The 137,541-nt window shown below is 49.9% G+C and overlaps 8 protein-coding genes and 2 long non-coding RNA genes across 18 annotated transcripts in view; 7 read left to right on the forward strand and 3 right to left on the reverse strand.

Moving 5' to 3' along the window:
- Positions 1-2,241, forward strand: part of Sec14l3 (SEC14-like lipid binding 3) — a 13,087-nt gene extending 10,846 nt beyond the window's left edge. Inside the window, exon 11 of one of the 2 annotated variants that reach the window (XM_039092398.2) lies at positions 1-2,241. This exon is cut by the window's left edge and continues 443 nt beyond it. The gene's annotated coding sequence lies outside the window, so the exon portion shown is untranslated. 2 annotated transcript variants of the gene reach the window in all.
- A 10,772-nt stretch (positions 2,242-13,013) lies between these two features.
- On the reverse strand, positions 13,014-16,854 carry Mtfp1 (mitochondrial fission process 1). The gene is made up of 4 exons (NM_001006960.1): positions 16,663-16,854; positions 15,864-15,991; positions 15,276-15,508; positions 13,014-13,814 (listed from the first exon to the last, which is right to left on the reverse strand). The coding sequence occupies exons 1-4, from the start codon at positions 16,727-16,729 to the stop codon at positions 13,742-13,744; spliced, it is 501 nt and encodes a 166-aa protein (NP_001006961.1). The 5' UTR covers positions 16,730-16,854; the 3' UTR covers positions 13,014-13,741.
- Positions 16,855-18,199: 1,345 nt separating this feature from the next.
- LOC102549281 (uncharacterized) lies at positions 18,200-35,628 on the forward strand. Of its 2 annotated transcripts, XR_010057732.1 has the most exons (7): positions 18,200-18,339; positions 20,772-20,919; positions 22,513-22,664; positions 25,608-25,722; positions 26,081-26,236; positions 27,381-27,459; positions 27,590-35,628. It is a non-coding gene; the product is annotated as an uncharacterized LOC102549281 (long non-coding RNA). The 2 variants fall into 2 exon arrangements; XR_010057731.1 differs by lacking the exon at positions 18,200-18,339 and having other exon boundaries at positions 19,847-22,664.
- Sec14l2 (SEC14-like lipid binding 2) lies at positions 18,385-43,060 on the reverse strand. 3 transcript variants are annotated; one of them, XM_006251154.5, is made up of 12 exons: positions 42,835-43,060; positions 36,249-36,324; positions 31,861-31,904; positions 31,400-31,459; positions 30,986-31,174; positions 29,087-29,182; positions 28,917-28,977; positions 28,465-28,548; positions 25,254-25,360; positions 25,035-25,174; positions 24,754-24,923; positions 18,385-19,847 (listed from the first exon to the last, which is right to left on the reverse strand). In XM_006251154.5, the coding sequence occupies exons 3-12, from the start codon at positions 31,870-31,872 to the stop codon at positions 19,717-19,719; spliced, it is 1,050 nt and encodes a 349-aa protein (XP_006251216.1). In that variant the 5' UTR covers positions 31,873-31,904; positions 36,249-36,324; positions 42,835-43,060; the 3' UTR covers positions 18,385-19,716. The 3 variants fall into 3 exon arrangements, with proteins under 3 accessions (XP_006251216.1, NP_446253.2, XP_038947486.1); NM_053801.2 differs by lacking the exon at positions 42,835-43,060 and adding an exon at positions 38,217-38,318; XM_039091558.2 differs by lacking the exons at positions 24,754-24,923; positions 42,835-43,060 and adding an exon at positions 38,217-39,259.
- An 8,174-nt stretch (positions 43,061-51,234) lies between these two features.
- Rnf215 (ring finger protein 215) lies at positions 51,235-57,669 on the forward strand. Of its 4 annotated transcripts, NM_001107234.1 has the most exons (9): positions 51,266-51,637; positions 51,879-52,022; positions 52,621-52,692; positions 52,773-52,858; positions 53,256-53,412; positions 55,693-55,812; positions 55,889-56,032; positions 56,187-56,289; positions 56,376-57,669. In NM_001107234.1, exons 1-9 carry the CDS (start codon positions 51,347-51,349, stop codon positions 56,396-56,398), a joined length of 1,140 nt encoding a protein of 379 aa, NP_001100704.1. In that variant the 5' UTR covers positions 51,266-51,346; the 3' UTR covers positions 56,399-57,669. The 4 variants fall into 4 exon arrangements, with proteins under 4 accessions (XP_017454712.1, XP_006251362.1, XP_063129276.1 ...); XM_006251300.4 differs by having other exon boundaries at positions 51,236-51,637; positions 56,187-57,074; XM_063273206.1 differs by lacking the exon at positions 55,693-55,812 and having other exon boundaries at positions 51,236-51,637; positions 56,376-57,074.
- Positions 57,011-76,013, reverse strand: Ccdc157 (coiled-coil domain containing 157). Its single transcript, XM_001062582.7, has 12 exons — positions 75,777-76,013; positions 68,677-68,824; positions 67,432-67,690; positions 65,675-65,846; positions 64,372-65,017; positions 63,701-63,778; positions 63,171-63,361; positions 62,539-62,715; positions 62,239-62,407; positions 60,396-60,535; positions 59,916-60,004; positions 57,011-59,827 (listed from the first exon to the last, which is right to left on the reverse strand). Exons 1-12 carry the CDS (start codon positions 76,011-76,013, stop codon positions 59,578-59,580), a joined length of 2,556 nt encoding a protein of 851 aa, XP_001062582.3. The 3' UTR covers positions 57,011-59,577.
- On the forward strand, positions 62,351-63,527 carry LOC134481866 (uncharacterized). Its single transcript, XR_010057733.1, has 2 exons — positions 62,351-62,482; positions 63,122-63,527. It is a non-coding gene; the product is annotated as an uncharacterized LOC134481866 (long non-coding RNA).
- Sf3a1 (splicing factor 3A subunit 1) lies at positions 75,972-96,721 on the forward strand. Its single transcript, NM_001107235.1, has 16 exons — positions 75,972-76,166; positions 76,689-76,810; positions 81,385-81,592; positions 82,501-82,758; positions 85,835-85,909; positions 87,577-87,727; positions 88,417-88,604; positions 89,427-89,544; positions 89,794-89,979; positions 90,641-90,762; positions 90,851-91,096; positions 91,584-91,791; positions 92,218-92,372; positions 93,323-93,424; positions 93,540-93,611; positions 94,109-96,721. Exons 1-16 carry the CDS (start codon positions 76,104-76,106, stop codon positions 94,208-94,210), a joined length of 2,376 nt encoding a protein of 791 aa, NP_001100705.1. The 5' UTR covers positions 75,972-76,103; the 3' UTR covers positions 94,211-96,721.
- Positions 96,722-99,151: 2,430 nt separating this feature from the next.
- Positions 99,152-128,179, forward strand: Tbc1d10a (TBC1 domain family, member 10a). 2 transcript variants are annotated; one of them, XM_039092211.2, is made up of 9 exons: positions 99,152-99,831; positions 118,645-118,744; positions 123,114-123,221; positions 124,962-125,068; positions 125,604-125,718; positions 125,801-125,866; positions 126,382-126,571; positions 126,656-126,810; positions 127,357-128,179. In XM_039092211.2, exons 2-9 carry the CDS (start codon positions 118,700-118,702, stop codon positions 127,822-127,824), a joined length of 1,254 nt encoding a protein of 417 aa, XP_038948139.1. In that variant the 5' UTR covers positions 99,152-99,831; positions 118,645-118,699; the 3' UTR covers positions 127,825-128,179. The 2 variants fall into 2 exon arrangements, with proteins under 2 accessions (XP_038948139.1, NP_001015022.1); NM_001015022.4 differs by lacking the exon at positions 99,152-99,831 and adding an exon at positions 100,072-100,318.
- A 2,531-nt stretch (positions 128,180-130,710) lies between these two features.
- Positions 130,711-135,124, forward strand: Castor1 (cytosolic arginine sensor for mTORC1 subunit 1). Its single transcript, NM_001025128.1, has 9 exons — positions 130,711-130,881; positions 131,406-131,476; positions 132,628-132,812; positions 132,894-133,026; positions 133,411-133,534; positions 133,886-133,999; positions 134,157-134,239; positions 134,347-134,441; positions 134,586-135,124. Exons 1-9 carry the CDS (start codon positions 130,769-130,771, stop codon positions 134,661-134,663), a joined length of 996 nt encoding a protein of 331 aa, NP_001020299.1. The 5' UTR covers positions 130,711-130,768; the 3' UTR covers positions 134,664-135,124.
- The last annotated feature ends 2,417 nt before the right edge of the window (positions 135,125-137,541 follow it).

The following is a 137,541-nucleotide window of genomic DNA, read 5'->3' on the forward strand; positions in this document are numbered from 1 at the left end:
CAGCTCCAAAAAAAAAAAAAAAAAAAAAAAAAAAGAACAGGGAAAGGACTCTACTTGACCTCTTCTCTCCTAAGACATTTGTACTTGAGTAGGGACTATGACTGTGACTGTGACTGTGTCTGTGAGCGGCTTGAGCTGCAGATTATCTGAATCATTTTTATTTCCATTTTACTATAAAGTAGATGCTTACTGTATTTCTGTAAGTTAAACAGACGACCAGAAGGCAGGGACCACAAGGTCATGGGAATGGTAAAGAGATCAGACAGCAGATTTCAGCACCCTGGACAGAGCCCCACTCGCAGAAAACCGGACCGTCCAACCTGACAGTGGTTTCCTTTTGGGAGTCTCAGATACAGTAACTCCAACCCTCTGGCAGGAGGCGCCCCTGCTTCTGACTTTGCCTGACCCAGGGGCACAGGCTCTATGCATTATTCTCATAATCACCTCCTTCCTTTTGAACTCACAGCTCATATTTTAAGGCCATTAAAAGAATTTTCCCCAGGGCTGGAGAGATGGCTCAACTGTTAGGAGCACTGGCTGCTCTTCCAGAGGTCCTGAGTTCAATTCCCAGCAATCACATGGTGGGTCACGACCATCTGTAGTGGGATCTGGTGCCCTCTTCTGGCCTGCACGTGTACATGCAGTCAGAGCACATAAATAAAAACAAAACAAAAACAAAAACACAACATTTCCCCCCAAAGCAAAGAAAGCCAATACCGACTCTCAATGCTGCCGGGCAAAACAATGGCAATAATGTCCGTCGTTGGCTGAGGATTGTCACTGTTCCAGGAGCTTCACAAGGTAGAATGACACCACCCTCACACCACCAATACACCTTATCAGAGCCACTTTATGAAGGAGGAAACCGAGCTCAGAGAGGCTAAGGTAGCCACTCAGTGTCATGTAGTCATCAGCAGATCTAGGATCTGAGACTTTTGCTCTTTATTTAGTCAGAAGGCATTGCTCTAAATTGCTCCACGGTGTCCCCACATAAGACCCTGCTCTGACAAGAAGATAAGGAATGCTTTGCTTGCCCTGCATCTTTAAGTAGAGTTACTGGGTATCCCCATTTAAAAGATGGAAGAAATAATCCCCCAAATTGGGCAGCCCAGCTAGTGGAGCCCCACAACGTGTGAGGGGGTTGTTCAAGAAGCCTCGCAGAGGGCTGGAAGGCCTTGCACTCCTTTATCCGGTGATTTGTCCTTTGCTCGCACAGATGCAAGGATGCTCACCTGATGCTCACCATGTCCCTCGGGAACTGGGACAAGGCCTGGTTCCCATTTCTTTCTCAATTTCCTGACCCATGCTGGGTGCTCGGACATTGGCTCGAGTCCCGGCTCCTGGCACAACTCTTGCCAAGAGATGATTAGTTCAGAGAATGCAGGGAGGCCAGAACCCAGGGAAACTGCTGTTTCCATGAAATGCACTGTGGGAACTAAGAGCTGAGTGTGGAGCCTGACACTCACCAAGCTAACTTCATTCTGTAGAGGAGAGCAGAGCCATGCACAGACCTGTGCCTACACTTCAGGGCACCGGCTATTGTGCCCATCTTATATAGAGGGACTGTCCTGGGGTTTCCATTGGTGTGATGAAACACCATGACCAAAAGAAATTGGAAGAAAAGGGTTCGTTTCTCTCGGTTTTCTATAACCATTCATCATCAAAAGCAGTAAAGGCGGGAATTCACACAGGGCAGGATGTGGGAGGCAGGAGCTGAGGCAGAAGCCATGGAGGGATGCTGCTTACTGGCTTGCTCCTCATGGTTTGCTCAGCCTGTTTTCTTACAGAGCCCAGGACCACCAGAGCAGGGATGACACCACCCAGTGATCACTAATTAAGAAAGTACCTTACAGCCAGAACTTATGGAGGCATTTTCTGTACTGAGGCCCCTTCCTCTCTGATGACTCTAGCTTGTGTCTAGCAAGGACAGAAACTGAGCTCCCAACAGCACTGGCCTCATTTCTTCAGTCAGTGGGTGATAGAAATGGACCAGGGCCAAGGTGCCCTCTTCACTTTGTGGCCTCCAGGTTCCTGTGTGATGTTCCAAATGGGGTAAAACTGCTTCCTCCTTTCTGAGCAGGCAGGGGAGGGGAAAGTAACTGGAATCACAAAAGAGGAGAAGAAAGATTGGGAAGAGAAAGCTGTCAGACTTTGAAAGACAAAGAGTGATGTTGAATGATCCTTAATATGTATTCATTACCTGACATTAAAGTTTATGAGCATCCATATCTTTTCAAAAAACATTTACCTGCTCCTTCATAATCTCACATATATTTTGGTCATAGTCACTTCTCCTTCTCCTGTCCCAATGTCTCCCAGAATCTCCCACATACACATCTCTTCAACTCCTTGTCTTCTGTTGTTTTTCTAACCCACTGAGTCCAATCAGAGCTGCCCAGATGCTCAATGCTCAGATAGAGGACTCCAGCCACTGTAGCAAGGGCAACCCGCCATGGGCCACACAGTCAAAGAAGATAAACTCTTCCTTCCAGAGGACACCAACTGCCAATAGCTCTCCGGTTTGGTGTCAGGCCTCATGAATCCCTCGTGTGATTGATGGTACCGCATGGTTGCCTGATTGCTGTGCTGGCAATCGCAGCTACTGCAAGATTGAGTGCATTGGTCCCACCACACCCAGAAGACTCCCTAGCCTCTGACCCTTAACAAACTTTCTGTCCCCTTCTGTGCCTTGTGCAGGGAGTGACAGGGACGTGCCATTTGGGGCCAAGTACTCCATGGTCACTTATTCTCTGCACTCTGGTCAGTCATGAGTCTGTATTCATCACCGTGTGCCAAGTAAGATGGTTCTCCGCTGGGGGCGGGGGTGAGAGTTGCATCTGGCACCAGGTTAAAACCTTAGAAGGCACGGAGATACCACATTCCTTTAGCAAAGCAATAGCGGTTGGTTCTGTGCGCTCTCCCGTCATGGGTTCTTGGCCAGCTTCACAGTACCAGCATGAGCTGCCTCCTGCAGAATAGACCTCCATTCCAATTAGAGCATTGGTTACTCCAATAGCATCTGTGTCATTGTTGTGGTGTGGGCACATCTTCCCAGACTGGTCACTACTGTAGCTGACACCATACACATCTGGGTAAGATTCTTGATGGCTTTTCTGTGCCAATGGCCTGCATGGCACCCCCGGCATTGTGAAATCTAGACATCGGGGAGGGTGTTTCTGGATCACTAATGGTTTGATTTTTCTGTGTCCTGTGATGAAAGTGTGTGGTGTCTTCAGCAGCGGACTTATACCTATTCCTGTAAGGTCTGGGTAACCAAGAGTAATGGCAATCTATGGTCCCCACACCAACACCACGACAGAAGGTATCCCATGCCTGGCACTGGAACTTTTGTTTAATTGTCTGTGGCTTCCGGGAGGAACGTTCTGTGGAAGGTAATGCTAATACACATATTTTTAGGAAGTTTATGAAACAGTAGCTTTTGTCAAGCTTTCCTTTTCCATAGTAGTTTTTCAAACATCCCTCTCCCTATATCATCACCCTGTGATTTACCTGGCAAGTCTATAATGAAGAACGAGGGAGAGAAGTGAGTGGGAGGGGGACTGGAAAGATGGTTCTGAGAACTTCCTGATTCACAGAGAAGCTGGGCTTGTTTCCCAGTTCACAGACTTCAGCTCCATGGGAGCCAGCTCCCTCTGCTGGTAGAGATCAGCACTGCACCCATGTACTCAAAAATATTTTTTTTTTCTTTTTTTTCTTTTTTTTCTTTTCTCTTTTTTTCGGAGCTGGGGACCGAACCCAGGGCCTTGCTCTTGCTAGGCAAGCGCTCTACCACTGAGCTAAATCCCCAACCCCTAAAATTTTTTAAAAAAAGAAATGGGAAGGATAAAAACAATTAGGGAGGAAGGGTGGAAGAGAGAAGGAATAAACAGGCCCAAGGAATGCAGTGTGGCAGCACCCACACTTTGGACAAAGCATGTTATGAGAATCTTGAAAGAAAATGGCTGTTACAGGGCTGGAGGGAGGCGAACCCCCACCCACCCACAGAGGGCAGAGTATAGACTCTTTGCACACTGGGGGACCGAGGAAGCTGTGAGCATTAGTGTTGGGTGTTTCTTTGTTAGGGCTCCTCTCCCTGCAGCTGGGAGTGTACCATGCAGGGGCGAAAGAAATCCAAGTTTCTGTTTCTTCTTCCTTCCCTAAGAACCCATTGCCAGGGAGACAACACCAAGGGGCTATGTCTGACTCCCACCACATAGTGCGAGAAAACTCGAGGGCCACATGAAGTGAAGGCGGGGACAGACCTCTGGAGCGCTCAGAATCTTCACTGTAAATCAATTGAAGAATTGATTGCTTGGTCGTGGTGGTGTATACCCATAACTCTGCCACCTGGGAGGTGGGGACAGGAAAAGTCAAGAGTTCAAGGTCGTCTTTGGCTACATGTGCAGTTTGGGGCCAGCCTAGGCTACACAAACATATTCCAGGCAACATTCAGAGCACATTTCTAAGAGATCCACCGGAAGCAGGTGGGGCTTGATCTCCGTATTTTTATTTGGCAAACCAGCACATCCAACACCAGTTTCCTGAGCTGCTTTTTCCCAGGAGGGAAAAGCAGAGTGACAAGGAGAAAGTTCCCAGCAGAGCCTGGGGCACCGCTGTAGGTCCTCACCTCATCCTCTCCCAGACCACCGAGCAAGAAGTCATTGACACAACACTCGGTGTCTCGGGTCATCCTGTGCTCACGGATGGGACTAGACCCGGGAACCAAGACTCAGGGAGGTCAGGTGGCTGGTCCAAAGTCACACAACTTATGGAGTTGGTCTCTCTGACTGCTCCAGGCTTCAACCTTTTCCTTCCCCAGCTTGAGATTCCTGAGGGCCTGACAGGCAGAGGGAGGAAGGCACGTGTCTCTGTGGAACAGTGGTTCTCACTTTCCTTATGCTGCAACCCTTTAACAATCCCTCGTGTTGAGGTGACCCCCCCAAACCATGAAGTTATTTTCATTGGTACTTCATAACTGTAATTTTGCTACTGTTTTGAATAGTAATATATGTGTTTTCTCATGGTCTTGGGTGATCTCTGTTAAAGAGACATTTGACACCCAAAGGAGTCATGCCCCACAAGTTGAGAACCGCTTCTCTAGAATGTCTCTAGAATGTCTTCATTCTTGCCAAGGAGGTCACAATGACAAGGCTTTAGGCTCATTGCCATCGTGACATTTCCTGGAAACATTTGATTTGATTGGTTGGTTTTGTTTCTTTATGATTTGAGACAAGGTCTCTCTATATAGCACTGGCTGTCCTGGAACTCGCTATGTAGACCAGGTTGGCCTTGAACTCCTAGAGACATTTAAAGTCAGTATGACACTGTTACATTACTGCACACTTAACTTCCTGTTCTTGGGGCACTCGGCACAGGTAACTGTAATGAGGACTCATCCCCACCCTGACTCTTTCCAAGTCTCAGTGTGTAGCTTAGGCTGGCCTGGAACACACCAGCCTCCTGCCTCAGCTTCCTGAATACACAGATCACAGACCCACCCTGGTTCATGACAGGGATTCAAAACGCGTCATTTAGTACCGTCCTCTATGGCTGTCACTTAAGAACTCTCAGGGTTGGGGATTTAGATCAGTGGTAGAGCGCTTGCCTAGCAAACACACGGCCCTGGGTTCAGTCCCCAGCTCCGAAGAAAAGAAAAAGGAAAAAAAAAAAAAAAAGAACTCTCATACACACAGTAAAAGGAACAAGCCAGAGAGGTTTGTAGAGCAAGACAATTTGAAAAGGTGGTCTTGGGGACATTCCTGAGCAAAGACACAGAGGCTAGGTGAGGAGGGCACATGCAGAGAACACTGGAAGTTGGGAGAAGCAATTACGTGGACACTCCGTATGTCATGGGGCAAGATAAGACTCCAAGGACGGTGCCTCTGAGGGGCCATCAGAAATCACAGAAAGTGTCTACCAAAGGAGGATGTGGGAAGATTCAGCCCCACATGGTCTGGTCAGAAGACTCTTCCTTTAGGCACAGAGCAGAAAAAGGGACTTCCTACACTTTTGTGAGTGTATGTTCTCTGTTCTCTCTCTCTCTCTCTCTCTCTCTCTCTCTCTCTCTCTCTCTCTCTCTCTCACACACACACACACACACACACACACACACACACACACACACACACACACACACACACACACACACACACACGGGATCACACAAACATTTCCTCCAAAGAAACTATTTCACTAAGGGACAGAGGAGGACAAGGACAAGGTCTTGCTATGTAGCCCAGGCTGGACCTCAAACTTACGTTCCTCCTCCCTCAGCCTCTCAAGTAGTGGGAGTATAAGTCTGAGATAGCATGCGTGGCTCAGAAAATCCTTAATTTTCTTGGGGTGGAATCCCTCAATGCTTCTCTAGGACTGGCAAATCTTACACCTGGATTAACCATCAGGTAGGACAACTCAATCATTTTAAAGAGGAAATCTTTTGTTACAGTAGTGAGAGCCAGTGGCCGTGGAATCAACACCCAGGTGAATGGTCTTCCAGCCATTCTCCTGTAATCTTTTTAGTTGCTTCAGATAATTAAGAACTGCACACTGAGGAAACAAAGGCTCAGGAGCATTAAATGACTTGTCCAAAGTCACACAGCCTACGGTGTCAGTTCTACCCTGACTGAAGAGTGCTACAGATCAGACAGGTGGCATGTGAGTGGCCTTGTGAGCCTGCAAGCACACGTGAGGACATGTCGCCCCCTAGTGGCTATTTTGAGTGTTCCCTTAACCTAGCCAGGACTTACCTAAGGACCCAACTGCCAGGCTGTTTGTTCTAGGACAAAAAGCCACAAAGCCTAGAGGTAGGGTGGGGGTGGGGGCCGACCATCCCTACTCACTATAGCTTCCTGCCCATCACTCTTTCCTGAAGATGCCTGGGGTCCATCGAAGTCCCTGTTGGACTCTGTTGGTGTGGATCTTACCTTGTTCTGCTGTACCAATTCCTTCAGGAGGAGAACCTTCTAGAGATATTCCATATGAGCCCCAAGGAGCCCAAAGGGACTTCCCTGAATCAAATGAGAGTCCTGCCATGAGAACTTAAGATTTCTGCAGAGAAAGGGTGGCCACCAAGTTCTTACCGGCTCCTGGGATAAGGAACGGCTTGCTTACCATATAGCATCTTCTGGACTATTAGGTGACTCCCCAGTCCATCTTTGGCAGCAAACATCTCAAAAGTGCTGAGCTGTGGGAGCAAGTATCTGAGGCAGACCATAGCCTCCCTCCTCTACTCTGTCTGAAGCCACAAGTCAGGTGTGACTGACCCTGGCCTGAGCCCTCACAATCTAGGTTCTACCAGAGAGGCAAGCTTGTTATGGGGAAGCAACTTCACCCATGTCTGGATTGGCAGAGCCTTTGCGGGGAGGTCCCGTGGGGCTCCCATGACGACTGCCGAGGCAGCAGAGGGGCTCTGGAAGCCAAGATATGCTGGCTATAAGTTTTTAATTTATTTTTCTCCTCCTTTTAGGTCTGTAGACCAGGCTGGCCTTGAACTCAGAGATCTGCCTGCCTCTGCCTCTGAAGTGCAGGAATTAAAGGCTTTAGCCACTATGCCTGGCTCAAGTTTTTCAGCCCAAGAGTTTGGGAGACATGTAACTCTTTGACCTCCTCGTACTCAAGGAGAATAACAAGGGTTGCCCCCACGCTGCTAAACACTGGTCTTTGCTGTCTGACTGGAGCATTTACTGTTTGGTTTAACTCTCCTAATAATCCTTCCCTAAAGTCCTCTGTAGCAGCCACAAGCAGGCCCACTTCACAGATGAAGAAACTGAGACTTTAGGTCACACAGTTTGATAGGCAGTGTTGCCCATTGGTATCCACATAAGACTGGCTTCAGGACAAGACAATCACTATGACATTGAAACCTGAGGGCACTCAAGTCCCTTGTATAAAGTGGCATTGTGATGGTTTGAATCTGAAGCGTCCCTCACAGGCTCATGTTTGAATGCTTGTCCCACTGTCCCATATTGGTACCTTTAGGAGGTGGGGCCTGGCTGGGACCGGTCTTTGAAAGCTTTGCCCGAGCTCTGCTTCCTACCCATATTCTCTATGTCTTTTGATCACTGGGGTATGAGGAGTCTCTCACGCTCCCACAATCCTCTCCTGCCATGATAGTCTAACACTCCCCCCTCCCAGGAACCATGAGTCAAGTAAGCCTTTTCCCCTGAAGTTGTTTCTGTCAGGTGTTGTGGCCAATGGAGAAGTAACTAATCCAGATGTGACAAGATCTTTCAGCCACACATTTCTTGATCACTGATCACACTGAACACAAAGCGAATGCCGCATAAATGCCCTTTGGTGGTGGGGGTGGGTTTCAAGACAGGGTTTCTCTGTATAGCCCTGGGTGTCCTTGGACTCACTCTGTAGACCAGGCTGGGCTTGAACCAGGAGATCACCTGTCTCTGCCTCCCAGGTGCTGGGATTGAAGGTATGCATCACCACTGCCCAATATGCATAAATGTTCTTTTTTTTAAATTAATTTTTTAAAGATTTTATTTATTCATTTTATATATGACAAGTACACTGTCACTGTCTTCAGACACACCAGAAGAGGGCATCAGATCCCATTACAGATGGCTGTGAGCCACCATGTGGTTGCTGGGATTTGAACTCATGACCTCTGGAAGAGCAGTCAGTCCTCTTAACCGCTGAGCCATCTCTCCAGCCCTGCGTAAATTTTCTTAAACTGTGTTATTTATAGAATGGTGGCAAGATATCTGCATACTGTTTAAATAGTCTTCATTTATGGTGGGTTGAATCTGCAGACATGAGTCATGACCACCTCCCACCTGAGCTATATCAGCCAGACTCCTCCCTGTCCAGGTGGCTATACTTTCTATCTCTCCAAGCTCTAACTGGCCTGGTCTCTTACACTAGAAAGCCACCCCAACTCACTAACACTGATGACAGAGTCTGCTCATGGCGACATCTACATCATCAGCTACTATGGGTGAAACAGTGGGGTTTGCAGAGCCCTTACCACCCCCCAGAGTTTTGTAGTAGTGATGCTTCATCATTCAGTCCTTCTAAGTCTGTGGAAATGAGGCCCTCAACACAGGGGAGACAGCCCTGTGTATATCAAGGCCTGTGCCTACTGTGCGGACTTAGACCAGGCTGTAGGTTTGTCCCTTGAACCTGTGACTGCCTAGGAACAGTTGTGTCCTTCCATCCTTAATGTCTGCTGAAGAGTTCAATGAACTGCTAGGGCAGAGGTTGTCTTTGGAAAAGAATGAGGCAGCCCATTGAGATCTGTCTATCCAGCCTGTTGCCTATGAGCAGAGCTGGCTGTGCCAATCAATGAGCTGTCAAATAGATGTGTCAACTTTCTATTGTGGTGACAAAAATGCCTGTCACAACCTGAGGGAGGGAGGGAGGGAGGATTGGTTTTCATGGTTTGAAGTTTTAGGTTGAGGTTGATTGGCACCCATCACTGTGAGCCTGGAGGATACAGGGTTCTCTGGGCATAAGCCCGGGAGTGGTGTGGCTGGGCCAGATGGCCATTCTCCTTTTCAATTGTTTGAGGAGCCTTCATAATGACTTCCTTAATGGCTGCACTAGTCTGCCTATCACTAGCAGTGGATAAGAGTTCCTCTTCCTCCATAATCATCTCCAAGATTTTCTAAGCACTTCTTACAAGGTCTAGAATCCAGTTCAGACTCCCTGCCACCGCTCTTGAGAGCTGCTCTTGGACAATACAACCAGTGGTGGTTTGAATATGGTTGGCCCATAGGGAGTGGTACTGTTAGGGGGTGTGGCCATGTTGGAGGAAGTGTGTCACTATGGGGCAGGGCTTTGGAGGTTTCCTCCTATGCTCAGACTCCATCCAGTGTGGAAGAGTCAGTCTGCTGGCTGCCTTTGGATCAAGATGTAGAACTCTCGGCTCCTTCTCCAGCACCATGTCTGCCTGGATGCTGCCATGCTTCCTGCTATGATGATAATGGACTGAACCTCTGAAACTGTAAGCCAGCCCCATTATAAGAGTTGCCTTGGTCATGGTGTCTCTTTACAGCACTAAAACTCTTAAGGCAGAAGTTGGTACCAGGGACTGGGGTATTGCTGTGGTAGACCTGACCATGTTTTTGTTTGGAGGAATGTGAATTTGGGAACTTTGGGAAAAACTGGAATGCTCTAAGTGAGGCTTAATGGACCATCCTAGTAGGACTATGAAAGACACTGGTGCTGGGAGTGATTTGAACTGTAAGGGCCTGGCTCTCGAGGTTTCAAAGAAGATAAATTTTAGTATGTTGCCCGGAGATCATTCTTATGATGTTTTGGTGAAGAACATGGCTGCTTTTTGCCCTTGCCTGAAGAGAATGCCTGGGTCTAAGGTGAAGAGATTCAGAGTAACTGCACTGACAAAGGAATTCTCAAAAAAGCCCAGCATAGACCGGTGTGCTCTGGTGTGCTCTCGATAAGAGCAATTGGATCTGAGTGTAGCAAGCTTAGAAAGGAAAAATACAAAAATGCATCATTCGAAGAGTGAAGGGGCACCAGGAAGTGGAACGGAGTGACATCCTGTGTTCAGGGATATTAAATGGAGTTAAGGGAGCGGTGACAGTGCAGGATCCCACACGGCTAAGCTTATTGTTTATGTGTTTTCAATTGAACAAGAGATATACCATGTTAGACATTATTATTAGCCGGTTATTGTTTTCATTTGGACTTTTAATCTGTAATGACCTACAATCCAGAAATGGAAGGCACACCTGTGATCCATGTCTTGAGGCTGAAAGACTCAGGCTTTTGATCCTGATCTTGACATGGGATGACATGAGCTTTTGATCCGGATCTCAAGGCATTAGAGGCTATGAAAAGGTCCAGGCATAGTGGTTCACTCCTTTAATCCCAGGAGACAGAGGCAAGCAGATCTCTGAGTTCAGGGCCAGCCTACTACAGAGCAAGTTTCAAGTAAAGGAAAGCATAAATCCATCCAGGCATGGCAGACCAAGCCTTTAACCCCAGCACTCAGGAGATGGGCATGCAGATCTCTGAGTTTAAAGTCAGTCTACAGAGCAAGTTCCAGGATAACCAAGCTTAGTCAGAGAATAAATGCACTGAAAACAGAAAGCTTACAATAATGTAAGAGAACAAGGGGTCATGTTCCAGCCCCAGCACGCAGCAGAATTCAACAGCTACAGCCACATGGCTTTAGCTTTAGAGTCAAGAATAGAAGGGGTTACTGGGACAATTGATGCTGGTTAGCTGGAGCCAAGAAATTAGTAGGGATTAAGAAGAGACCAGCATCACTGAAGTAAAATCTTCTGAGAAGTGTTTTCTGAGAGCACAAAGAAGCTGTGTTCCAGAGATAGCCACAATCATACCTTATGCTGCAGCTGCACTTGGTAATGTGTAAGAGTCACCCGGGTAGGACTGGTTTTGAAGGCAAGAAGGTATCATGGCCAATAGCTAAAGCTTGGCACTGTGAGAGGCCAGGGAAGGCCATTGGTGAGGATGCAGCCTCCTTTGCAGTCAATGGCCCAGGACTGAAGGGGTCACACAAAGAAGCTGAAGCTTGGCGCCGTGAAGGGAACCTGTGAGAGGCTATTGGTGAAGTCTAGATGCAGTGGAAGAATCCAGCATTTTGGAGATGCCAGTACCATGGGGTGATCACCAAGAACAGCAGCAGCAGTGGAGTGGAGTCAACCAGAGCCTAGAGCGCTACAGAGGGCAGAGCTGGAGAGGTGACCCATAACCTTTGAAGGAGCCCAGAAGATCCTGTGTGGACCCCAGCCACTGAAACGAGAAGCTGTGATGTCCCAGTTTACTTAGGTATACTGAAATGTTAGAGATGCCAGAACCATGGGATTCCTACCAAGAAAAGCTGCTAACAGGGAGTGGAACCAGCCTAAGAGAAAGAAGTGTGCTGCCGTCAACAAACCGAAAGGAGTCGGACATCAGACATGGAGACGCAGAGTTTGGAGTTTGCCCAGCTGTGTTTTCATCTTGCTTTGGTCCAGTGTTTCCCCACTGTGACGGAATGTATGTTCTGTATCATGATATGTTGGAAGTATGTGATCTGTCTGGTTTTTTATTTATTTTAATTTTATAGATTACTAACTGTGATTGCATGAGTCGCGGAAGAGACTTTGGACTTTTAAACATTGTTGAGACCGTGATAGACTATGGGACGCCTGAAATTGGACTAAAAGTATTTTGCATTATGCTATGGCTAGGTATGGCCTCCCCTAGGCTCATGTGTTTGAACAGGTCTATGGAGACCAGGGAGTGGAATGTGGTGGTTTGAATATGCTTGGCCCACAGGGAGTGGTACTGTTAGGAGGTGTGGCCTTGCTGGAGGAAGCGTGTCACTGTGGGCGGGGCTCTGGAGGTTTCCTCCTGTGCTCAGACAGACTCCTTCCAGTGTGGAAGAGTCAGTCTGCTGGCTGCCTTTGGATCAAGATACAGCTCCTTCTCCAGCACCATGTCTGCCTACATGCTGCTATGCTTCCTGCTATGAAAATGGACTACATCTCTGAAACTGTAAGCCAGCTCGAATTAAATGTTTGTCTTTATAAGAGTTGCCTCGGGGGCTGGAGAGATGGCTCAGTGGTTAAGAGCATTGACTGCCCTTCCAAAGGTCCTGAGTTAATTCCCAGCAACCACATGGTGGTTCACAGCCATCTGTGGTGGAATCTGATGCCCTCTTCTGGTGTGTCTGAAGACAGCTACAGTGTACTCATATACATAAAATAAATCTTTAAAAAAAAATAAGAGTTGCCTTGGTCATGGTGTCTCTTCATAGCAATGAAACCCTAAGACATCACCTCACCCACAGTACAAAGCACCTCCCACTTCTCTCCATCTACACCTTCATTTCTGACTCTCTTTTCCCTTTTTTCTTCTCCTTGGATGTGATATTGCTCTTGAATAGGCTTGGACACGCCCTTCCCTTGTTCTCCCCACAGCCCTTCCTGCAGAGCCAGGAGACCAGCCCACTTCTCCCTCAGTTGACCTGTTCCAGAAGAAGGCCACGCTGTGGTTGCAGCCCTGCTTATCCCCAGGAAGAAAAGAAGATGCCATTTTTGAAAGTTTTATTAGGTTAGCACTTGGTTTGTGATTGTCCTGCCTCTCGACCAGGCCCCAGCAGCTCCTGCAGCAGGGATGGGCTGGCCAGAGACTCTGCCCTGAGTGTCCCAAATGCTGTACCTCTGTATCTTTCCCTAAGTTACTCAGCCACATCATCACAAAGTGACTTAGAATAGCTAGAAGCCTGGTCCTCACTTGTCATGTGATCTCAGGAGTATTCCCTGCCCTCTCTGGGCCTTAATAACCTTCTCCTCCACAGGAGGGTATAACTTTTCCATCAGAAGATAGGCCCAGAGGCTAAGAGGTACTTTAGTGGTTAGAGCACTGGCTGCTCCTGCAGAGGAACCAGATTCAGTTCTCAGCACCCACATGGTGGCTCACAACCATCCCTACCTCCAGTTTCAGGGAGATCTAATCGCCTCTTTTAACCTCTAAGGGTGGTGAACATACATACATGCAAGTAAAACACTTATACACACAAAATAAATACTTTTAAAAAAAGATTTCAAAAGACAGGCTAGCCAGTGTTCGTTCCCACTCAGCACAGCCATGGCCACTAATGCAGACAAGGTTGGGTTCCAACCCTGGGACTCACTGCCCACTACTCCTCAGGGCCTTCATCTCTATGTTCAGATGACAGCACCATGGACCCCAAAGAGCCACGTAGCCATGTTCTTTGATGTGAGTGGGTCAACCCCGGGCAGGGCACAGGACAGGGTCAGGGGGTGCTGGGCTTCCCCACTGACGGGTACAGCTTGCGCAGGCTGGAGTCCAGGAGGAAGTCTACCGACCTACAGAGAGAGAAGCCCTGGTGAGCAGGCAGGCAAGGGTGAGAGGATGCAGGAAACACACGGACTAGGGGGAGAGACTCGTTGTTACAGGGTACCAACAGCAACCAAGCCAAGACCCGTTTTATCATTCTTCTCCCACTTGGGCTCCTTAGGGAAGTCATGCTTACCCCCACTCGCCCACCCCCAAGGATAACAGCCATCTTCCCTTTCTGTCTACAGCTGGAGAAACTGAGGCACAGTGGGTAAAGGACTCACTGTAAGGCTCAGGGTAAGTTATGCCCCCTGTCACCCTACCCCCGCCACCAGTGAGACCATCCTCATACTTTGATTGATACTCTACTTCTCTCTCTCTCTCTCCCTCTCTCTCTCCCTCTCTCTCTCCCTCTCTCTCTCCCTCTCTCTCTCTCTCTCTCTAGATTTTTAAAAAATAGGGGCTGGGGATTTAGCTCAGTGGTAGAGCGCTTGCCTAGGAAGCGCAAGGCCCTGGGTTCGGTCCCCAGCTCCGAAAAAAAAAGAACCAAAAAAAAAAAAAAAAAAAGAACCCTTAAAAAATGTATTTCTGTAGCTGGGCAGAGACAAGTGGATCTTTGAGTTCAAGATCCGTCTGGTCTACAGAGTGAGCTCTAGGACAGCCAGGGAAACCTATACAGAGAATCCTATCTCAAAAAAAATGTATTTTTTATGTATATGTGTGCTGTATCTGCATGTACACCTGCATGCAAGAAGAAGGCATCAGACCCCATTATAAATGGTTGGGAGCCACCCTGTAGTTGCTAAGAATTGAACTCAGGACTTCTGAAGAGCAGCCAGTGCTCTTAACTTCTGAGCCATCTCTCCAGCCTGGTCCTACCTCTGGTGCTAAGAGCAAACACAGGACAAAGGGTTGGCTAATCAGAAGGACAATGGCTCAGACATGGGCCTGTCATCTGAATGGACCAATGAAAATCTCCCTGAGGATTTTGCTGTCATTATGGAGAAGTTTTGGTGGGACTTAAGATGTTGGGAGGGACAGGACACCGTGAGTCACTGGGACATAGCAGGAGAGTGAAACCCACAAGCACAGGATGGAGAGAGAGAGGAAGGATGCCGTGTGGCAGCACTGCTCAGATGCCTGGATCCAGCCATGCCTGAAGACAGCCCAAGACTTTTATTCTGTATTTACCTAGCAGACTGAGTTTGAACTCATGTCACTATCAGCTCCTTCCAACCCAGCACTCCAGGGCACCTGCTCCTAGATACCTCTGGCTATTTCACAGCAATGGTCTTTCCTTCTGTGAACTTACTTGACCTTTGTCCGTTACCCACAAGGCACTCTGCTTCCTTTTCAGCCACTCCGCATGACAAAAGCACAGGTGGCCTCTCTACTTCATCCCTGCCTCTGCCATGGCTCTGTGCTCACAGCTCTCACAGCCTAACTCTACCTGCAGAGTGACTGGTCCCTGAGACCAGAAAGGCACCTACCTGTCAATGGGGTGGACAATGACAGGGATGGCCAGCAGCCCAAGTGTGGTGGTGGTCCATTTGCGGACATTCAGGGGCCAGCGGGTCATAGTACCCAAGACATAGAGAGAGGCAGCACACAGACGGTTGATGGTGAAGCCCGGAATGGCCACAGAGGCCAGAGACTGCCACACGAAGGTATCTACCACAGCCAGGGCCATTCTGGTACTGCGGCCTGCTTCAGGGCTTGGCACCTGGAAGGTACATAGACATTTAACCCAGCTGGGGCAGAGGTAGGAAACCTATAGACAGAAGCATGAAGGTGGACCAGGCAGAAAGCAAGAGGAGGCAGCAGGGTAGAAGGAAGCTGGGAGGAAGACTCTGGGCTGGACTACATTCAGGGCTGGGGGTGATTTGCCCGCACCCAGGAGAGGTACCAGATGTCACCGCCAACCCATGTGGTTTGGTCTGGTGGGATGAACGATCCTACAAACAGGATTATCTTATGGACTGAGCTATGAGACGCTAACGGGGATAGGGCTGTCCCACATGCAAGACTGCACACCAGCCCACACTAGGGTGGGTTCAGAAGGGTTAACTAACACTCACCTCTCCTGCCTTCTTGCCTTTGTCTATGGCATCGGCCAAGACATAGGAGCTGGACACGCCATAGCTCAACCACACCACAGCTTTAGGAACCAGGGAGCGGAAAGCCTCCCCCACTTCATTGGCGTAGCCTGGAGGGAAAAGGCATTCAATTCTCTGGCCTGTTCCACAAGGGGGCGCTACACAGAGAGTTGCTTCTAACCCTACCCTGCTAAAACTACAACCGGGCGGGTGACCTCAGTCAAGTGACTTTACCTTTGGTTTCTAGGCCCGTGAACTGTCAATGGCAATGAAATTCATGGCTCACTGGTCAAAGTCCCTAGCCGTGGTTCTGGGGATCCGCACCAGGGAGGCGACTGGAGGCCATCGAATAACTGAGTGTGGGCTCCACTGACACGTATCAATCAAGTGCCAGGTCTTTCAAGGCCTTACCTCTTACAATCAGCACCTGACAAGAATGCCTCGCGTTCATTCCCTTTTACAGAAGAGAAAACTGAAGCTTAGGAAAAGCCAGGGAAAGCAGGCTGCTCTAGGAGATCCTCTGACCCCATGGCTAGTGCACGGTCATGGCAGAGGGCAACCCACGTACTCGGTTTGTGTCTCCAGTAGAGCCCCATGAACAGAGTTGAACCCACAGTGTTGTGTGACCTTGGACAAGTCCCTAGCCTTCTCCTGAGCCCTTTCTCCAGCCCAAGCCGAATAAGAACTAAGCCCCTTTTCAGACTCCAGATCGACAACCCACGACCACTGTTCCCCCCCCCCCCAGTGGTGGGGTCCCTGCGTCTGTCACTCCCACGCTCACCCAGGTAGCGCACCCACGTGTCCCGGTAGAGGTCGCGCTCGGTGCTCTGCCGCTGCTGCTCCGACATGACTTCCCGGGCACGGTAGGAGTCACTGCAGATTAGAGTCTCACCACAACTCTTGTCTCCACTAGCACTTGGCTAACACTAGGCAAGAACCCGCCAGTAGTCCGAGACTGAAGGACAGGTCCGGCTATCGCCACTGTAGGGAGTGTCTGAAAATTGCCTTATACACCCAAGCCCCTCTCCTAGACTTGGGATTTGCAGACAGTTGGTCGTGTTTTCTCTGAGCAGTTATGACTCTCCCAGACATGACTAGTTTTTGGAGTTAAACAGGTCAGAGTTCCAATGGGAGGATGGTGTCTTCTTAGGTGTGCGACTTCTAGGAAAGGTGTATTTCTCTGAGCATATCGGTTCATGTGTAAATGGGAGGCACGCCAGCATTCACTGCCTTAGACAGCCACGAGGACTAATTAATTATAACAGTCATCATGTATTCAGTAGACTCAGGTTTGCTCCCTTAAGCTCTTACACTAGCGTCAGGTCGGTCCTATTTTACAGTAGGGAAATAGAGACACAAAGAGGACAGTCACTCTCCTGACTCATGCAATTGTTAAAAAGGAAAAGGGAGCTGGGGAGTTATTACTATGAGAAGAGCGCTCTGAATCCTCTGGGATTTCAGAGGGACAATGCTATGGCCCCTGGAGACAAATCCTACTTGCAACGCCTAGTAGATGTAAGCCACCTCCTCCCCCAGTCCCAGTGCCCAAGTCTGTAAAACAAAATGGATAAGACTGGAGAGATGGTTCAGTGGTTAAGAGCGCTTCCAACTCTTCCAGAGTTCCATTCCCAGCATCCCCACGTCAAGGGAATCTGACACTTCAGGCTTCCACAGGCACACCCCCCCTCAACACACACACACCTATACATTCACTCATAGAGACATATAGATAAATACAAATATATATGGTCTTAAGTCTTTTTTATAAGACAGGCATGGTGTTCCGTGCTTTAATCTCAGAATTTAAGAGGCAGAAACAGTATTATGTGCGTTCGAGACCAGCTGGATAACACCGGGGTTTCTTCACAGCTTTTTAGCTTTTTTAGATCCGAAAGGTGTATACCGACTCCGTAGGGAAGCCACCGTTTTCAGCCAGTGTCCTCTAGAAACCCCTGTGGGTCAGCGGGGACAGGGCCTGGCGCGTGTAGGGAAGGTTGATCGATCTGTCTATAGGACCTGAAACACCGGTAGTGCTGGAGAGGAATTAGGAGACGGTCCCTAAAGCCACGTGATGCTGATCCTCTGCCTCCCTCCCATTTAGTACCCGTTGCAGACGCTGTGCACGCCCGGCGCGCCGCCGGTCAGCACGGAAGAACCATCCAACACGTCTTGAACCACCGAATGGGGCGGGGCCTCCGCCCTCACCGTGAAGGCTCTCGGGAGCGTCCGAGTGCCATGAACAAAGATGGCGGACGATACTCACCGGCTGAACCAATCGAAAGATAACTTGTTAGGACTTCGGAGAAAGTTGTCGCGAGAGGAGAGGAACAGACCGCCTCTGTCTATGTGCCGGTTCCTGTGTTTGTCCGTGGGTCGCGAGAGGAGAAAAACAGACTGCGTCTGTCTCTGTGCGTGTGTCTCTGTGTGACTTTAGCCTGCTACTTGGCACCTGAGAAGTGTAAGGGACCCCTAGGGAGCCGGCGATGGGCAATGAATTCTGCTCTTTGCTTTGAAAATTGATTTATTTATTCATTGGTTAATGTACCTAACAACATTGTAAACCAAGGCCAGGATATGCTCCTGAGATATGTGACTAGATCCTGGGTAGCCTCGGCCCTCTCTGGTTGCTAGCCCTACCCAGAGCTCCCTCCGCTTCATGAAACGAGTCCGCAGGCTGGGCGAGGCCTCATTCCGAGGAAAAGGCAGTCCCCGCAAGGGCCTGGAGCTTCCTTCCCGAATTCTGGGCAGCCTGTAACCTGGCTCACAACTTGTGTGGGGTCAAGAGCTGCTATTGCAAGGTCGCCTGTGCCTGGCTCTTTCCCCTGGCTCAAATGCTTGCCTAACCTATGGCCACCTTCCCTGGCAACCTGCGTCCCCAGGGAAGAGGAAGCCACTGCTTCCATTACACGCCTCCACAGCGAAGGGCCTGCCAAGCCCTTGCTCATGTCAGTAAGGAGACTGCTTCTCAGGCACTGTGGGAGACTAGACTGGGAAGTACACTCAGTGCTGTTTCAGCCCCACTTGTCATTTTTGTGTAGGGTTGCTCAAGTGAAGGTTTACTTAGAGGCTTGTGGCCCACCCACAGCCTCCTTGGCCCTTTCCTATCTATGATCCCTGAAATTAATTACCCTTGTGCTTGTGGAGGGTTTCTTTCACTGGAGAACAGTGGCTAGGTACCAAAGTCCCACAGAGCTCTGGGGCACTGGCAACCATTAGTAGTTAAGCAGGCAGCCAGTGAAGCCCAGGAGTTAGTGAGGTTCTCAAGGGGGGGAAGAGAGGCCTTCTGTTAGCCTTCCAGTGCTGACTTGGGCCACTCCTGAGATTTGGGGTTGGAGAGGGGTGAGGAAGACAAGAGATATTCAAGGCTTATGACAAAAGTTTCGAAGAGCTTCAGCTACCCACCATTCTAGCAGCCTGCTACCTTGCAACCATCATTACAGTAGTGGAGGCTTATTCCACGTTCATTTAGGAGCAAGTTTCTCCCCAGCAGCTGGCTTCCCTGAGTATGACATCCCAATCTCTTACTTCTAATTCCTTCCCTGCCGCCATCCTATGTAACCTTACCCTCTCGTCTCAACTGTCCCTGGGCAGGTGAAGTTGGCAAGGTCTACAGGGTAGACATTGTTACATCCCGTCTCTGGAGACCCTTTAGTATTCTGATGAGGAGGACCCCTCTAGCTATTTATCCGCTTCTGACTCTGAACGGGTGCTCCGTCCAGTCTGAAGTCTTCCCTCCAGCCCAGTTTCTTTGGGCTAATAGGTTGTAGGAAAATGACTATAAAGAAACTGACAGGAAGACACTGAGGGGGGCCAGGCCTGCTGCAGGAGGGAGATGTTATTTGGGGGTGACTGTCCCCTGCTGATTCAACTTCTCTTCTGCTGCTTTGTCTGGAAGCAGGACCTCCACAGTGAAACTGACTTTCTTGGCATGGATGAAGCTGTAGGTGTTGTCAAACCGTAGGACATCTGAGGGAGTAGAAAACCAAAGCATTCAGGCAGTTCCCACCAAGAGGTGAGGGGCAGTGAATATGACTGGTTCATACTGACTGAGCAAGAGACGGAGGTGAAAGTGGTGTAATAGTCCTTGGCCTTCTGGAACTCAGTCTCACTGAGTGTGTTCAGAAAGTGAAAAACTGTGTGAGGCAGAACAGGTCTAGTGAGCCGAGGGACAGAGATTCACATCTGTAACAGCTCGGAGGGAAAAGGTCTCTGCGGCCAAAGTCATGGCTTCGTTACACAGGCAGATTAATGTTAGCAGCCACAGTGTTTGTCAGGATAGTGTACGTGTGAAAGCATGGGTCTGCAGTCTATATGTGTGGCCACATTCTTCCTCACCACAACTCTGAAATCAGCAACAGTCCGCTCAGCTTAAAGGGTTTTAGGTCACCCTGGGAGCGATGGTGGGGTTGGGCTTTCCTTCTGACCATAGTACTGCCTGATTTGGACCCGGGAACTCCAGCCCATGCTGTCCCTCTGCAGACTTTATGAACCAGTGCTTACCCTCTGGGAAGGTGAACGGGGCCAAGGGTGCCTACCGTATGCCTGCCCTTAAAGACTAAAGGGTGGGCCGTTCCTTGAAGGAAAGCTGCCCAAGGAATTTGTGCTGTAATCTGTATAGCAGAACATTTTTCTGACATGAGAAGAGCTTAGCTGGGCTCGTGGTACACCTGTAATCCCAACTAGGAAGGCAAGGGTCAGAAGTTCAAGGCCAGCCTGGACTGTACACTATTTGAGTTCAGGCTGGTTATGTAGACAAAGGAAAGGGTGTTGGGGGAAGGGGTGTCTAAGATACGTGGGGAGGCAAAGATACATGCAGAACAATGTGTAACATTTTTTGTTAATTTGTGTGTAAAAACAAAACTTTTTGCCTTTTTCTTTGTCTACACTTAGAGGCTCTGATCCTAGCACTCCAGAGTGACACCATTTTGAAGGGAAGGTTTTCTCACGTCTTGTACTGAATGTGTCTGTGCAAGTACTTGCCAGGCTTGTTATGGAAATGCGCCTCTAAAGGGACAGACACCCTTTGGTAGGCTGGCAGGTGAGAAGGGCATTAGCCGTGGTTTCCTCTGGGAAGAGGGTGGACACAGTTGGCAGAGGCCGCTTCTAAGCCTTGGCAACTGAACAGGCTTGCTTTTACTCTCACCCCGCTTCTTAGCAAGCTTGTTCCATTTCACTCAAATGCCCCTTCAGGACAGCTAAGCTGAGAACAAAGGCAGCAGGGCCTCCCTTCTGTGCTGCTCTCTGGCTTTCTCAGCGTCTTTCCCTTTTCTCACCCCTGGGTAAACTGCAACCAGCACAGCACCTAGTACTCATTTCTCCTCATCTCTACAATAGTCCTGCAGATCCATACCCCTGCCTCTTGGTCCTGATGACAGCCTTGGCAACCCAAGGTCATCATACTTTGATCTCCTTAGACCAGCACTGAGATGCTTTGCTCAACAAAATACCTGCCCTCGAACACAAGGAAGGGTCTTCCTTACAGCAGGCACGGAGGAAGGGGCGTCACTGCCACCATCGTCCAAATGTCTCAGTGTGACACTAGTATGTACTCACAGGCTCATGGATGCCCTGGAGGCCTTCAGGTATAGGGCTTCTCAACATGTGTTGGGTAATTAGCCCCTTTGAGCATCTTAAGGTTATCAGGGGCCGTGTCTCAAAGGGAAAGATGCTATTCTTTTTTCTTTTCTTTTTTTTTTCTTTTTTGGTTCTTTTTTTCAGAGCTGGGGACCAAACCCAGGGCCTTGTGCTTCCTAGGCAAGCGCTCTACCACTGAGCTAAATCCCCAACGAAAGATGCTATTCTTTAGGGAAGCAGGACAAAAGGTATTCTCTTGCCCTCCCACAACATATGTCATGGACAATGTATAAATGACAGGTCTGGGGCCGAAGGTTTGGGTTTGAGCGCTTGCTTAGCATGCAGGGAACTCTGGGTTGAGCTCCTGATGCTTCATAATTATTAGATTCACATTGGCTTCCTTTTGTTTTCCTTATATTCCAGACAGAGGATTGATTTTTAAATCCATGTGTAGGTGTGTTACATTATCTGTAAATTTCATTTCAGAATAGCAATGGGGACAGTAGACACTATTTATAAGAAGGAAATGTTGGTTCTTAGATTCAGAACCACTTCTCTGAGGAGTCCATGGACCCCAGAAGGAAATCTGCTCTGCCCACGTCTCTCGTATTATGGCAAAGGGAAACAAAGTCCGTTCTTTAAAGGTACTTGGATTCCTAGCACTTTGGAAGAGTCAGTGACAAAGCTTGACATTTTCAGCAATAGGTACTGGTGCCCAGCTGGCCTCTTCTCCCTGGTGCTGTCCGACCTCTTCCTACAGCATTTGAGATCTTCCTAACTATACTGTATCCTCCCACTCAAAGCCCAGACTTTTCTTCACTCTTTCCATCCCTAGTCGAACATTTAACACAGTAGGCTCGCACTCAGAAAGTGATTGGGAAGAAAAGGTGAGACCCATCCAAAGGTTTAATATACCTGAACACAGGCCAGAGAAGCCCAGGAAGATTGCGTTCATACTATTTGAAGCTGACATAGCCAGAGGCTTGATTGTCTATGGGGTGGCAATGCTGCACTGTACAGGGGTTATCTGGCCTTCAGAAGCACTTCCCTCCCACAGGTAAGCTTTTACCTAATCCATGATCTCAACAACCTACTTCCAAATGACACCCGACCCCACCTCTCCTACCTCGCTGCCTCTCCATCTGGGAAGGAGAACTTTATGCCTCGACCTGACTCTGCTCCTCCAGCAAATACACAGGTCGCAGACAGGTGAGTGTTCTTGTCGGGAACAGACCCAAGAAGGGATAAGATAAATTGAAAAGCTGTTTATCCTTCAGATACGAGAGAGAAGCTACTGTGTGGCAGCCCTCCAGCTCCTCCATGGCTTTCATGGAAGTACTTCCTTGGTCTCAGAGTTTTGTCACATCAAGGATAAATGTCTTAATTGTTTCTTGGGCAGTCTGTGACTAGGAGTCTAGTATCCTCTCTTAGCGTCTACACTAGTAACAATGCGAGAGAGGACATCTCTCGTCTATCTATACCATAGCTTCATTTCTTAAAGATTTATTTATTTTAATATATGAGTGTTCTGTCCTCATGCACATTAGAAGAGGAATCAGTTCCCATTACAGATGGTTGAGCCATGTGGGTTCTGGGAATTGAACTCAGGACCTCTGGAAGGGCTCTTATCCGCTGAGCGGTCTTTCCAGCCCCCAGCTTCTTCATCGTTTAAAGAAAAGTCATCCTCGAGTGTATAATGAGCGTTCTCCTTGGTGGATGACAATATCTGGCCCATGCTAAGCCTCGTTCTTGGTGCAGCAGAGTGCGTGCATTCTCCTGAGACCTGGCTGCTCTCTAACAAGAGTGACCCTGATCCTTGGGGAGCCGGACTGTGCACATGTACCCCAGGATAGGGAGCACCAGAACTGCAGGCTGCTGGATAGAAGGGTCTCTGTGGAGCTAGTGCAGACACCCGTGTGCTGCCTTAGCAGTGGAGCCCAGGACTGCTCCTATCTTTCCCCATAGTCTCCGGGACAGCCCTGCTCTCCCGTCTGCCCTAATAACAACAGTGATGGGTGCAGGTGCTGAATCGTATGCTCTATCTCTGGCATCATTCCATAGCCTCACAGATCTTATCCCATGTGAGCGGGCATCTCTGGAAGATCCCAGTTGCAGCAATCAGGAAACAGACTTAGGAAGGCTGAGTCACTTGCCCAACCGACACACATAGCCAGAGGGCCAGTCCAGCCCAGATCTGAGTGCAAAGCCCTAGCTTGTCACTTTTCCACCCTCCGCCCCTTGCCTCTGTCAGGAAAGAAACTAGAAATGTGCCTAGCTTGTATGTAGCTGGCATACATTTGCTCCTTCTATACTTTTATACTTCTATACTGAACCGTACTATACCATACCATACTATACTATACAACACTGTAGAATACAGGAATACAGATCGAGAAAGCCCTCTATAAGTGTCCTAAGTTAGGTTTCCCAGAGTTCCTTTCTGTATATACACACTTTCCCCTCAACCTCTGAATACTACCACACGTGCAGCACTTCATGTCTGCCTGCGTAAGTGAGTTAACACCTTAGCTGTCCGTGTGTTCTCTCTAATGGATCCATGGTGCTTTGCTGTAATACAGGGACCTTCCTGTGACCTCTGCTATGCTGCTGGCTTTATCGGCTGCTAGGACCTTCCTGCTCCCCCTGGCTTTATGTGTTTGTAAAGGTTTCTGTTTGACACATTTCAGAAATATAACTTCTGGGATTACAGCCAATACCAAATGAAATTCTGTGAGGGCTTCTGTCATGTGTATGCTGCTTTCTCATGTCCTGGACCTGCTCTTTTGTTAACCCAGAGGTGAGCAGTGCTGTGAGTTCAAGGCTGGCCTTTTATGGCATGCTGTGCCCTGTAGAGAGTCCCTCCACCCAGACAGTCAGCTCTGTGTCTTCTGCTTCTGTCTGGCTGCTGTCTCAGACCTAGCCTTGGACAAAGCCTGTGTACCTCAGGCTGGCCTCAACTTGCCTTAGCCTCCTAAGTGCTGGTATTATAGGTGTGCCCCACCATGCCCAGCCCCCAAAGGTAGATGCTCTGAACCCCTGTATTCAACCTGTTGCAATGACTCCCCTCTACTTGGGAATATCAGGGCAGAGTCCCAGCTAGCTGTTAGCCATCTGGGTCCCCTTAAGCAAGTCATTGCATCTTTCCAAGTCTATTTTTCCTGATCTGTGCCAGGACAGATGACACCATAGAGTGCTCCCCAGTATTCTAACACCGTGATGTGGCCAGTCCACTGAGGAAGGGGCGTGTAATTGCAGGAAGGTAATGCACCTCAAGCGTTGCCAAGCCCCAGATACTTACAGATGCCTGGCTCACTGCAGGTGAGGGTCCCATCCTCAGGGACCATGTGGGAATTGTATCTCTGGTTAGGCAGCACCTCCGTCATCTCCCCTGCCCGCTGCCGTTCCCCCATCTTGGTCTTCAGGAAAATCCCAAAACCCACGTCTGATCCCTCCGACATAAACTGCCACCTGCAGAGGACATCCACCTGTGTGTGTGTGTCCACGCAACTGGGTTCTTCCACCCTAGCCCAGCAGCTGGTATTTACAAAAGCTCAGGTCCCTAGAAGCACCCAGCCCTACCTGAGGACGCAGCCGGGGAAAAGAATCTCATACTCTACTTGGTGGGAGGAGCCTCGGGAGATCTGCACACTGTGTTCATACTGCTGCTTCACCTGGTCTCGCACGTAATACTGCTTGGGGATGTCACCCCCATAGTTGATCTAGAAGCAGAGCACAGGGTGAGCTGGGGTGCGCATCTAAGCTAAGACTCCACACTGACATCCAGCTGCTGGCCCATACCTTGGATTTACACTTGGGGTTTCCATCAGGGTCCGTCATGGTGCCTCCATACTCCACAGGCAACTGGTCGGGGCTGATGTGTTTGAGTAAAACCTCCTTCCAGTTTGCTGGCAGGAGAGGGAAGGACAGAAAGGTATCACTAGGCAAGACTTTATACCTGATGGTCAGCCCTGAAGAGGCAGAAAGGACGGGCCCTGCTCTAAAAGGGAGCATTATTCGCTGGGCCTGAGGCATAGTTACAGGCAGGAGAACCATTAATTCGTGGCCAGGCATGGCTCCATAGTAAGACATGTGATACATGCTCATGGAGTTAGAAAGACCTACTACTCAGAAAACAACCCTGCCCCGTCCAAGATTCAGAAACCCGAGGCTGCTGTCATCATGGCGACTGACCAGCTCCACAACCTCAGGAACCTGCTTCATCCGAGCTGCCTGCTGAGGACTGTGAAGACAGCAAAATGGACGGAGGGTATGTGAGAGGGCTTTGTATATTACCTCTCCCAGGAAAGGATACAAACATTAAAATCAAAGCCAAATGGGGCAAAGGCAGGAACTGTGGAGCTCGCGGCAGGACCAGAAGTCTTGAATCCACGGGCTTTCACCCAGTGATGCTGACCTCCCGTTTTCTCCCACCCTTCATTGGGCCCAGTCATGCCCCACGTAGCGAGCACTTCACTGTACACTGTACCCTGCCCGCTTCACCTGTGTGCCTATTGCCTTTGGGCTAATTGGCTGCATTTTGTTGTTTTTCTAACCAAATCCTCTCCTGATTGGAGCAATTAATTAACTCTCGAATTGACTCTCAATGCTGAAAACCATTTCCCCAGGAAATACCAGCCTGGCACCGTCCCTGAATACCAGAAACCACTCTAACGATGGAGACCATTCAGCAGACTATAAGCCAGCAGCTCCAGGCCAGGCACTAGCCTGTATCCTCTGCACAGATGACTGGAACCCTGACCGCCCTGTGGCTCCACCCTCAGGTATCTGTGGCCTTGGAGTGATTTCATTGGCACCGCTAAACTCTAGTGACCACCCTGAAGTAACTTTTGTCTCTCCTCTGTTGGGGATCTTGTTTCTTCCCAATCTGCCCAAGGCACATTTGGTTGAAAGATTTTTAAGTGTGGGTAGGAGAACAGACGGAACCACCTACACGGCTCTGCTCCCAGGGAACCAAACCGCCTCACGCACTCGGTGGGTGGCAGCAGCAGTAAAACCAGAAACCATAAAAACCTCGCTCTGACACTTCGTCTTCTCCCAGCTGAGCAGGAGAGCTAGGAGAAGGGAGAGGCCTTCCCATCTCTAGGAAATATCGGCTGCAACCAAAGCTGGGACTTGGGCGCCAAAGTCCTAGCGTCCGTTTGTTTGAAACAGGGTCTCTGTAACCCAGGCTGGCCTGGAATTCACCATGTAATTTCAGCCTGCTTCTGCCTCCCGAGTCCTGGGACACCATAAATGCATTTTTGTTCTTTTAAAAAGCTGTATTGCTGTTATATGTGTGGTGTGCAGTGTGCGTGCGTGCGTGCGTGCGCGCGTGCGTGTGTGTGTGCGTGTGTGTGTGTGTGTGAGTATTGGGGATGGTGCATGTGTGGAAGCAAAGGACAACCCTTTGGGAGCTGTTTCTCTCCTTCCGCTGTGGGACCTGGGATCACACTCAGGTCATGAGCCATAGGTAAGAAGCCTATGTTTACCTGAGGAAGCCCAGCCCGCACTGTTGTTTTGAGACAGGGCCCCACTATGAAACCTGGGTGGGCCTTGCACTTAGAATGCAGCCCAGACAGACCTGGGACTGGAGCCCCTCAGCCTCCAAAGTGCTGGGATTGTAGACATTCACCACCTTCCCAGTCCCACGTTGCCGCTCTCCCTTGACCTTAGCCCAAAGAAGCAATCCACAGCAGCCACTGGCAGCGTGTTAACGCCAGCCTTGCAGACACCTTCAAAATCACTATTACTACTGCCAGCTCAGTTCCAGAGCCTGACCCAGTCCAGTTTCAAAGCACATCAGTCCACTCCTGGTTCCTGCGTGTCCTCCTGGCTGGTATGGGGATCACACATTCTCCCCACTTCTCTGAACATCCGACCCCTGCTTCTCTGTCAGCATCACTAATGACTTCCCACTCTCCCCAGTGGGCTCCTCCTACTCTGCCTGCACTTGAACTTGGATATCCCAGGGAGTTCCCTTCAGACTCCTGCATGCTCAGCATAGGTAAGTCTTGCATGGCCAGCCTCAGGGTTCCACACTCGTCCTAAGAGTTGTCACTCTGGCTGAATATTACTATCCATTCATGCTTTTAACTTCCGTGCCGCCTGTTGAATTCTGATGTTTTGCTTTCTAGGTAAGCTGTAAGTCCAGCCAGTCTTTCCTCCTTTTTCCCTGAGGCCGCTGCCTCAGTTTACCCCATCTCTTACCTGGGCAACAGCATGGCGTGCGAACCAGCCTCTGGCTGTCATGGCCTTGTTGGTAAGTACAAGCCAGTTGAAACTCTGACTGTGGTGCTCTCTGCCAAGCACTTCTCTGGTTCTCAGGGCCTAAAGAGTCATGCTCTAGCCTCTCAACCTGGTGTCCTGGTATCCATGTGGCCTGGCTCCGGCTCCCTCTCCAGCCTCACCTCTTGCTGCCCCGGGCCTCATAGCCTTTACTCAGTGCTCCTCTTTCTGCTTTGTTTCATGTGACCAGCTCAATCCTGCTGCCGTATGGCGCTTGGGTGGACATGGCTCTCATCTCAACTCTGGGGGGATGGGTGTTGCGCCTAGGTGTGACGGTGCCCCGTGGCTTCCTTTGTTCCATGTACCACGTTTCTCTTCCCTGAGAGCTAGCCAAGGGACTCTGTCTTAATAATCTTGGCAGCCTCACACCTCGTCCTGGATCTAGCACAGAAAAGGTACTTGCCCTAAAATGATCTCCGTGGCACCGTCTTGATGCTCTTTCTAGTGCCTTCTGGTTTGTTCCATAGCCTCTTCTCTGCAGTCCTCGCTCCCCTTAGGGCTAAGCACTGGGATTCTATTCATCTCTGATTGCATGGTAAGCCCAGTGCTTGCTTCTCAAGTTACGCGAGAAAAAGGTGTCCTTATGAAACCAGGAAGGCACAGACTGTCTCTACTTATCCCTGTATCCCAACTACTCCTAAAGCAGAAGGCAGCCCCAGAGGCTGAGGCATACCTCTAAAGCAGACCTGACTCAGACCACACACCCTGCAGTTTGGGCTCTCACCTCCCAGAACCATGATCTTCTTCCTAGTGTCCTCACTCAGGAAGGGCTTGATGAGGTTGTAGGCCACTGGAAACAGCTTGGGGGCTGGAAGAGAGACAAGATGGTGTGAAGGAGAGAACAAGGGTTAACTCAGACTCTGACTGCATCATCTGCCACCCACCTCTGCCCACGGGGCAGCTGAGTGTGAGGCTCAGCCAGGCATGTTTGAGGTCTAGCTCCCAGTCCGTACAAGGGTTGCGACCAACTAGCTTCCTCCTATGGCATCACCAACCTGAATCCTACTGGGCCTGGTGGCTCAAATGCTCTGGGAACTGTAAAGCATCTGTACAGGTTAAGGTCAACGTCAGGCTTCCAGGGCCCTCCTTTGGCTCACTGTTCACTCAGTCTGCCCCCAGGTAATGGTTCCGGTCTCTGGTTCCCACTGGCCTCATCACCAGAAGCTCCCAGCTCACCTTTAACGACGAACAGCCGCTTCAGCGTTTCAGGATAGTTCTCCTCAAACATGGTGAGAAACTAGGGACAGAATGGGTCGAGTCTCAGCAGCTCAGGCCTGCAGGCCACAGTGCCCTCCGCCCTCTGAGGAAGCCTAGCTGAGCAGTCCCTCCTGCCCCCACATCCTCACCTCTCCATAGGCCTCCACTGCAGGTTTCCAGAGGTGCTTGAGGCCGAGTCCCTCACAGTCGTAAATCATGGTGATGGTCTCTATCTTCTTCCCTAGCTACAGAGAACAGACAGGCAGAGGAAGCTGTCACTCCACCCTGCTGGAGAACTAATTCAGGGCCAATGCTGACTGCTCAGGTACACACAGAGCAAGCAGATGCTGGGGGCTGGGCCCCGGGCTTTTCATATGCCCAGGGAATATTTCGCTGGGGAGGAATATCGACCTAGACAAACTGTTCTCATCTAGCAAATGATGGGGTGGATCAAGATCACCTCTGAGGTCCCCTCTGTCCTTCGGGTCCTCCTGAGGGCCTCTGTCTTCCTGTCAATACTGTGTGCTCCCTGGGTAGCACCCATGCAGCCCCCAGGCCTCTCACTCAGACATAGCTGCTCCATCCTGCCTAAGCTCTAAGGAAGCATCAAGTTGAATCCCCTTTGTGTGCCCAGCCTCTTAGGGCTTCTGTACTGAGTGGGTTCTTTGAGAGCATCTGCAAATAATAGTGCTGAGAAGCCACCATACTTTCACACATCTGACACTGCTGGGTGGGGGTGGGGGTGGCGGGAGAAAGGTGAGAGGCACCTCTATCTTGGTCCTCAGTCCTTCCTTTCTCTTTTCTTTTCTTTCTTTTTTTTTTTTTTTTTTTTCGGAGCTGGGGACCAAACCCAGGGCCTCGCGCTTGCTAGGCAAGCGCTCTACCACTGAGCTAAATCCCCAACCCCCAGTCCTTCCTTTCTTTTTAAAAAAATTATATTTATATCTGTGTGTGTGTGTGTGTCTGTCTGCCTGCCTGCCTGTCTGTCTGTGTCTGTGTGTCCATGCCACAGTGTGCAGTTCAGAAGACAATCTGAGGAAGCTGACTCGCCTCTTCCACTCCGTAGCCTCTCAGGCTTGCTGACAAGTCTGCTTTACCCTGCCGAACCATCTCTTCAGTCTTTGTCTTAGCAAGGGAATTGTCGCCCTGATTTCTTGAAAGTACACTTGGAGGAGCAGGAGTTCTGGGTTCATCTGTACCAGGAACACCCCCAACTCCACACTTGCCCAAGGGTAGCTTAATCCAAAACGAAGATCTCACTGGTCCTCACGGAAACTAAAGAAGTTCTCCAACAATGTAGTGAGATGGCTTTCTTTGTCTTTCTAGGGTCTTTGTTGCACTGAGAATTAAACGTAGGCCTCTGCCTGTGTGTGAGGCCAGCTGCCTGTTGCTAAGTGACATCTCCAGGTGTAATAATTTATAGTTTTTGCTTTTCTTTTGCCTGTGTCTAGGGCTTCCATATGTAGTCCAGGTTAGTCCTGTTGCCTGAGACCTGTGGATCATGGCACTGCAGGTGTGTTCCACTCACCTCGCTGCAATGCAGGTCGGTTTTTGCTGTGGTGAGTGGGGAACCCCTGGTTTGCTGTGGGGAACCCCGGGGTGTGCTGCGTGCTCCAGCCCTCGCCCTGGGAGGTTTTATTAAACCACGTGTCTTCAGGGTCCAGGACTGCTTTTTATCCCCAGGTCTTCCCTGTACACCATCCCGGTGCTTTGTGGGAATTCATCGTGGCAATAACAGATGGGATTTTTAAAGTTTTCTTTAGCAAAATAAAATCACGGGAAGAAGGAAGTGTGGCTCAGTGGTGGAGTAGAACACTTCCCTAACACACTCAAGGCCCTGGGCTCAGTCTCCAGGCAAAGGAACAGAGGGAGGGAGGAAACGAGAGAGAGAAGAAAGATGGATTGGTGAATGTTCGTCCAAACCCTGATTTCAGGTCTATGAAATGCAAACCCTGAGGCCGTGCCTCCAGCCGTGTGTGACATCCTGCCTCTTCCTGAATGCCTCCACCGTGATCCACTCGCTCTCAGTGGCAGACAGGGCCACCCACCTTTGCGGTCTGATGGGTGCACTCCTGCAGAAGCAGCTCACAATCTCTCATCTTGGTCCTGAGCAGGTCTTGCTTGGAGGCGGAGAACAGCAGACCCTTGGCATCCAGTGGGCCGATGATGTCATACCAGACAGGGCAGCCGTCCAGGTCATACCCACACCGGCCGCCTGACAGATACTGTTGGATCACCTGGCCAAAGACATAGTAAAAGCACCTGGTGGGCAGGCCCAAAACATCCACGCCTTTCCTGAGTCCCTCCTTTGGGTGCCAAAAGATTCATATTTTACAGCTAAAGGGACTCCTCTGACATTGCCAGCCTGTCCTCTGAGGCTCCCAGCCCAGTAGACCATGATGTGAACTGTGAGTCTTAGAAGCATCCTTACACAGGAACGGAGTGGGATAATTTGTTCTTACCTCTGGTGGCTGCCAGCTGATGATTTTGTCAATGTCCTTTTGCTTCCGGAATTCCACATGCTGCAAATACACAGATTTAGGAAGCACAAGGTGAAAGCATTAGGAAGCAAGAGGTGTGTGGTGGGGGGTGGGGTCCTGAATATGAAGGAGTAGTCAGCACAAGCTGACCTCCAGACCACAGCTGACCCCCAGAAGGAGCTGAACAGGAGTAGGAAAGGAGGCCCCCCGTTTCTTCTCATAGCTCATCGAGAATATCATTGTTGGCTGATCTGGAAGTAGAAGAACCTGATATTTCCAGGGAAGGAAATGCACTTTGTCCCTCAGGGATAAAGCAACAATCGTTGGCTAATAGCTGGGTCACACTACCCAAAATCTATGATGGGTGGGTGATGGGGAGGCAGGCGATGTCCAGGCAAGGTGTGAGTCTGATGGGAGGAACCGTGGCAGGAATAGGTGCTCACCTTCCGGAGCATGGCCTCCGACTTCTGCAGGTCAAAGCTTCGGGCTGTAACAAAAGCATGGTCGGGGTTGAGCATGAGACTGCATCCTTAAGGACTCCTTTCCCAGGCTGGGGCCAAGTCCCCTTGTGGGTTCCCCCCGCCAACTGTCAGCTCAGAGCCTTGTAAACAGCACAGCTCTGAGTTTGTGGAACAGTCAGGTCAAGTTCAAGACAGTTGGGAGTGGGCAGCATCGTAACCGTGGGGTCAGAGTATCCACGTAGATAATCAGGTAAAGGGACTTATCTTAGAGAAAGTGAACCCTGGATCCTCTTATCAATTGGCCATACCCCACAAGGATGGAATTTATCTCTGTCACAGTATAAAATCAAGCCCTGAGAAGTTGATCCACAGTTCAAAGATGAACACAGCTGCTCTAGAATCTGGGGCCAGAGTTGGCCAAACATCCTGGGAAGGTAGAGTAGTTGCTATCCCTCCAGAAAATCCTGACATTTCTCTAAAAGACCCACACATTCCTTATGGGAGCACAACCGGTTCTTAAGTCGGTTCACCAGGGCCCACTCCAACAAGTTGCCCTGCTCAAATCTGAACCCAAGATGTTGCTGTCACTGGTTACTTGTGGTAACCAGAGTTGCCATGTGTACCAGTCAGCTACGCTGCCATTTACACCAGAGACAGGGTTGTCTCCCTCATCGTACATCAGCCCTCCCCAAGCATGAGTTCTGTGCTGCCTCCAGGGCCTCCCCTCCACAGTGAAGCCTGTCCTGGGAGCCTTCAGTTTTCACACTCAGCTTTGTGACCTTCCTAACGGCTTCCCTTTGGATGTTGTTCCCCTGGTCGGGGGCCCCTCCCAGGTGAACCTCACGAGCTGAGCCCAGGTGTCGTTTGCCCCTTCTCCAATAAACCCTCACAATTCTCTTGGCAGCATTCAGGTAGAGCTTAGAGTCAACTGAAACCCCAAATCCTTCACACCTGTGCACCAGCTAAGCCTCCGCCCCCTCTCTAGAGAGGCAGGGCCCTCATCACCACAGTCCCCTTCATCCCAGCCATCCCAAGAGTGTCTGAGACTCTGGGCCATTTGGCCTCTGACCTATGTCCCTCCTGGCTGCACATCCTCCATGGGTTTAATTGGCATCTAGATCTGCTGATAGCCCTGGAACCCCAACACACAGGCTGCCCTTTGGGTTGTCAACAATGCCTTCATCATGATCTCTGGGAACAGGGGAACATACTCCCTGACTCTGCATTCTTGAAGTCTGATCCTCTATCTGAGTCGGGATGGTACGTCTAAAGGTCTGACCAAGCCTGGGTGTGGCACCTTGGTAGCCTAAGACAGCTGGGCCCCAAGTTCGAAGTCAGCCAGGGCTACATAAGAAGTTCGGGCTTACTGGTGCTACATATTAAAACACTAGCTTAGAAAGAAAGGAAAGAAACAAAGAAGCAAAGAAAGAAAGAAAGAGAGAGAGAGAGAGAGAGAGAGAGAGAGAGAGAGAGAGAGAGAGAGAGAAGAAAGAGGGGAAGGCCAGTAAAATGGTTCAAAGGGTAAAGGAGCACACTGGGCATGCCCAGCAGCCTGACAACTTGAGTTTGCTCCCCAGGATTCCTAAAGTGGAAGATAACTACAGAGTTATCCACTCCCCTGCACATGTGCACTGTGGCCTGCACTCCACACCCCAATCTCTCTCTCACTGTCCTTCCCCCTTCCTCCCCACACACATACTACACATCCTAAAATACATTTTCAAAACAAGAGAAAATGAGAAAGGGTTGGCCAGGCCACCGCCACCAGCCTGCCAGATCCTTTCTGGCAGTCACTCTGGCAAGCCGGGCTTAGGAATTTCCTCACTGCCACCCTTCCTGTGGCACCGGCAGCCAGGGCCACTTTTGGACAAATGTAACGTGGGTCTGTATCTCCGCTCCTCCACCTTGTGTGTTTTATCTCGGAGAAGATACTCTGTGTGCCTGACTATACCACTTAAGAAGCTAGAACTGCGTGTCCTTTTGTAAAAAGAGGAGGCAGACCATGAAAATCAGTTTCTCACAGAAAGGACACCCCTCGAGAGAGGAGAACCCTTCTCTTCCTAGAGAACAGGTATCCAGTAGTAGTAAATGGCACTCGTCCTTATCTGAGGGGAATTCTCCAGTTGATTATCTGCCACAGGTCCCACATTCAGGGTCTTCCCCTGCTCACCCTGCTCCTCCCACCCTGCTCACAAGCACCTGAGAGCTTGGCTTGGGCACTGACCAGTAGCCTATCCCACGGCCCTGTGAGCTGCAAGCTCAGCTATGCTCTGCTCTCTCCCTGGGCTCTTGCTGCCTCTGTTCTGTCTTGCTCACTGACCTTCCCTCCTGGGGTGGGCACCCAGATCTCACTTCCAGCCAGAGAGGCAGTGGGAACTCATGTGTCTGTGGAGAGGGGACCAGTAAAAACCTGAACCCCAAAGCACATACCACATTCCACAGCAGCAAAGGACTCCTTTAGAATCAAAGACGTGAGGAGGGGTGTGTGGGATTTTTAAAAAAGGGTTGGTTTTTTTTTTTTTTTTTTTTTTTGCAAAGCAACAAAAACCCCAATTCAAATTTGGAATAGGGTCTGAGTAAGCCAGAGCCGCTGCCCAGAAAATAAGAGGCACAAATGCACTACAGAGGGAAAACTTCCTCCGCCCTGTGAAGCAGACTTTGAAACCAGAGGTGTAACTCAGAGATAAAAATGCTTGCCTGGGGGTTGGGGATTTGGCTCAGTGGTAGAGCGCTTGCCTAGGAAGCGCAAGGTCCTGGGTTCGATCCCCAGCCCCGGAAAAAAAAAAAAGGAAAAAAAAATGCTTGCCTGGCATGCATCAGACTCTGGGTCCAGTCCTCAACAGCTCAAATTTGATTAGGAAGCAATGCTTGCCTTCAAGAGCAAGCAGCTCACTGGGAAGGAGCTGTGGCTTGCTGGAAAGGGTGCTAGCCCTGGTTTTGCTTACCATTGTCTTTGTGCCTTCAGGTACGTTCCGTGCCCTGACTGAGACTAAGTTTTCTCACCTGGAAAATGAATGACCATCCTACAAGGGCATGGCCAGTACCAGGCGTGGGCCCTGGCTAAACTATCAGGCCTTATACAAACGGTCCATCCCATCCCAGGATAAGGACAGCAAATGTCTCATGTCTAGGACACCAGCTGCTAAGACCTCACACCGGCCTGAGCTGCAGAGCTATTCAATGGCTCTCTCTCACACACACACTTCTCTGCCTCCTAGCAGCAGTTCCACAGTCAGATCATCTTGGAGCTGGCCCTTTAAGGAGGCTACTATCCTCCCACTCTTTCTCCACCCACCTTCTTCTAGCCTTACTCTTTCAGCAAATGCTAGGCCAAAATTCCCTCCAGCATAGACTGACTTCATTGCCACCCCCACACCACCCCTCCACCTCCTCTAGGTAGCCTGGGAAAGGGGCCAGATCATATAGGTGGTGGGGCAAGGGTGGGCAGACGACACTTCCAGAGGCTCATGAGCTGCACGTGGCTCTCCTGCGTGCACCTGTCCTGGGGTGTTGCTAGCAGGCCTTCAAGAATATGCCTGCTTTGTTAAGTTTCTGGAAACAGAAATGACATCTCTTTGTCTACTTCGAGTCTTCCTGGGCCCAGAGATGCGAGAATGTGCCCCAGGGCGGGTCTTGTACACTCACATTTACAACGGAGTTCTACCTAAAAAACGGGAGTTCTGCTAGTCAAACTCAGTAGAGTTTTCCCATTTTTTATGTCTGGCAATAAAGTTTCTATAAAGAAAAAAATGAAAGTGATTCAGAAGATCCCTGAAGGTGGTACCGGCCTCGAATAACAGGGAAGAGGACACAAGGTACAAGGAGTGGGGGCTGAGCCTGAACCTGAGACTAGCAGCTTGTTCCCACCATTCCAAAGGTAGTCCTTGTCTTGCCATGGGTAGGCACCCTATCTAATCCACTTCTCAGGGGAAGAGCCTAGAGATGTATGACCATGGCTCAGATGTCACAGCTAAGCTAGCACATGGTTAGAACTAGAACTCAAGACCCTGGTCTGAGTTCAAACGGACAGGATCAAGAAGACCTCTGGTTCTAATCTCAGCTCTACCTTCAACTTCCACATAGTAGGGCCTTTCTGGGCCTTAACTTCCCTTGTGTCTGCAGAGCAGACTTACAGAGTAGACAAAAGGATGCTGATAGTCCACACCCAGAGGTTAGCATTTTCTTCCTGCCTGCGGCTCACCCAGCAAGTCCCTTCACCTGTCCGAGTTCCCAAGTCTGTATCCCGTAGAAGGGATGGGGCTTGGGGAGGGGGGTTGCCAGCCATCTTTCTGTCTCAGCTTGCCACTGATTCCAGAGGACATCCTTCTACCGCCCAGAACACACCCCTGTCCCAGGCCCTCTTCCCTTACCTCGGAGCCATCGAAGGAGAAAGTAGTCATCTGGATTGGGCAGGGCAGGCAGCACGTCCTGGACATTTTCTCGAAACTATAGGGAGAGACAGCTGGATGAGTGGGAGGTCCCCAACCTCCCTCTGCCGAGAGTGCCCCTCCATTCGGGGCCTTTGCCAGAGCCTTCCTTTACACAACTATTGTAGACACTGGCTGAGTAAGGGCATGGGCTGTGTTGTTAGGGGCACCAGGTAGGAGAGGAGGGCACATAAAGGTAAGAGGACACTGCCTGCATCACTTAGGGACATATCTCCATGCTAATCTGGTGGGCAAGTGGGTGTGTTCCCGGCCAACAGTGACAGACAGCAGGCACTCTGCTCACGCCACAGTGGATGCTGTCTGTATAGCGAGCACCTGTCATGTGCCCAGCACTGGCCTTGGCACTGCGTCTTACATCTCGTCCAGAACCCCTAGAGGTATCGCTGCTCCCATTTTACAGATGGAGAAATGAAAGACAAAGGCTCAGCGACACATGCAACATCTGGATACAGATGTGAGTCCAGATCCTGGGCTCTTTCCTCTGCAACTTTCCTGCCACCTTGGTGATGGAACCAGGAGCGGAGGGGAGGAAGACGGCAGTCTCAAATGACTTCGTTCAAAGGACGGTAGTGGAGGCGAGTTTGGAAGACTACAAAAGCGGCCGAGGGTGCTGGGAGGACAACCAAGATGGAGCAGACAGCTCCTGCAGGTGGCCACAAACGGGGGGAAGTGGTAAGAGAGCAAGTGAGGTGGTCGGTAACCCAGGGCAGTCACCCCCATCTCCAATCTCTCACTACCCAGTAGTACACAGGCAGCCCGCGTCCCTCCCCAGCCCTCCCACCTCAGCAGTGACCTTTACCTGGTTACTGACCTTTAGGACACCTCCAGAGGGGACCAATGAGGACTGGCCACCTCTGCCCTTTGCCCTAGGTCGGCTAGGACTAACCCTCCCATCCCCCAAAAGCAGTTCCCAAAGTTAGGACAGTGGTCATCAAAACAGCAAGCAGGAGGCCACCCTTCACCTAGGACCTCACCTGGCTCACCTCCCTGACCAAACCTATGCCCAACAGAACTAGCCTGCAGGTCAGCTGCAAACTTGGCAAGGGAAAAAAGTCACACACACACAGCAGCCACATCTGCTGCCGCACTCTAGACTAAATAAGAAACTGCACAGCTGGGAACACAGGGGCTGGACCCCATCGATTCCGATCCGGTGTGACTGAGGAGATAAAGTCTTTTGGGCAAAAGGGCCAGCTCCTGAACTTGAGTAGATAAGTCCCTCTCCGCCCAGGTGCCAAGGCAAAGCATGGTCATGTCCTTTCATTTTGAGTGGCATCACTAAGTCTCTTGCCAGACAAGGGTCTGGGTTGCCAGAGGGAGGCGAGCTCTTCTCTCCGAAAGGATCCCAACCTAGTGAATCCCGGGGCATCTTAGACTTCACACAGAAGAGGTACCCAATAGTCTACTCCTCTAATTCCATCGAAGAGCACACAGGACAGGGCTTGGCCCAAGGTCACACAGTGACTTGGTGCCTCGCAAGGGCTATGGGGAGTTTGCCAAGGAGCTGTCTGGGACCCTTCCATATGCCACTGAGGAAAACCCACAAGAGGAAAACCTCCCGGAAATGGGAGGAAACCTGGGGCCCTGCCCCTGTCCCACAGCCTTGCTACCAGTCCCTGCCAGCCCAGAGGATGAATGTTGCCTTTGTGCCCTCAACTGCCTCCTAGGGTTTCCAAACAACCACTTCTTCCCAGGGGCGGGCAACCTCCGAGGCTGCTCGTGATGGAGACCGCGATGACCAAACTTCCCGAGGTCCTCACCCTGAACGAGAAGCAGTCCGCTGGGCACTAGCCAAGCGGGGGCGATCGGTCGCCGGCCCGTGGGGACCGTACCTCGCAGCCGCTTTGCAGCCAGGGGCGAGGGCCACAGCCAGGCCCAGAACCGGCTCACCTTGGCCAGTGCCTCCTCCTGTTTGGGGCTCAGGTCACCGACTCTCCCGCTCATCGTGGCTCAGCCTCGGGGCGCGGCGCCTGCGGCAGCTGATGAAGCTCCGACTCTTTTGCAGCCGCGGCAGCCGCTGGAGTAAAGTCCCAGTCTTTGGCCGAGGCCCCGGGGCTGGCGGCCAAGACCCGCCTCTTAAAGGAGCCCGAGGGGCGGGGCGAGACGCGCACAGGCCCTGGAGTGGAGCCAGGATGCTTGCTCATACACCTGAGGAGCTAGTTGGATCTGGATCCTCATCCTACCCAAGAGGAGGCTGGAAAGCTCTAGCTAAGTACATCTTCTAAGGTGCGACTCCACAAGGCTGGGCCGGGCTGCTCTCATCGCTTTCCTTACCCCAAAAACATTGACAGCTCTGTGGTGCCCACTGAGAAGGGATGCCCCTTAAGCGTTTTTGTGCCTGTAAGAACTGTGACGTTCGCTCTGCCGTCTGCTTATGGCCACTACTACCAGATCAGCTTGGAGGTGAGAGGTGACTCCCAGGGTTGCGGATGTAACTCAGTTGGTGGCAGGAGGCTTGCTCAACATGCACAGCCTTGAGCTTGATGGTCATGGTGGCACATCCCTTGCCCATATCTGTGATCCCAGCATTGGGGTGCTGGAGTCTGGAGAATCAGAAGTCCAGATCACCCTTAGTTATTGATTGGGATCGAGGCAAGTCCGGAATACAAACGAGTCAACCAAACAGAGTGGACAGCCTTTTCCCTCTAACTGTATAACCGTCACCATGCCTGCATGGCGAAGACCACGGCATGTAGCTGAGGGGAAAGGAAGATCAGCCTCCCCACCTAAGACGCAGTTCTCTGCGTCTGACCTTCCCTGCTCTCTGGGAGCCACACCCAAAGCTCTCACATCTCAGCTGGCACACTCTGCTTCCTCTGTGGAAACGAGGAGACTCCGTCTGAGGGCCCATGTTCCACGGGTGCCCACAGGGCCCTTTGCCTCACTAACTCGGGGCTAATGGAAGTTAGTGTACACAATTCTCAGGCTTCACTTCTTGTAGCCACCCCCTAGCCGGCCCTGCACAGTCATCCATTGCTGGCTCCCTAACCAGATCTTAGCCGTAGGCTAGACAGGGAGGAAACCACAGTGGGAGCCAGGGCCCACTGCAGCCCTGCTGTGGCTTATCTGCTTCCCAACTCCTCCGAAGGGCCTGTAGGCTTCCCACTAGTGACAAGTTTGACGAGTGGGTGGCCTCTGGCAGCTGTAGCCTAGCAGCTTCTTGTCCAGCCTATACCATCAGACTGCCTCCCCAGGAGGCATTGTTCAGGAACCCAGGAATATTCAGATACCACTTTTTGGTCCCAAGCATACCACAGAGAGCGCAAGAGCAAGGCAGATAGCCAAGAAGAGGACTCAAACAGTAGGGGCTTAGAGAGGATGATGTTTTTCTCGGATGATGAGGTCCTAGAAGGCTCCAGGAGAGAGCAGAATTCGGCCTGCAACTAAAGATGTGGGAGAAACAGGAGACGCCTCAGCTTCTATCAGCACAGTAGCCTGAGCTGAGTTCTGGCGGTTGGTGCAAAGTGTAACAACGGTCAGAGAAGTGGAGGCAGCAGGCTGGCCCGGGGCAAAGTGGGTGACGCTTAAAACCTTGCTGTGACCTTCCTTAGGAACATTGACCTTCTAGGCCGTGAGGCTCACAGAACACACTGCCTTGCTTCAGTTACCAGAGTCCCCCACAAACCCTGCATCCCCCAGTACAGGCTCCTATAAACATGGGTGGAGCATGGTGGCATACATACAGCACTCAGGACTGATACAGGAGGGCCAGCCTGGGCCAGCCTGGGCCAGCCTGGGCTCAAAGAATGACAAGTATTGGAGGAAAGCAGAGAGGAAGGAGAAGATGGGGGAGGGGCTTCAAAGTGAGGCTCTGTGCTGTTGATGGTCTGGAAGGAAACTGAAGCTCCATCTCATGGAGTTCATATGGCTCTCACCTAACAGCAACAGTGGGGAGGGGGCCCACAGGCTCAAAGAGGCCATGGCTTGCCCAAAGTCATTAACAGCACAACAGGTGTAGGGTGCCCAGTGCGTGGGCAATGAGAAGGTTTCACTTGGACCCACTCCTTCCTGCCTGGCATTAATGCAGAGGTAACCCCTCGATTGCCTCAAATCCGGGGCTCAAGACTGTAGGAAGTAGAATGCCCCACCTGTCTCTCTCTCCTCACCCAGGGTCAAGGCAGGTGGCAACAGGCCTGTTCTTGGTTGGCATAAGAAAGAACCTGGCTATGCCCCTGCTGTGGCCTCCTCCTAAGAGATCTGATGAAGGGTGGGCTGAGGGGCAGCATGTGGCTGGCAGGCCCCGAGCCTGACCTCAGTGGAGTTTCCACACAATACAGGTGTTCCTTCCCTAGTTATGGCTTCTTGACTTCAGGCTTAGCACAGGACAGAGCTGTCTTCTTCACTGGATATGAGGCCTTCAAGAGCTTTAAGAGCTTCCCAGGGGCAGTGTGCTCTTCACTGGGTAGAGGCTACTAAAAGAGAGTAGTAGGTCAGCCCCTTCTGGTGGTGCAGCCCCGGACAATTTAAACACCCATACAGATGGCTTCTCCTAGAAGGGCTAGCCAGTCCTCTAAGGTGACAAGTCACATGATGTATGGAGGAAGCTGAGGTGAGGGGTCATTACAGGAGAGCACCTGCAGTCAAGACAAACATGGCTGCAGGGGCCACTCGATAAGCCACAAGGGGCATGTTTAATTCCAAGGAACTTTTAGTCCCTGAAATCTCTCCCCGAACCCAAGAGCTGTGGATACCCAAGAAAGAGACTGAGCAAGGAACTCTCTCTCTTGTCTGCCCCTTTCCCATTCTCCAACCGCCCTCTGCTTCTACAGAAACTTGCCACATCCAGACCACCGGAAAGCCAATGGTTAATCTGATAATATAAATCCTAGATAAACAGTCTGGTAAACGCCTCTGAGCTGGTTACTGAGGCTCTCTCCTTCCTACCTTACCTTTTCTACATTTTCTCCCCCTCCCCTACAATTCTCCCTTCCTGCAGAATATATTGCTTCCCTCTGCTCAAGAACCGTCACTTGCTGATCCTTCAGAAATCACCCCAGTCCCATTGTCTTGCTTCAAGGCCTGCTCCATCTCTTCCCAGCATCCCTTGTGGCCTGAACTGCCAAAAATCCCCCTTTCCACACACTTCCTTACCAGTCAGAGATATTCCCCGCTGTTTCCCAAACACACTTCGCCTCTCTCCCCCTGTATTCTTATTTCTTTCAGCCAGCTAGCTCCTCCTTGGCCCTCAAAGCCCTGTTCAGAAACTTCTCCCCTATCTGCCCATTGAAATGTGACCTTTGCCAACCAGAAGCCCTTTTTTGACCTTCACCAGGACTCTTCTCTGTTGTGACTGGACTGACAGGAAGGACCTGACCCCCAGGGTAAGGCAGCCTGGACGTAAGCATTCGTAACACAGCGTGTGAGGTTCTGAGTGCGCCTTGCTGGAAACTGAGGGAGAGGAAGTATGGACAACGAAAAGAAGAGCTTGGGCGCTTTAATTTTAGGAATTAGGGCATTGGGTTTTAAATTCTTCTAGGGAACAGCTCTGGGCACAGGAAGAGCTCTGGGCTGGAAGTGTCAGCCTTGTTCTGTGTCCCAGAACTAATGTGTTATAGGAGCCATTCAGCACTGGCATGCATGGGTGTGAGAATAAGAACAGGGGCACTGTGTTCCCTTCATGGCCACTTGCTCGTGCCTCCCGGGCCTCCTCATCCAATGGAGAACATTAGCCTCAGAATCACAGTCCCTCCCCTGGTGCCCTGACCTCAGGTCTCCCAATACCCAGGACAGGCAAAGTGGTACAAAGACTGGCACGGGGATGTGAGACAGAAACACAGCCAGGTCTTTTAAACCCTTCAACAAATATTTGTGGAACACTCTACTTCCACAATGCCAGGGCCATAGGAATTTTCTGGAAAGCTCTTGAGCTCACAGGGCAGCCCCAGAGGAAGGTCCCCTCCTCTTAAGCCTGCCTTGTGGGGCGGCAGCTGCCGCTGCCGCTGGTTACCTCTCTTCTCCAAGTTCCAGTCGCCTAGAGTGAAAACTAATCCTTGCCTTTCTCCCTGGGGCCACCGTGATAATTCCCAGTGACATGCTGGGAAAGTGGTGAATGTACAGGGGGAGGTATCATCATCATCATTATTGTTGTTGTTGTCAGGGATGATTTGAAAGCAAAGAGAAAATGAGAACCTAAGCCCACCCCTCTCCTCCCCTAGGTCCCCACTTCCTCCTCAGTTCCACAGTCCACCCTGGCTTTGTCAAGAGATACAAATCCTCTCCCAGCCCCACTTCCCACACCTGAACCCCTCTGATTAAGTCCCTTCCCGGGTATCACTGTCTAATCCTTAAGTCCTTTCTCACCAGTCTCCGGTTGTCTCAGAGAATCAAATCCCTTTAGAATGAGGTGGCCCAGTTAGCTGCCAAGGGAGAGGCTGGGGGCAGGGATCTTGGGGCCTCTGGACTGCCTCAGAAGAGACTAGAAGACCTGAAGGGTCCCTGAAGGCCTTACTTCAGTCTGGTACTAGTTGGCAAGAGGCTAGGAACTTCCCCGAGTGAATGTACGTCCTACCCTGCATCCAAGATGGAGGCCAGCTCTCAGCACCAGGTCTGTTCACTCCATAGCTGGGACTTGGGAGACAGAATGGTGGCCCAACGACTCTGGAACCAGACCACCTGGTTCTGTTACCTAACAAGGTTAGCTGACACGTCCTCAGGTTCCTATTGAGAAAAGGGTGTGAAAATCTCACACTCACTGCTGGGGTTAAGTAAATTAGCTTATGGAAAAAAATACCTAGGACCTAGAGAACGCAGCAGTTTTTGTCCGCTCACACTTCCTGTTTCCTGCCCCAGACTTTCTGTAGGCGGCTACCCACACACCATCTGGGAGTGGCTTTCCTGTGCCCATCTCCAGACTGAAGTTGCCCCTGACCCCCAGGCCTATCTCTTTCTGCTTTGTTCTCGTTGTGGCGCTCAACCGTGGTCTGGAATGGTGTGGCAGTGTACGTGCTTAGGTTTTCTCTCTGTTCTCAAGGACCGGAGCCATAGCGGTGTGTCCAGTATCTGGACCTCAGGTGGAAGGACAAAGAAAGGATCTGTCCCTTCCTCCTCACGCCTTATGACAATTGCCTGCTGCTACGCTCGATCCACCTGGCCTGTGTGGCCCTGGCTGACTGCCTCAGTAACCTTCTCTGGGCATCCAGGTGGGTAGAGGGAGCTGTGATGGTACCCAAGGGGACCCTCAACGATTCTCCTGTGTTGGTTTGGGACTCATGTCTGCAAAGTGAGACTTCTGAGTGCTTCCCTTCGAGTCTCAAATTACCACCAACTCTGGAACCAGAATGTCTCCTGTTATACGGAATCTCAAGCCCCTAGGCTTGGGATTTGATCCGGTGAGCAGGGCAGTTTCTTCCCTTGAGGCTCTTTCTACCTTTCTCCTGGGGCTAGGCTGCCACCTGGTGGCCGTGTGCCGCATGGCTCCTCCTGGTTATCAGAACATTTAACCTGCATGCAATTTGCTCTTACTGCCCTTCCTCCCCAGGCGGTCACCACATTCCGTGGCATGCCTCACCTACCCCAGTGGCATTTACACAGCCTATTACCTGGTGGAAGACCTCGTTTCACAGTTAAGCGAGTGATCAGAAGTGAGTTCCGAGGGCCTCATTGACCTTACTGTGTTCCCCATTACTGACACCAGTCCTATCTGCCACTGGGGGACATATCTATCTCTTGCCTCACCCTGGATCCTCCTACAGCTTTAGGATTTAAGGAAAGAAAGAAACTTGGGTCCCCTCTGTTTGCAGGCCAGGGTCAGGAAACCTGGTATAACCAGAAACAAGCTGGTTGGAATCAGAGCATGTGTGGCCCAAATCTTTTCATCCAAGATCCATAGGAGCTGACCAAAGGAAAAAATGGCTTTCTTGGAAGCATGTGATGGGAAAATGGATGTCCTGTCCCTCCTGGCTCCCCATCCTGTTCCAGAAGTCAAGCAAGTTGGCACTATAGACCTGACTCCTTCAAAGGCACCAAAAGAGTTGAACCTCCTGTCTGTCCATTCTTGGGAATGGGTGGTCTGCTTCGCTCCCAGTCCATTCCTTCAACACAGCCACACCTCCTAATCCTTCCTAAACAATTCCACTAATTGGGAAACAAGCATTTAAATGTATGTGCTTATGGGACCATTCTCATTCAAAGCACCTTGACCACATAGGCTTGTGGCCATATCATAGGAAAATGGACTTAGTTCACTTTAAAGTCCAGAGTTCAAAGTCTCTTCTGAGACTGAAAGCAATCTCTTAGTTGTACCCCGTATAATATCTAAAAGAAAAATCACATATTTCCAATGTACAACGGCAGCAAATATAAAAGGGAGGAAAGGGAGCATAGTGAGGAAAAGTTGTACCAAAGGGCAACCAAGACCCAGCAGGGAAAATTTCAGATTCTGCGGCTCTGTCCTTCTGGCTTTGCTGCCTACAATATATCCCCTGCCAACCCTGGGTTGGTTTCACTCCCCGTCTACAGCTCTCCTTGCAGCTATCCCACTGCTCCGTCACCTCATATATCTTGGGGTCTCCAGTGCAACCCAGGCTTTACCTTTACAGCATTTTATAATGGCCTCTCAGGATCTTCAAGGCAGGAACTACCCCGCCACACATTGCCTGGCCTCAGCAGCTCTCCATAAGCAAAGAGGAATATTCTACAAACCCTTTACTGGTGTTTCCTTCCTGACGCTGAAACCAGACACACATGGACAGTACTGCCTAGCTTAGCACTGCTTAAATGCTGTGCATTTAGGTTGGAGACTCCCCAGCCTAACAGTAGCTTTCATTTAAGCTTTTTTTAAGGACCTTCTCCTCTCACAATTGGGAGCTTAGCTTGTGGGATCTTGCCCCAAGGATCCTCTCTCTTCATTCCTCTTCAGACCAGGCCTCTCCTTAATCTCCTTCCCTCTTTTAGCCTTGGCTCCAACATTGTTTCCTGGTGCCCCTTTTCTTTTAAAGCTGTACATTTTGCCTTGTTTGTTTTTTTTTTTTCATTATAGACCCACATAAGAGTGATCGCTACCAACCACACAACAGAGTCAATGTTAGGCTGTCTTGAGATCTCCTCGGCCAACAAATTTAGTCCATTACTTTTCAAATAGGCCTCAGGCAAATTCTTAGGACAAGGGCAGAAAAATGGCCACGGTCTGCCAAAATGTCACAAGAATGGTCTCTAGCCCAGTTGCTAATATTGGTCCCTCTGTCATGGGACACCATAGTCCCCATTGCTCTCAGTACTACTGTCTCCCAAACTTCTACTAGGGTCACCCATCAACCGCTACTTACAGGGTTCAACCGTTCTCCTAGTCCAAAAGTTCAAAGGCTTCTACGTTCTTCCCCCGAATAGCACAGGCAGGCCCTTCATAGCAAAAGACCACTCCCTGCTATCAGCTTCTGCCTTGGTTACTCTTTATTGCTGTAATAAGACAGCATCATGACTGAAGTTAGCCATAAAAGGACGTGTTTAAGTGAGCTAAGCATCCGGAGCACTCCAGTCCACGTTGCTGGAGCAAAGCAAAGTGATCGATCATTGGCTGGAGCGGCAGCAGAGGTCGCGTCTTGACGCTGAGCTGGAGGTAGAGACTGCAGCAGGGCTGGCGTTTGCGGCATGCGTGTCGTTTACCGCCTTGTTTGTATTATTATCCAAAGATATCTCGTTAGTTTGTATGATGTTATTATAAACCAGGTTACTGCTTTCCTTTCCTTTTAAAGTCGTCTCTTGCTGGCGTATAAAAGCAGGATGACTTTTGCGTGTTGATCTTTTTTTGGTTCTTTTTTTCGGAGCTGGGGACCAAACCCAGGGCCTTGCGCTTCCTAGGCAAGCGCTCTACCACTGAGCTAAATCCCCAACCCCTTGCGTGTTGATCTTAGATACCCTGATGAGTTTGTTAGGCTTCTTATTAAGAAGTTGCCTTTTAAGGTGGCTCTTTGTGAGGTTTTAGCCAGCCTGGTCTACAAAGCTAGTACCAGGACAGCCAGTGCCACACAGAGAAACCCTGTCTCAAAACAAAACAAAACAAACAAACAAACAAACAAACAAACAGGCGCCCTTTGTACTTCGCATCCTGTAAGAATCATTTTTGCTGCAAAGCATTGGTCTCTGGTGTATGATAGTGTACATATGAGGAATCCACTATTCCTCTCTTCTGCTAGCTATAGAGACTTGGGCTATGTCCAGTCTTCCACAGTGCAACCTCATTTTGTACATCACAGTGGGGTGGTTTTCAGCAAAAAACCATACATGAGAATTCCCTCTCTGGGAACCTTTTACAACTAACAGAAACAAAGCTACCCTAGTGGTTCTGATACTGACTTAAAGTGTGGCTTAGGGGCCAGGGGTTTGGGAGTTGGATTTGAGACAGGTGTCCCTATGTTATCAAAGCTGGCTTAGACTTCTGGGATCAACCAGTCCCTCTGCCTCAGCCTCCTCAGGATCTGGGATTACAGGGTTGTTTGTTTGCATATGGGATCTCACTCTGCAGCTCAAGTTGGCCTTGAAGCCACAATCTGCTTGGGTCTTCCTCCAAAATGCTGAGTGTACTGGGAAGGGCCAGAGTTTTAGGATTTGTTGGGTTTGTTTTTTAAGGTATGTTTTTAGATTTATTTATTTTATTTATGAGCACACTGTAGCTGTCTTCAGACACACCAGAAGAGATCATGGGATCCCATTACAGATGGTTGTGAGCCACTGTGTGATTGCTGGGAATTGAACTCAGGACCTCTGAAAGAGCAATCAGTGCTCTTAACCACTGAGTCCTCTCTCCAGCCCATGATTTTTTTTTCTTTTTTTCGGAGCTGGGGACCGAACTCAGGGCCTTGCGCTTGCTAGGCAAGCACTCTATCTACCACTGAGCTAAATCCCCAACCCCCAGCCCATGATTTTTTAAAAATAGCATTAATAGTCTGTCTGTGTGAACAGTCATCATTCTAAACTAGATAAACTTAGAACTAGAATACCTACAAAAATGTATGCATCCAGTTTCCTTAGATGAAAATAGTTTTCTAGTATGGCTGTACCTTGCTAGCAGAACAAAGTAACTAAACCCTAACCCATCCACTGGGTGGAAACGCTATTTCCTTAACAGCACCTGACGTTGTCAGACTTCAGTTACTCTCTCACAGGACTTAAAATTCTTTTTTTTCTTAAAAAAAAAAGATTTATTTATTTATCATATATGAGTACACTGTAGCTGTTTTCAGACACACCAGAAGAGGGCATCAGATCGCATTTACAGATGGTTGTGAACCACCATGTGGTTGCTGGGAATTAAATCCAGGAACTCTGGAAGAGCAGTCAGTGCCCCTAACCACTGAGCCATCTCTCCAGCCTGAGGACTTAAAATTCTTCCTCCTCCTCCTCCTCCTTCTCCTCCTCCTCTTCTCCCTCCTCTTCCTCCTCCTCTTCCTCCTCCCTTCCTCCTCCTCTTCCTCCTCTTCTTCTCCTTTTTGCTCAATAATTATTGGTCTTCTTACTGCTTCTTCTTATTGCTCAGTAATAATTTGCTCAATAAGTAGCACTTAGTGTGCTACTTTTCACTTTATCATAATTAATTTTGCCAGGTGGCGGTGGTGCACGCCTTTAATTCCAGCACTCAGAAGATAGAGGCTGGTGGATCTCTGAGTTCAAGGCTGGTCTGGTCTACTTAGTGAGTTCCAGGACAGTCAGAGCTGCACAGAGAAACCCTGTCTCAAATGCTACCTCCCAAATAAATAATTACTTGTAGTTTTTAAAAAAAAACTACCCCACCACTGAGGACTGAACCCAGGGCCTCATGTATGCCGAGCATATATTCCGTCTGTGAGGAACGTCCTCAGCAGACTTCCCACATTTATGGACCATTTTTGTTCCCTCATCCGTCCAATCCCTTTCGGTGGTGTCTTCTCTTACTGGTGCATTCTGTATTCTGGGAATGAGTCATTTGGTTACAAATAATTTCTTTCAGTTTAGGGTTGAGGTTTCTATCACTCTACTTATTAACATACGTGTTCATGGAAGGTGTTTTTTTTTTTTGCTCATGTATGTAGGTACCTGAGAATATTGGAGAGCACATATGTGCATGTATATGTGTAGAGGCCATAGGACGACATCTACATGTCTTCCTAGCTGGATCTCCACTCATATACTGAGGCAGCCCTTTCACTTGGACCTGAGCAAGCTAGCTTAAGGGGTTCTCTGTGTCAGGCTCCAGGGGCTGCGACGGTAGCCCAGTGGCCACCTAATATTTACACCAGTGTTTAGAGGTGGTCATCTGTCTTCACACCTGCACTGCCCGCAGCCTCACCGGCTGAGCAGGCTCCCCTGCTTTTGTCTTAGTGTGCTACTTTTCACTTTATCGTGGACACGTTATTTTAAATACTATTTATTTATTAATATGTTGTTGTAATCAGGGTCCTGTCGCTGTGATAAACACCATAATCAAAAGCAACTGGGGAGGAGAGGGTTTATTTGGCTTCCACTTCCACGTCTTAGTCCCTCACTGCACTGAAGGAAGTCAGGGCAGGAACCTGAAGGCAGGAGCTGATGAGGAGGTCATGGAAGGGTGCTGCTTACTGGCTTGCTCCCCATGGCTTGCACAGCCTGCTTTCTTATAGAACCCAGGACTACGAGCCCTGGAATAGCACCACCCACAAAGGATTGAGCTCTCCCCTGTCAATCACTAATTCAGAAAATGCCTTACAGACCTGCCTACAGCCTGATATTATGGAGGCATTTTCAGGAGAAGGGGGTTGAGATGGAGTTTCTCTGCAGAGCCCTGGATGCCCTGAAACTTACTCTGTAAAACCAGGCTGGCCTTGAACTCAGAGATCTAGCTGCCTCTGCCTCCTGAGTGCTGGGATTAAGGGTGAGTGCCACCACTTCCTGGCTTCGATGCATTTCTTTTTTTCTTTTTTCTTTTTTTTCGGAGCTGGGGACCGAACCCAGGGCCTTGCGCTTGCTAGGCAAGCGCTCTACCACTGAGCTAAACCCCCAACCCCTCGATGCATTTCTTAACTGAGGTTCTCTCCTCTCAGACGACTCTAGCTTGGGTCAAGTTGATAACAGAAGCATCCAGCACATTTCTACATCTAGTTCTGTGAGCAAGGAGACAGTGTGTATCATGACACATGTGTGGAAATGTGTGTCAAAATGTGGGTGTGATTGGGGGAGTGCCAAGACATGGGTGGAGGCCAAAGGACACTGCAGGAGTTCACTGGCTCCCCTCTTCTATCACATGAGTTCCAGGGGTGAAATACATGACCTCATGTAATCAGGCTTTACCCACTGAGCCATCCTACCAACCCAATTTTCTATGTAAGAACTTTTTTCATTTTTTATTTTATGCCTATGAGTGTTTGCTGGCAAGCCACAGGCATAGAGTGTACCTACTATGGCCAGAAGCGGGTGACAGATTCCCTGGGACTGGAGTCAACAGGCAATTATAAACTAGCAGTCCATGTGGGTGCTGGGAATTAAACCCAGATCTTCTGAAAGAGCAGCCAGGGCTCTAATTACTGATCAATCTCTCTAGTCGCTACCTCCATCATTTAACATTTTTTAAAAACAGGGCCTCGCTGTATAACCTAGGCTGGCCTCAAACTCATGATCTTCCTGCCTCACCCTCCCAAGAACTGGGATTATAGCCATAATGTAGTTATTCTATCATTAAAAAAAAAAAAAAAACAACTCGGGCTGGAGAGATGGCTCAGTGGTTAAGAGCACCCGACTGCTCTTCCAGAGGTCCTGAGTTCAAATCCCAGCAACCACATGGTGGCTCACAACCATCTGTAATGAGATCCGATGCCCTCTTCTGGTGTGTCTGAAGACAGCAACAGTGTACTCATACACACACACACACACACACACACACACACACACACACACAAACAAAAAACAAAAGACTCTCATGCACTTGAAATCATCCAAATCTTGTTCTTTATTAAAATGTTAAAATTGTATTTCTCATGTTTGGGTCGTTAATTCAAATGAATCGGTTCTCTCTGTGCACGGTGCAGTAGGGGTCCAAGTTCACTTCTTTCCCCTGTGGTACCTAACTGTGTAGTGATTTATCAAAGAGCGAGCCATAGCATCTCCTCCCAGGTCCCCAGGAGCAATGTCTCCTCTTACAGACCGAGTTTATATGTGCACTGGCTGGTTTTACGTCAGTTCCTTGTTTGCAGGCCCATCCAGTTTCTTCTCTACATCTCTGTCTTCTCCAGAAATATTTTGGTCATTGCATACTGGTGGCTAAACAGATTTCTATTTTCTGTAGGTTTTAATATTTTATTAGAAAGTGGGGAGGGGGAGGTGTTGCAGCTCATCCGCTCTTTGCCCCTTTATCAGGGAACAATTTGTAAAAGGCTCGGGTTTCAGATTGAGTCAGCTCCCAGCAACCACAACCCTCTGGGTTGAAGGACAAATTTCAGGACAAAAACAGAACCTTCATATCCCAGTAAGCAGTGGAAATCATGTTAGAAGTAAGGTAGTGCAGGTTTAGATCAAGCCCATTTTACAGACAAGGACAGTCCAGCTCTCTGTTCCACTATGGCTCTGCGTGTTTTGTACAGCCTCGTGTACCGAGACCTTCTCCCTGCTCCCTTAAAACCATGGCCTCAATCTTCACATCTGCTTTTCATCTCTGGTTCTCTGCTGCCTGCTCTTTGATCCCATGAAGAGACGCTGACTCGGAGGAGGATGGGACATAGCCTTGGCCACACCGTAGGTCAATCAGCCCAGACACCTACACCTCTCTCGCCCTTACATTTCTCTGATCCTGAGACAACCCGCACCTGTCTCCACTGACAACCTGGTGAACTCTCCAAGGCCTTCTGCTCTTAGGTATTCGCCCCACTTCATTACACTACATTAGGTTTCTCTGGAGGCACAAGGAGGCGCTCTCGCTGCCAAGCACCTAACTCGCCCTCCTGGCGCCCCGCCCCCTCCGGCTGCGGCCCCGCCCCTCCCGGTGCCGCGCCCCGCCCCGTCCGGCGCGGCCTGGCTCACTCGGTTCTCCTGGCCCCCCCGCGGACCTTAGACTACGGCCTCACCACCTCTCCGGTCCGGTCATGGGCCCGGCCGATCGCCCGGCACTGAGGTCGCCATCTTCGCCGCCCCCTCCCCCATCGCCGCCGTCGCCGCTGCTGCTACTGTTGCCCCTGCTGCCTTTGTGGCTGGGCCTGATGGGTCCCGGAGCCGCGGCGGACGGCAGCGAGCCGGAGGCCCGGGCTGGGCGGGGCGGAGCCCGCGCAGTGCGGGTGGATGTGAAGCTGCCGCGGCAGGACGCCCTGGTTTTGGAGGGTGTCAGGATCGGTTCCGAAGCGAGTCCGGAACCTCTACTGGGCGGCCGCCTGCTGCTGGTGAGATCAGTCCTGCCTAAACTTGCCATGACCCTCGTATAGACCCCGCTATCTTCTTCCCGAAGCTAGTCCTTGACAGCCCAGAATGCTGCTCCCCAGCATTCAGGGGTTCGCAAATCTGAGATCCACATGCCCCTTCCGCACTCATTCCTACACCCTGACCTTGTGTGCTTTGTGGCAAACCCTGGCTGCCTCTGCCATTCCCTCTGCCTCTCTCTTCTCATGGTTCCTTGTTCCACAGATGGATGTCGTGGATGCTGAGCAAGAGATACCCGCAGATGGCTGGATTGCAGTGGCATATGTGGGCAAAGAGCAGGTCGCCCAGTTCCACCAGGAGAATCAAGGCAGTAGCCAGAAGGCATATCCCAAGGCTCTGGTCCAGCAGGTGCAAAGGGTGTTTGAGGGAAGGGAAGAAGGAAAGTGCTTTCAAAACATCTGCTAGAGCCAGGCTAACAAGTGGCTTATGAGGAGCCTTCCAGAGAAGCCCTGGGCCCGAGGGGGTTAGCAGACACCAATATGGAGCACCGGAGCAGTGTCATGGGGAGGTGGGAAGATTCTCTGGGGAAAGTGGACCTGTTCTGGTGACAGGACTCAGCAAGGGTGGAGAACGTATTTGCCAGGACTAGGCAAATGACAAGGATTTTGGATCCTACAGAATGGAAGGAGTGTAAGTTTCTCACACACATGAGGAGGTGCAAATTTCTTAAAATCAGGAATATCCCATGGTATGGGAAAGTAGGAAAGTTAACATCTATAAAATGTTGTAATCTATGTTTCATAATTAAGTATTGCCTAAGTCCACAACCATCACCGTGTGTCTCCTTCGACTGTCCTTGTCTCTTTGGCCTCTAAAGCCATCCCTCAGCTTTGGCTTGACTTCAGGCAGCTTATAGCTAGTCTACCCAGAGGTCAGGCTCCGGGGAGCTAGGGCCACAGGTAAGGCAAGTGTGTGGCAGCCTCTCACCTTCTGTCTCCCCCTGCAGATGCGCCGAGCCCTTTTCCTGGGAGCCTCTGCCCTGCTTCTCCTCATCCTAAACCACAGTGTAGTCCGAGAGGTAAACTGGCTTGGGCTGTGCGGGTGGGCAGGCGAGGGGACAGGGGACTGAAGCCTGCTGACCCTGCCTGTCTCCTGCAGTTGGACATATCCCAGCTCCTGCTCAGGCCAGTGATTGTTCTCCATTACTCTTCAAATGTCACCAAGCTGTTGGAAGCTCTTCTGCAGTGAGTCCAGTTTGTTCTGGGTGCTCTGGTGCTGTGGGTCTCTCGCTTCCCAGTGGGCCATGGGGAGGAGGGTGTCTCTGAAGAAGGTCCTTACCTGTTGGCCCTTAAACTGTTGTCTAAGGTTGAAAGCTGGGGGGAGGGAAAGGAGGGGAGGAGAGGCAGGATCTGGGAAAGGAACCGCTCTTTGGGCAGAGGAGACCAGCCCAGCATGAGGAAGCTGGGTGCCTGGTTGACAGGCTGTACCTTGGCCTGGCTGGATTAAAAACATGGGCAAAGAAATCTAGGAAAAGTCTGGGAGCCATATCCTCAGGTATCCACTGCAAAGCCAGGTAGATGAGTACAGGCCTCCCTTCCCAAAGGCCTCCTGTCTGCTCTCCACCCATGATTTTCCTCTCAGGAGGACCCAGGCTACTGCTGAGATCAGCAGTGGAGAGTCCCTTTCAGCCAACATCGAGTGGAAGCTGACATTGTGGACCACCTGTGGTCTCTCCAAGGATGGCTACGGTGGCTGGCAGGACTTGGTGTGCCTGGGAGGTGCTCAAGCCCAGGAGCAGGTAGGTGCCTGTGGATCCTAGGACAGCCTTGCATACCTTAGAGTTGATCATTTAGTAGAGTTGATCATGTAGTCGTAGATTATTAGCAGTGCCATGACACTTGGCCTAGGGTGGTGGGCAGTGGTAGCGGCTGATGCCTTCATGTTCTCTGCTCGGTGGCCTTCACAGCTCTCTTCACTCGTCCCATTTTTTCCCCCCACTGGGGATAGAACACAGGGCTGTGTACAGGCTGAGCAAGTGTTCTGATAGACAGTGTCACCCCCACTGATCTGTATTTCTAGTCTTGTCTCACTACCTGCATGCATTACTCCCCAGCTCCTGCCCCTGGGCCTAGCCAGTGATCAGATTTTGTTCCTTTTCTCTGTCCACGAGTCCTCAGCTGGCTAGTGGACCTTTCTTCCCTCATCCTGCCTTCCTGCTTTGAATGTCCCCTCGCTCCTCTGCTCCTAGCCCCACTGTCTGCTCAGCATGATTGGGCTCTGCCAGGCTTCCACACTGCATACGAGGCCCAAGCCTGTATGGTGGGCAGAGTGACTTTGTGTCCTCGTGGCTTTGGCTGTGTTTTGTGTCCAGATCGTCCAGTGCTTGGCTTCCAGGCGTTCAGGGTGTTCGGTCCACAGCATTTCTTGAACCCCAGTCTGTACAGGTTGAAGGGAAGCAGAGAGATGGTCTTCTCCTGGTGCACAGACTCCAATAGTTTGTGACATGAGCCAGTTTCAAGTCAGACGGGTTAAGACCCCAGCTCCTAAACTTTAGGTGACCCACCAGAGGCCAAGTACTTTTGTGTTCCTCACTTACACTCTATCTCTTGGGCAAGATGGGGTGACCTGTGCAATGTCATATGGCCATGGGGGGCGAGGTGTCCGAGTGATAGCTGGGCATCTCTCGGAACTGCCCTGGTGAGCAGTGGACCCCAGGCCTAGCGACCACTCGGAGCTGGGAATGAGGAAGCCATGCTGAACAACATCCTGGCTGCCCGAATGGAGGAGCCCTGCCTGTCTCCTTAGCTGGGGCTTCCGTCCTGGCTGCTCCAGACTACAGGCTTCAGGAAGGCTCTGCCTGGATGGCTGCTCAGCATGGCCCACTGATAGGCTTGCCACACTGTAGCACAGGGCCCTGCCCAGTAGCTCCAGCCAGCACTCAGGCAGGTAAACACGATCATTCTGTAGGGCTGAACCACAAGCTGGCAGCAGGCACAGACTCTTCCAGGACAGCACAAAGAACCTGAGCCCAGCCCTGGGCTCAAAGGGTTTCCTGGAATAGACGCCACCACTTCACTGTGATTACAGGGGCAAGAGGCTGGGTTACAGACACCTCTCATGACCCCAATGCTTTCACCCCAAGCGAGGGTTAGTTTAACTGCATTCACAGCTCCCAGCCTGGTCTAGGATGGCTCTTTTGTCCAACCATTTCGGGCCCCTCTCCTCTGCTGTGATGGGAGTCGAACCACTGTTAGGAAGAACAGTCCCAGGATTTATAGGACCGTTCGGGCATCCTGCCCTGAGTGCTGTGGCCAAGAGCTACTGGGAAAGCCGAGAGCTTTGAAGTGAATTGTTTTAGTCACAGCACATCTAAACTCTGTGTGAAATGGTGTACTTGTGTAGGAAAGCCCCTGTGGCTTGCTTCTTCAGTCACTTCAGTTCTATTCCACAAAGACTGAGTCTACAATATGACTGTGTCATTTTAAAGGACCTTGAGGACTACCCAGGACAGCGGTGAGGGAGCCCATGGCCTAAGAGTATTAGGAGGGCTGGCCAGGGGGAGCATTCACCCTGAGCATCAGGGGGGATGCTCCTGGAGCAGTAGGCTAAAGGTGTGAGAAGGGACAAGGACAATCGATTTCCACAATGGGAAATATGGCAAGGGACAAGGGTGGGCAGGCATGGCTGTCAGATTGCTGGGGAAGTCCTGGCAATGGGGGTGGGAGGTGCTGCTGGTTGAGGAGAGAGATGATCATAGCACGGAAGCCTTTTCACCAGCTGTGGCTTCAGGTGTGAACAGCAGCTTAGATGAGGGTGAGTGGAGGATATAGGGACTGAGAACAGACAAGGAGGAAATCTATGCTGGGGACAGAGTAGCAGGGTATTATTAGGGAGACATGGGACTCCATGGAGCTGGGGCAGACCCGGAGGAGCACATGGGCCAGTGGGGTGGAGACTTCAGAAGAGCAAGCAGGGAGCCCCCACAGACAGAGACCCTCAGTGTTTCTGGGGGTAGATATTCCTGGCGGGAAGCATGTGGAGCAGCTTCAGTGCCCCTGACATCTGCCTCCCTCCCCAGAAGCCCCTGCAGCAGCTATGGAATGCCATCTTGCTTGTGGTCATGCTCTTGTGCACAGGCCTTGTGGTTCAGGCCCAACGGCAGGCATCAAGACAGAGCCAGCAGGAGCCTGGAGGCCAGGTGGGAGCCACACTGTGGAAGCCCTCATGCCCACCGCCCCTGGGCCTGCAAGACTGTGGCCATCCTCTTCCCGCAGGAGGATTTGTTCAAACGCCGTGTGGTTCGGAGACTAGCATCCCTCAAGACCCGGCGGTGCCGGCTGAGCAGGGCAGCACACAGCCTTCCAGAGCCTGGCGCTGAGACTTGCGCTGTCTGTCTTGATTACTTCTGTAACAAGCAGGTTAGTCAAATCTCCAACCAGAACCTTCTTACAGTCCTTATTGTGGCTGTCAAGAGCATACCAGAGGATGGCCTCAGAGTGCTCTGCACAGTCCTGGTGAAGTGCACTGGTCTAGCCCCCATCTGGAGCCTGTGTCCCTCTTCCCACCCTGTAGTGGCTCCGGGTACTGCCCTGTAAGCATGAGTTCCACCGAGACTGCGTAGACCCCTGGCTGATGCTACAACAGACCTGCCCACTGTGCAAGTTCAATGTCCTGGGTGAGCACCAGGGGCCAGGTGGGATCCTGGGCTAACTCCCTAAGCCCCACCTGATACCTCTCTCCCTGTCCTTCCTTTCCCTACAGGGAACCACTACTCAGATGACTAACTCCCCAGTGGAGAGTCTGCACATCGGGATGGACCCTTCCCAGCCTACACTACAGGAGAGTGGGATGGGCAGACCAGCTAGCCCTGTGGGCAAAGGAAAGGTTCCCACCATGCCCATGATGGATAGGAGGGACTCGCACCTCCAGGCTGAAGACACAGAGCCAGGACCCAGCAGGCAAGGAGAAATCATTAGAGCCCTTCTCTGCAAACCTGGGGTATTGTGTCTGTCCTCATAGGCAGCTCCCACAACTCTGGGAAAGAAAATATGGCCACTACATCTGTCCACAGCACTCTGGAGCTTCGGTGTTGAATTTTATGCTATTTATTGAGGGAGAATATGTGTGGCCATGGGACCCACTGGCATGACCGTGTCTTTCGGGCCATGGCCTAATCAAATCAAAGATGACGTTAAAGTGAGCCTGCTCCACTCCCTGCTGCCCGTCCAGCTGGATTCCTCCAGTCTGACTGGGATCAGAGGCCTTAGAAACCATCTAGTGCTGTATTTCTTGGTTGGCCTAAATGTTACTGCAGGATACTTGAGGCCACAGAATACATGTGGTGCATCTGCCAAGGGCATCATTACAAGAAAAAAACAAAAACACAAAAACAAATGTTTGGGTAGGGAAGTTTTAATAGTAAAATAAACATGGAGTATATTTTAACATATAAGACATAAATCTGTGTGATGTTTTAAGATGTTAAGGAAAAGATGGATATGTGGTGGCATATGCCAATAATCCCAGAAACCTGGAGTTGGAGACAGGAGGATTAAGAGTTCAAGGCCAGCTGGGCACAGTAGTGTACCCCTTTAGTCCTAGCACTGGTGAGGCAGAGGCAGGCAGATCTCTGTGAATTCAAGCCCAGCCTGGTCTACATAGTAAGTTCCAAGACAGCCAGGGCTACACAGAGAGACCCTGTCTCAAATAACAAAACAAAACAAAAAGTTCAAGGCTAAACTGGGCTCCTGGGCAGTCCCTGTAATCCCCTTGTTCTGTAGCCTCTGGTAAGGGAAACCAGAGGGTCATGAACTCTCGATCATCCTTGGCTGCATAGACAAGCCTGGGCTACTCTCAAAGAGAAAAACAGACGAAAACCAATCACCTTGGTTTCTCTTGCTGGGAACAGTAGAATCCTTACATTCCTCAAGGCCTTGCACTATCTTTAAAATGTTGACTCTAGAAATTCTAGCCCCTGTGAGTAGGTTATGTAGAGTGATCTTCAGATGAGAGGCAAGGGCTGGGGCATGGCGCGAACTGGTAGAGAACCTGCCTCATATGCACAAGGGGCCTGAATTCTGTTCCAGCACCAAACGATAGCAATAGAAATGAGAAAAGCAACTGGCCAACACATGAGCCCATGGGAAGCAGGAGGTGGTCAGGGGCTGAAGGGGATTCCATGCAGGAGACACCATTCCCTGCTGCACATTCCCCCTTTCTCACATTCTCTGCTGCACCCCCTTTTCTTTCTTTCTCTTTTCTGTTTGAGACTGTGTCTGTATGTGGCCCTTGCTGTTCTGGAACTTGCTATGTAGACCAGGCTAGCCTTAAACTCAAAGAGATCCTCTTGCCTCTGCCTCCTGAGTACTAGGACTAAAGGTGTGCTACCATGCTCACCTCTGCTGCCTTCCTGAAGGTGGGTGGTACAAGTCAGGGCCAGGCAAGAGCAGCAGGGGGTAGGGACCTCAGCACCACAGCCCAGGTCTAAGCATCCAGCTCTGTCCCAGCCAGGAGGACTCTGGCCAAGAGCCATCTAAAAGGAGACATATTGAGTGATACCTTAATTTTCTCCTCTGAGCAAAGGGCCTGGTCGAATTGACTTTTGGACTTTTTTATTTTTCCTATTCTATGCCTGTCCATCTCTTGTCTGAGTTAGGTTCTCACTATATGGCATAGGCTAGCCTCAAGCTCTCAATCCTCCTGTTTCAGCCTCCCTAGGGTATATGTCACCTAGAGGAGAAGGGTCTGGCCTACTAACTGGCACAAGTGAGAGCTAATAAGAGGATGTTTGAGTCAGCAGAGGCCTGGAATATTCAGCAGTCACAAGGCCTCTCTCGGAGCTATGCCCAAAGCAGGCTCTCCCCTGGTAGAGTGACTCAGAGTATTCAGTCTGCCCCAGACCCCCTGGGCTGTTAAGAAACAGAGTTGGGCCAGCGGTGGTGGCACACACCTTTAATCCCAGCACTTGAGAGGCATAGGCAGGTGGATCTCTGTGAGTTCAAGGCCAGCCTGGTCTACAGAGTTCTAGGACAGCCAGGGCTACACAGAGAAGTGCTGTCTTGAAATACACCCCTCCCAAAAAAAGAAGCAAGTTGGGAGACCTGACCACTGATCCTTCACTGTAAACTTAGGCACTCAACCCTACTACACAACAAATAATGCCACCCACACTGGTTAGTGTGCCCTGAGAAAATCTCAGGAAAACTTAGAGCCTGTCCATCACAAATGTGACTCAACACAGGCTAGTGGCTTCCTTAGAAAAGTGACCACATGTACATGGTGTGGCGGTAGCATCCTTGTTTGATCTTGTGTCATCCTGAACTAGGTGAGCCCCAAAGTCTAATTTTCATCAAACCATGGATGGCTAAGGTATCCAAAGTCCTGGACTTTCCTCCCATGGTTTGGTGGGGCTCTGACCTGTAGGGCTTGAGAGGGACCTCGCAGCAGTTCCTAGAGGAGCAAGCTCTTTGGTGAGCTGCCTGATGCTCTTTGGTCTGCATGAGATGCAGAGCCCGGGTGGGCGACAAAGGCAAAAACAACACTGTTCTCTGCCTGCCTTGCTGAACCAGAGGGCGAGCAGCAAGCTCCTGGCCTCTGGCTCCTTATTTCAGATGTGTGCTCACACCCGAGTCCTAACCTGAGTGCCGTCAGGAAACCCAGTCCCCTCAGCCCTTTCTATGGGAAGGCTGTGCTTCACTCTGCTCAGGTGACCTGGCTACCCCTCAGTGTGGTCCTCCCACAGGCCCATCTGGAGCAAACAGGAAGCTCCCAACTCAGTGCCAGGCTTCTGTTGGCCAGCGACCTGCATGGTGGGATCACAGAGGCCCTTACCCAACAAGAAGGGAAGGTCTGTTCCCCCAGCTCAGCCACGCTGAGGCCAAGATAGCTGTGGGCAGATGGCTGGGGCTTTTATTCCATGGGGGGTTGCTAGCCACCTACCCTCCAGCCCTACCCCTGCTGCGGGTTACATGGGCCGCTCCTGGGGCTGGTATGGAGAACCAGCCTGACCTCTGTTCGGTGAAAGCTTTCTCCTCAGCCTGGCCAAGGCCCTTATGGGGTTCTGGGTGCAGGTGGCTGAATGGGCTCCATCCCCCGAAGAGGACTTGCTGGGCAAGCTGCCAGGCTGCCGAGAGGGGGATGTTCGGGGCCCGCCTGGATGGGTCTTGCCTGAACCGCTTGTCTTGCTGCCAGGAGACTGCCGTCTGCCTGTGGGTCTGAGGGAAGACAGGAGCAACATCCCCTGGATCAAAGGCACCATACTTCTTATGACGTATCTGCCCAGCCTCCAGGAGTCTTACTCACCCTGACAATGCACTCTGGGCCTGGGCTGGGGGTATTGTTCCCTGGATGCCCTTGTAGGGAGAGGACCAGAGCTGGCCCTGCGAGACCATCTGCAAAAAAGTTAAAGCTCAGAAGGGCCCAGGAGCCCCTCCCTACACTATAGAGAGCTTCAAGGTAGACAGGAAGGCAGAATCCCAAACCAAACTCACAAGTCCTCATCACTAAGAGACGGCTTGGGAAGCCACCCGAAGGCCATCCTCACCTGCAAACCCTTGGGCAGGCAATATATGCTGACTCTTGAAGTAAACTAATGAGGGGCTGTGGTGGGATTGCGAGCTGGAAGGCTTGCCTTTCATGTCTCATACTTTTTCATGTATGGAAGTAATTTTTCAGTTGTAGCCTAAAGCCACACTGTCATGAGGTATGCTCACGTGGCACAATCTCAAATCCTGCCTGGTGGGGACCCTTTCCAAATAAAATACCAAGCCCTTCAAAGGTCACCTTGAGGCCTCCCTGCTGGGCCACCTCCCGGATTTTGGTCAGCATGGACTGGAGCCGCTTGTTCTCCTCCTGTAGGACCTGGATTCGGATGTCATTGGCTTGCACTTGCCTCTCCATGTCATGGGTGACATTGCTAGAGCCTGCAGAGACAGATTTGGAGTCCCACCTCACTAAGTCTGCCTCCGTCCGATTGGACAGGACCTCAGAGGTGGAGAGGCAGCACTCCAGGCATCCAGCACATCCTCCTCCTCAGGCCTTTCTTCCCACCCTGATGTCAACCTGCTGTGGCAGTGAGAGGCACATTTTAGAATCTGAGAGCTACGTGCGTCCTAGAATTGGCAGATTTGGATGTTGAGTAAAGCAGTGGATCTGGCCTGGAGAGGTGGCTCAGTGGTTATGAGCCCTGGCTGCTCTTCCAGAGGTCCTGAGTTTGATTCCTAGCAACCATTGTGGCTCACAACCGTCTGTCATGGGATCTCATGTCCTCCTCTGCTGTGTTGACATAGCACTTATATACATAAAATACATGAATAAGCCTTTAAAAATAGAATGGATTTCCCTTATTGAAGGCTTGGCAATGGTACTACTGGGACTTGGGTCACAGGAGGTCATCATGTGTGGTCTTCCTTACACTGTGGTGAAATGGATGAAAGTGCCCAGCTCTATAAACTCAAGCAAGTTGCTGCCCATGCTACATCTCAGTTTCCTAGTTTATACAAAGGGTGACAGGCTGGACATGACTCAGTGGTTAAGAACACTTCCAAAGGACCAGGATTTAATTCCCAGCACCCACATGGCAGCCCACAACTCCAGTTCAGAGGATTTACCCTATCTTCTGGCCTTCAGGCACCAGGCACCAACACAGTACATAGAGATAGATATACCCAAGTCATCTATACACACAAAAAAATGATTTTTAAAAAATCTGTAGGGCAGGTGAGGTGGCTCAGCAGCTAAAGAAAGATATTTGCCACTAACCCACCCGAGCTTAGTTCCTGGACACTTAGACCCTATGGCAGAAGGAGAAAAGCAACCTCCACATTTGTCTTCCGCCCACACTCCTGCTGTGTCAGGTGCACACGCACAACTAAAATGTACAAAAAGGCTTTCATTTTAAAAGAAGAGGGTCTAGGTCAACCTCAGGAGGCAGTTGTGGGCAGCAGACGGGGCTGGCACTTAGCGCTCAGCAGTGACGAGTCACTGTGACCAGCTGAGCATCACTGGATCTCCTGACAGCTGTGGGAGGAATCCATCCAACCTAGGGCCTTAGAACTCTAAAAATGCTGACAGGAGAACAGAGATCATCTGACAGGATTCTGTGCCAGGGTAGGTGCCTAGTGCTCCTGACCATGGGGTCCAGGATAACTGGACAGTTCACGCTGTGTCCTTGAAAATGGCCCCTTGTACATGACATTAGGAAGGAAATCTGGGGGAGTTGAGCAAAGCCTGGCATGTGAGCAGAGCATGTGCTGAAGGGAGACAGGCCTTGGCCTGGTCCACTAGGGAGGAAGGCCTCCTCCTGGTCCACTAGGGAGGGAGACAGGCCTCGGCCTGGTCCACTAGGGAGGGAGACAGGCCTCGGCCTGGTCCACTAGGGAGGGAGACAGGCCTCGGCCTGGTCCACTAGGGTGAGTAGGGCACTCACTTTGCCCTGCATTTCTGTATGTCAGCTCCAGGGAGGTGAGCAACAGATGAAGTGCTTGTGGCTCTAGAGCCACACAGTTTACCCTCCTGCCCCCACCTCCACTTACTGAGGTAAGAACTGTAGCAAACCGCACATCTAGGCAAGCTCCATGCCCACCTAGGCCCCACCCTACCCTCAGCAGTACCCCCAGACTCCTACTTTGGATCTGGGCCTCCACTGGCTGGTGCAGGTCTGGGAAGGCCACCAGCAGTCGCTCCCGTTCCTTCAGTTCCTCCAGCTGCTGCTGCAGCTCTGAGATGGTCAGCTGCAGGTCTGTAATTACCTGTTCCAGGTCCTGTTTCTCCTGCTGCAGGCTCTGCAGCACTTCCTGGGGGCAAAGAAAGCTCAGACCTGGCTCTAAGCTCCCTTGGGATACAGAAAAGGCCCAGGGACACTCAACAAGGTAAGCGGCTCCTCAGAGGTGAGGACTGCTTTCCCTCTCACCCTACCCCACTGCACCTGCTGGGCCTGCAGCTGGCACTGTCCCTGTTCCCTTTCGCTCTGGAGGCTCTGCAGCTGCTCCTCCAACTCAGACCGCTGGACCTCAGCCTCATCCAGATTGCCCCGCAGCTCTTCCCGCTCCTGGTCCAGACAGTCCAGCTGCTGCAGCAAAGTCCTCTGCTTGGCCTGCAGGGACTAAATAGGGATGGGTAGGCAGGGCAGATGTAAGGACCCTGTGGCCAAACTGGCCACCCTGGACTAAGGAGGCTACGGTGTGGTTGGTATCTGTGTTATGTTTGGATGCAGAGATCAGCACGCAGATGTTAAAGTGTGGAAGGAAGGCAGCAGGTGGATGTTCACCCAGTTGGGGTGAGACCAGGACCCACTGTTTAGAAGGTAGTGGATAACCCAACTTCTTTCCAGTCACACAGTCCCCACTCAAACAGGACTCTTCTCATTAAGTCTCCAGTGTCACATCTGCCTGTATCACTGAAACCCTGATACCCTGGCACTGCTGGGGCAACTTCTTTAACCTCACCAAGCTCAGTTTCTCCACCTAATGCGAGACCACAGGATTATCTACCTCCTCCTCTTGCCACAGGAAGTAAAGATAAGAGTCTGAAGCTCAACGCCTGGACCATAGGCCTCACCTCCTGATGACGGACCATGCTGTCGACGCGGGCCTTCTCCTTGTCCAGCTCTGTGCTAGCCCAGCGGATCTGCTGGCTAGCCCCATCCAGCCGCCCTGCCAGCAGCTGCACCTGCTCCTCCAGCTGCTGCACCTGTCTCTCAGCTGCCGCCCTACGCTCACCTTCCTCTTCCAGCTGCTGGGCCTTTGCCTCTGTAGGATTGAGTGAGCAGATACAAAAGGAAGCCCTGGGTGGGAGTCTCTAAAACACCTCTGACTGGGACTATGGGAGGTCACATCACAGATCTGAAGCCCAGATCACAACACGGGGCTCAGGACCCCATGAGGTGGGTCTGGAATAAAGAAGGCACTTTCTGCCCACTGATATTGTGACTCTAGTTGGGATCATCATCAAAGCATAGAAAGTGAGACCCTTCCTCCTATGGTTCCCATTCTCTTTGCTCTAGGAGCTTGGAATGGAAACAGAGGTATTTGTCTGGCTATACAATGAGTTGGAGATGTGGATGGGGGTAACACAAAGGGGCTTCTTACCCATGGCCTGCATGGACTTCTGCTGCTGTTTCAGGTCTTCCTCCAGAATGGCCACCTTTGTCTTTAGGTCACATGTTTCTATAGCAGCCAAGAGAGAGGCCTTTCAGAGGATCACTTGGGCCCATGGCCTTTAAGCCCCAGTGCAGCCTGTATGGTCAAGGGAGGCCTGGGGTAGTTCTAGGCGGCCTTGGGCCCTGACATGCTCCACAGGCTGGTGGCTCCATTACCTATGCTTCTCGGGACTCAGTGATCTCCATGGAGACAATGGTGAGACTCAGAAATGACAGTGACTTCTGACCCTAAGTCCTCAGCCAGCAACAGTGGGCCCCAATGCCTTCCTTTTGCCAAGAGCTTTTGCCAAAGCCAAGAGGCTGCTCTGCTAAGGGAGGGGTGTGGGGTAGGCTTGGTAGTGAGAACCCTCTCCCCTTCTTATGGGATAAGTCTGAGGCTGGAGTCCAGGAATTATTCCTTAAGAGGACAGAGTTCCAGCTGCTCAATGTCCCCAGCTGGATATCTACACCCTTCCTGCTGCCTTCCTGTCCCGGAACTTCTGGCCATTCCCCAGCCTGGGTTTCTTCCATGCAGACTATTGGGACTCAAAGCCTGGTCTGACTGGGAGGAGGGATGGTCATCATAAGGTCATGCCAGTGCCTGGCCTCTGGGGAGTAGACCTGTGAGCAGCTGGTGCCTGTCATGCTCGAACTGGGCCAGGGTCCGCTTAGCCTCTTCTGTCTGCCGCTGCCGCTCCCCTTGCTCCTGCTGCAGGGTCTGTTCCAGTTTGCTCACCTGCTTCCTCAGTCCATCCTTCTGCCCCTCAGCCTCTTCCAGCTGGGCCCTAAGGGGCCCAACAAGCTGGGTGAGGGCCCCCACGTGTTTATTGAGACGAGTCAGGTCTTTGCTCTGCTCTGCTGCCCAGTGGCCCACGGTGGCAGCTGGCAGTGGTTTAAGCCCCAGGCTGTCCTGCACCAATCTCTGGAACTGGCCCAAGGATGAAGGCAAGTTTTGGCTCTGACATAGGTTGATAATCACCTTGCCCACCTCCCATAGGCTGCCCTGGACACTGGTGCAAGCATCACAGGGTACCAAGGCTGTCTCGACGGTCTGGGAGTAGACGCTCTTAGTTTTCTCAGAGGTCCCACCTGGGCTCCGCAGGGAGACTCTGACAGGGAGGCTCTGCAGCCCTTGGCAGATCAAAGGCAAACCTGGCACGGGGGAGGGGGGCTTGATGAACTTGGCAGTCATACATTCAGGGCTCCTGGCTGGTTCACCCTTAGCTGTGGGCTTGGTGATAGAAATCTCCCCTTGGTTTGTTCTTTTCTGGGGTCAGGAAAAGAAAGGGAAGGCAGGTGAGAGAGAGAGAGGCATGGGAGATAACCAGCTCTGGGAGATATTGGTGACAGCCTTGTCCAATGCTTGAATCTTCAGGTGCTAAGTAAACTTGCATAAATCACAGAGAACCTCCTTTTTCTTTCTGACTCAACCAAGGCCTGGCCTCCTCTCTGCTCGTACCCTAGGCTTTACCTGGTCAAATATGCAGGGGACTGAAAGGGAATCGGCAGCATTACAGCTACTTGCTGTTGGGTTCTTGCCTGCTCTTATGCTACTCTAACCTGTCTGTGCTAGGCCCCTCTCCCTTGCAGTGACAGTGTCCTTTCTCTCTCAGGGACTGTGTGAGAGACTGATGCCCTGCTATCAAATCAGGCTCATATAAACCCCATATTTGAACACACTGAGGTTCAGAATGGGAAGGCATTTTCTAAAATCTCCCTGTATAAGTGGGCAAATCCAGGAAACTATACATGGCTCCCAAGGCTTGCTTTCTTAACTGCATAGCCAGCAAGCCTTGAAAGGGAGACTCTAGAGTTTGAATGTTCCGTGTGGGCGCAGCAGATGGGGTCCTTGAGGTGGTGTGGTAAGAAGCTAGAATTGTAACGGCATGTGAGGGCAACCACAGTTAGGGCCAGGATGACCCACCTGGGGGACTACCTGCTGGTAGTGCATGCCCAGCCTAAGCAGGTTGCTCCAGAAGCGCCTTACTGTAAGCCCCACGGACATGCATGGCCCTGCAACCCGGGCAGGAGGCATCATCTGCTCCAAACTGAGGTTCTCCACGTAGCTGGCACAACTCTGAAGTAGCAGCAGGAGCCTGTGGGCAGAGTTGCTAGGGTGGGCTGAGGCCAAGGCTGGTACAAACACAGTCTTCATATAATTGGGGGCTTTGAGTTCTGGGGGATTGACCTGGAGGTCAAGAACCTAGAGAGAGTCCATGCCAGCTTCATGTTGATTCACCCAGCGCCCACTCCCCACAGGATGCCCCTGCGGCTTCCTGGATGGCAGAGCTCTCTGCCTTGCTCCTCAGTTGACCAAGGAGCTGAGGAAAGACAGCCTGGCTTGGAAAGTTCTGGGTGAGTAGCTGCCTCCCTTTACAGATGGCAGAGCAAGAGCATCCGTATGTCCCGGGGCAAGCAGGGCAGCGAAAGGGCATGCACACGTTTTCCTGTTTCCAGTCAGAGGCACCTCCTTCAGGCTCAGCAGTCTTTGTGACAATTGAGACTTGGGGTGAGGGCAGCTAGGCCTCTTTATGCTCAGCTCAAAGTTCAAGTTTAGAGTAAGCACTAATGTTAGGGAACACAGGTGTTGGAAAGTATACATTTTCATGGCCAAGACTTACCTTAAAGGTAGAACTATATGTTTGTAACACACACCTGGAAGGTAAGGGATTGGGGTAGGAGTAGCATTCCAACCCTGAGGCCTTAAGAGGAGGTACCCACAGCCTGCAGGTCCAATCTGTGGGCCATGTGGACAACACTGGAAACAGTCTGTGTTCTCTGAGAGTGGCCTATGGTGGCAGATGCTGTGACAGATGTACCCTTAGCCGGAGCCCACTATTGATATATCCTGAGCATCTCAGCATGCCACGCTGTTGGATAGAGGCCATGGCCTTTGCTCTAGGGTTCCCAGGCTGGCCCCCTAGCAGGAGTTACTTTAATACACAGGAGTCACTTATACGCAGAGGAAGCTAGTACTAACTCAGAAGTAGGCAGAGCTCAGCTGGGCAGGTGTGGGGGAGGTATGTGTCAGCAACACCTTTTACAGGAAAGGGGTGAGAGAGCATGGCCTTGGTGGGTGGAGGGGTGCTCTGCCAGCAGGGCAGGCCTAGATGAGAACAGCACAGTTCCAAGCCTGGGAGAGGAAGCGTTCTGTACTAATATCCAGCAGCCCTGTAGAGGGTGCAAGCACAGCTTGTATACCCAGAGTGCCTCGAGGCTTGCATACCCAGAGTGCCTGGAGGCACTGCAGAACTCCTCTGCCTTCTCTATCTCCACCCTGCAACATTTCTGATGCCCATTGATCCCCTCTCAATTTACTAGCATGGACAGGTTTTGAGTGCCAGAAGCCTGGGTTGTGGTCCTCACAGCATAGAGAGTGGGTGAAGGGAAGAAACTGGCTTCTTTCTAGCAGGGCTGGGGTGGGAAAAGACACCGCCCACTTCTGGCCTTGTGATGCAGAGAGCGAAGGCAGCTCATAAGATGCCTGATGAAAATGCTGTGCAGTAGCTATAGTGTTCCTGACACACAGAAACCTGAGGTGAAAGCGGGCAGAGTTGTGGTATTGTGAGGATGAGGGCAAACACTCCCTGAAGCAGACAGGATAGCACAGCATAACACAGTACAGAATAAAAACTCAAGGTTTCAACATCTCTAGACGTCCAGGTTTGGTCCAGGCCTCACCTGTCAATGACCAGCTCCAGCAGCACGGCATGGGACAACTGTGTGAACTCAGGGTCACCTGGCACATGGTCATAGTGCTCTAGAAGGGCCACCATGTCAAGGTCACAGGCCACACGGTCAGGAAACTTCCAGGAGGGGAAGCGCACAGGCCCGGCACGGGAGAACACATCCACAATGGTGCCTTGCAGGTCGGTGAGGTCCTTGCGCAGGCTGTCCATACAAGCCTGGCTGCCTAGCAGGTGTGCCATCCCCACAGCTCCTGGGGTTGAGAGAGGAGCCAAGGCCAGCCAGACTGGTGTGGCTACTGCCAGGAGAACCTTATAAACCCTGCTCTGCCTAGGCGTTCCACGTGCACCTCTGAATTTTGGGAGAAATCCTGAGAGATTGGCCTTTTAGGACCTGGTTCTGGATGCCTTGGTCAACCTCCCTTTCACCTACCCAGCCCTGTGACTACCCTACCTCCAGAGAGGCTGCTTGCCCCAGGCCTCCCTTGCTACATGAGAGCAGGGGTGAGTCTCCTACCTGTGGGGAACAGAGGACGCCCTGCGTGAGTGAAGTCCCAACTAGATGCATACTACTGGAATGAGCACAGCAATATGAAGGACTGCAGAGCCTCAGACCCAGAGGCAAGGGTCAGCCATCCTGGGGTCCCGAGCACATGTGTTCACAGTGCACTCAGACCATGTCCACCACCGCTTTCTCCCTGCTCCTTGCTGAGTTTCAACATAGCTGGACAGTCGCAGCCTGAAGACCACCCACCTCAGAGACTGCCTGCCAAGATTAGCTTAACCCACCCCCTCGATTCAGCTACATCCCCAAAACTGTGCCTCCTTGTTTATCCATATTAGCCCTGCCTCCTGTTCAACTCTATCCAATAAATACACCATGCGTCTGGAGTGCTGTGGTTTCTCTCTTCCAACCTCTGGTTTTCCTTGTGTCTGTATTTTCTTCATCCCATCTCTGCTCCCAGTCAGGTCTAAGTAATGAGCCATGGCAGTAGACACAGCCAAAACACATCATAGCTTCAGCATGACGGAATGCTAGCTAGAATCTACCCCCACCCTACCGTCACCCCACCCCAGTGAGCACGTGCACCGTGCCCTTTGAGCTCATTACTACATGACCTGGTCACCAAGTCTGAGAATTGAGGACCAGCCTGGACCCAGAGGTTCTGGGAAACTCAGAGATACCCAGGGTGGTCTGTAGCAGACTCTGGGGGTCCCAGAACACTTCTTCTGCCCTTACCTCTCACAGATGTTTGCCCATGAAGCTGGAGTGACCGACTATGTCCAGCTTTTGGACTAGGCTGTGAGGTCCGGGACTCATGCAGGTGCCTGGCTTTCTGGCTCCTGGCTTCCTGGTTCAGGGCTGGCCGCAAGCGGCCCTCCCATCCCTGGAAATGGATACACAGGAGAGTGAGTGAGGATACAGTCAAGAAGGCGCCCTTGAAGATTGGGTGGGGGCCATCTGCCCCAGGTTAGAGGAAGAGGATGAGGAAAAGACTGGAGCGCATCGCCTTTAGCCCAACTAGGGTGGGTAAGCTTCAGTGTTGCCCCTTCCCAGAGCTGCCCCTTTTATACAGAAGGGCGAACACTGGAGTCCAGAGAAGCCACCCAGGCAGGAGCAATTTACAGTGTGACATCTGTCTTCCATCCTTAGCCATGCTGCTTCTAGAGCAGCTGTGTCCAAAACAAGACAAAACAAAACAAAACACCTATAACGCAATGAATGGCAACTTGGAAACAGAGAAACAGCAGAAGCACAAGACTACTTTTCCACTCCCCTCCCCCTTCCCTGAACAGGCTGTAAAACCAGGAACTTTGACAGCCCTCCCTTCTTCACTGAAGACCTCATATGATAAGCATCCTCTGGAAAATCTAGGTGGCAAGGAATATCACAGGAGAAGGGGGGGAAACTACCTGGAGCCAGTGAGGCGGCTCAGAAGGGAAAAACTCTTGCCACCAAGGCTGACCACCTGAGTTTGATCTGTAGAATTCATCCTGTGGTACAAGGACAGCACTGATCCACAAAAGTTGTCCTCTGACCTCCACACACTGCACTGTACACATGCACTTTATACGCACACATGAACACATACACACATATTATATTAGTAAACAGGTAACTTTTTTTTAAAAGAATAAAACTGAACAGTCTATTTTGGTTCATGAATTATCTTGCACTGGCTTATGTATTGGTGGCTTGGCTACCATCGGTGAGCTCTGGGGAGGTAACTGATGTCAAAGGTTTTGATGTACTATTAGGTTCACAGATGTATAATATGATGGCATTTCTGGGAGGTAGTATAAAGTAGAGGGTGGGGCCTTGCTGGAAGAAGTAGGTCACCATCGTGTGTCCCTGGGGGCTATGCCTTGCCCTGGATCTCCCTCTGCTTTTATTCTCTGCTTCCTGACTGCCAACAGGTGAAGAGCCTCCTCTTTCACATGCTCCTACATCTCACCACCAGCCCAGAGTCAATGGGGGACTTGAGTCTCTGAACCAGAGAGCCAAAATGATTCTTCCATTAGGCAACAAGAAAAGACGTCCTAAGTTTCCCCTCTTTATTACTGTTAGAGCATAGGCTTATCTTCTAATTATGTTATTTCAAATGGTTGTCTGAAAGGTTTCCTGGTGTCTTTTGGGTCTTTATTTCTGAAAACTCCAAAATATAAAAATTTATTTATCTATTTTTTTTTGGTCTTTTTTTCGGAGCTGGGGACCGAACCCAGGGCCTTGTGCTTCCTAGGCAAGCGCTCTACCACTGAGCTAAATCCCCAGCGCCTATTTATCTATTTTTAATTAACTAATATATGTTAAAGAATGTGATAGTCTGAATGAGAATGGTCCCTATAGGCCCATATGTTTGGCTCCCAGTTAGTGGAACTGTTTGGGAAGGATTAGGAGGTGTGACCTTGTTGGGGGAGGTGTGTCATTGGAGTAGGCTCTGCGGTTTCCAAAGGCCTAGTCTCCATCTCTGCCTGCATCTTTCAGATCAGATGTGAGTTCTTAGCTACTGCTCCAATACCCTGCCTGCCTGTCATGGATTCATCTGCAGGAGCTCTAAGCTAGCTTCAATTAAATCATCCTTCCATAAGCTGCCTTCGACATGGCATCTCTTCACACCAATAAAACTAAGACAAAGCATTTGAAATATTTTAGTTAATTTATGTTATGTTTATGATGGCTTTGCCTGCATGTGTATTCCTGGTGCCTGCTGAGGTCAGAAGAGGACTGTGGATCCTCTAGAATTAGAGTTGCCTGTGGTTATAAGCCACATGTAGGTGTTAGGAACTAAATTCGGGTCCTCTGCAAGAGCAGTCAGTAACCTCTGAGGTATCTTTCAGCCCACATAGCAAGACTATTATAAAATAATTTTTTACGATTTTCTGCCTGTTTTTTTGTTTTGTTTTTTTGTTTTTTTTTGGGGGGGGTTGTTTTGTTTTTTTGAGATAGGGTTTGACTATGAACATATAGACCAGGCTGGCCTTCAACTCAGAAATCCACCTGCCTCTGCCTCCCAAATGCTGGGATTAAGGATATATGCACCTGGCCCTGCTTTTCTTTTCTTTGAATATATGTCTTATTAGTTGTAGGGTTCTCAGTCACGAACCAGTGATGAGTAGGTTAAAATATTACTTTCCCTCACCTAAGCCACACCAAAAGGAGTAAAAAGAAAGCTGGAGAGATGGTTCTCATGTAGAGAACCCGGGTTGGCTCTCCTGACCCACAACCATTTATCTGTGACTCTGGTTCCAGACAATGGAATGCCCTGTTTTACCTCTGCAGGCACCGTACACATGTGGTAGCCAGATATGTCTGCTGGCAAAACACCCACACCTACCACATATGAGTATAAATGAGTATTTTCCAAAGATTTAAAAACATGCTTGTTTAGTGTTTAAAAAAAAAAACACTAAAAAGAGACTAATTTTATTTAGCATAAATTACTAAAAATATTATTTCGACATGAACTCAATATGAAATTAATATGTTCATACATTCTTTTTTCTATTTATTTATTTACTTAATGAATGTTCATACACTGTCTCTGTCTTAAGACACACCAGAAAATGGCATCAGATCCCATTACAGATGGTTGTGAGCCACCATGTGGTTGCTGGGATTTGAACTCAGGACCTCTGGAAGAGCAGCCAGTGCTCTTAACCACTGAGCCATCTCTCTGGTCCTATTTTTTAATTTTTTGAGACAGGTTCTCTCTATGAACTCCTGACTGGCCTGAAACTCACTACATAGACCAGGCTGAATTTGAACTCATAAAGATCTGCCTGCCTATGCCTCCCGAGTGTTGGCATTAAACATGTGTATCACTATGCACAGCTATTTGTTTTTTAACTTATTTATTTTTATTTTTGTATATGTGTATTGTCTATGAGTACCCATGGAGTCTCAGTGTTGAATCCCACGGAGCTGATATTATAGGCAGCTCAGTCACCTGACACGAGTGCTCGGAAATGAACTCAAGTTTGGTTGCCTGAAACAGCAAAACATGCTCTTACCTGCTGAGTTCTCTCTCTAGCCTGGCTTTTTTTTTTTAAGATTTATTCATTATGTATATATAAGTACACTGTAGCTCTCTTCAGACACACCAGAAGAGGGCATTGAATTCCATCATAGATGGTTGTGAGCCACCATGTGGTTGCTGGGAATTGAACTCAGGACCTCTGGAAGAGCAGTCAGTGCTCTTAACCACTGAGCCATCTCTCCAGCCCCAGCAAGACAGTTTGGTGGTGGGCATGATGGACCCTGTCTTAATTCTAGCATTCAGGAAGCAGAGGTTGACACAGGCAGACCTTTGCAAGTTCAAGGCCAGCCTGGTTTATAATGTGAGTTTCAAACAGAGAAATCCTGTCTCAAAAGACCAAAAAGGAAACACCTGTGTTCTTGGCTGGCCTGGGCCTTGACTTTCAAGACTTTCAGGTTCCGATCCCTATGCCTGTACTTCCCAAGTGCTGAAATTAATTATAGGTGTGCACCATCATATCCTACAGATGTTGGGGACTGAACTCAGGGTTTTGTGCATGCTAGGTAAATGCTGTACTTACTGAGCTAGACCTCCTAGCCCTTTAACCTTTTTTTTTTTTTTTTGGTTCTTTTTTTCGGAGCTGGGGATCGAACCCAGGGCCTTGTGCTTCCTAGGCAAGCGCTCTACCACTGAGCTAAATCCCCAACCCCATTTTTTTTTTTTAATTTATTAAGCCACCAATCAAGTGTTTATTTGACGCTCATGGTACATCTCAATTTGTACCACAGAGTATTTTTTTTAAAAAATTATAATTTTTTTGGTGATTTGAAACAGTGTCTCTCTACATAGCCCTGGCTGTCCTGTAACTCACTATGTAGACCAGGCTGGCCTCAAACTCATAGAGATCCACTGTCTTTGCCTGTCAAGTGCTGGGATTAAAGATGTTTGCCACCACACCTGGCCCTATTTCAAATACTGGAAAGCCACTTGGGACTGGCTAGTGACTAAAGTACAGCCAAAGGCTTCAGTGCTTCGTATGCATCGACATAAGATTGAACATCTACTACCTGCTAGGGTCAGGCAGGGCCTGGCGACATAGGCCTATAACTCTAGCACTTAGGAGGCTAAGGCAGGAGGAATGCAAGTTCAAAGGCAGCCTGGGCTATATAGTGAAACTGGGGAGGAAGGGAGAGAGATCCTTCAGGAACACTAACTATATCTGAGTTTCCCCACAAGGAATAATACTCAGGCACAAACAAACACACTGCACTCATATTCTCCCATGTGTTGGCTTGGCAACTGCCTCTGGGGAGATAGTGCAGCAACCCAAGAGATTGTGTCTCCAAGGAACGAGGTGGGGGAAACGGGGAGAGCAGCAACGGAAGGAAACATCCTGAAAAGGCCATGAAGGAAAGAAAGCAAGCAAGAAATCCTAGGCTGGGGAGAAGCATTCAGGAGGCAAAGCACTTTAGGCTCCTGGGTGCCAAAAAATATTGATCTGTCTACTGGGGCCACCTTGGATACCAATTCCCATGAGATTCTGGGTCAAAACATCAAGAATATTCAAAGTTACGCAGAAACTGTGGCTTGACAGTAGCGCACTTACTTAACGTAAGGAGCCCTAGGCCAATCGACAGCACCAGAAACATAAATACGCACAGAATATCCAAGGTCACTTCCTATCGATTCCTTTAAAACCAGAGCATATGCAGATGCATAGTGTGGGAAGCACTGACCGTGGGTGTCAAGTGGAAGGACGTATGACATGGACTTCCTCTGTAATTTCTAGTGCGCCTGGCTCTAACGGAACCAACATTATCATGAAAGGGGCAGCAGCTAGTAATGTTACTTGATGCTTTGTGATTCCCAAAGAAGGGTAGGAGCCTTTCCTTCTCTCTACTCAACCCTCGAGTCCCCCTCTGTCAAACACCTAACGCCATGTCTGAAGTCCATGCTTGTTTATGTCCACTGAGATTCGGTCACCACTAAGAAAAGAAAACAGTTTTGAAACTCTAAAACCATCTACATGGCAATTTCCAGCCTCTGACTGTCTTAGGTAGGGTTTTACTACTGTGAACAGAAAACATGACCAAGGCAACTCTTATAAGGATGACATTTAATTGGGGCTGGCTTACAGGTTCAGAGGTTCAGTCCATTATCATCAAAGCAGGAGCATGGCCGAGTCTAGGAAGGCATGGGGCCGGAGGAGCTTAGAGTTCCATTTCTTTTTCCAAAGGCAGCTAGCAGAAGACTGGCTCCCAAGCAGCCAGAAGGAAGGCATTAAAGCCCATGCCCACAGTGGCACACCTACTCTAACAAGGCAACACCTACTCCATCCAACAAGGCCACACACACTTCCTAATAGTGCCACTCCCTGGGCAAAGCATATACAAACCATCACATTCCACTCCCTGACTCCCATAGGCTTGTTCAAACATATGGGAACCATACCTAAATATAGCATAATGCAAAATACATTTAGTCCAACATCAAGAGTCCCTATACTGTACAGCACTCTCAACCATGTTAAAAAAAGAAAGGTCCAAAGTTCAAAGTTTCTTCTAAGATTCAAGCAGGTTTTTTTAACTGTAATCCCATATAAAGTAAAAAATACTGGACCGAAGCAAGATAGAAAACCAGTTGGGCAAACTCCAAAACCCATGTCTCCAGGTCCAATGCCAGAGCATCCTTCAGATCTCTAGCTCCTTTCACCCTTGTTGAGTGCTGTTGGCCCATGTGGCCCTCAATGGCAGCACACTTCATTCTCTTGGGCTGGTTCCACTGTTAGCAGCTTTTCTCAGCAGGTAACTGAGAAAAGGACTCTGGCATCTCTAACAGCTTGGGGTCTCCAAGGCAACTTCAACTTTACAGCTTCTTATTCCAATGTATGGGGTCCACAGAACATCTTCTGGGCTCCTCCAAAGGGCTCGGGTCACCTCTCCAGCTCTGCCCTCCGTAGCACTCTAGGCTCTGGTTGACTCCACTCCCCTGCTGCTGCTGTTCCTGGTGACCAGCCCATGGTACTGGCATCTCCAATATACTGGAGTCTTCCATAGCAACTAGGCTTCACCAATAGCCTCTCATAGGCTCTCCTCATGGTCTCAAGCCTCAACTACTTTGGATGACTTCCTCAGTCCTGGGCCATCAACTGTAACTGCATCTTCACCAATGGCCTTCCTTGGCTCTCACAGTGCCAAGCCTCAGCTGCTCTTCATGACCCCTTCACGTCTTCAAAACCAGTAGTACCCTGGATGACTCTTACACATTATTAAGTACAGCTTCTTTGTGCTCTCAGAAAACACTTCCCAGAAGATTTCACCTCAGTGATTCTGGTCTCTTCTTAATCCCTACTAATTTCTTAGCTCCAGATAAGAAGCATCAATTGTCCCAGTAACCCCTTCTATTCTTGACTCTAAAGTTAAGGCCATGTGGTAAAGCTGTTGAATTCTGCTGCCTGCTGGGGCTGGCCGCCCTTTATTCTATTACCAGCTTTCTGTTTTTCAACTCCCTCACTGCCTACCCTTGACTGTCCTGCAATTTGCTCAGTAGATTGACCTTGAACTCAGAGATCTGTATAGCTTTGTCTCCTGAGACTAAAAAATGTTAGCACCATGTCCTGGGCTCTGCAAGGAGGTATCAGGAGGAGGTAATGCTGAACCGAAAAACAGGTCTAAAGGTGTAGTTAAGTGGGGCTTTATGGCAACGGGTCTAATGGGAGAAGAATTCTTCAAAATGACAGGCCAAACAGAAAACAAAACGAAGGCAGGGGTTCGGGGTGTAGGGGTTAGGGGGGTTGCTGGGGTTACAGAGGAACCGGCCAGGGTCGGGAGGGGAGTTCAGCAAATGATGTAGAATGGCTTACCTGTCTCCGGCGTCGCAGCCTCAGCTCTGTGTCTGGCAAGCTCACAGAACTTCCTCCGGAGCGCCTGCGGCTCCAGGGATCCCTCGAAACTCTAAAGCAGGGCGCCCAGGACGCTGCCATAGCAACGGCGTACCGTGCCATCGTGCACGCGGGGCGGGGCTGGAAGTGAGACACGGCGAGGGGGCGGGGCCGGAAGTGCCTCCGCGGCTTTTCTCTGGGTCGTCGCCATCTTGCCATTGAGTTGGAGACTTCGTGTGGTGAGCTTAACCTTGTCGCCGTACCGGTTGTCCACACCGAGGCGGACTGGCAGCCCTGAGCGTCGCAGTCATGCAGGCCGGACCCGTGCAGGCGGTACCCCCGCCGCCGCCAGTAGTCACTGAGCCCAAACAGGTACCGTGCCCCGTGCTCCTCCGCCTGCAGTCCTGTTGTAGGCCTCGTTCCTCCACTCCCGCGCGGGCGCTGTGGCACTTCTGCTGGAAGCACAGGCCACCCTGAAGGACTTGGTGGGACTGCAAGTCCCAGGAGTCAGCGCGCCGCGTTGCCTTCTGGTCTCAAAAAGATTTCCCTAAACCGGACTTTTCAAAACTAGCCTGCGGACTTGAGCCTCGGCTTCCCCTGGGGGCTTATTTGAACCACGAAACCTCCATTCTAAGGAGGAGAGCCAAGAAAGCCATTCTTTTCCCTAGATTAGGAATGGTTGTATAAATACCGTATGGTTAAGAAAGCTTGCTTTGTTTTTAACTGCTTCCCAATGCTAGCTTCTTGGATGCTAACCCAAGAGAGTCTGCAGTCTGCAGGACACAGTCCTGTCAGTGGTATCATGGAGAAACGCTGAGGGCTGGTGTAGTTTTTATGATCTCCTAATCCAAGCCAGGGACTTGAAGACCTTACTCCCTTTTTCTGTTTTCACAGCCAAATGAAGAAGAAGCATCATCAAAGGAGGATTCCACCCCTTCCAAGCCAGTGGTGGGGATTATTTACCCTCCTCCAGAGGTCAGGAATATCGTCGACAAGACCGCCAGTTTTGTGGCCAGGTAACAGCTGCTGCTGCACAGTGGGTCAGGGGAATTGTAGTATAAAGGGCTTTTGAATCGGGCACCATGGGGTGTTTTAGAGGCTCTAGCTTAGGCTTCCAAAACCACAGTAGAGCAGTGAGGTAGGCGATAGACAGGACTGGTATCATTGACATACCATGATAGTAATCACAGTGAAAGCCCCATCTAGCTGTATATTTCTGCTTCCAAAACAAATCTGAGGAATTCCTGGTAGCACCTTTGTGACTGATACTGTGTGTATGCTGTGTGTTTGAGCTGCTGGCCTGAGGAAATGAGTTGATTTTTCTCATTGTGAAAGGGCTACTTTCCACAGAGACTCAAATGATCGGTTACAGATGAGCTAAGAGCAAGCTGTTAAAACTGGTCAGGATTTCTCTCAGCCTCTTCATCCCACACACTTCTACATCCTTGGATGCTATTTTCTGAGGACCACTTGACTCCCAACGGTCAACACGTCCCCTGACTTAGGGCATTTATAGAGAGAGAGTATTCTTTTGGCAACCAGCATCGATATCCAGTCTGCAGAGTTTGGTTTGTCCTTAGAATCCTTAAAAAAGAAAAATCCTATTGCCACACTTAAAAATGAGGTGATCTCACCAGCAGTCTGGATTTCTGTCTTTTCTTGAACCAGACTGCAATGTTTGGTTCCAAACTTCCTAATAAAGTGAAGCACCTCTCTAATAAAGATTCCGATTGATATATTTTCCCATCACTGGACAGGCTTTAATTACCTTGGATTTTCACTTAAAAGATGCCCTAAGATAGGGCATTGAGTGTTGTGTGTGATTGGCTAGTATTTCACAGCAACCCTTTTCCTAATAATAATGCATAAGGAATAAGTGCAGTCTTACTGTGAGGGCAACTCCTGCCCGCTGTTGTCACCGTTCACCGTTCATTAGTCCTTTGCCCTTGGCACCCGTTTTTAAATACGGTAATAACACAAGTACTGTCATGTCCCCATTCTCTTTGCATGCTAAACTGTAAACATTTCCTAATTACCTTTTCCTCCTGCTGTATGCTTTCTATGGCGAGGGTGCAGGGTGTCCAGGCTGTCTTCTCTTTGAGACTGTTTCCAGTGTTTCCACTTGGTCAGTGAAGCTGTACGAGGAGTTTGAACATTACCTTTCCCTCTTAGATAGTTTCTTTAGAAGAAAACTGAAACAATAGTGATTAGGAGAACATGGAAAGCTTCAGGGGTTGGGGAGACAGCTTAGTTCATTCAAGTTCCTGTCACAAGAGTAAACAAGAGCTTGAGTTTGGATCCCATGGTGTATAACCCACAGATACCCATGTTAAAGCAAGATTGAGCAATGGTTACATCTGGTAACCTCAGTACTGGAGAATAGAGACTGACAGATTCCTGGAGCTCAGTGGCCAGCAAATTGCTGTGCTTCATATTAACTAAGGTGGGGCCAGTGTATTCATGTATTCTGAAGGCAGGAGCAGGTTGATCTCTGTGCGTTTCGGGCCACCCTAGTCTACACAGCATTCTGATGAGCCAGGGATGCATGGACCCTATCTAAAATAAATAGGTAGATAAATCTAAATAAGGCAGGAAGTGATTGGGGAAGACAATGGACATGAGTATCTGGCCTCTGGGTATGGGTGCACATAAGTGTGCACTTAGAAACATCTCAGTTTCCCAAGTAGCTTTCTGATAATTGTGTCATCCTTTGCCTCCACAGCAAAAAAAAAAAAAAAAAGACTGACCAAGTTCTCTTAAAAATAAATACTTGTTACTGGACATAGTGATACATACCTGTAATCTTGGTGCTAGCAAGGAATGTTAGAGAGACTAGCCTGGCTACATGGTGGGCTCTATTTTAATGAAGGGAAATGGGAGCTGGAGAAGTGGCTCAGAAGTTAAGACCACTTTCTGCTCCTACATAGGACCTGAGTTTGGCTCCCAGGACCCATGTCAGGTAACTCACAGCTACAGAGTCTGAATACCTGCATGCATGCCCTTTAATATGCACTCGTGCACACAGAGTCAATTTTCTTTTTTTTTTTTTTTTAAGAAAAGGAAAATGAAGTGGATACCTTCAAGTTCCATAATGTGTGAGTTTAAGGCCAGCCTAGGCTTGTGAGTTTTTTATCAAGGCTGAAAAAAAATAAATGGGTTGATTGTGTAGCTTAGTGGTAGAGTGAGTATATGTCTCCATGTATAGGACATGAGTTCTGTTTCTAGTAGTGTAAACATCTCACCATGTTTCCAGATGGGTTTTTATCCTTGGTGATCATTTTTGTAGGAATTCTGAAATCTGACCTTGAGATGGCTCAATGGGGTAATGTTTGCAACACAAGTAAAGGTAGGCCACTCCTCAGAGCTTGCTGATTGGCCGGCTTGCTAACATAACCATAGTGGTGAGCTCCAGGTTCAGTGCAAGACCCTGCATCAAAGAATGAGAATGACAGTGATAGAGGAGGGTACTTACTCAGTGTTGGCCTCTGGTCTCCACGTGACCTGACCATAAACATGTGCATGTTCTTCCCCTACCTTCTCATGCTTTACAGTGAAGGGACAGGTCACAATCTTGGTCTTGGAGAGAGCCGGTATTCAGGTCTCTGCTAGGCCACATGCTCAGGAGGCAGGCAGTGGGTGTCTGCAGCCAAGTCTGACCGAGTAAAAGGAGCATTTTCTCTGTAGATGAAATTACCTTCAAAAGGCTCTGCCAGCTGGACTACATGACAGTCAGGCTCTTCTGCTGAAATCTGTTTCTTGTGTTGGAGGAGCTAATTCTAAAATTAACAGGAAGCCAACTTAGAGCGCTGGAATTTCTTGGAATAAGTACATCTGCCTTTGCATGTCTTTTTAAGCGTTCCCTGATGTGTAGAGACCCATGGCTTAGGAGGCAGTACTGCAAGAGACAACCAGACCTATTTTTCTAGAAGCCAGTAGTCTCCATGGGCATTTTCCAGGCATGGTGACCTGATCTGGCAGGACCCAAATCTGTATCCATCCTGTATATGCATGATGTGCATTACATAGGAGGTAGGAAAATGCTTCTTTCCAAAGCATGAGGTTCTGCTTGGACTAATACACAGTCAAATTGAGACCTCATGGTATTAGTCACACTACAGGGTGTAACCAGAATTTGCTAGAGGCTAAGCCTGTGTCATAGATTTGTTGTGATGGCTTTCTTAACCATAAAGTTGCCTGCATCTTGTCTTCTGCTCTGTTTAATTGACAGAGCCAGGGGTATGAAAGTCTAGAGAAAGAGTGGCTTGTCTGGCACGAGTACCTGGAGCCTTGGCTTGGGACACCTCTGAATGCAGGCTTTTGGCCAGAGAATCCGGGAAAGCCCCATGGGCATTTCCTGATAGGCCAGTCATCTCCAGTGTTGGTGGAACTGCCCCTTCTACGTTCCACAGTAGTAACTGTCCTCTGTGTTTGTGGGCATTGTATTCAAGAGTCCTGAGCATCTGTTTAAATGCTACTTTAGTAAACCTTTTCAGTATTTGAAAATACAGTGGAAAAGTGGTATTAGCCACATTTGACATTTGGGAAAGTCAAAGCAACAAACCCTGTGGAATCCTGCTGTATGTGAAACTAGTGAACGTGACACTGAAGGTGTCCGTATCTCGTGCCTTTTAAGGCTTGTGTGCCTTTTAGCTGACACAGATGTTATATGTAAGTGTGATACTTGAAGCTAGGTTTGGTGGCACACTTAACTGTACCTAGAAATAAAGGCAGGCAAATCAGGAGTTCAGGGCCAATCCTTAGCCTGGACTTGTGAGACTGTATCTCAACAAATAAAAGAAAAAACTACGGCCTCGAGTTTTATCTACTGGAACTTTAAAAATCAGGATTCTCCAAATATTCTTTCATTATCCTGGAGGATGGCATTCCTTTAGTGTGGATATAGTGTGGATATATATCTGTATACATGACATGAACACACACATACACATACACATGGATCAGAGTACATCTTGGTGAGAGTCAGTTCTCCCTTTTACCAAGTAGAACCAGGAGGTCAAACATAAGAGTGTCCATCTTGTCAGCAAAGATCTTTGCCCACTCAGCCACACACCATGCCTTATCTAGTATATGTTCAGAACATGGAAATCTTGCAGAGCAATTTTTCCTTCATGAGCCTCCCAGTAATAAATGAAATTACTTTAGGCAGTATCTGAACAAAGCATTAATACTTATTAGCTGTTTTGGGTTTTTTCCCTTTTGTTTTTAAGGAGCTTGGTACCAAATCCAGGGTCTTGTGGACCTTAGATAAGCACTCTACACTTATGCCACATTCTCAGCCAAAAAAATAAATGTTACAAGAACTAAGCAATTGCTCAGCCGATTGTGGGTATTACAGAAGTGGGGGGTGGGGTAAGGAATGGCTGTGTTGGAAGCAGCCAGGCTCACATTGTCAGATGACGCTGACTGATTCCTAGATGCTCAAGGAGCAGTTCTGCTATCCTGAGGGATGGACTGGTTTGGTGAGTGGATGGTGACAAAGGTAGTGAAATAGAAGGAGATTTGGGTCCGAGTAGTCACAGATTGTGGGATTCATTCTTTGTTGTATTCTCTTATTTTAATTTTTTTACAGAAATGGGCCTGAGTTTGAAGCTAGGATTCGACAGAATGAGATCAACAACCCCAAGTTCAATTTCTTAAATCCCAATGACCCTTACCATGCCTACTACCGCCACAAGGTCAGCGAGTTCAAGGAGGGGAAGGCTCAGGAACCCTCAGCTGCCATCCCCAAGGTTATGCAGCAGCAGCAGCAAGCCACACAACAACAGCTGCCCCAGAAGGTTTGGAGCCCAGCCCCTCTTTGTGGGTTAGGGAGGAAGTAAGAACAGGTAGAGTAGGCAGGCATAATTATCTCTACTGTCCACAGTCACAACCACCAGGGGCAGAAGTGAAGTTACCCTCAGCTTCCAGAAGCACTTCTTGAACACTGGTTGGTGAAGCTCTGTCCTCCAGGCTCAGATCTTAAAGAGCCCAGCAGAACAACTGTTTAAGCAAGGCTTGTGATTTATTGATCCAAGGAGTGAGGGTTAATTGTAGCGCATGAGCAACCTTTTAGCCCAGCTGAGCTGAAGGAAGTGATGTAGCCTTGTGTCATCTCTTCCCTTCTGTTGGGGCTGGGGCCCAGGAGTGCTGACTGACGGTCAAGAGTGTCAGTGAAGACAGAGGACCACTGCCTTCTGTCTGCTGGGTGGAACTGGCCTGGTCTCATCATTTTGCACCTTTCTCAGACTTTTGTGGAAAAGGCAGCTTTTTATTTGGCAGTGAGAAATAAAAGTTGAAGTCATGTTTGAAGCCTTGTATTACAATTGCTGCTTGTATGGCCTAAGGCTGCTGTGGTTTTCTCATGTGTAAAAAGTACTCACAGTGCCTGTTCTGTCTCCTGGTTCTCTTGGAAGACGTCGATGTATTTTTTTGCAGTAGAAATCACTGTACACACATAGACCTTACTGTATTTCCAGCCTCTTAAGTCAGATTTTACAGCTGATTTCCTAGATATATTTGCCACCTTTTTAGGCCTTTGATGTCAGAGATGTAGACTGTCTCACCTGAAGCAGATTAGGGAGTTGAGGCACAGTTGCCAGTCTTAAGCCAGTTTCAGTGATGCTCACAATTAATAAAACATTAGAGTCTGTGGCTGTTGTGCTTCATGGTTTACTGCTGTTGTGTTTTGCTCTGCACTCTGTCTTAGGTCCAAGCCCAGGTGATCCAAGAGACCATAGTACCGAAGGAGCCCCCTCCTGAGTTCGAGTTCATCGCTGACCCCCCCTCCATCTCAGCCTTCGACCTGGATGTAGTGAAGCTGACAGCTCAGTTTGTGGCCAGGAATGGGCGTCAGTTTCTGACCCAGCTGATGCAGAAAGAACAGCGCAACTACCAGTTTGACTTTCTCCGACCCCAGCACAGCCTCTTCAATTACTTCACAAAGCTGGTGGAGCAGTATACCAAGGTGCTGGGTTGGGTACAGGGTGCTGCAGCTTCCGCTCTCTGTCAACCAGGATACTTGCTTTGTGCGTCATCCGGGGAAATGTGAATCCCAGCTTGATCCAGAGTCTTGATTTAAAAAGTCTATATATTTATGTGTGTGAGGAGGAGGAAATGTACGACTGTGTAGGTGCTTTTGTGCCTTGCCATGGAGTGCACTTGGCATCAGAAAACAGCTTTCAGTTCTCCTTCCTTGAGGATCAAACTTAGGACATCAGGCTTGCATAGCAAGTGCTTTTACCCTGTCAACCATCTCCTTGGCTCTGAGTCTTTTCGTTTGTCGTTCTGTTTGAGACAGGATTTTCTTTGTGTAACAGCTCTGGCTGTCCTGGACTAGTTTTATAGACTAGGCTGGCCTCAAACTCAGAGAACCACCTGAGTGCTGGGATTAAGTATTGAGTTCGTTCGTTTCTTTCTTTCTCCCTCCCTCCCTCCTTCTTTCTTTCTTTCTTTCTTTCTTTCTTTCTTTCTTTCTTTCTCTCTTTCTTTCTTTCTTTCTCTCTTTCTTCCCTCCCTCCCTCCCTCCCTCCCTTCCTTCCTTCCTTCCTTCCTTCCTTCCTTCCTTCCTTCCTTCTAAGACAGGGTCTGACTGTGTAACCCTAACCCTGACTGACCCTTGAACTCAATATTTAAACCAATCTGGCCTCAAATTCAGAGATCTTTTGTCTGTGGGATCAAAGGTATGGGCCCCCACACCCAGCTTGTATTGTTATCTCTTTAAATACTTCTTGGTGTTGAAGAGATGTGTTTATAAATTGCTGTTATTAGGTGGCCATCTGCTGTGTGACAAGACTACATAGCCCTCTCTGCTTTTAGGTGTCCGTGCATTGCCACTTGTCTGCTACAGGGCCTGAGAAGCAAGCTCTTAACAGTTGCCTCCTGTTATCTAATTAAACCTCACAGAACTTTTAAAGTGGTGTTTCTCAACTTTTCACAAGCAGAAACAGGCTAAGAAAGATGATTTCATGGGGCTCTAATTACCCCTCAGTAGTAGAACACTTCTCTAGCATGCATAAGGTGCGGGATTCAGCACTGTGCTGGAGAAAAAAAGACCAAAAACGAATGTGGTGTGAAATCAGTCATGATATGTGCGGGTTCAAGCTTGTAAGCAGGGTCGCTGAGATTCGAGTCTTTGCGGTCTTGACCCTGTGGAGTAACTTCCATGAGGAAACGTTGAGTATGACTCTGCTATCACTGCAGCATCTTCCCAAAGGGCCTGATGCTGTTTAAGGCCGTTATCCTGCCTCTCAGTTATCCTGGCTGGAGCCACACAGGCTGCAGAGCTGGCCCTTTTTTATTACTCCTGACCCTAGGTTGCACTGCTGCAGTCATGAATCAACACAGCAAGCCGGGCATGGGGTGCATATCGTTAGTCTTAGCACTCGGTGGTGGTGGTGGTGGTGGTGGTGGTGGTGTTGGTGGTGTTTGCTTGTTTGTTTGTTTGTCAAAAGACTGGGGTCTCCTCATGTAGTGGGGTTTCATTTGAAACTCACTATGTAGACCAGGCTAGCCTTGAACTCACAGTCTGCCTGCCTCAACCTCCAGAGTGCTGAAATTTCATCACTCAGGAGAAGGGAGGATCGCTGAGTTCAAAGCTAGTTTGTGCTGCATTGTGAGTTCTAGAACAGCCTTGCCTACAGACTGAAACTGTTTTTTTACAAAAAGAATCTGATACAGTAATCTAATATTGAAAGTTAATCAGAGAGCTGGATATAGAAGCTAACACTTCTAATCCCAGCTCCAGGAAGGTTGAGGCATGAGGATTACTAGGAGTTCGAGACTTTACGCTTTAACAATAAAATGTTTGATATGCTACAAAGGCTATTCACCTGGTTTAGGTTTACCAGCGGCACATTTTTCTTGTTTTTCTTTTTAGTGGCATGGTCTACATCTACTGTTAATATTTAGAAACAGTGTTAGAGATCTAAGTTGAAAGGACTCATAAGGATTTGCTCTGAAGAATAAAGTTAGAAATATTTAAAAATGTGTCTTTAGAAAATGACCAAATCTAGAATCTAGTAGAGCAGTAGAACAATGACTGAAACCCTAAGCCACAGAAATCTGTAGGTATACAGTCTCAGGGGTTTGTGGATTTTTTAATTTTGTTTTATTTATTTCTATTTTATGTGTGTGACATGGGAGTGGAAAATGGTCATCAGATGCCCTGGGACTGGACTTAGCAGATGCTTGTGAGCCACCTCGAGGGTTCTGAGAATCACACACAGTCCTCTGAAGAACAGGCCCTTAGCTGCTGCTTATCTCTTTAGCCCATAGTATCAGTTCTAAGTCAGTTCTAAGTATGGTGTAGGTCCAATTCGAACTTCCATAGTTAGAAGTTCTCAGATATCTATTTTGTTATTTTTTTTGTTTTTTCCTCTAACTTTGGATATTGGTATTGACTCATAACATGAAGGCACTAGAGAAGGCTGTTCTAGATAGATTCTAGGGGTAGAAGTCCAAGGATGGGAAGGTAAAATTGTGCTGCTTTGTGAGTAGAAGTAGATATTGTGGGAGGATTGGAATGGCTGTTAGAATAAAGGCAGTCAGTGTTCTGTTCCTCGGGAAATGCACATTAGACATTATTTGTGGTTCTAATCACAAGAAGACAGGAATCTGTCTTGATGGAGATCCTTAGTGGGTAGGAGCATATAGGTTAGGAGCCTGTGTCGGATGGAGATAGGTACTCTGGGTAAAAGGCATGGAAATACTGGGAAGAAAGGGAAGAGGTAGCTGCAGTCCTGAACAGGACAGCAGGGCATACATCAGTGTCACTTAAGCAGCTAAAATAGCATGTTCTAGGAAACCTGCCTATGGCTTGAGTACTTGACTAGGAATCCTGGAAATGGCTTTCTCTAGAGGTACTTTCTTAAGTGGTGGCGTCAACATTTGGAGAAGGAAAAGCGCATTCTAGTTGTTATATAACTTGCCCCAAACCCTACATCTGGAATCCATCTCTTGTGTCCTTTGATGGGCCCAGGAAGACTGCCTCTTTGTCTTAAACTGTGTGAGATACATTGACAGTTGTTCTAATCCTCTTTCAGATCTTGATTCCACCCAAAGGCTTATTTGCAAAGCTCAAGAAAGAGGCTGAAAATCCCCGAGAAGTTTTGGACCAGGTAAACACAGGATTTCCTATTACAGAAACCAATGCATGGGTTCTCAATGTGTGGGTTTTGTTGTTGTTTGGAAACCATCTTTGAAGCAGTTTAAGTTGACTTTCCCTAATCTGAGAATGTTAACACTCCAGAATCTGAAGCTCTGTGAGTACCTGCATGACACCAGAGATTCAAATTCCACCTCTGACCTCATGTGATGGGGCACTTCCAAAATGCAGGTACACCAATGTCATATAAAATTAACCTTCAGGCCATGTGCATGAGATCAAGTACCATATGTACATATTGTGTGTACTGGCATTCAGGTTTAGACATGGGTTCTATCCCCAGGGTATCTAATTTATCATGTCTGTAAAGATAGTCCGAAATTAGAAACACCTCTAAAAATAAAGACCAAAGCCTCAGGTGAGGGACAGTCAGCCTGAACCTAGGCCTGGGTGGCTGAGAAGAAAAGCCTTGTGGTGACCACTAAGGCCATGTCTGCTGTGTTCTCTCTGGAAGCTGTAGCTAGTTTCTCTTCCCTGCTCTAAGCAGAAACCTGTCTCCCCAAGCAGGTCTCTGGTGACAGGCGATAGGTGCGTTTGAAGTTAGCAGCTTTTCACTGTCAAGCAGCTGTGTCGGTGCTGCTTGGCTTTAACTAAGACGCCTGTTTCTCCGACTCTCAGATTGGAGCTGCTTTTGAAAATGCCAGGTTTTCTTTTTAAAGTTTTAAAAGGTTTGCCTGATGTAATGTCTCACCTCTAATCCAAGCATAAGTTCACAAGTTGAAGGCCACTCAGGGCTACAGTGCGAGAGATCCTGTCTCAAAAACAAATACCACCCCCTCCAAAAAAGTCTTTTAGATGTCTTTGCTCCTCCCCCTTTATTTTCTTTCATTTCCCCTTCCACTGCCCCCTCCCCCTCCCCCTTCATGCCATCTTTTTGGGGGGTGACCTACTGAGTTTAGTGGAGTTGTTTACACAAACATGGGAGGAGACGTTTACTGGAGTGTGGCCCACTGTCAGGGACTACACCACTGAACAAAATGATACCCTACCCTAAGCCACCCTCAGTTGCCAGCTGTGCCTCAAGGAGGGATGCCCCTGCTCCATTTTTGGTGACCCACGGTGGGTCTGGTAGTGTGCAAGTAAGCACAGCTGCAATGAGTGTGAGTGCAGTGGCTGCACTGTGTCCAGAAGCTGGCTTTTCTGCACCTCTCCCATCTTCTGGTCTTACCTCTTTGTATTATCTCTTGTACAAATGTTCACTGCCCTGGGGTGCGGATGTCCCGTTGTGCTGAGCATGTCACTCATGTTTCCCCAGCATGAGTCTCTGCATTGACTGAGGGTATAACAAGTCCTCTGCTGAGAACTAATCATGATATAAACTTTGAACACTGGAATAACGTGGTCACCTTGGAAAAAAATAAAGTGTGGGGTTTGGGGAGGATGTGATTGGTTCCCCTAGGGCCTGTGCTGTGCAGCCACTTGTAGCAGCCACTAACTTGTAACGAGGTTTACAGTACCAGTTATTAGGTTTTCGTGCATTTTACTGTAAGAAAGTTTGCTGCTGTGAGCACGGAATCCTTTTCTAACTCTGGTGAAGGAAGTTCCCCTTGTGAACATAGGTACATCTCTGTCTGAAAGATGTCAGGAAGCCTTATTGTAGGTGCTTTTCTATTTCCATAGGTTTGTTACCGAGTAGAATGGGCCAAATTTCAGGAACGTGAGAGGAAGAAGGAGGAAGAAGAAAAAGAGAAGGAGCGAGTAGCCTATGCTCAGATCGACTGGCATGACTTTGTGGTAGTGGAGACAGTGGATTTTCAACCCAATGAGCAAGGTTGGTCTGGCAAGAGAGTGCCTCCAGATGGGAGCAGCAGAATCAGGCATAGGACTTTATTAGTATTTGTTTTCCTCTATTTCAGAAGGCTTCATTTACCCTAGTTAAATGCAATTCAACAGCTAATTACTGACTCTGATATCCTCTCAGACAGAATAAGGATGGCCTTTTCTTTGTTCTTCTCTCACTCTGTTTTGTTTTTGAGACAGCTAATGTTAGTGTTTTCTAGAGGAACAGAACTCATAGAATGAATATGTGTATATAAAAAGAGGATTAGAAGGACTTACAGGCTGTGATCTTGTGACAGAAATTCCAGAACGCTGGATGTCTCAGCCTGTCTTCATTGGAAACTTAACTAGGGAAAGAAGACCTCAGCAGCAGCATACACAGACTTTTTCCAAGAGTGGGCAAGCAAGTGAAAAGCAAAAGCTGCTTCTATGTCCTCTCACATAGGCCACCACCAGAATGTGGATGGCCCAGATTAGGATGGGCCTTTCTACGTAAAGTCTCGGGTGTGCCCAGCTGCTTGGATTGTAGATAATTCCAGATGTAGTTAAGTTAGAACTCACTGTGTAAACCAGGCTGGCTACAAACTCACAGAAAGTCCGCTTGTTTTAGCCCTCCAAGTGTTGAAGTCAAAGCATCACACCCAGCTCTGAGTGCTGCTCTCTCTGACTTACCTCTTTTAGGGAACTTTCCACCCCCAACAACACCGGAGGAACTGGGAGCTCGGATCCTCATTCAGGAACGCTACGAGAAGTTTGGGGAAAGTGAGGAGGTGGAGATGGAGGTTGAGTCTGATGAGGAAGATCAAGAAAAGACTGAGGAGACTCCTTCCCAGCTGGACCAGGATACTCAAGTACAGGACATGGATGAGGTAATTCCCAAGTGAGGCAAGGAGGTTGGTGTTCTCCAAGTCCAAGGTTCTGCTCATGTCAGACTCAAAAGGTTGTAGGCTCGGGAGAGCCTCACAACTGTTTAAGCCCAGGGAGCACATGACTTCTCTGAAGCTCCAGAAACAAAGATTGAGTCGTGGGAAGCATGTGAAAGCTGTGCCACCTTGTGTAGTTATGGCCTTCCCTTTGGCTCAGCGTTCTTGGTCCCGAGCTACACTCCACCAGCCCCACTAGGGAATCATATCACCCTTTCTTCGATGCCTTCTTAGTTCTTAGGCCTAAAGGATCACTAGTCCCCAAGCTTGTCTAAATGTAGCCTACACATCCTTTCAGACCCATTCCAGCTTGGCCCTCTAGTCGGCCCAGAATCCTGAGCCAAGTTGCTCTCCCCGCTCTGAAAGAGTTTGTGTGCAGCTTGAGAAGAAAGGGCCCCAGTGTCTGTGGGAATTGACTTTTTCTCCTTCTCCCAGCACTGCTCTGGGAGCAGCTACCATTTAGCGCTGACTTGGCTCCTGTATTTCTCCCCTGGATGGGAAGTGCGCTTGGCCTCTGGGGACTGCCTGGTGCCAGCTGCTGGAAATGCCTGGGAGGAGTGTTAGCACCATGGTCTCTGATGCTCCCATTCATGTTGTGAGGAAGCGGCTTGGCCTTCTGCCATCTGACCTTAGCTGCCCCAAGAGACTTAGCACATGGATTGGCTGGCAGGGACTAAGGCTCCTTGCCACCCTGAGAGCTGCCATGGTTTTGAGCTTTGGGGAAGTGGCCTTTCATCTCCTGGGTCGTGATATTGTTTTGCTTTTTAGGGTTCAGACGATGAAGAAGAAGGACAGAAAGTGCCTCCACCCCCAGAGACACCCATGCCTCCACCTCTGCCCCCAACACCAGACCAAGTCATTGTGCGAAAGGACTATGATCCCAAAGGTACGGCCCTGCCTCCCAGCCCTGGTGATGTTAAAGTCCTGACTGGTCTTGGGTGTTTTTCAGATGGGCTCTTCTAGGCGAGCTTGAGGTGACCCATATGTTACAGGCCTCATGGTGGGAAAGAGAGTGTAGTCATGTTTAGTTTCGGGTTCCTGGTGTAAGAGTGGCAACGAATGGATGTTTTCAGTGAATGATGTCTGAATACACCAGCTCCCATCCTATTCTCACTTAGACATCTGTTTCCTCTAGCTTCCAAGCCCCTTCCTCCAGCTCCTGCTCCTGATGAGTATCTTGTGTCCCCCATAACTGGGGAGAAGATTCCTGCCAGCAAAATGCAAGAACACATGCGCATCGGGCTTCTTGACCCCCGCTGGCTGGAGCAACGGGATCGCTCCATCCGAGAGAAGCAGAGCGATGATGAGGTGTACGCACCAGGTGAGATGGAGGTGCCCAACCCCTAGCCGGCTTCATGCAGTCACAGAATGGTTGAGGTCAGTGACAGTTTAGGAGGTAGGTGTATCTTATGGTATTGCAAAAATGTGTGTTTTCCAGGACTCTGCAGAGGAATCCTCCAAAATCTGGCACTGGCAGGGATGTCACTTGTCTGCTGGTATCCAATAACAAGATCTGATAATAGGAATACTTACTCCTTTGTTCTCTTGAACTCATGATTAAATTCTCTCTCCTCGAGTGACACTCCACTAATTGGTCTCATTGCCAAGTATAAAGCAGCAGGATAGGGCTAGATGGTGCACACCTTTAAACTCAGCATTCTGGGGGCAGAGGCAGGAGGATCTCTGTAAGTTCAAGGCCAGACTGGTCTGCATAGAGAATTCCAGGACAGCCAGGACCACGTAGAGAGACCTTGCCTTTGTGGGGTGGGAGGTGGGTGTGCTGCCTAGGGACAGGGACAGACACCATGTCTTTAGGCTTAATGCTATGCTGGTAGCCCTCCCAGGACGGAGAGGATGAGTGACATGTGGAGGCCCACAGCCTGTGCTGTGGATCCAGCTTCTACTCTCCATTCCCACAAAGCTGCTGACTTGTCAGAAGGCCACCATGCTTAGTTTCCCTTTTTCTATTTTGTTGGGTACAGGTCTGGATATTGAGAGCAGCCTAAAGCAGTTGGCTGAGCGACGTACTGACATCTTTGGGGTAGAAGAGACAGCCATTGGTAAGAAGATTGGTGAAGAGGAGATCCAGAAGCCAGAGGAAAAGGTGCGATTCCAGTGACTCCTGGTGCATCCCTGCCCTCTTCTCCCACCCGTGGGCTCGTGACAAGCTATGTCCTTGCTTTCCCATGCAGGTGACTTGGGATGGCCATTCAGGCAGCATGGCCCGGACCCAGCAGGCTGCCCAGGCCAACATCACCCTCCAGGAGCAGATTGAGGCCATCCATAAGGCCAAGGGCCTGGTGCCAGAAGATGACACCAAAGAGAAGATTGGCCCTAGCAAGCCCAATGAAATCCCTCAGCAGCCACCGCCTCCATCTTCAGCCACCAATATCCCCAGCTCAGCGCCCCCCATCACGTCAGTTCCCCGGCCACCTGCGGTGAGTCAGAGGCCATCCTGTGACTTTAAATTGTCTTAAACTTTGGTCCTTAGGGCAGGGTGGTGTTCTCCTGTGGGACGGGCAAGTGTAGGCCCAGATGCTGTTGAAAGTGGAAACTTCCAGGCTGATCTTCCACTGCAGAGATTTGGATTAGGGAGTGAGCTGGGTGAGGCAGAGAAGGGCTGTGGGCTAATGGATCTTTGAGAACTGATGGTCTGTTCAGGAAATGAGGTCAAGGCCAGCCTCTTTAATGGTACTGTCTGCCATGAATTGCTGGGTGAATCTGAACCACTGAGTCCCAAGTAGAAAGAATATTAACCTGGAACTCTCAGCATCAAGTTTCTATGATGGGCCTGAGGTAAAACTTCAGTCTCCATGATAAGCAGAATCTTAAGTGCCCAACCCCCATTCTGAGTGGCCAGTTGGTGTGTGTCCCTGAAGCTGAGCCTTGGCTTCCTGTGACTTATGTGTCTGCTCCCACCCTCAGATGCCACCTCCAGTCCGCACCACTGTCGTATCTGCAGTGCCTGTCATGCCTCGGCCCCCCATGGCATCTGTGGTCCGGCTGCCCCCAGGCTCAGTGATTGCCCCGATGCCACCCATCATCCACGCACCTAGGATCAACGTGGTACCCATGCCTCCTGCAGCACCTCCCATCATGGCACCCCGCCCACCTCCCATGATTGTGCCAACAGGTCAGTCTGTAGTGTTGCTTTCTCATCTAATGGGTCAGTCCACAGAGCCGTGATTTATTTTAGTTATTCCCACTGAGTATCCATCCCAGAGAAAATCTCAACTGGGAACTGGGAGCCATAGTTCTTGGTGAGACGCAAGAGACTGAGATGGCATACCCAGTGTGACTACATTTGGTGGTCAGGTCCTTGACAGGCCCAGAAGCCTGACATAACTTGCCCTGCCTCTCGTTCCCTGCTGCCTAATCCAGGCAGCCTCCAAGGCTCCCTGCCAGGGAATGTGCTGAGGGACAGGTTCATCAAGGCATTGCGTTTCACACCGCTAAGGAGCAAAGCCTCAAAATCACCCAGCAAAATCTCCCCAGTCCTGCCTCTTGGGCCTCTTCAGCTCTTCTGTAGTCACTGAGCGACTGTACCATGTCTTTGTAGCCTTTGTGCCTGCTCCCCCTGTGGCTCCAGTGCCAGCCCCAGCTCCAATGCCTCCCGTACACCCCCCACCTCCTATGGAAGATGAGCCTCCATCCAAGAAACTAAAGACCGAGGACAGCCTCATGCCTGAGGAAGAGTTCCTGCGCAGGAACAAGGTCTGTGGCCCAGAATGCTGCCTGTGCCCTGTAGTAGCTGGCAGCAGCATGGTTACTCAAGTCCCAATCGTGGTCCAGTCTGTGACTGGATCTGTGGGATGTTGGTCAGCCATAAAAAGCTTCTTGGTATGTTTGTAATGTGAAGTCTGTAGCTGGGAGGTCAGAAGGTGCTATTGGTAGTTCTGGTAGTGTGGACTCTCATGGAGATGTAGCTGCGGAGACATTATCACATGAGTGAAGTGACAGGATCACTAAACCAGCTATGGGAAGGCTGGGCACAGTTCATAAATTCAGATCTTCCTCAGCCCTAGGAAGGTACCCATTAGGATAGGATTCTGCTGGCATTCTTGAACAAGGATCCTTAGCACTGTCGGTCTCTGACAAAGCTGTTAGGCTTCAGTGAGAAGGCAGTAACAGTCCCAGCTTCCAAGAGCTTTGGCCCATAAATTTGACAAAATTTGGTTTTTCCAAGACTAATGTCTGTCTTTTCCTTAAGCACCTACCTACCAAAGGTAGACTATTCTCTTTGTGTTCCCACCAGTCTGTTTCATACAGGCAAGTAGCATTGAGCTCAGGTGTCTTGTCCGCTGAGTTTGAGCCCAGTACATCACAGACCTTCTCTTTACCCTACTGGTCCTTGAGATTGCAAGATTCACCGGAAAGCACAATGGGTCTGTTTAAGGAGCGGGAATGAAACAGTATGATAATGTACACTTAGAATCTCAGAACTCTAGAGGCAGAAGGGTTGAGGCCAGCCTGGGCTAGCCCTGACCCCTACCTTTAAGCCTGTCTAGAAAAATAAGAAATGAAGCCTTGTGTGGTCATACCTGGCATCAGAAGTAAATGGGCGAGAGTGGCAGGAGTCGTGGTTTGGACAAGCCACTGGTAGCACAGCATAGTTCCTGATTGACGTGGAGCTTTCCAAGCATAATGAGCACTGCACTTTACAGGGTCCAGTATCCATCAAGGTGCAGGTACCCAACATGCAGGATAAGACAGAATGGAAGCTGAATGGGCAGGGGCTGGTCTTCACTCTCCCGCTCACAGACCAGGTATGTTTTGCCACCCTCAATTGGTACGGGTGCTTTGGAGTTAGTGGGTTGGGCCAGCTTTTTCCAGATGGTCTGGAATGAACAAGGGAATGAATGACTTTCTTTGATCTCACAGGTCTCTGTCATCAAAGTGAAGATTCATGAAGCCACGGGCATGCCTGCAGGGAAGCAGAAACTACAGTATGAAGTAAGCAAGGGTGACCTGGTGCTGCCCCTTAGGTTCCCACTCCTCTACCCTCCCTGAAACAATCTGCACAGAGTGTGATGGGGAGAGACCTGGATGTAGCCATCCTAGAATGATACCGCTGGAGTGCTGGCAGATGAACCTGATGTTGCTGGGTTCCGAGAGCATAGTCTAATTCAGTGTCTAAAAACCTTTGTCTCAGTATGTGAAGCTGGATGGGGATCAGCCAGTGACGTAATCTTAGACAGCCTGGTTGTTTATGTCGATGCAGTGGCTCTTCAGGTTTTCTGGAGCCTCTTCTCTTCCTCTGTGAAATAGTATTGGGATAATCACTGAAGGCTGTATGAAGAAGCCACAGTTCCACACTTCACTGACCTCCTGACCTTCCCCTAAGCCTCCATATTGGTGAAGTCTAGAACATTCGCAGCAAGCTCAGTTGTGTGAGGCTGCATGTGGTCACAGACAGGTGGCATGCACTAAGACATTTGTCTGTCTTCCAGGGCATCTTCATCAAGGACTCCAACTCCCTGGCTTACTACAACATGGCCAGTGGTGCTGTCATCCACTTGGCCCTCAAGGAAAGAGGCGGCCGGAAGAAGTAGCCTCGAGAGATACTGCAAGTGGACTCCTGCCATTGTACCTCTTTCCACCACCAATTCCGGGAGTTTCCCTGGGACCTCGGGCACAGCCTGGGCATTTGTCTCCCTCTAAGGCAGTCTATGGAATGGATATCTGTTTAGATTTGGATTGGAGGTCCTTCAAGGAAGCCCATTAGGAATTGAAAACCCAGGGTTCTCCCACAGGAGAGCTTCATAATACCAAGTAATGTTTGGCTAATAGAGTATGGTTACTACCATTCATCATTGTGTATCATGCTTTGGCCTCTAATAAACCTCTTGAAGCCAGGCATGGTACACACATGCCTGTAATCCCGGGACTTGGGGGGCGGGCAGAAGAATTAAATGTTCATCTTGGCTGTACAGTTTGAGGCCAGCCTGCGCTGTGTGAGATACTGTGTTAATTTTTTTTTTTTTTTTTTTTTTTTTTAATTAAAAAGTAAGCCCTCACCGAAGCAGTTTGTCCTGCCGTACACAGACTGGCTTAGAAAGCGCTGCCATTCTTACCTAGGCTGGGGATAGTGGAGAATCTCCTGGGGACAAAGAGAATTTCCTAATTGATTAAGAGGGAAACATGGTCTGTCCTTGACACAGCTGTGCCATTGCACAGTGCTGTTGCGCTCTGGGTCTCTGCAGTCCTGGTGTTACATATACATTTTTGCTGTCATCGTGTCTTTTAAGTATTTCTTCTAAAAAGCATTATGGGCTGGGGAGGGGGCTTGGTGAGTAAAGTGCTCATGGTGTAAGAATTGATGTAAAAGCCACTAGAACAAGCCACTGCTCCCTCTGTGCTCTAGGAGACAGAAGACTGAGCCAGAGTCATCCTATGCAGGCCAGTGCACAAGAAAGACCTTCCGTGAAGCCAGGTGGCAGCAAGGGCAAACGCCCATGGCTGTCTTCTGATCGTTCATGTGTTTGCCACAGTGTGGCTTTATAGAGATAGTTAAAGCTTTGGTGTTCTCCAGCACGCAGTAGTCATAGAGCAAGGACCAGTAGCTTTTCTCATGCCTGAGATTACCCATCACCTGATGGGCATAGTAGTTTTTAGTTTGCTCCAGAGTGAGCAAAGGCTGTTCTTTACGTGTGTGGTTAATCATGCCTCGTGCTGACCTGAGGGCCTCACATCTAGTTCACTACTTCTATATTGTGCTTGGTTTTGTTTTTGCCCCCCCCCCCCACCCCTCCTTTTTCTTTGGTTTTGAAATAGCTCCCCTGGAACTTGCTATGTAGACTAGGCTGGTTTTGAACACACAGAGGTCAGCCTGCTTTTGCCTCCCAAGTGCTAGAATTAAAGGCATGGGCCATCAGGCTTGACACTGCTTCCTGTTCAAGTGCTTGTGTAGTCCTTGTGATTATTCTTATTTGAGACACGGAGGGCAAGTCACATGCCCACAATCCCATGGTTCAAGGATGAAGAGTAAGTCCAAAACCTTACTCTTGGTCTCCAACCGCGGTCCTGATGTAGGCCATTATTTTTGGAACTGTGCTCTTGCAGAAGCATAGGTGCTGCTGTGTGTTCAGGAGGAGTGGGGAGAGGTGAGACCGTGTTAATGAGCTGTAAACAAAGCTGATTTCTTTTTAGAGGATTACACAAGCTGAAAGCTTTTAAGGGTTCCCAGGACCTTTTCTTTTGTGGTCTCTCAGGAAAAGAACACTCAGGATCACAGAAGCAATATTCTATTCCTCAACCTACTCCACCTTTTCCTCGAAGCCTAGGCTTAGGCAGCTCCTTATAGCACCCGGGCCTCACATTTAGCATCATTGATGTCATCGTACTCTGTAACCTGTGTGACATCGACCTCTCACCTGGTTGCTAGAAGTTTGCCTAGGGACTAGTGCAAAATTGGTTTGTTGGTGTTCTTTTCTGATTTAGGGGCCTGGAACAAGCTCACTGCTAGACACTAATTGGGCAGCACCAGAAATTCCCTGGAGGCATTTCCAGGAGGAGGGTGTGCTGTGTGTGGGAGGGGCATGAGGAAGGCTCAGAGAATCCCTGGCCCAAGAGCTCCTTTTTGGTATTAGGGACATGGCATTGTGTCAGGGCATATGCCTCTGCAGACTGGCAAACCCCACAGTGCCTCTGTGGCTGAGGCTATGACTTGAGACTAGGAATGTGGCTGGGTAGAATGCAAGTGAATGGGCCCTTTGATCCACACTCCGGAGTTCACAGTTCCCAGAATTCCTGAATGAATGCCTGCTCTGCCTCACTTTGACTTGGAGGCTCATTGACCACAGAGCCTTGTGACCTTTGGTGGCCACAGACCAAGATTGTTTTCTAGCACGGCATATCCTACAGCCTTGTAAGTTTGAACAGTGCTTATCCAAACTTAAGTTTTAAAATGTTTGTAAAAATAAGCTGTTTTATTAAAAATATATGTATATATGTATTATATATAAGCTACTTTGGTCATATGCCCTCCATTATCCTCGTCTTTTTCTCCCTGAAAACACTTCTTTCCAACAAGCTTCCTCAAGCTTGTTTCTGTGTGGTCTGTGGTTCACTGCTTTAATTAGGGTTGTGTATTTGATCAAGGGTAACTTACACCACTAAAAAATATGCCTTCCTCTACCCAGCAACTGTAATAGGGATCCCTGCCTGTCCTCAGGGATGGTAGGGCCTTATGATTGCCCCATCATCCTGGGTTCACAATGATAGGTCCAGTTTCCTGTAGGCCCAGTGCTGTGAGTTCATGGGTACAACAGTCATGATAGCTCCTTTGGACTACACACACGAAGTGCTGATAGGTTGCTGCTCTTTCAGAGGATCCTAGTTCAGTTCCCAGCGTCAGGTGGGTCACAATTGCCTTTAACTAGCTGGCCCTAGGACACATGTACACACATAATATACACAGACACATACATAGAAATAAAAAACTTCGGAAGTGCTCTGGTGTTTAAAGAAATTAACATTGAGAGGCAGATGGCTTCAGTTGTGAGGATGCTTACCAAATAAGCATGGGAAGGGTCCCTAAGCCGTACAAAACTGAGAGTCACCATGTTACCTCAGCACTGGGAGGCAGAGACACCAGGATCCCAGGAGCTGAACTGCTGAGTTTATTGAGACTACTTCAGAAAATAAGGTGGAGTGCAATTGAGGGAGACACTTGCTATTAATGTAGCTTTTCATATGCACCTGTGTACACACGTGAACCCTGACACACACCAAGTGTGCCTGAAATATTCTCAAGGCTTAAGAAGCAAAACACACTTTCTCACCAAATGACTGACATCCCTATTTTTTTCAACAACTTTGCACAAGGACACAGTAATTTAGGACAGACGTGAAACCACCCATGCGCCATGGTTTAAGCTGTTAACTCCACCCCTACAGCTGTAGCCTTTGGTGGGGAGCAAGACAATCGTGAGCTTGAAAATTATGAGTGCTATTACTTGTGCCCACTGTTTACTGGGAATTACCATGGATCAAATGCTTAAGGACACGTCACACTAAAATCTCAAAATAATTAAGGTTGTGTTTTTTCTTCTAGTGTTTTACTGATGAGGAGATAGTTTAAAAGAAGCCAGGCATGCTGGTTCCAACTACTTGAATGTGATTAAGCAGGGCAACTGTTTGAGCCCAGGAGTTGGAGGGCAGCCCAGGTAACAGGCCCTGTTTTTATTTTGTCTTTTTTTTTTTTTTTTCAAAGTGGGGAACCATACTATGGAGCTGAGGTGCAGGGAAAAATGAGCTGGTGACACGTGCCTCGTATCCCACGGGTGACTGGACTCTCAAACTATGAGCCAAGATAAATGAGCCTCGATCCCCAATTGCTTTTGTCAGGTATTTTGCCACACAACAGAAGTCCAATCTGTATATTTGCCATTAAAGGGCTGGATGATAACATGTTTGGGAGATAGAACTTTAGGACCGAGATGATGAGGTCAAGCATAGATACTTCACTATCCACTCATTCTGATTCCTCTGTCCATCCATGGGGTAGGCACTCCGCCCCTCCTGGGATCTGTGTTCAGCTATGGGAAGGAGGGATATCCTCCCAGATAGCATTTTAAGAGCAAAATGGCCCGTGCCTGCCTATGTCTGTGTCTGTCTGCTGTTGCTCTTTGTATGGGAAACCAGAGGCAACTGGAATGTAAACTGCAGGTTCAGAATGTCAGGCTGTGTGGCATCGAGGAAATGGCTGGTGAGTCACTCTGGGCTAAGTCCCTTTCTTGGAGCTTGTTCCAGACTCTAGTCTGTATTTCTTTCTCACTTAGCTATCCAGGGAGAGTCAGATGACACTGGTAAAGGATACAAAACCAGATGAATGAGGAACCACTCTAAGAACTGACAAACTTCAGCACTGAAATTGTATGCTGGGGTCCAGTGCATCGGAGTGCAATTGGCCCAGTTCTAATACAAGCATTTTGTGAGGACTGAGGTCCTAGAACTGCCATAAACTAACATGAGGTCTTAGACAACTGACTTGACTTTAAAATAGGGTATGTATAAAGTTACTAAAAGATTACAAGAGATGGCACAGCAATTTGAAAAATGAAAACAAAGTTACCTGGTCAAACAGAGAAAAAAAAATATCCCAATGACTTTCACTGACGAATAGTGTATGTGCGGTATTGTGTAATGGAATATAAGTCAGCTGAAAAGAATAAAGCACTAGTAAGTAGGCAGTGTGGATATATTTGAAAGCAAAAAGAAAGCTAAAGGCCAGCCTGTATCACAAGCAAGACAAGACTCTAAAACAAACAAAAAAGTGGACATACAAAATCATTGATAATCATAGATATTGAAATGTCTAGAAAAAGCAGGTCTGTAGGTTCAAAGAATAATGGTTACCAGAAACAGTGAGGAAGGACTGGAAGTGACCTACTGAATAGGAGTTTCATTGGGGGATAAATATGTTCTAAAATTGGATTGCAATGTTTGCACCATTCTGTAAGGATGATAAAGAACCACAGTATTGTATTTTTTTTTTTTTTTTTTTTTGGAGATAGGGTTTTTATTTGTAGCCCAGTCAGTCCAGAACTCGTAAACTATTTTAGCTTACTGAGTGCAGGCATTTATTATCATGCCTAGTTTATTTTTAATTTTTATTTATTTGTGCATGGGTAGGTGTGTCGATGGGGTAATGGGATTCAAACTTAGGAAGTTTAAATACACTTTAAATAGATGGAATTTGTGGTATGCTAATGTATCCCAATAAAACCATTGGGAAGTCAGGCATGGTAGCTCCACATCTGTAATCCCAGCATTTGGGAGACGGGGTTGGCCCTGGACTACATAGTAAACTCAAAGCCACTTTGGAGACCCTATCTCAACAAAAAAACAATACAAATCAACCTTCACCAAAAAAGGTGTTAGGAAGAAAAAAGTAGAGCTTAGGTCTGTATTATTCTTAAAGGGTCTTCCACGAGCTAATTTACATCCCCCTAAGCAGAGCAGCAAAGTAGTTCAGATCTCTAAACCCACCTGCGTCTCATCACTGTTCTTGAAAATGAACCGGCGAAGCAGCCCTACCCACGACTCTGTTTCCCATGGAGGCAGACACCAGTAGGACCTCCAGGGAAGTCTTGGACCTTCTGCCAGAGAGCGGCAGCAGGTGACACACCAGCTCCGGGCCAACCCGGAAAAGCCAGACGAGCTAGTCCAGGTGAGTTTTTGTGATTGGCAGCTAAGGAAGGCGGGTCCCTGGTGACGGTTGTCCCGCCCCCTCACGTCGGTCCACTTGGCGCCAGGCTGGAAGGGGGGCGGGGCCCGGGACCCTCGGCACCCATTGGGCGCGTGGTGGGAGCTCCCTGGGTATCCGCCCCCAGCTTTGTGGCAGCCAATGGGTGCGGTGCGTGGGCGGGGCGTCGGCAGCGTCGGCGGAGGCCGGGAGGCTTAGGCGGCTGAGGTGGCCGCTGGCGCTCTGGTCCGGGCGCGGCCGATATGGCGAAAAGCAGCAGAGAGAATGGGCCGCGCGCGCCCGCATCGGGCGGGAGCCTGTCCGGGACCCGAGAGAGCCTGGCCCAGGGCCCCGACGCCGCCACTGCCGATGAGCTAAGCTCCCTGGGCTCCGACTCGGAGGCCAACGGCTTCGCCGAGCGCCGCATCGACAAGTTTGGCTTCATCGTGGGTTCGCAGGGCGCTGAGGGCGCGTGAGTAGCTCTGGGGTCTGGGCCGGGCACGGGACCAGCACAGGCGTGGGCCTGACCCACCAACGTGTCGTCTCCACTATCCTATCCCTACAGACCCGCCGCAAGCGGTCGTCTACTTCCTACCTACGGACAGAAAGGCCACCCCCTTCCTCCCGGTCTCCCTCAGACCGACTGATCCGTACCCTCCAAGGAGGACCCAGTGCCTTCCCGACTTGGGGTTTCCCATTTCCAGCTCATAGACTCACCAGGTCACTCTGACCTTAAGGCTTTGCCACCCTCTGACATGTGCACAGATTGCTGCCCCATACTTTTTGCCTACAGCTATTCTCCCTCATGCCCCTACCCTACAGAACCCTTGTCTTACCACCTCGGTTTCCCCACCCCAGGAAATCTTAGACTTCAGGACTCCCGGCTGGCCCCACCCCATTCCAGGTCACACTAACCCTCACTTATATCCAGACACATATATTTCAGAAGGATTGACACTGGCTAGCTCCCTCCCAGAGAGTACCATCTTGTCACCCACAGTTTCTTTTCATCACAGAAAGGTCAGAGAGTGACTGTCTCTCCTCAGACACACCCTCTGCCAAAAGGCGGCTTTGTCCATTGTCACAAGCAACAGGTGGGCAGATACACTCCTTCTTCCTAGTATTTATAGGGTGACAGTGCCTCAACCCTAGGACTCACTGTCAGTTTCATCACTACAAAAGCCAGCCAGTAGACTCCTAGGCTGCTCAGTATATGTGCTTCCTTCCCAAATCCAGATCTCAGACTGGAGTAGGAGGGAGACAGCAGGGGCCCACTCACGGAGCACCCCATCCTTGAGCACCCAGGCATCCTGCTCGACATTAAAGAAAGTTGAGACAGAGGAGTAGTACCTTCCCTCAAGGCTGAGCATGCACGGCAGAACCCCTAGAAGCATGCGTGCAATCTGATGGTCCCCTCAGGAAGATGTTCTCTAGATCCCACTTAAATTCCACTTGTCCTGTGATAGGAATCTAGTGTCATACCCAGAACTGACAAGCCTCCCTTTCATAGTGTACCTCCCAGTTTATAGAGACAGAGCCTCCCAGTCACCAGGGGAACCCTACTCCAGAATATACCTTCCTCTCCTCTGACTGACTGAGACTCCCTAAGGTGTCCCCAGCTGTTCTTGTGCCCTACAGAAGTGCTTGACTATCTTAAGAACCCACTCCATAAAGCTGTCCCATATAAAATGTCACTTCCATAATATCACTCTCCCTCCCCAAGAGTCTCTTATTCACCAGGCCTTCTCCTCCTTAGAAGGAGAAAATTTCAGATCCAGGCTTCTGGCCTAGATGGAGTTTCCTCCCACCCACTGGATCTGTCTTTTTCAACCTTTCCATATGCTCACATTAGACTAAGCCTAGTCCAGTTCCGAACTAGAAGCCATCATTCTCACCCTTCACCCTGCATGAGCTTGTGGAAACCTGGAGAGGGTTTAGGTTGTGTTTCAAGTGGGGCACAGTCATCAGGGATCAGGGGCCTGGGAAGGGTGAGGTCTTGAGGGGGTGGTAAAGGAATTCTTGGTTTTATTTGTGGAGTCTTGGAAGTAACAGCTCAAATTTGCCGGTAAATTCTAAAGTATGAGACTTCTTCCATGGTTATTGGATATTTACCCAGATTTCATCGAACAGGGTGATAGGATAAAATGAGGAAGGGCCAGATTTAGGGATCCTACTTGCTGGCTGTGTGACCTTGGATACATCTTGAGTCCCTAGCCTGTTTAGTCAAGGGAAAAGTAGTGTGTATGTCCATCGCTGCTGAGGAAAATCGGATCTATGCAAACATTCTGGCACAGGTAATAGCCCAAGAAATAGTTTTCTTTCTCCTTCTAAGGGTCTGAGAAATGAAGAGAAAAATTAGGGCGTATCTCTGGTATTTGTGGAAAGAGACACCCAATGGGAGCACCTCCCTTTGGCTCTCATCCCCAAATCTCAGCCAGATATCCATCTTCTCCACCTTCCAACCACACACTTAGGATATGGCCCCACAGATACATACACTCTACATCTCTGGGGTCTGTTAGGCCAAGTCTGAAGTGAGACCCCAGATCTACTTCTTTCTCCCTACCTAACTCATTTCCTTCAGCCTGTCCGTCGGCGAAATCTCTGGTATCAGAGAGCTTGTATCTTCCTTGTTTAGTTTATACTGTGGTTCTAAAAAAGCCAAAAGTAAGTCCCTGCCCAAGGCCCTAGGAGGGGAAGTTGTAGGAAGTTTCAGGGTGACCGCCCTGAACCTAGTCTCGTGGTTGAGGGCTAGGAGTGCATGTGCTATCCCAGAGAAGTGAAACATTAGCACAAACAGCCTGCAGAATCCAGAGACTCTGTCTCCAGATTAAAGGTCCATTTCAGACACCCTGGACCAAAGGTTGTCCCAGCACAGGTCAGCTTTGGTGGTTGTCAAGGTCTGTGGGAATAGGAAAAAACAAAACAAAACAGAGACTTCCTCACTCTGGTGCCTGTGCATATTGGCCTGAAGTATATAAGACTGTGGGCTGAGCTAGAACAGATCTTAAGAGGTTGACTAGTGTAGCCTTTATGGAGAAGATGAAACAGAGGCCAGAGAAGCAAAAACTTGCTTCAGAGCACATAACATATTACATACATGAGATCGCATAGCATAAAGCTAGAGATGGGATGCAGGATGTCAGAATCCCAAGTCAGGGCCAGCGTTACCCTCCATCCTTGTGGCCCTGTGCCCCAGCAGGAAATTGGTCAGCAGGCAGGTAAAGTGAAGGTACCTAGCAGGAATCTGCCTGCCATCACCTTCCCTCGCTTCCTCAGCAGTGTAGGAGGCCAACAAGAATAGCCAGAAAGGTAAGAGCATGCTGTCATTAGTCTGATTAGCTTAGGGCTGGACCAGCCAGTCGTATCCCAAGTCAGAGAACTGAAAGTGGACTTAGAGATGGCCCCTGTCATACAGATCGGTGCGAAACAAGTATTAGCCTTTCTTTTCCAGGCTGTTAGGAGAAATGCTGGGGTTGAGCGCAGAGCTGCCTGTGCTCTTTCACCTTGTCGTCCTGCCATTCAGCCCACTCTGTAGGGACCTTAAGTGGGACTGAAGTCTTCCTATCTGCTCTTGAGCACTAGCCAAAGGCAAGAAAGCAGCTAGCCCATGAATGACCCTGTGGGTGGCACAGGCGCAGGCAGGAGCCCTGTCAGCATTAGTTCTGGGTTGGCCCATGACTTAGCTGAGCAATGAAAGCCCAAGAAGACCAGGTGTTCAGAGCAGGGAAAGGTAGGAGGGGAGAGCAGCCTGTCTGATGGGCGTTCTGCAGCTCACAGTTGGTCAGGAGCAGAAGAGGACCTAAGCTAAGCCCTGCTAGCTGGAGAGGTAACCCTAATAATCTTCTCTCCTTTTTCCATGTGGTCAGCAGTAGCCTGGGGCTGGAGCTTCCTTCCCACCCAGCCTCAGTCTGCTCAGTATGTAGGCCAGATGAGTCAGAAGTTATGCTCTTTGGGATCCTGTGGGCATTGGCTTCCTGTTAGGGGAGCAAATGATTTGAGCTGAGCTCAGGGAGTAACATCTGGAACAGCATGTTTAACCCCCCAGTTCCCTCTACTTCTAACCAATTATGTCAGCCCAGTGACTTTGAAAGTCATAGAACTGGCTTAATTGGCATCCTTACAGATTGGTCTATGCCAGTTTTTATTGAGGTGGGGCCAGGGCCCTCCTGGCAAGCCAGAGCCTGCCTGTTTGCTGCCGTGCCGCCACCGCCTTTTTCACCTCGTAAGCCCAGACTACCCACTTCTCTTGGGCTCTGACAGGTCCCAGGAGAGCATGGAGCTGGCAATGAGCTTCCATGGCTAGTCCGTTTGGAAGAATATAGCTGAATGTGTAGGGCCCACGTCTTTGACTCTAGACCATGAGCCCTCCCATTTGTCTCCTGTTTTCTTCTCTTGGCCTCTAAGGAAAAGCCAATTCGATGGCCCTGTTCTCAGACAAGATCTGACTTGGTAAAGGAGGAGCCAGCTCACCAGCTGCTGTCCTGGGAAGGTGCCTGTGTGTCCACTTGCTAGAAACCCTAAGCTGTGGGAAAGAGATAAGCAGTGGACCTGCTTGATGTTTTGTGTTCCCAGCATCTGGCCTGAAACAGGACCTGGGTACGGGGGACAGCAATACCTGACCAAGGCTCCGTCACCCAATCTGTTCCCATCAGGTGGCAGTCCCTCGCCTCTACAACCTCTGGAGCCTGCCTGTCTGACCTTGAACATGTTGCCTCTCTTCTGTGTCTCGCCCATGAAAAGGTTATACTAATACTGACCTTTGGGGCTTGCTGTGAGGTTTAAGCGACCTGATGTGTACAAAGAGCCTGGGACAGAGTAGGTGCTCCGTGAATAGTCTGCCCTCATGGAGACTGGAGTAGTTAGAGAAGTACTTCCCATCTCAGGTTACAGTGAGAACCTCACTTTCCCTGAAGGGGTGCCAGTCTCCATTCTGAACCTAAGCGCCTAAAGACCTCAGAAAAGTGTACCCCAGATTTATCACCTGATAAATCCTGAAGCAGCCAGGTAGGTTTTTCTTCCTAGGTAGGTTCTGTGGGATCCTAGAAGGAAGAAAATTGGCCTGGCTGCCCCACCAGCAAAGCAGCATTCCTGCTTAGAAGCTCCTTTACCCAGGGTTTAGAGCAGCTGTCAAACCTTGGACTTCTCTTTCGTCTTTACTTTCTCCACTTTTCCTACCCTTATCCTACCCTACTCTGTTCCCTGTCTGGCTCTTCAGAGGCCGGCATAGATTAGCTCTTTACTTTTGCTTAGGTGGTGAGGTAGTCAGCCGATGCAGCAGCCTGGGGAGCCAGCCAAAGGCTTCGTTTTGCTAGCTTAGCCTAACACTCATGCAGTGAGCTGATTTCCCAGATCCCCTTTTGAGTACCTACTCTGCCAGATGCCGCAATTGGGACATGAGTGGAACAAGACTTCTCTGTCTTGTTGCCCGCCCTCAAGGAGTTCAGACTGGTTGGAAGACAGAACCACGAACAAGTCTTCGAAATGTTGAGAGATAAAGGCTGGTATTGAGGTGTGCAGCTGCCCTTAGAGTCAACAAGGGGAAGCAGCAGCTTTGCCCGCAGAGCCTGGGAAGAAGGGCCATTTGATCCCAGAAGCAACAGAGAAGGACTTATGTGCAACATCCCATCCAAAAGCCAGCTGTTAGGGAAGTCTAATGTGTTAAGAGCTTAGGTGACAGGCAGGATGGAAGCAAGAGTAGGCTGGGAAAAGAAGCTAGACAAACAGCCTTGAATGTCAGCCTGAGATGACCTGTGTTTTAGAGGGATTAGTTGTTGAAGATGGCAGAAAAAGGAGTTAGATCTCGAGATTGTCATGAGAATCCAAGATAGGCCAAAAGAACTCTGGTGGGACTTGGAAGGAATCTATAGCCAATGGGAGGCGGAGCCTGGCAAATCATTAGCGCTTGAATTGTGGCTGGCCCCGAGTGAGAGGTAGAAAGGCCTCTTACAGGGCCTATCCCAGAGTCTTTGCAGTGGGCTGCTGCTGACTTAGCTGTGTCATATCCCTAAGGTGCATAGCTTAGCTGGAATGGCCAGGGCACATGAAGGGGCTCTTTGTGTCTTTTTAGCAGGAGAGTTGGCTGACCTGACTCGGAGAGGCAGGATGGTGAGTAACATAGAGCTTTGTGGTTGCTGCCTGGTAAACAAATTGGATGGTGAGAAAAGCTGCAAGGAGAGCCAGGTTCCTCTCCAAGAGGCTGGGAGTGAGCCTGAGGACAGAGGGGTCCCACCTTAGGGTGGTATAGCAGCTGGACTGGGGGTTTGGGGCTTTTAGAGTAGCATGAACTGATCAAGGGGGGACAGATGACAACCAAGGTCAGTTTGATTTAATGGCTTTCCTCTACCTGCTTTCTTGGCTGGGATGAGCGAGTCCTGCATCTATGAGAAGCAAGCTCTAGGGGTACACCAAGTTTTAGAGATTAGAGATTCTGACTAGAAACATGGCTTTAGGCTTCAATATGGAGAAGTACTCTTACCTAAGCACAGGAGTGTGTGAGGGTGCTGGTACCAGCTTCCCAGTTGACTCCTGTGGTTCATGACCTAAGCAAGTCCCCTCATTCAGTCACAGGGCTAGTTCCCAGCTCTTACTATATGTGTAGCCTGTGTCAGCTTCTGTATAGAAACCAGTCAAATGACTTACAGTCTAACAGGGAAGTCATACATTAGACAAGTAGTTACAGGTGCAGCAGTGTATAAAGGATTGTGGGACTCAAACAAGATAACTGGATTAAGAACAACAGTACAGACAAAGGCTTCTGTGCGAGGATCAGGAGACCCAGGACCTGGGCCTCCCTGAGCTAATAAGTAGCTATGTGACCTTGAGAATGCTGCTTGGTCTTTCTAAGTCTCAGTTTCCCTGCAGAGAAACTAGAGCTCATCTATCCCAAACGTTCTGAGAAATGACCTTGGAAGAATGTTTTGGTAGATAGCCCAATACAACGGTTATTGCGGCACACTCTGCAGAAGCCAGCGCTTCCAGCGCATTTTGTCTGTCTTGTATGAGATGCCCCTTTGTGCACATGACCAGTGGTCTTCATATATGTGGAAATACGATCAGATTGAGGGGTGTTTTATCTCTTTAAATCAAATTTGTCTTTTAATCTAATTTTTAAAAAGCTTTTAGTTTTGGAGATTATAATAGAATTACATTATTTTCTCTTTCCTCCCTTCAGACCATCACACATACCCCAACCCTTTTTCAAATTTTTGGTGTGTGTGTGTGTGTGTGTGTGTGTGTGTGTGTGTTTATTCTTAAAATATAGAAATAACCTGCAGTCAGTATAGTGCTACTTATATGTATGTTTTCCAGGCTCACCATTTGGTATTGGATAACCAATAGGTGAGCACTTGCCTGGGAAAGACTATTCCACTCTTCAGCACTCCTTAGTTGTTTGTGGTTCTTCGTCTAGGGATGGGTCCCTGTGTGTGTTCCTTCTTCCTCATTAGCATGTCTCTTGGTGATAGGGCCGTCCTTGTTCAGGTCATTTTTAAACAGCTTGTTGGTGGTTCTTCCTGGGTGTATTTATTTATTTTTGAGACACTGTCTCATTATGTATCCAAGGCTGTCCTGGAACCCCTATGTAGACCAGGATGGCTTTGAGCTCAGGGAGTTCTGCCTGACTCTGTCTCCTGAGTACTGGGGTCAAAGGCCTGTATCACTGGGCTGGCCCTTATCATGTTAGTCTCTGGTAGCAGTTACAGGAGTAAAGGGACATTGATGGGCTAAGAGTTATTTGGCTTTGTGTACAGACAGGGAAACTGACTGAGCAAGGGATGGAACTAGACCTGCTATCTGGGGTCCCAATTTTCTATCCCACTAAAGCTGGTCACCGTGTGACCTCTCATCCCTCTTGCTGTCAGTCTCAGGACTTCAGCTCAGCCCCAAATGTTCACTCTTCCTAACAGGTCTTCTGTGTTGTTTTGGTAGCTGAGTCGTTACAAGGAAGAGTGCAGCTCTTGTCTCATGTCACACCCCTAATGTGAGACAGGTATGGCTGAGTGCAAGGGATCAGGGAGGGAACCTAGGTTCTGGGAGCTCTTGCTCCTCCTCAGTGCATCTGAGCCCTGGGCACTGTGTGCACAGAGCAATCTTCCTACTCTGCCCTCTGGAAGATGCTGTGTTTTTCTTTTTCCTTCCTGTCTTGACTTACAAGGAAGGGCAACCTGGATGTGGGTCTGGGAGAGCCCAAGTTTAAGACATCAGCAAACTTAGCTTCCAGTCCTCCTGCTGACACTTTGCAGGCATGTGGCTACTCTGTGTCCTTCAATAGGACATTGGTGGCATTGGAGAGGGAGGTGTTAGGAAGAGGACGCTTAAAAAGTGTCCAGTACATTACCTGCCACAGTGGAAGAGCTCTGTGTCCTTGGTGCGCCATGGACTTTCATACTTTCACACAGTTTTCAAAATTTATTTTTGGTTTTTCAAGACAGGGTTTCTCTGTGTAGCACTGACTATCCTGAAACTTACTCTGTAGACCAGGGTAGCCTCAGAACTCAGAGACCCATCTGCCTCTGCTTCCCAAGTGCTGGGATTAAAGGCACGTATCACCAGCACCACAAGAGTCAGGCAGATCTCCGTGTGTTTGAAGCCAGCCTGGTCTATATAGTGAGGAGGTCTTGAGGTTCACACATACATAAAACAGACTCAGCTCTCCCCCACTCTCTCCCTCTATCATCTGAGCTTTTAGTGCAGTTGTAAAGGCGGCATAGCATGAAGAATCAGCTTCTCTCATGCACTCACTCACTCACTCACCCCATGGTCTTGGGGCCAAGGCAGGAGGCTAGTTCTACTCAGCTTGAGGTCAGGGAGCTCCCTGACCTACCAGAGCAGGGTGGGAATTCCCCAGTCTTCCTTATTGAGTCATTGCAGCAAGGCCCCCTGACAGCCCTGATTCTGGGGTGGTTCTTTCTTTTCTGTGGCCTGTGAAGAAAAAGCAGAAGTGAATAGAAGTTTCCTGAATATTTCAGAGCCAGTGTGTGGCCATAGGGCTGCCTGGTCTTATATCCACCTAGGTATTAGTAGTCACCTGAGGAAGAGTCCCAATTTGCCTCCTAATTACCACCAGCACTTTCCCTCTCTGTGCCTTGTGATCCTTCGTCCTGGCTTCCCTGTACTTCCTAGGTGACCCTTCCATTCTCTCACCTCTGCTGTCATAATGCCATTTTACAGAGGCGCTCACATGTAGCCCAGGCTGTCCCTCCCCTCTTCTCACTTATTTCTGTGAGATGTGCTTGTCAGTATCACCCCTGCTTTACATCATCAAAAGCCAAGTCCCAGATAGCCAAAGTGACTTGCAAAGTGTCACATTGCTCGTGAGTTGTTCATTGAGCTCTCTAATCTCCTGGGATCAAAGCTCATGTGCACCCAACCAAGAAGACAACACTGAGTGCTGAAGTTGGGTGGCATAGTCAGAGAAGAGCAGAGGGTCTAGCCTCACCTGCCAGGGCTTGCTTGCCATAAACTCTAGGCAGTGATTATGAAATGCAGATTGCTGAAAGTCTGAGCTTTCTCATCTGCCAAGTGGCATTGGTAATTGGAGAATGACTCTCTTGGGCTTTGTTTCCGGGGTTAAATGAAATGATATCAGTTGGATGCTGAGTGGTGGCTGGGGCTTAGCAAGTGCCTGGGAAGCGTCATCACAGACATTCAGTTATGTTAATTGAATAGGAAAGCTGTAATGTTGTAAAAGGCCACTTGCAGCAGATCTGAGCTCAGCCCTCACTCGACCTAGAGCTGCTGCTAGGCTACAGAGGGAGCACTCCTACTGTGTTTCATCTGTCTGGCCGCAAGGCAGAGGTCAGTCTTCCCAGCTTGTTGCTGAGAACTCAGGCATGAGGTCACAACACAAATTGGTCACTGTGTGTTGATCAGGTGCCAGCCAGGTACTAGGAAATGTTCTTAGCCTGAGACACACTGCAAAGAATGACCTGATGGGACTCTGGAGGAGCATACCTCCTCAAGGAAGGCTGCCTCGGCAGAGCAGAGGTCAGGTGGGGAGGCCGGACCTGCTCTGCTGGACCGCTCACATTCCCCACACAAGCCATGCCCTTCCTATTAACTTGCACTTGTGCATACTGGGCCCTTTGCCTGGTATGTTCTTCCCACCTCTCTCAGCCTAGCCACTTCCTGTCAGCCTTCAAACCCCAATTTAAAAGTCAGTTCCCCAAACATCTCCATCCTCACCCTGGGGACATCTTGCAGATTCCTCGAACCTTTCACAAGCTCTGTACTAGCACTTGTTGTGCACGTGAGTTATTTATCCACCCAGCTGCCGTGCTGAAACTTTGGCTTCCTCAAGGGCAGGGGCTGCATTTCCTTAATCTCTGTAGCAGGGCTGTGGAGATCTGTGGACAGAATGCCCTGGGCTGATCGTGTTGTCCCTGGAGTAGTTAGAGGCTATGTAGAGATGAGACTGATGCCGTTTTGTGTGAGGTCTTCAGTGGTGAATGGGAGCCAGTTAGAAATGGAGGGAGCTTGAGGGGAGTGGCTTAGGGAGGGGACCCCAGAGGTAAAACCAGGAGTGAAAGGGGCAGGAGAAATAGAGAGTCAAGGCCTACACTTTCTGTTGGAGAAGGGGGACAAAAGGGAGCCATGAAGAAGTTCCAGAAAGGAGGGACCTTGTGGACACAGGGAGTCAGGACAGTTAGGTGAGATCTATCAGTAAGGGTTAACAGTTTGGTAAGGATGGCTTGGAGAGTCTCATATAGATCAGGGTGGACTCTGCGCATCTGCAAGGGGGATTATGATCCAGGTACCCAGCCAGTCATAGGCAGAAAATTCCAAGTACCGCACTCTGTCTGACTACGGTTAGGTTTTAGGGAAATATGTTCTGCTAAAAAAGTCTCCACAACTTCTTGTTGTCAAGGAGAGCTGCCCTGGGAGATTCTGCTGTCTGTGCCCATTCCCAGTTCAATGGATCAGAAGAGGGATTCCTTGATTTTTTTTTTTTTTTTTTTTGAGTCTGTAAGACAACAGGGTGGAGCTGAGCAGAGTGGAGAGCTGGGCAGAGGCCCAGGATGCCAAGGCCAGTGAAGGGTGGAAAGAACCTGTTTACCATTGTGCAGTGACCCAGAGCCGGAAGGAACAGAGCCAGTAAATGCCTCATGGGAAAAAGAGGCAGGCCCAGAACTTGCCTCCACTGAGAGTTAGGGAGAATGAAGCAAGCCGGACTCTCTGACCCGGGAGCCACTGACAGCCAGCTCCAAGGCACAGTGGCCAGCACTAGACTACTCCAGACATCACCTTTTCCCTACCACTCACAGCATGTCCTTGGGCAAGTCACTTACCCTCTGGGCACCAGACCTCTCCAACTGTCAAGAGAGGTTTCTTGTTGCTTGTTTGTTTTTTTGGTTTTAGAGACAGGGTTTCTCTGTGTATAGCCTTGGCTGTCTTGGAACTAGCTCTGGAACCAGGCTGGCCTTGAACTCACCTAGATCTACCTGCCTCTGTCTCCTGAGTGCTGGGATTAAAATCTCATGCCATCACCAACCACCTGGTTGGAAAGAGTATCCTTTTTTTTTTTTTTTTTTTTTTTTTTTCTGTTCTATTTTTTTTTTTTCGGAGCTGGGGACCGAACCCAGGGCCTTGCGCTTCCTAGGCAAGCGCTCTACCACTGAGCTAAATTCCCAACCCGGAAAGAGTATTCTTAACTGTGTGGTCTGCCCGGCCTGACTAGCAGCCATTTGCATAACTCAACCTACCTTCTCCCATATTCTAGTTTCCTTTCCAAGAAACTAACTGTAAAGGTTCAGGCATTACCATCTTTTACAGTAATGAACTCTAGAATTTGTCACCCAATGTGTAGAGCAGGCCAGCCTCTTTATCCTCATTTCTCTTCCCAACTCCCCTTTCTTTACTGTCTCTGGACTCATGATTAACCATACTTTCTCTGCATATTCCTAATTTTCCACACTTTGGTTGGACCTCCTCAGGCGACCTCGTCTTTATCCCGTAGACCCAGTTGTGAAAAGCTGTTGTCATATACTTCTGTCTTTTTTAACTGAAAGGTTAGAGAAGAGTGGGGAAAAAGACAGCGTTTGTGTTCTGTCCGGGACACTCTATATCTAATAGACAGGTCAGGGTCTTGAGTGGCAACCTCCCCTTCTAGGATATCTTATATGGGCGGATTACTCAACTGTGCCGAGTAGCGGTAATAAGAATGACTTCCCTAGGGAAGTATGCCCTGTAGTGGCTTGGCCAAGTTAGCACATGGCCAGTTGTTGAAACATGTCATCTTTACAGTTGCTCCCTGGGCAGGTGACATAACCACTGAGTTACAGATGAGAGACAGGAAGCTTAGAGAGTGGAGAAGCTGTCTCTGTTTCACACAGCTGTGAAAGAAGTGATAGAAGCTAGGAATTGTACTTGTACGTCTAAAGTAAATGACATCATCTCTTGGACCTCTGTGACGTCCCAGGTAAAAGGAGGGTGATCTTGTCCTGCCTTCCTCCAGGAACTGCATTTGGGGACTGGTCAGATGAGGAAATGAGTGCAAACATTCTGTCTGTGCAAGTATAAGTTGTGAACTCGATGCTGTTTTCTGACTATCTACAGTGTGTGTTTACTCCTCATTGTGGTCCTGTGTGATACAGGTGTGTATTGTGGTTCCACTAAAGATGACGTAGAGTTGGGGATGCACCTCAGTGATGAGAGCTTTTTTAAATCATACACAAGGCCAGCAGAAATCAGGTTGCTTATCAGAAAGCACTTGCTCATGGTTTCCGGCTAACAGATGGAGGAGCTAAAGTACATTCCTAGGTCAGTTGATCTCAGGGTGTCCTCACTCTTTATTTTCTTCGATGTCCCATTTAGTCTCTGGCAAGTGAGATGAAGTGACCTGTGACTTTAGGAAGAGTGTCGGCTTCAGGTTCACAGAGTGAAGCTTGTAGGAGAGGGACCACAGATATCATCCACAAAGGACATAAGGGTCCTAGGCATGTGCAGTAGCTTTACTGAGTTGGCCAAGTCAAGGTGTTGAGAGCAGAAGTCTAAAACTACAGGGAAAAGAAACTTCCAGGGACGTGGGCTTGTCCCTCTGAGCTTTTGGAAGCTTCTAGCTTCTGAATTTTGGGAGAACTTATAGACAGTGGGGTACATGAAGTGTCCCTGCCATCTTGGGCAACAGAATGGCTAAGCACAGCTCGGTCTGGTAGGCTAGGAGCCTGGCGGGTGTGTAGTCGGTTACCACCTGTGTCTTCTCTGAGTTCCCTCCTTAGGAGGCACAGTTAGTGGCAAACAGCACTTGCTGAGGCCTACCGTCTCCACCTGCGGGCGGACCTGCCAGCAGTGCCTGTCCGTCCTATTGGCCTTACTGAGCAGCGTTACACACAGGCAGACTATCACCACAGCTGTGAGAACACGGGGTGTGGCAGTTAGACTCCGCCTGGGCTAGGACCCAGTAAAGCCGTGCAACAGCATCTGGAAAAGGGTGTGGTTCCCCACAGACTCCTGCAGGGAGTAAGAGACAATGCCTGAGTTATTTGGCAAAGAGAAGCTCTGGTTCAGCTGCTTCTTTTCTAGCTTGACTTTGCCTGAACCTCTCTGATCTAGTCAACTCTCTTTATTGAGCAAATGGAGATTATAGTTAATCTATGAGGGTTCCTTTTCATTGGGCATTAGAAAGACAAAGACAATCACTACAGGTCGAAGTGTCTTCTATGCCTGAATATAATACACAAGAAAGTAATGGAATCCTAGAGAAAGCCATGATTAGAGTTAGTCAAGTCCTGATTCAGTCAGGAGGGATAGGACTAAGCAATGTGAGCAAGCCCGAAGTGTAGTGAACACTCATTTCAGATTTACGTCTTCATCCATTCATGCTTGAGTACCAGAACCAATCCATTTCAAAGAATTATACCTAACTTAAATTTTCTTTTTTATACTTATTTAGTCTTCCCCCTCTTGTGTGTGTGTGTGTGTGTGTGTGTGTGTGTGTGTGTGTGTGTGTGTGTACACACTTGTGTACAGAGGTCAAAGGAACATTTAGAGGAGCCTGACATGTAGATCTCAGGGATTGAACTCTGGTTGTCAAGTTTGGAGGCAAGTACCTTCACCCACTGAGCCATCTCACTGTCATATAATTAGCTTTTTTGTTTGCTTAAGTCTTAGTGGGTAGTCCAGGCTAGCCTCAAATTCATGTCATTCCTCCTGGTCAGCCTCCGAGGTGCTGGAATGTATGCCACTATGCCCAGCTTACCTAATTTTAAGAAATTTTATGAAATTGACTTGAAAACTTGGAGTGCATATTTATACATGTAAGGACAACTCATTTCATAAAGCATTTCAGTTAGTTATCTGTGTGTACACAAAGTCTAAAATGTGGATCTTACTCTAGGTCTCAGTTCAGTGTATGAATAACTGTGTTCTGGGCCAGGATGAAGGTCTGTAAGCTGGAGGGCAGTGAATGGCATCTGGGCGCACAGATGGGCAGGCTGTGAGGGTTCTGTGGGTTTAGCTTCTCGTGGGTAGGACTGTAGCATAAGGGTCAAGAATATGGCTGTGGAGTTAGGCAGCCCTGGGTGTAGTCTCAGCTTCCTTCTTATCGGTACGTCCTTCTTCAAGGTTCTTAACCTTACTAAGTCTGGGACTCTACTCCTAGTGGGGACAGTGATGTTGTCCTGGGGGTTACTAAGGAAAAGTCCATGGGATACACACATGGGAGAGTAAATGGTGTATAACTGCTGACTGCTGTGGTTGGCGCCACTGTTATTGGGGTTTGATAGTATATAAGACCCTGAAAGAGTGCTGTGGCTGGGAGCAGAAGAAAGGACATTCCGGACAAGGGTGGATGGGGGACAGGACATGAGCATGTGTATGTGTGGTATAGGAAGGCCTAAGCCTTGTGTAGCACCAGAAGGCAGGTTGAAATTACAGGGAGAAGATGACAGAAATGTTTTCTCCAAGCATGGGAAAGAAGGGTTAGCAGTAGAAGCTGGTCAGTGCTGGCTAACCCTGAGGTAAAGCACTATCCGAGTGCTGTTCCAATGAGGGCTGACCCCAGAGAGTCTTAGTAGGCTCTTTGGATAAAGAGAAGCCTCCCCCCACCCGCCTCTGGCCACCTCAGGAAAGAGAGATTTCTGGAAAGTGAGTGTGCTCCTAGCTGAGGCATCCCCCACGGAACATCCAGCTTCTCTCTCAGTAGGAGCAGCTGGTTCACACATTCTGTACTGCCAGGGGAAAGCTTCACACCGACCTGCTGTTTGAGGTGCTCCTGTCCGCCCAGCTTCATCTAACGGCTCCCACTTGGCATCCCTTCAGAGTCAGTTCACAGTGTAGCCTGTCCATGGATAAAAGACAAAAAAGCACAGAGAAGGAAGGGAAAGAGGGTGGCTTGGTGGCTTTGGTGTTGGTTTGTCTCCAGTTTGTTTTGGTTTTAGATTTTATTTTTATTTACTGTGTATGGGTGTATTGCCTACATGTATGTCTATGCACCAGTGCCTGTGGATGGCAGAAGAGGGCTTTGGATCCTCTGGAATTGAAACTGTAAACATCTGGCAGCTGTCAGGTGGGTAATGGGAACCAAATGTAGGTTTTCTAGAAGAGCAACCAGTGCTCTAAACTGCCGAGCTATCTCTCCAGCCCGCATCACACTTCCTTGTGGTAGAGAGAATTCCTTCATCCAGAGCAGATACTCTCAGGGATCTTGACCGACTCCACTGAAGGGTCCTTTAACCTTCTGAGTTTTAAAAAATGGACATTCTGTGTGGGAAGAGATACCCACCTGTAGTTAGAGAATGTCCTGAGTGCTAGGGACTGTGTCTATTTCTGCCCTGCCAACATCCAGACTAGGTTCTTCTGTTGGAAGAGAAGCCATTTAAATGAGGGTATTTCCTCAAAAATTTCCCAGCTTAAGGTTTTAAATTTAAAACATATCTTCTAATTAATATGCACATTGAGAGCAATAGCAGTTGTTTGTCTTTCTGAGATCCTGTCTAATCATTGATATAGCCTAGAATCAGTGCTGCCTTAGGATCTAGGAAACATGACCTTTTGTTTTCTTCCCTATTTGAATTCTGGCTTGATGTTTTGACACTGGGGTTTTGAAACTGCCAAAGCTATCAGCTGGCGTCAGTTGAAAGAACTCTTAGCATGTTTCTCTCTGATTGCACTTGAAAGAATAGGGATCTCTACGGCCTACAATCATACTGTACCAACAAAACCAGACCCCAGGGTTGAGGTGTCATACAGGCCCAGGTTTAATCACATGTGGAGTCTTTGGCAACTAGTAGTTTCCCTTGTAAGGCTCATCCTCACGGAGCCTTGGTTTTGTATCTGCACAGAGGGCTCAATCAGATGTTATCATCTTCGTTAACTGCTAAAACTTCCTGTTGACTCATGTGGGCACCCTACCCCTGTTTAGTTAACTAGAAGGCTCATCCCTGACTTGTTGGGTAACTGAATGCTGTTTTTTGGTATATATGTTGTCATTACTGGGGGTGTAGGATCCTTTGGTCTCTGCGTCTTGGGTATTTGGGGATTGCTTGAACTCACATATCCTTTTGTAAATTATGTGACCTCGAGGTTTGAGCGCTGCTTTTTTATATCAAAGAGAGAAAGAAAGAAAGAAAGTGTCTTTGTGCCTTGGTTCTGCCTCTCAATGGTGACAGATAGCAGCTTGGAGCACAGTGACTTGTGTCCTTGTGCTGAGGGGCCCAGCTTATTATCCTGGGCAAGTTCCTTCTTAGCCGTTCTAGTCCAAGGCTGAGTTCAGGTTCAGTTCCTCAGATAAAGTGCACTGAACGAGAGGATTTGCCTCTTTGTGTCCTGGAGGCCTCAGCTCTGCCAGGGCCCCTCCCTCTGTTCTTGTAACCAGTAAAAGTCACAGCAACGTGTTTCCTTCCGGCAGAGAGAATCAGAAACTCCAGCCCTGGGCCAGGCCCAGCTCTACCAGGTCCTGTTCCTGAGAGCTCCCTGGAACTGCCTCAAGTGCCTTCCACCCCGTGTCCCTTTCAGGAAGGCCTATTGGGCCGAATGTCATCTTTAGGCTATGTAGGATCTGGCTTGGAATTGAGTCCCAGGTTACTTACTGAGTTTCTGTTTGACTCTGAGTGGGATTCTCTCCCCGAGTGTTTAACCTCTCTGAGCCTGTTTCTCTGAGTCTGTCATGTGTACTCGATCCTTTCTCTTTTTTAAATTTAATTCTATACTTTTACTTATTCACTTTACATTTCGCTCCCTGCCCCCCTCACATCAATCCTTTCTTTTTTTTTTTTTTTTTTTTTTTGTGGGTTTTTTTTTCGGAGCTGGGGACCGAACCCAGGGCCTTGCGCTTCCTAGGCAAGCGCTCTACCACTGAGCTAAATCCCCAACCCCCACATCAATCCTTTCTTAATACTGTCAAGTACTTTGAATTTTTGTTAATGATTTATTTATTTTTATGTTATGTGTATGCATGTCTGCATGAGGGTGTCTGATCCTCTGGAACTGGAACTACACACTGTTAGGAACTGCCATATGGGTGCTGGGAAATGAACCCTGGTCCTCTGAAAGAGCAACTGGTGCTCCTAACCACTGAGCTATCTTTCCAACCTATTTTATTTTGTTGATTTTTTTTATTTTGTTTACAGGATGTCATCTTTCCCAGGCTTGCCTTAAACTCCTCCTGCCTGTACCTCCAGAGAGCTGACATTATGTCCGGTTTATAAAATACTACTTTTCTTTCTTCTTTCTGGTTGTTCTGAGAATTTAACACAGTGCCTGGCAATTTAGGCAAGTCCTCTACCACTGAGGTACATCTCACCAGACTTGAAGAAACAAAACAAACAAACAAACAAACAACTTCCCAAAAGCAAAACAAAGAAATAAACAAATACAAGGTTTTGATAATCTAATACTTTAAAATGCACTAAAGGAAACTGTGTGAGAGAGAGTTGCATGTGTACACTTCGTGTTGTATGGTTGTCCACTTTGCCCTCTCTCTGTAGGCGGGATAAGGAAGTGTATGTAGAATGCCTGCATGTCCGTCTCTTCTTCTCTGTCTTTGAGAGTTTGGTGAACGTGGGGATCCTCAGGGCCATCTCCTTTTGGAAGCCTCACAGAGGAGTGAAGTGATTGTGCGCTCTACATAAGACAGGGATTCCTCCCCAGCCCTCCTCCGCCTTCTTTGGGTGCTGGTCTGCCTCAGCTCAGCCTCGGTACCCTCAAATGTCAGCTCCATAAGGGGCCTGGGAACAAGAGTCTTCTTAGCCTGTTCAGAAGTGACAGAGCTGCTCAGTCAGTAGGTGTGTTGACGTAGACGGTGGCACTTGAAGGGACTTTGGAGTGTCTGTATGACTTTAGCTTGTGGAGGCAGCTCTGGGATTGGCATGAGTAGAGGCTGAGTGATGGGGAAGAGCAAGGGTGTAATTGGGGAAAAGTTGAGTAACCAGCTTGGCTCAGGCGAAGAGGCGAGCAGGTTATTTCTGTATTTGTTTGACTAGTTTTTGCATCCAACTTTACTCCTAGCTGCTGGCCCCCTGAGGAGGCTTATTTACTAAGGCAAGCCCAAGACAGGAATGCTTGACTTCAGTGCAGAGGCACACACTCAGCCTTTGCCCCAGAGAGCCAAGGCATCCCTGGCCTCTTGACATGTCGGGAGAATAGGCCCTTGCCCCCTTTTCTCTGGCCTGTGACCTTTGTGGCGGGGGCAGCAAGCACTCCGCTCATCTGCAGTAGGGCACGATGAGTCAGTCTGCAGCCTTGAAGGAGATATAGAGACATAGGCATTGGGCTGCAGGGCTGGCCAGGTTGGTGGCTGGGGCCAAAGCCAGGGTCTTTCCTTCTCTTGACACATCTGATGCCCTGCCCTCTGATCCTCAGGCTGGAGGAAGTTCCCCTGGAGGTGCTGAGGCAGAGGGAGTCCAAGTGGCTGGACATGCTCAACAACTGGGACAAATGGATGGCCAAGAAGCACAAAAAGGTACCGGGGCTGGCCTTGGGCCTAGGGCTGGGAGTCAACAGTCTGGGAGGAGAAGGAAGGGGATGAACTTCACTGCAGCAAACTAGGGGCTTCTCCAACTGTCAGTCTGCCGGAGGGGTCCTCCATTGGGTCAAGTGAGCTGCAGAAGCTGACTCTAGGATGGGGCAAGCTTTGTACCCGGCACATGACTTCAGAGAAGAGTCACACAGAACTCTAGAGTTAAACCAGCAGCTCTCATAGGTGATTTTACCCCTGCCTGAAGAAGGGACAAAGAGTTTCCTAATGTTAGTGCAGCTATCTTGTGAGACACAGTTCATATCTTGACTATAATAATCTGGCTAACACCCCAATAGAGTTAATTCTAGGGACACTCTTGCTTTACCAGTGGCCTAAGATTTGAAGACAGGCAGGAAACTTTAGTGTCTACACCATTGACCACCATAGGAAGGACCTTCTTCACCACCTAGACAGCTTGGTGATTTTCTTCTTGTCTCCTAGGCAGAGTGGAAAGAAAGAAAAGCAATCCTACAATTTACAGTAGTTTAATAAAGATGAGAATACCCATTCCCTGTCTAGTTAGAATGTCCTTAGGTACTGGCTTGCTTATCCTATAAGAACCACACTCGGGTTGGGGATTTAGCTCAGTGGTAGAGCGCTTGCCTAGGAAGCGCAAGGCCCTGGGTTCGGTCCCCAGCTCCGAAAAAAAGAACCAAAAAAAAAAAAAAAAAAAAAAAGAACCCCACACTCACTCGCCATTCTGAAGTTGTGTGTCAGTGTCTTTGGGAGCCCTTTGTGACACTTATTCACTGACTGGCCACTCATGGCCACAGTCTCTGCATATTCCAGTCTACAGAGTTAGCCCATTAGCCTGGTCTAGTTCTACTTGTCCAGGACTGAAAGTCTGGAGTGAATGTGGGCTGCCTCACCCCCTGTCTTTGTGTGTGAGCTATGTAACTTAGGGTAAGATGTCATTAGTCTAGTGGGAGTAATAAGCCTTTTATGAGGATCCTTACAAGGTGGTAACAGGAAGTGCTTCACAGACTGCCAAGGGGGAGAAGCTCACCCAGGCTTGAGCGCTTTCTTGCTGTTCTGAGTAGAATTCTGGGTGAGTTCAGTGGTAGACTATGTGCTTAGCATGGGTAAGGAGAGAATCTCCTCCTCCCTTTCTTTCTCTCCTCTCTTCTCTCCCCTCTCTCTTCACCCACAGAGTGCCTGCTTGCCTGTGTGCTTGTGTGTGTGTGCTTGTGTGTGTGTGTGTGTGTGTGTGTGTGTGCATGCTGGTCTCCAACTTATTGTACTTTGTCTGCCTCCCTAGTACGAGGAGAATAGGCATGCACCACCATAACTGACAAAATCAGTATTTTTAGAACACTTATTCTCCCGTTGTTCCCTGGCTAACTTTGGGTCCTGCCTTATCTTTCCTCCAGTTCTTACCCTGAGCCGTATGTAGCTAGCTCTGTGTCTCTCTTTTGTAGCTGTGGGGAGTGCCTGCCACCGTGCATTCAGCAGCCCTTCCTTTGCCCTTTGGCTTCCCCTGCACTGTGGGTAGAGGCCAAGGGCTGCCTTTGCCCAGCAGAGGCCTTCAAAGACACGCTTTAATTCATTGTGTTCAGAGACCCGGACCAAGACCGCTGCCTTGGCTGGAGCCACATGGCTCGCCCCTGCTAACTGCGGCCTGGCTTTGGAAGCGTGGCTTCTTCCAGTGCAGGAGGTCATGACACAGGAAGGATAATAACTGTTTTGGGAAGTGGGTTCAGGCCCAGCATTTCTCCTGGACTCATCCATCGTCCTGGTAGGAGGCTGTCTTCTTCCACCTCCCAACTGTGCTCAGGACAGACATGAGGGCCTGCAGGGAGTCGGGGGTTTGCCTTCCCAGAGTTCAGCAGGCAAGGGTATGGTTTCACCTAGCTGTCATCAGTGACCTCCTTTAGGTTTGCTGTAGAGACAGGTAATTTTTGGAGTATTCTGGTAGCACTTCCTCATGTGTTATCTAACTCATTTTGCCCGTCCTCCCTAAGGCAGGCTGATGACCGGCCAGCCGGCACCTCTGCAAATGACTGGGTGTCTGAGAAAGGCTGGCTGTCCTCTTGACTCTCCAACCCCTGCCCTGCCTCTGTCGTTGGTGAGGGCACCACAGTGGTCTGAATGTGCTCCATGACTGTCCTGCAGTGCGCATGTGTGAGGGGCTGGGAGAAGGCACGGTGATCTTGTAGGACCTGAGGCTCTGGGCTGTCCTATGTCCCACTGCCAAAGCCTGCCCAAAGCGGCTTCCTTAAGGTGACTCTTGTCTCACAGCAACAGGAAGCTGTCCTCAGTGTCTGCTGCTCTTCTCTCCTGCTGCTTCTCTCCCAGTTTTCAAGCAGTCAGAAGCCCAGCTTGGCTCTCAGGAGTAGCCAGCTGCTCTTCCTTACTGACTGAGTTCTCCAGCCTGCTGCCTGTCTCCTTCCTAGTCCTTAACCTGCTCCAAGCTCTGGAAAGTTCTCTCTTGCCTTGTTGGTCATCAGGAATGTCTTCTGTGCCCCTCTTCAGGTGGGACTATTTGAGGGGCTTTCCAGTTGAGGAGAAGTTAGGCAGCAGCTGAAGCCCTTGGCCTTTCTGTGACAAGTATCTTTCTGGGATGATGTGGAGGAAAAGCCCCGCAGTAAGCAGGGCTGTCTCTCTGATGAGCCTCTTCAAGCTTCATTACGGCGCATTTAAGAGGAATATGTACTGTCATTCAGATCTTAAGGCAGGTGAGAAGTGATGACCCAAGGTCAGTGTGGGATTCAAAACCACATCAGCTGTTCTCATGCCACAAGTACTTCTTTCTTTGATCTCAGGCCAGGCTGCTCCATGCAGGGGTGAGAGAGGGTCTCTGTCACTCAGCTCTACCCTCTCTGCCATTATCCCATGGGCTCAGGCCCTCTGCCTTTGCACTCACTTCCCTTAGGATCAGTCCCAGGAAGAGCCCACTTCTCCCCTCTGTGAGGCTCTGAGAGACTGGTGAGGTAGGAAGTACACAGAGCTGCATCCCCAGCCTCCCTGGCACAGTGTGGGAGGGCAGGGCTTCTGATTGTGTGATGAGTTCTCCCTATTCAGAGGGAAATGTTCTGTTCTTTATTTTTTATTTGTTTTCAAATTGTCATAGAAGTGTGGATTATACATTGAGCATATGCCCACCTGTACCCCTCTCCTCCCCTCTCTCTGCCCCTTTAATACCTTCTGTTTCCTTAAACAGTTTTGCGTCTTCTTAAAAGACATGGTAGTAGGGCTGGAGAGATGGCTCAGCGGTTAAGAGCACTGACTGCTCTTCTAAAGGTCATGAGTTCAAATCCCAGCAACCACATGGTGGCTCACAACCATCTGTAATGGGATCCGATGCCCTCTTCTGGTGTGTCGAAAGAGAGCTACAGTGTACTCGTCATATATAAAATGAATAAATAAAATCTTAAAAAAAAAAAAAAAAGACATGGTAGTAGACTGCCCATGACAGCACATGCCTTTACTCTGATCTCAGAGTTCAAGGCCAGCCTGTTCCAGCCTAACCTTGATATGCCTTCCGAGTGTTCAGATTCAGGGCATGTAAATAATATTGTGTGTCCACACCAAGGTATGGCTGAGGAGAAGGATTGTCTTGTAGATATGAGGGAGCGTACAGCCCGGGGCGCCTGTCTGGAACAGTCCAGAGTGGGGAGAGAAAGAAGATGTCTGAACATGGCCAGCAGACTGGACTGGGCAATGAAGGAGGTAGAGGTGAGAGGGAAAGAGAAGAGAGAAGGGCAAGAGTAGGGACCAGGGAGCAAGAGCAGAGGAGTAACCGAACTTGTGGTGGAATGGCAGGTCATATAGGGAAGAGAAGCTGGAGAAGGGAAACACAGCAAAGCTCTTGGACAGGAGAAGTATAAGGTAGGGAGTGCGGTGAGAAGAGCTGAGGGGAGCCACAGGTACTGACTGAGCCTGGAGCCCTGCGATTGCTTTGATGGTTAATAGCATCACAGTTAGCTGTCTATCCTGGTTTCTTTAAGATCTGACAGCACACACCATCATACCTGTATGTCTGAGGGATTTGAGGAAAGTTTGCTGTCTGCAAGGATCCTGGAACCCATCTCCCGTGGATACTAAGGGTTGACTATAGTTCTGGGGTCCAGAATTCTGTGGCCTACCTCAGGAATGCCTGCATTGCCATTAGAGAATGTGACTCTGCCATCACCTGGTGGCAGCATGTCTAATTGCAGTCCCCATCCCCTCCATGGGCTCCGCCTTGCAGGCCAGAAAGTCCTCAGTTCGTCCCTGTCTGCTCTTGTGCGGAGGCTCCCTGAAGGCCCACCAGGCCTTCGCACAGGAGCTACCAGGGTAGGTGCATGGGCACAGCTGCTTCTTTGACTTTCAGATTCGTCTTCGATGCCAGAAGGGCATCCCACCTTCTCTGCGGGGACGAGCTTGGCAATACCTGTCAGGAGGCAAGGTGAAACTTCAGCAGAATCCTGGAAAATTTGATGTGAGTTTTCCTTTCTTTCCTGTTGTATCTCTGGATTGAGCATCTTCCCCTGGCAGGGGATCCTCCATGTACTCTCCTAGACCTCAGTAAGATGGACAGTTGACAGGATCTCTACTCACAGGCCTGAGTGCTCAAGAACCGCATTGTCCCAGTCCATGGACCATGTCGACTGGAAGCTGTTGTTCCTAAGGCTTTACCCTTAGCAGGCTTTCCCCATAGCATAAACTTCATTGCAGTCCTGCCACCTTTACCCAGCCCTTTCTCTCATCAGGGAGTCAAGTGTGCTTCCATGGCTGAGCACAGTACGTTTCCACACAGCTCTTGGTCATCAGGAAGTCACTCTTGACCACCTTTCCACCCTAACCCTAACCAGTGTGTGCTGTAGCCTTTAGGGGACTGCGTGTTAGGACCACAAAAGCCTTCACATTTCTAGGCCTCCGTCTTGTACTCTGCCTCCTGTCTCTAAGCGAACTAGACATGATCCACTAGGTGGTCTTCAGGGGTCTACTTGGGGGTCAGAAGCCAGTCAATCAATGCTCAAAGACCATGTGTTCTGTATCTGATCCTATCTACCCCCTGATGGCTGGCATGGTACAGTATTCTTCAGTTCACTAAGCTGATCTGCGAAGCCTGTTCCCCTGGAGAGTACCATGGAAGCAGTTGGCTTCCCTGGGGTTGCCCCAGCTTACCCGCCACACTTGGGCCAGCATCAGGGCTCTGCCCAGGCTGTTGGGATTAATGACAACAGTGAGACAGCTGCCAGCCACCAGACCTTTGTTGATGCCCTTCATACTTCAGTGAATAGCTTCTCTCTGGTCAGACCTGTCCTCTGTTCCTCAGTGCAAGGAAGCACAACTTTGTTTTGTCTGGGTTGGAGGAGTGATTGGTTTTTTGGGGGCTGGGGGTTCTTTCTCTGGGACTGGGTTTCTCTGTGTAGACCTGGCTGTCCTGGAACTCACTCTGTAGCACAGACTGCCTTGAACTTAGAGGATCTCTGTTTTCTAAGTTCTGGGATTAAAGGATAGTGTCACCATTGCCATGACAGACGCCCAGAGCTTTGTGTGTGTGTGTACAATAGTGTGCAGAGAGGAACTGGCCGCCCCGAGATAGCTGGTAGGTTGCTGATGAACCCTGGTACCTAGACAAGCACTTAATGCCTGACAGATGTCACACTCCCTTCCTGAAAGGTGACACCTGAAACACAGGATGCAGGCAGCAGAGCAGCTGGGTTTGGTGGCTCCGATTCTCATCCGCTCTCAGGGCCCAGCTCCACTGGTTTTCTAGTCAGGAGGCCCTGGGGACAAGACTTTGATTTAACCCTTCAGTTCTCTTGTCTCTGAACAGGGTGTGATGACAGGGTCTGTTTTGGGGTAGGGAAGGGGCCAGCAAGTCCCATATGTGTTGCATACCCAGTTCTCCATCTGGCTCCAAGCAGTGGCAACACCTGTAGCTCTTGTTGAGAAGAAGCCTTCTGTCTGAAGGACAAGACATCCCTAGGTAAACTGAGTCCTGACCACTGTGATTCGGCCACAGATCCTAAGACTCTTCCAGGAGTTAGGATTCCTCTCAGGCTTCCCACGTTCTGCCATTCTTGACTCTGAGGGATTCCCTACCTGTCTTCGGGGTGGCCCGGCTCATGATGCAGTTGGGTGCTGCTGCCGCCTACCCTGATCCCTGAGACAGTCATCGCCTACCAAGGGTGCTCCTCACTGCTTCCTGACATTATGCTCTTGCTCCCAGGAGCTGGACATGTCTCCTGGGGACCCCAAGTGGTTGGATGTGATTGAGCGTGACCTGCACCGGCAGTTCCCTTTCCATGAGATGTTCGTGTCCCGGGGAGGCCACGGGTAAGCAGCCTAAGTATGTGGGCTGGAAGCTGGCTGGAAGCTGGCTCGAAGCTGTCAGGAAAGGTATAGTGAGCTTGGCTGCATGTGTGCAAAACTCCAGATACCCTTTACCTTCTGTGGTCTGGTGGTCTGCTGGCCCACTTTTGACTCTTGTAGCTGCTTGCATGATTTCTTCTCTAGACTGTTAGAACTTTTCTGGCCAGGCATTCTTGATGTGTAGGGGAAAGGGTAAGTGAGGTTGGTGAGAGACAGGAGCAGAGTGATGTGTGGGCAAGGACAGAACCCAATAGGGTGGCCCTCTCTAGCCCTTCTCAGTCTGTATCTATCTGGCATCCAGCCCTGGTCCAATCCTTGCTTTCTGTTTGAATCCTGTCATTGGGTCACAGGTCAGAGACTGACCCATTGATGACCACAAGTACAACCTTTTCCGAGATGGGCAGGTTCTGAGGCAGGTCTGTAGGCATTCATAGGAGTACAGGGGAGGTGATGGACAGTAGTCAACTCCTGCCTTTCTATCCTGCTGTCCTCTTCATAGCCAGCAGGACCTGTTCCGTGTACTGAAGGCCTACACGCTGTACCGCCCTGAGGAGGGCTACTGCCAGGCCCAGGCGCCCATTGCTGCGGTGCTGCTCATGCACATGCCTGCTGAGGTACCTGGGACCTGGGTGGGCAGGCGGGTGGGCATTGGGACCCCATCCCAGGCTCAAGGGCTCATGCCTCTCTCATCCACAGCAAGCCTTCTGGTGTCTGGTCCAAGTCTGTGAGAAGTACCTGCCTGGCTACTACAGTGAGAAACTGGTGAGTACTACGTAGCCTGGGGTGCTCCAGGCTGGATGCCCTCTGTGGATGCTCCAAGGCCCTCTCACTTCACTCATAGCCACTCCAGGCTAAAGTCCCAAGTCCTGATAGAGGGCACTCACGTACCAGTTACACACTCACCTCCATCTGCCTCAGGGCTCCTGGTCCCTCCCTCCTTGACTTTGGCATAGGCTTAAGAGCTTGTCTGACGCTCCATGCTGCTCCACCAGGACGCCTCTTCCTCAGCCTTCGCCCCATGCCTGGAGCTTTCCTCAGCCTTGACAGGCAGGAGTTCTGTTCCTGCGGTGTTTGGGACACTCAGTCCCCTTTTCCCCTCCCCCATTCTGTGTCCATGGACTGGTGTCACTCTTCCTGAGGGACCGTCTGTCTGGTCTGTTCATCTGTCTTCCAGTGCTCTAGGGTTCTAGCTACCTGATGAATTACTGAATGTTCACCCAGTACTAGGAACTCATAGGGGCTATGGTCATGGCGCTGTGGCCTTGATGTCTCTTCAGGAGGCAATCCAGCTGGATGGCGAGATCCTCTTCTCACTGCTACAGAAGGTGTCCCCTGTGGCTCACAAGCACCTTAGCCGCCAGAAGATTGACCCCCTGCTGTACATGACGGAGTGGTTCATGTGTGCTTTTGCCCGCACGCTCCCCTGGAGCTCTGTGCTGCGAGTTTGGGACATGTTCTTCTGTGAAGGTACCAGACTATGCTGGATTGTGGGGAGGGGGTTGCAAGAGAAGCCCCAAAGCCTCCCTGGACTCATCACCTGCCCCCATACAGGAGTCAAGATCATCTTCCGCGTGGGGCTGGTACTGCTGAAGCATGCCCTAGGCTCCCCAGAGAAACTCCGAGCCTGCCAGGGCCAGTATGAAACCATCGAGCAGCTGCGGAGCCTCAGCCCCAAGATCATGCAGGAAGCCTTCCTGGTTCAGGAGGTGTGGACCATCATCTCCCACTTGGCTATGGGAGGGAAGGGGAGCTGGCAGTTGACTTTGGAGGAAGCCTTGCATGGCCCCGCCCCAAGGGCGGGTTGGTCAGGCCAGGGCAGGGTGGTTGGACCTCTCATCCTTTTGCTAGGTGAGGAGGGTTGGGCCCAAGAGGCACTTTGCAGTGTCTTAGCTGGTCCACTCCACTTGGGGAACAGAGAAGAGCTGCAATCTACAGCCCCTTATTTTCTTTTTGGATACTTGTTTTCAGAGGCTACAAACTAAGAGATACACATATGGCCAGCTTCTGTGGGGACCACACCCCACACCCAGGCTCATCCTAGTGCACATTGCAGGGGCAGACATACGAGGTCATCTGTGCCCATCTCCAGCTGTCCCTTCTGAGGCCCTGGCTCCATGTCTGGCACTCAGACCACAATTATATCCTCCATGGAGTCAGCCATTAGCAGACAGCTAAGGGATGCTGGTGGGCAGGACAGCAGGAGGGAAAGGTCTCACTCTTCTGGTGCTCACATGTTCCTCATTGCCCCTAAGGTGATAGAGTTGCCTGTGACGGAGCGCCAGATTGAGCGGGAGCACCTCATCCAGCTGCGGCGCTGGCAAGAGACCCGCGGTGAGCTGGAGTGTCGCTCTCCACCCAGGATGCATGGTGCCAAGGCCATCCTGGATGCAGAGCCTGGTCCCCGACCTGCCCTGCAACCTTCACCATCCATCCGCCTGCCCCCAGATGCAGCCCTCCCCAGCTCCAAGACTAAGCCACACAAGCAGGCCCAGAAGGAGCAGAAGCGGACAAAGACCAGTGGGCAACCGGACAAGTCCCCAGGCCTCAATCAAGCCACAGTGGTGACTGCTTCAGGAGATGCATGTCCTCCTCAGGATGCGCCCCCAAAGGATCCAGTCTCCCAGGACCCGGCTCCCCAGGACTCTACTCCTCAGAACTTAGCCTACCACCATTCCCAAGAGAGCCTGACCTCCCAGGAGAGTGAGGACACCTACTTGTAACCCCAGGAGCTCAAGCCTCCGGGCGGGGTCTTCTCTTGTCTTACACGGTTCAAAGACTGACAACACTCCAGGTCCTCTGCACCTGAGGAACCAACTGCTTGGCCATTGGGCTGGGATAGAATCTGGCTGGTCCAGTACAGGTTCTACCTGAGCCTCCTTATTTATTTTCTCTTGAGTTGAGCTGGTCCAGCCAGCATAGGCAGAAGCTGTGGCCAAAGGGGTTGGGTCTCAGCCCCATCCTTCTGGGGGATGTTCCCCAAGGATTGGGTGCTGACATGCGGGGAAGCGGTGGGGTACTCTTTGTGTAAAATAGAAAATATGGTTTTGTACGGAAATAAACAGGCTTGTATATAGAGCTGACGTGTAGCTGGGGACCCAAAGGGATATCATCCCTCGTCCCTCAGCAGGAGCCCCTCTGAAACGTACAGGAGACACTAAGTCCAGAACCAGCTGCTCTTCTTGGCTCTTCTCTTTCAACCCATCTTTGCTTCCATGTCCACCTCCTGACAGTCAATCCAGGCTGAAGCCCACCCCTGGGGCAGAGCAGGGAATCGTCCGTCCCCAACACCTTGGTCTGTGCTTCTTTATTGGGGGTGGGGAGTAGACCTTAAAGAGGTAGCCTAAAGCTGTTCCTCCACCAAGACCAGATCTAGATGCCGACCATAGCAGGGACTAGGGAAAAACAGCCTTGGTAGGAACTTTGAGGCGTTGCTCACTTCAGATCCCAGGTAACTTTTGAGAACTCACTCTCACAGCATCAGGGGCTGCCACCAGGGCAAGGCACTGCAGACGCCTGACACAGGCCTCCACCTGAGGCAGACAGGTAAGGGGAGAAGTTGGCCTCCTTGATACAATGCTACTTTCTATCTGCTGACACAGTCCACGTGCCAGGCTGGGCCTGTGCCTGACATAAGAGGAATTCTATGTTGTCCTCCAAGAGCCACATTTGTATCCCGAGCCCCTCACCCAAGTGAGCAGACTGCCGTAGAGGGGCAGGCAGGTGCTCAGTGACAACCTGATAACTGGCAGTGACGAGAACAGGGTGTCCCTGGGAGAGGGCCCCCCTTCTGCTGAGGAAGCAGCTTTTCTAGTCAAACAATAGTGGTTGTTCCTGGCCTCAGACCAAGCTGGGTCAGACCATAGCAGGGAGCAGGGAGGGAGAGGCAGACTCACAGGGAACTTTCAGGCATTGCCTGGGCCTAGAATGTCCTCCTGGTACAGCCGGGGATACTGAGGCCCGAGAGGCGAATGCTGACCAGAGGCTCTGGGCAGCTTCACACACTCGGCCTCCTGCCTCTCACCCCTGAGGTTTCCCACTCTGCCCACACTTGCGGTAATGAGATGGTCCCAGCCTTTGAAAGGCACCCCCCCCCCCCCCAGTTCTCCAGGGGACAGGCCAGGATGTAGCGGTTGCACACTGTTCCATGAGAAGCCTCTGGAGCTAGCAAAGCCAGGAACAGGACCGAGCCCAGCTTCTTTCTGCCTGCGATGCAGGGCCCAGAGCGTGAAGTCCCGCATGGGCCTGCTGGGTCTTGATCACAGCCAAGGCCTACTTGAAACTACCTCGTTCAAAGCCTTCAACCTGAAGCCGAGTGCCTGGGCCAAACGAAGGCCCTTCGGAGCATGCCCCATCCTGCCATGCCATCAACCTGTGCTTGCTCATTCCTGTGCAGCCTTGAGGTTTTCTTAAACCGACAGACGCTTGGTCATACCTGGGGTGTCTGCCAGTGCTTGGGGGCCTTCTTGGATCTGTAGCTAATTTAGATGTGCTCAAGTCAGTTGAGTTCTGCTAATAATGACAAGTTTTAAGAAAACTTCAACAAGGCTCAAGTCTCTGGCTTGAACACCCAGGGAACCTCAAATACTATGGCTTGTCCCCTCAATGTCGAGCCCTGGGCTTTCTCACCTCAGATATTTCTGGGTTGTCCCTGGAATAAGATTCAGCGCCCACAGTATGTTGCTCAGACAGGTGAGGAGGACCATTTTTCTGTTCCTCCCCTTAATGGGGCACCTTCTACATTCTAGCTGGTTGACTAAAAACTGGGTCTCACAGGCCAGATTTCAGCTGGTTGAAACAGTGACAAGGTAGGGATGCAGTATTGGCAATACCAACCTTGAGCAGCCCATTCTTATGAGTCTTTAGTCCCTACCAGCCTTGTCAGCTCTGCAGCACCCCTCCCCCTAACCCCCTCGCCCCCCCTCCCCCCGCGCACACACACACATCTCCGCAGTAAAAGGAAGATACTAGGGCTCCACCATGGGTCTCCAGCCTAACCTCCTCACTCCGGAGATTTGTGGACAGCTCGGCTCCAACAGAGCTCCAGTCCGGCTTTGAGATCTCTGCGTCTTTGTGTGTGTGTGTGTTGGGGGGTGGGGTGGGGTGGGTACAGGACGGGAGTCCAGACAGGTTTTTTCTGTGTAGTTCTGGCTGTCCTGGAACTCGCTCTGTAGACTAATCTGGCTTCAAACTTACAGAGATCTGCCTGCCTCTGCCTCCCTAGTGCTGGGATTAAAAATGCGCACTACCGCCGCCAGGGTCTTAATGGCTTTAACTATAAAGCCCACGTGCGAGCCTGGAGGATAGACATGAGACCGGGAGCTCCTAGCACGTTCCCAGCCCCAACACGGCCGGCGTCCAGCGGAAAGGGCGTGTCCTAGGCGGGTCCTGGAAGCCACAGATGGGTGAGGGCAGGCCTTGATCCTCAGGCTGAGGCTAGAAGAGTGGAGCTGGTTTTGGCGAAGTTCGAAGGCAGCCCGCAGCGTCGGGTAGGCAGGGCTCAGGAGGAGGCGTGGCCACTTCTCAGTGGCTGTGGGCGTGGCCGCCGAAGAGTGGATCCCTGGCTGGGAGGGCCGGTAGCGGGCGGTGCTTCTTTAAGCCTGGCGCCTCCGCATCGCCTCCTGCCTAGGTCTAGCTGGCGGCGAGGCCAGGGCTGCGGGATCTGCGATGGAACTTCACATCCTAGAGCACCGGGTGCGAGTACTGAGCCTCGCGCGTCCGGGCCTCTGGCTCTACACCCACCCGCTCATCAAGCTGCTCTTCCTGCCCAGTCGCAGCCGGTGCGCACCCGGGTTCACGAGCGCAGGTCGGGCGGGTGGAGGCTTCTCTGTCCCTCTGGGCCAGGGGCGGAGGACTAGACTCGCCGCGAAGCAGCGGGTACCGGGTGGGGACGCTAGCCACTCTGGCCTCCATCCGGCCTGGGCCTACCCTTTCTGGGACGCCGCCTATCCGGCCCGGAGGGCTCCCCTTCCCGGGCTTGTCAAGGTGCAAACTTCTTGGAGTGGGCAGTGTAGTGGAGGCATGTGTTCCTTGCCAGGAGGTAGCCCATTCCCAGACGCCTCGCGTTAAGTTTGAGAGTTGTCCAGGGGGCCCAAAGCCTGACACTTCTAGGTTATGGAATGGAGGGGAGATCCCAAATTTGGGACCTAGACTCACTGATCCAAGGAAGAAATTGAGGCCTGAGTGCGGGTCCGGAAGGCTCCTGGCGGGGGGTCCTTTAGTGCTGCTGGAACAAAGTTCACTTGCTGTCTCCATCCCATTCACTCTAGGCTGAAAGTCTTCCCACCCCTTCCCTCCCTACTAGGTGCAAGTTCTTCAGCCTGACTGAGACTCCGGAAGATTACACACTCATGGTGGATGAAGAGGGCTTTAAAGGTGGGAACTGGTTTTTCACTCACCTCTAAGCAGTATTCTTGCTAGGTTTAGGGATCCGGCTTCTTAGACAGCTTAGACCTCAAAGGAGTATCGGTCTGGGCTCACATCTTCACTCACTTGCTTAAGGACTGTTTTCTCTTGTGTAGGGTGTAGTCGTGACAGTTTAACAGTGTTTGTCAGAGTTTTATAAACGTAAAACCCACAAGGAGCTGGATATGAATCCCAGGCCAGCAGGGGTGATGGTGGTGTCTCACAGTTTTAGGGGAGAATAAGAGAGCTCTCTTATTCTGCAGCTGTTTTATCCCTGGACATTAGTTCTTCTTGGACTTGTCTCCCCAGTGAAAGCCAGCTCCTCCCTTACTGGCCTGGGAAGTCTAGGAGTCTGAGGGTTAGGGAAGGAATGCAGGAGCAGGCAGCAAGCCCAGAGCAGGGTCCTGGGGCCTCCTGGCTGTGCTTGGGCAAACAACAGCTACCCTGGCCCTTGTTCAGGACTAGGACCGGGGAGCTGACTTCTGGCTCCCATTTCTGCTTGCTTGGCCCAGCTTCTAAGGCTTGGAGTCTCAAGCTAGCCACCTAGAGTTTGGCGGAGCCTGCCTCCCAAAGGAGTTAAGATTCCCTGCTGTGTAGGGAAATCTCCTGTCTGCAAGGGAACTTCCCCATCCGTTGATCACCGAGCGCCCTCTGGTGGTGCTATGAAGCCCTTTAAGCCAAAAAGTCCTGAGGACTAAACATTTTGCAGATAGAAAACTGAGACTGAACAGTGTTTATAATCCCAGCACGGACGAGGCTGTGGCAGCAGGATCGGTTTAAGTTAAATCTCAGCTTAATCTACATGGTAGGACTCTGCCTTAAAGTAAACAATCAACCCCCCCCCCCCAAAAAAAACACACTTGTCCCAAATCACAGCAAAATGCTAAAAAAGAAAAAAAGAAGAAAAAGAAAGCTGGGCCTTGAACCTAGTTCTGAGTTTGGAGCAGTAATGCTCACACTCAGAATGCCTGCACAGCACACACTGAGGCGAAATGATCTGGTACAGCCCTATGCTCCAAGTCTGTCAGGAAACAGATCTACGTTGGAACTGGACAAACTTTAGACAGAGAAACAGAGGCCGAGAGGAGCCCGCTAACCAGGCATGTACCTCCTGCCCACAGAGCTACCCCCATCCGAGTTCCTGCAAGTGGCGGAGGCCACGTGGCTGGTGATGAACGTGTCTCACAGTGGCTCGGTGGTGCAGGCTGCTGGAGTTACCAAGATTGCCCGGTCTGTCATTGCCCCGCTGGCTGAACACCACGTGTCTGTTCTGATGTTGTCCACGTACCAGACAGACTTCATCCTGGTGGGTTTGGGCAGGTTCTGATGCAGGACATAGGCAGAGGGGCCTGGTGTTGCATAATATGTCTTCTTTGTCTTGACCCAGGTACGGGAGCAGGACCTGTCTGTGGTGATCCACACGCTGGCCCGAGAGTTTCAAATCTACCGTGAAGTAGGCGGGGAGCCTGTGCCTGTCACGGGGGACGATTCCAGCAATGGCTTTCCCCAAGCCCAGCACGGTGAGGTCTGCCCTCCCAACACCCAGATTTCAGTGAGATCTCTTCCCACAGGAGGGTTTGTCTTTTTTTTTTAAGGTTTATTTATTTATTTTATGTATGTGAGTACACTGTAGCTATCTTCAGATACACCAGAAGAGGGCATCAGATCTCATTACAGATGGTTGTGAGCCACCATGTGGTTGCTGGGATTTGAATTCAGGACCTCTGGAAGAGCAGTCAGTGCTCCTAACTGCTGAGCCATCTCTCCAGCCCGGGTTTGTCTTTTAAAAGGGTGGAAAACGCGGTCTCTCACTGTATAAGATGGAGCCCTTCCCTGACCTGCCACCAGGGGTCGCCCCAGTCCAAGATAACCTTTTCACCTTGTGGTCCCTGTGTCCTGAGCAGGGCCCAGTCCCACGGTGCATCCCATTCAGAGCCCACAGAACCGCTTTTGTGTCCTGACACTGGACCCTGAGACGTTGCCGGCTGTTGCCACCACCCTCATCGATGTCCTCTTCTACTCGCACAGGTGGGCCGTGTGTGCACTTGATCTCTGCCTCCCACTAGCGTTTCCTACCCTCTGACCTTTGTCTCAACCCTTCTGACACTCTGTGTCCTGCTCAGTGCCTTAGGGTTCCTGACAGCCTGCTAGCCCTCAGCCAGAGGTTTCAGCCGAACCACTTCCAGCCATATTGCCCAAGGCCTGTGGTCTCTGGCAGTTAGGGTTCATCCCTCAAGAAATTAGGGGTGTCACAATGCATATTGATTCAAGGGCCTTCCCAGAGCTGTCCGTTCCAGCTCCCCCTCTGTGATCTGCTCATCGAGAAGTGGAGAGGGTCATGTGCCTGACAGAGCCATTGACCCTGTCACCCCTCTTCAGTGTCCCCAAGGAGGCAGCCTCGGGTGGTCCTGAGTCAACTTCCATTCCATTCTTCGCCTTCTCCCTCATTGAGGGTTACATCTCCATTGTCATGGACGCAGAGACCCAGAAAAAGTATGTAAACTTTCCTTGATTCTCCATAGACCCTCAGCCAGCCTCAGGGAAGGTGGAGGAGGGTCACCTGGTTCTGAGGTTCTCAGGACACGCCGAACGGATCAGGCTATGTGGGGATGCGTGCGGTGCCCTTCCCATCACCCACCTGCTTTCCCAGGTTCCCCAGTGACCTCCTGCTGACCAGTTCTTCCGGGGAGCTGTGGAGGATGGTGCGCATCGGGGGACAGCCCCTGGGCTTCGGTGAGGACCACTCACTCCCTGTATAGGAGGGGAGGGAGGAGAAGGCCAGGCGGGCCTGTGAGTCTTCACAGTATCTAGGGTAAGCCACCTGTGTCTCCAACCCTCAGATGAGTGTGGGATTGTGGCCCAGATCGCGGGCCCCCTGGCGGCTGTCGATGTCTCCGCTTACTACATCAGCACTTTCAACTTTGACCATGCGCTGGTGAGGACCTGGGTTGGGACGGGGGTTCCAGCAAGCACATCGAGGTCCTGGTGGTGGGGGAAGGGAGACACCGCAGCTGGCTTAGGGAGTTGGGTGTCCCCGGCCAGAGCCAGCCTAGCCATTCATACCGTGTGGTCACTCTAGGTTCCTGAAGACGAGATCAGCTGTGTCATTGATATACTCCAGCGAAGGCAGGAAGGCCTGGCTTCCAAAGATCCATAGGGAACAGCAGACCCAACACCGTCTTACCCCCCTGGGCTTTCAGAGACTTTTCTGAGCTATTTCCTGAAGCTTCAGAGTGAGCCCCTGATTCTGCCAAGGGATCCCGGTTCTGCCGTTTGTACGTAAGCCATATGGAGCTGGAACTTGTGGTTGTGGACATGTCTGCCCACAGAAGACACCTTGGTGCTTGGGGCTTAGACCCTCGACCCAACACTTTCTATGTGACCTCAGCATTGCGGTGCCTGGCTGCGTGCCTGCCTACAGCTCGGGCTGCCTCTCACCTGGCTAAGGCTCATGTCCCCCAGGGCTGGGCTCTGATCTCCAGCCTGGGACCCAGCCAGATGAGTTCCCACAGTGCACTCCCTTCTTGGGGCTCTGAAAGAAGAATTACATCTCACTTTTATTTTCGTGACTGTTTAAATAAATAAAAGACTTGGCGGGGCTGTGCCCTCTGGTTCCGAGTGACAGCCAGTGTCAGGTCTTGGTCTCTCCCAGACTTGTCCCCACCTCCTTGGCTTTCCCAGCAGTATTTGTGTGTGACAAATGAGGAACTGAAGCCTCCAACATATTTGTGACTAAGTCATGTGGTTCCCAGCCAAGGCTGTTCATCTCTAACCCGGAGCGTCCCTTCATTCTCAGTTACTTATACAAAACCACCTAGAGTTCTGGACACTGGGAGAAATTCCCTGTCCCTCTTACCTAAGAGTCTGCTGGCTGGATACCAGAGAACCTCTCCAGGAGGTCTCAAAGCACCTTTCTTATTCTGCATTCTTATGGGCCTGGCCTCAATTCTTCTGTCCCTCTTTTGGAGAAGTCACACAGTTTATGACACTTGGAATGGTGACCAGGCCTTTTGCTGCTGAGGTGCAGGGCTATGCAGACGGATCGGGAACCCCTTGGAGCCTTCCTTGTCATCTGCTACTATGTGATGGGCACATCTGCGCCTGGATTTTTCTGTCATGGGGCCTCCTGCTCAGTAAAACCAGAACTCCATTGCAGGGCCCAGGGCCCCACACATACCCTGGGAGGTTATCAGGTACCTTCAGTTCAGACCCGCCCATGCTCAGGACCAGAAGAAGGGTGTGACTTCTGTGTACCCAGGTCATAGTGACTCCCTAGAAAAGCCACCACACAGGCAGGCTTCTGGCAGTATGCCCGCCTGGCTCTGGGGACCCCCAAGGCTAGAGCCTCAGGTTGCAGATCAGATGAGCCTAGAGCACAGCCCGGCATGGTGAGTGAGTGGTCAGAGGCCTTGGCTTGTCCTTTTCTTCAGCCTCAGTTTCCCCGTGTGTAGGAAACAGTTCCTTCTGGGACCCTGGGAAGGGACATTTATCTGGAGTTTGTCTGTGGTTGGGAGTGGGATGGAGAAGTCCTGTCTCCTTTAATGGGGGACTAGTGTAGGCTCAGACGTGGGGGTGGGCAGCCTGCACTGGGGGTGGGCCAGGACACTCAGGCTGCTCCGGCAGGAGCAGGAGGTGAGCTTGTCTGCCGCTAACACTGCATAGCACAAGGAAGGCTGCCTTTCTCACTGACCTCAGTGCCTGCCTCTGAAGAAGGCTGCTAAGGGGGATGTGCTGTTGGCTCACACAAGATACAGTCTTAGCCTCACTTTGCATAGGTGGAAACGAAGTCCAGACAGTGGCTGTTTAAGGTCACCACACAGGGCTAACAAAGTAGAAAAGGATCTATGTGTTCACCAGGCCGAGACAGACAGACAGTCAGACAGACACTGACTGACTTTAGGCTGAGCCCTGAAGGATGGGAAAGATTTTGCAAGACCCCTTGTAATCCCAGCTGTCTGCGTTGGTGGCTGGGCGTCTGTTGCTGGTGACCGTAGTTGTGTGGGCAGGCACGAGAGGTCTGGCCCTGGCTCCTCCCTGACCCTGGGCTGGATAGAGTGGAGATATTGAGCAATGGCCCCCCGTCTGTGTCACTTTCCCAAGAGGATCATGGTGCTGTGCTTCTGAGCCATGAGTGCCAGTTCTAGGGGTGCTCAGGACTTCTTAGGGAGTGAGTTGTGGCATCATGTAGAATGTGGGTACTATGTGAATGTATATATGTGAGTATATGTGTGTGTGAGTGCATGTGTGTATGTGAATGTGTATGTGTGTGTGTGTGTGCAAGTGTATGTGTGAGAGTATGTGTGTGTGTGAGTGCATGAATGCGTTTGAGAGTGTGTATGAGTGCATGTATGTGTATGTACGTGTGAATGTGTGTGTGAGTGTGTGTGAGTGTATGTGTGTAAGTGCATGTGTGAGTGTATATATGTGTATATGTGTGAGTGTGTATGCAAGAGTGTATGTGAGTGCATGTAAGTGTGTGAGTGTGTGCGTAAGTGTGCATGTGTGTGTGAGTATATGCGTGTGTGATTGTGAGTATATGTGTGTGAGTGAGTGTGTGTGTGTGTGTGTTTGTGTGTGTGTGTGTGTACCGGGGTTATTATCTTTGGTGCTTATATGATCACATGTGCCCTCTGCCCCTGTTGTTTTTCTCCAGGGACCCTGTACACAGGGAAGAGCTGGCCTCTCGCTCTCCTGCCTGCTCCAGCTCTAATTGACTCCATCTCCACCACCGTTTCCTTGCCTGATGCCCTGAAGTGAGTGTGTGTGGCTTTCTGCCTAGACTTCAAAAGGTCACCTACTCTCCAGCCCCTGCCCTTCCCCCATCACCACACAGCACCTTCTGGGTGTTCTTGTTCCTGGTCTCCTGGGACCAGTGCCCCAGTTTCCCTGTCCTATCACTGTACCTGTGAGTGTCCCCCAGCATATCCCCTGAGGAACACAGCCACTCAGCTGTGTTTCTTCTCCTTAGGAAAACCCTGGGCCTCCCCCTCATGCGTGCAACCTTGGGGACCTCTTGACTTTCCTGAGGTGGCTGA

This window comes from Rattus norvegicus, chromosome 14 (assembly GCF_036323735.1).
Source record: "Rattus norvegicus strain BN/NHsdMcwi chromosome 14, GRCr8, whole genome shotgun sequence".
In the NCBI taxonomy this organism is placed as follows: domain Eukaryota; kingdom Metazoa; phylum Chordata; class Mammalia; order Rodentia; family Muridae; genus Rattus; species Rattus norvegicus.

Coding starts and splice junctions, on each gene's coding strand:
- Sf3a1 (NM_001107235.1), top strand. CDS start 76,104: ATGCAGGCCGGACCCGTGCAGGCGGTACCCCCGCCGCCGCCAGTAGTC. Junction 91,792..92,217: donor TCCCATGATTGTGCCAACAG/GTCAGTCTGTAG, acceptor ATGTCTTTGTAG/CCTTTGTGCCTGCTCCCCCT. Junction 93,612..94,108: donor AGCAGAAACTACAGTATGAA/GTAAGCAAGGGT, acceptor TCTGTCTTCCAG/GGCATCTTCATCAAGGACTC.
- Castor1 (NM_001025128.1), top strand. CDS start 130,769: ATGGAACTTCACATCCTAGAGCACCGGGTGCGAGTACTGAGCCTCGCG. Junction 130,882..131,405: donor TTCCTGCCCAGTCGCAGCCG/GTGCGCACCCGG, acceptor CCTCCCTACTAG/GTGCAAGTTCTTCAGCCTGA. Junction 132,813..132,893: donor ACCAGACAGACTTCATCCTG/GTGGGTTTGGGC, acceptor GTCTTGACCCAG/GTACGGGAGCAGGACCTGTC.
- Ccdc157 (XM_001062582.7), bottom strand. CDS start 76,013: ATGGCAAGATGGCGACGACCCAGAGAAAAGCCGCGGAGGCACTTCCGG. Junction 65,847..67,431: donor CTGGAGCTGGTCATTGACAG/GTGAGGCCTGGA, acceptor CTCTGCCCACAG/GCTCCTGCTGCTACTTCAGA. Junction 63,362..63,700: donor GAAGTCCATGCAGGCCATGG/GTAAGAAGCCCC, acceptor TCAATCCTACAG/AGGCAAAGGCCCAGCAGCTG.
- Tbc1d10a (NM_001015022.4), top strand. CDS start 100,110: ATGGCGAAAAGCAGCAGAGAGAATGGGCCGCGCGCGCCCGCATCGGGC. Junction 100,319..118,644: donor TCGCAGGGCGCTGAGGGCGC/GTGAGTAGCTCT, acceptor TCTGATCCTCAG/GCTGGAGGAAGTTCCCCTGG. Junction 118,745..123,113: donor TGGCCAAGAAGCACAAAAAG/GTACCGGGGCTG, acceptor TTTGACTTTCAG/ATTCGTCTTCGATGCCAGAA.
- Sec14l2 (NM_053801.2), bottom strand. CDS start 38,270: ATGAGCGGGAGAGTCGGTGACCTGAGCCCCAAACAGGAGGAGGCACTG. Junction 31,460..31,860: donor CGGAGGCCATGCTCCGGAAG/GTGAGCACCTAT, acceptor GTGTATTTGCAG/CATGTGGAATTCCGGAAGCA. Junction 19,848..24,753: donor CTGCAGTGAGCCAGGCATCT/GTAAGTATCTGG, acceptor CTACTCCCTCAG/ATGTCCTACGGTTTGACAAC.
- Rnf215 (XM_006251300.4), top strand. CDS start 51,347: ATGGGCCCGGCCGATCGCCCGGCACTGAGGTCGCCATCTTCGCCGCCC. Junction 51,638..51,878: donor TGGGCGGCCGCCTGCTGCTG/GTGAGATCAGTC, acceptor CTTGTTCCACAG/ATGGATGTCGTGGATGCTGA. Junction 52,693..52,772: donor ACCACAGTGTAGTCCGAGAG/GTAAACTGGCTT, acceptor TGTCTCCTGCAG/TTGGACATATCCCAGCTCCT.
- Mtfp1 (NM_001006960.1), bottom strand. CDS start 16,729: ATGTCGGAGCAGCAGCGGCAGAGCACCGAGCGCGACCTCTACCGGGAC. Junction 15,509..15,863: donor AAGGCAAGAAGGCAGGAGAG/GTGAGTGTTAGT, acceptor TGTACCTTCCAG/GTGCCAAGCCCTGAAGCAGG. Junction 13,815..15,275: donor ATTGTCCACCCCATTGACAG/GTAGGTGCCTTT, acceptor CTCTCTCTGTAG/GTCGGTAGACTTCCTCCTGG.